This window comes from Electrona antarctica (genome assembly GCF_951216825.1).
Source record: "Electrona antarctica genome assembly, chromosome: 13".
Lineage (NCBI taxonomy): Eukaryota > Metazoa > Chordata > Actinopteri > Myctophiformes > Myctophidae > Electrona > Electrona antarctica.
In genome coordinates, this window is record NC_136794.1 from 51,930,974 (window position 1) to 52,075,152 (window position 144,179).

The following is a 144,179-nucleotide window of genomic DNA, read 5'->3' on the forward strand; positions in this document are numbered from 1 at the left end:
GGGGTTTGAGACCCTAACCCTAAAACCCTCCAGGGGTTTGAGACCCTAACCCTAAAACCCTCCAGGGGTTTGAGACCCTAACCCTAAAACCCTCCAGGGGTTTGAGACCCTAACCCCTAAACCCTCCAGGGGTTTGAGACCCTAACCCCTAAACCCTCCAGGGGTTTGAGACCCTAACCCCTAAACCCTCCAGGGGTTTGAGACCCTAACCCCTAAACCCTCCAGGGTCATGTTTATACATTCATAGTTTAAAGAAAACTTCGTCACATTGAACAACATGCAGATCTAGAACAATAGAATACAGATCTAGAACAATAGAATACAGATCTAGAACAATAGAATACAGATCTAGAACAATAGAATACAGATCTAGAACAATAGAATACAGATCTAGAACAATAGAATACAGATATAATATTATATTGATTGATTGATTGATTGATTGAAACCTTTATTTATTCTCAGAGCATTGAGGTTCCCCCTCATTTGTAATGCTGACGAGATCACATATATAAAACAATTTAAGACTGATATAAAACACAAATCAAATCTTCACGTAAGGCATAGAGACATAATATACAGACAGTGAAACAAAACATAAGTTAAAAACAGTTACATATTGTGGTTCAGGACCGTATGATATCCAACAGATCTTCTGGTAGATCTGCTATAGATATATATGATATCCAACAGATCTTCTGGTAGATCTGCTATAGATATATATGATATCCAACAGATCTTCTGGTAGATCTGCTATAGATGGATATGATATCCAACAGATCTTCTGGTAGATCTGCTATAGATGGATATGATATCCAACAGATCTTCTGGTAGATCTGCTATAGATATATATGATATCCAACAGATCTTCTGGTAGATCTGCTATAGATGGATATGATATCCAACAGATCTTCTGGTAGATCTGCTATAGATATATATGATATCCAACAGATCTTCTGGTAGATCTGCTATAGATATATATGATATCCAACAGATCTTCTGGTAGATCTGCTATAGATATATATGATATCCAACAGATCTTCTGGTAGATCTGCTATAGATATATATGATATCCAACAGATCTTCTGGTAGATCTGCTATAGATATATATGATATCCAACAGATCTTCTGGTAGATGTGATCTACCTTTTGGGCAGCGCTGGGTTAGACCCTCTGGAGCCCAGATTAAACTGAGATCGAGACGTACAGGCCTTTGAGCTACGCGTTGGATAAATATGAACCTGAGAATTATAACCAAATAGATTATGGAAAAAGGTGGGAAATAGGTACCGTGCCGTGCCGTGCCGTGCCCATTATGTCACAATGCTATAGCATACATTTACATAATACATGTAATGATATGCTTGGGTAATGTAGTCCATATTATCTGTGTATCTGTGTGGGTTAGATGGGTAATGTAGTTATCTGTGTGTGTGGGTTAGATGGGTAATGTAGTCCATATTCTCTGTGTGTGTGGGTTAGATGGGTAATGAAGTCCATATTCTCTGTGTGTGTGGGTTAGATGGGTAATGTAGTCCATATTATCTGTGTGTCTGTGTGGGTTAGATGGGTAATGTAGTTCTCTGTGTGTGGGTTAGATGGGTAATGTAGTCCATATCCTCTGTGTGTGTATGCAGGTGTTGGAGAGCTTTAAGATAATGGACTACAGTCTGCTTTTGGGCGTCCATGTTCTCGACCACCGGCAGAAGGAGGGGGGCGGGGCCAGACCTGTCAATCAAAGAGTCCTCTACTCCACGGCCATGGAGTCCATCCAGGGAGACGGGAAAGCTGCGGAGGCTCTGACGCAGGACCATACGTAAGAACTACATTACCCAGCTAAGCCCTATAGACCTCTACCTCTACCTTACCTACCACCTCTATACACCTACCTATAGACCTCTACCTTACCTACCTCTACCTTACCTACCACCTACTGTATATATATACCTACCTATATACACCTACCTTACCTACCTCTACCATGGAGTCCATCCAGGGAGACGGGAAGGCTGCAGAGGCTCTGACCACTGACCATACGTAAGATTATATATGGACTACATTACCCAGGTAACCCCTATAGACCTCTACCTTACCTACCGATACCATGGAGTCCATCCAGGGAGCACAGTGCCGCCCCGTCAGCCCACCGACAGGCTACCTTCTCGGTAGTGTCTGTCTGTCTGTCTGTCTGTCTGTCAAACCGTCATGTTTGTGAACCATATAATGCATATATATCATTTTTTTAGGTGCAAAGGCACGATAGTCTATTTAAATCATTGGCTGAGTCTGTCAACAAGCAGAGCGCGCAAGTACTGTCGACCGCTACAAACTCTCAAATCTCAGCCTCTCTGTAAAACATTGAAATTAAACATTGAATTTGCATCAGCATAACATAAGCTAAGCACATCTCTTTATGAGGTTTGGGGACTATTAATTGATTCAGCATGAAGACTAAAGCATTCTAAATAAATATACGCATGCCTTGATCACTGGAACACGAACACCACCCTCTGAGCTGACGACCAACGTCCGTCAACGTCAAGTTCAAGTTCATGAATTCCACACGTAATGATGAGGGGTAATGCTCGTAAATGTCCTACAATGTGATTCCTGCTGTTATTGTTTCTATATTTACAATTCAGGCATTCATCAGACGCTCTTAATCCAGAGCGATTTACATTAAGCAATAACAAAAAGCATAGCAATACATCACATCCATAAACAGTTGTTATCATGAAACATGCGTAAGCTAAGAACGTAACAGTGGAATATCTATATATATAAACTATACATATATACTATACTATGCTATACATATATACTAAGCTAAGAACGTAACAGTGGAGTATCTATATAATTAAACTATATATATATATATATATATATATATATATATATATATATATATATATATATATATACTATACTATGCTATACATATGTACTGTACTAAGCTAAGAACGTAACAGTGGAATGTCTATATAATGAAACTATTTTTCAGGATGGGTGGAATTCCTGCCAAAACGCACAGAGAGGAGAAGTTACTCATTTTCCTGGGAATTATCGATATTCTACAGTCATACAGGTAATCATTATTATAATGAACTATTTACTAATAAATAATAATTCATTAATGATATTCATAAATGTATGATAACCTATAGTATAACTTGATATTATACAGTCATAAAGTTATTAATTAACATAACAATGAAATGATTGGGTTGGGATCCAGAACCGGAAATGCAATCTTGTGTGTCACATTTTGATCATTTGCATATTGTATTGTGTATGTTTGATATTGTTTTCTGTTTTCTGCATTGTATGCTTTGGCAATACTGTAGTTACTACATTCATGCCAATAAAGCTAATTGAAATGTGTGTGTGTGTGTGTGTGTGTGTGTGTGTGTGTGTGTGTGTGTGTGTGTGTGTGTGTGTGTGTGTGTGTGTGTGTGTGTGTGTGTGTGTGTGTGTGTGTGTGTGTGTGTGTGTGTGTGTGTGTGTGTGTGTGTGTGTCAGGTTCATCAAAAAGTTGGAGCACTCGTGGAAGGCCCTGGTTTATGACGGGGTGAGATCAATAACCTGATCAATAAGCTGATCCTATCAATATTGTATCAATACTCTCATTGTGTGATCTGTATTCTCATTGATCATATGGTCTATGCATGGGCAACATGCGGCCCGGGGGCCACATGAGGCCCCCACCTTCACTTAATTTTGCCCTCAGGTTAATATCAACATGCGGCCCGGGGGCCACATGAGGCCCCACCTTCACTTAATGTGGCCCTCAGGTTAATACAATACAATAACTAACCCTATTTACAATTCCAAACATGCAAACATGACCTGCTTTAATTACATATTAGTAGCTTTTTTATGTCCATTGTATTTGTGTTTAAGTTCGGAAAGTTAACATAAGTAAACTAAATGCCGGGGTGGCGGTGGCTCAGGGGTAGAGTGGCTGGATGGTAACCGCAAGGTTGCCAGTTCAAACCTGGGCTCCCCCAGAGTTAGTGTCAAAGTGTCCTTGAGCAAGACGCTTAACCCCTAATTGCTCCTGATGTGCAGGTTGGTGCCTTACATGGTTTTCCGCCGCCATCGGTGTATGAATGTGTGTGTGTGAATGGGTGAATTGATGCACAATCTATGTAAAGCGCCTTGGATAAAGGTGCTATATAAATGCACCATATATAAATGCATTTGAAATAACGAATTAATAATTCATGATTCCAATAAGAAAAATAGCAAACATAGCCGATCTACGAACTCAAAACGCGTTGCAGTGCGACACATTTTGACACATTTTGACAAAGTAACAAACCGTCTGTCTGTCTGTCTGTCTGTCTGTCTGTCTGTCTGTCTGTCTGTCTGTCTGTCTGTCTGCCTGCCTGCCTGCCTGCCTGCCCCCTGCCTGCCCCCTGCCTGCCTCCCTCCCTCCCTCCCCTCCAGGACTCCGTGTCGGTCCACAGACCAGGTTTTTACGCCAACCGGTTCCTCAGGTTCATGACCACCACAGTGTTCAGGAAAGCACAACGTAAGTTAATAATAATATTATTAATAATAAAAATAATAATAATAATAATTATAATAATAATTATAATAATAACTAGAACTGCACTCTGTCGAGTGCCTACTAGCGCGCAAGTACTGTCGACCGCTACGAACTTTCAAATCTCAGCCTCTGTAAAACATTGAAATTAAATACTAAAGTCGGGTTATAACTGTCTGTCAATGGTGACGTAATTACAATATGTTTCAATATTGGTTGGGTAACGTATGTATGTATACATGTATGTAAGCTAAAGCTTAGCTAACAGGTAACGATGTATACATGTATGTAAGTAACAGGTAACGTATGTATGTATACATGTATGTAAGTAACAGGTAACGTATGTATGTATACATGTATGAAAGTTGAAAGTACTATACTTGGTTCACAGTGACTCGGGTGTCCAGCCCCTCTAAAAGGACTCGTTCTGATTGGTTCACAGTGACTCGGGTGTCCAGCCCCTCTAAAAGGACTCGTTCTGATTGGTTCACAGTGACTCGGGTGTCCAGCCCATAGAGTATATAAAAGGATAGAGACTGAACTGGCGCGAAGCTCCGCCCCCCCCCCCCAGCTATTCATGTCAGTGGAAGTTGCTCAGTGGCGTTTTGAAGCACCCGGAAGACTGCCGGAAGTACCGTCTCAGAACGTCTACTTCCGCATTTGACCACCACATTTTGGTGGTCAAATGCGGAAGTGCAACGGAGCGCTCAATGTTAAAGCCCAACTGCACGGGGTTTCCCGGTCATGAATCCACGGGTCCGCCTGTAGTCCCTCCTCCTACCACTAGGGAGGAGAGCTTCAACGTTGAATAGCCTCACTGGCCCCTTGGTCCAGCCCCTCTAAATGGACTCGTTCTGATTGGTTCACAGTGACTCGGGTGTCCAGCCCCTCTAAAAGGACTCGTTCGTCCATCCCGGCTCTGAAGGCGTCGTCTCAGGAGATGCTGTCCTCTGTGGACAGAGAGGACAGAGAGGACAGACTGAGGGACAGACTGAGGGACAGACTGACGGCCACAAGGAGTCTGGACAGTCTGGATGGACACAGTACGTCTCACTGTGCACGTACACGCACGCACGCACAGACACACGCATGCACGCACAGACACACGCACGCACACTAGAGCTCCTCACCGGTCCAAAACAAACTGTCCCGAAATCCGAAATGAATCTGTGACAATTTCGTCCGATTCCGACCCGTTCCGAGACTTCTTTCAAATAGCGGCGCCGAATCCGACCGAGACCCGACCCAGCCAGGCAGACATAGATGTGGACTTTATGAAATAAAGCGGACATATTGACCAATTACCATTTTATGATCAGTGTGCATTTAAAACTAACCAAACAGATCATGTGTTTTTTACACACGTAAAAAACACATGCATGTACCGGTCTTATTAACAAGGCACGACACTCAATGCTCTTATAAACATCTCCTACTTTGCTCTCTTCTTCATGGGATACACAGGAGAGTTGTCATGGTTTAACCTTATATTCATTTGATTTGAGCTTTGCTACTTTCACCTCGTTGAGGTCAACACTGTTGTCGGGATCCGTGATCGTGATATAAAGTAGAATCACGCTTGCCTTGCGTGGTACGTCTTGCGTTGCTGATCCTGAACCAGCATAATCATCACACGTAACACAGTCGTTCATGTCGCTGCAAACACTTGACCTGATCCTAGGTCAGCCTAAAGTATCACACTTTAAACACAACTTTGTTTCCTCCGCAGCGCTGAGGAGAGCAGCGCAGCGCAGCACTGAGGAGAGGGAGGCTCTACAGTCAGACTTTAAACACAACTTTGTTTCCTCCGCAGCGCTGAGGAGAGCAGCGCAGCACTGCACTGCACTGAGGAGAGGGAGGCTCTACAGTCAGACTTTAAACACAACTTTGTTTCCTCCGCAGCGCTGAGGAGAGAGGGAGGCTCTACAGTCAGAGTCACACACTGATGGAATATTATATTAACATTTGCAACAACAACAAAAAGCACAGACAGTACACACGCGCATGCATGCACACACACACACACACACACACACACACACACACACACACACACACACACACACACACACACACACACACACACACACACACACACACACACACACACACACAGAAGGAGCAGGTTTAGCACTGGTGTGTTTCACAAATTATACAGATTAGGAAAATGTTACATTTTATGTGACATTTTATTTTGCTTCATTCCAAGTAAAGATTTATCGTAAATCGATTAAAATGGATTCAAACTTGTGACAATTTAAATTGATTTAAAAAATATGATTATGTATTGAGTTGCGTGCGTGCGTGTGTGCGTGTGTGTGTGTGCGTGCACAGTGTCGGGCTCCTACGTGCGTCCAGACCTGGTTCCGGTGTCTTCGGGGTTAACGATCTACGACGGTTCGACCATAAGCTCCGCCTCCATCCTGGTTACCATGGATACACAGTAAGACTCCTCCCCCTGGTCATGTGACACTGTCACTTTGGATGCCAAAAACGAGAAAGATGAGATTTTGTGTTTTTGATGCCCAGCTTTGTGTGTACAGGAGGGAGCGCTTGTTCTACAGGTTGGGGTTAGCTGAGGGAGCGCTTGTTCTACAGGTTAGGGTTATCTGAGGGAGCGCTTGTTCTACAGGTTAGGGTTAGCTGAGGGAGCGCTTGTTTTATAGGTTAGGGTTAGCTGAGGGAGCGCTTGTTTTACAGGTTAGGGTTAGCTGAGGGAGCGCTTGTTCTACAGGTTGGGGTTAGCTGAGGGAGCGCTTGTTTTACAGGTTAGGGTTAGCTGAGGGAGTGCTTGTTCTACAGGTTAGGGTTAGCTGAGGGAGCGCTTGTTTTACAGGTTAGGGTTAGCTGAGGGGGCGCTTGTTTTACAGGTTAGGGTTAGCTGAGGGGGCGCTTGTTCTACAGGTTAGGGTTAGCTGAGGGAGTGCTTGTTCTACAGGTTAGGGTTAGCTGAGGGAGCGCTTGTTCTACAGGTTAGGGTTAGCTGAGGGAGCTGTGTGTGTGTGTGTGTGTGTGTGTGTGTGTGTGTGTGTGTGTGCGCGTGTGCTGTCCAGTCGGTGTGTGTGTGTGCGTGCTGTCCAGTCGGTGTGTGTGCATGTGCCGTGTGTGCACGTTTGTGTGTATTGTTAAGGCGTGTCTGGACCTGCCCTGTCATTGTGTCCTGGGGGTCACCGGTCTGGTTGGGTCACAGTGTTGTGTGTAACTGCCTCCATCAATACTTCAATGAGGATTAGCAGGAAATTAGCATGAAAGACACCGGTGACTAAAGGTGGCGACGCAGCTCTCCTTGGTGACAAACTAATAGATTTGACATTGTTTGTACTCAGACGGACAGGCAGGCAGTCACATCTCTCTCTCTCTTTCTCTCTCTCTCTCTCTGTGACATTCTCATATTTCCTGCTGATAATGTAAGGACAGTACGGGGTGGCGCTGGTTCAGCGGTAGAGTGGCCGATTGGTCCCGATTATCTGGGCTCCCCCAGAGAGAGAGAGAGAGAGAGAGAGAGAGAGAGAGAGAGAGAGTGTGTGTGTGTGTGTGTGTGCGTGTTTTCATAAAGAGCTGAAAAAACACATTCCTCAGTGCAGTCACATGACCTCAGAGCACATGTGGTCCTCTGCTGCCCCCCGGTGGTGGATTCCTGCATCTCTCTCTGTCCTGAACACCGAATACATGTGTGTGTGAATGGAGTCTATCTGCTATACATTTCATTATATTTCACAGTATGTAGAATGGGTACATTTCATTATATTTCACAGTATGTAGAATGGGTACATTTCATTATATGTCACAGTATGTAGAATGGGTACATTTCATTATATTTCACAGTATGTAGAATGGGTACATTTCATTATATTTCACAGTATGTAGAATGGGTACATTTCATTATATTTCACAGTATGTAGAATGGGTACATTTCATTATATTTCACAGTATGTAGAATGGGTACATTTCATTATATTTCACAGTATGTAGAATGGGTACATTTCATTATATGTCACAGTATGTAGAATGGGTACATTTCATTATATTTCACAGTATGTAGAATGGGTACATTTCATTATATTTCACAGTATGTAGAATGGGTACATTTCATTATATTTCACAGTATGTAGAATGGGTACATTTCATTATATTTCACAGTGTGTAGAATGGGTACATTTCATTATATGTCACAGTATGTAGAATGGGTACATTTCATTATATGTCACAGTATGTAGAATGGGTACATTTCATTATATTTCACAGTATGTAGAATGGGTACATTTCATTATATTTCACAGTATGTAGAATGGGTACATTTCATTATATTTCACAGTATGTAGAATGGGTACATTTAATTATATTTCACAGTATGTAGAATGGGTACATTTCATTATATTTCACAGTATGTAGAATGGGTACATTTCATTATATTTCACAGTATGTAGAATGGGTACATTTCATTATATTTCACAGTATGTAGAATGGGTACATTTCATTATATTTCACAGTATGCAGAATGGGTACATTTCATTATATTTCACAGTATGTAGAATGGGTACATTTCATTATATTTCACAGTATGTAGAATGGGTACATTTCATTATATTTCACAGTATGTAGAATGGGTACATTTCATTATATTTCACAGTATGCAGAATGGGTACATTTCATTATATTTCACAGTATGTAGAAATGGGTACATTTCATTATATTTCACATTATGTAGAATGGGTACATTTCATTATATTTCACAGTATGTAGAATGGGTACATTTCATTATATTTCACAGTATGTAGAATGGGTACATTTCATTATATTTCACAGTATGTAGAATGGGTACATTTCATTATATTTCACAGTATGTAGAATGGGTACATTTCATTATATTTCACAGTATGTAGAATGGGTACATTTCATTATATTTCACAGTATGCAGAATGGGTACATTTCATTATATTTCACAGTATGTAGAATGGCTTAATTTCATTATATTTCACAGTGTGTAGAATGGGTTAGTACAGTAGAACAGTAACAGTAATAATAGTAGTAGTAATATAATAATATTAATATAGTGGTAATAATAATAATGTTATATATTATGTTATAGAGACATCATGGTGTCCGGCTCCAGCCTGGCGTTAGAGGACAGTACAGTAGTAGTGGTAGTGATTGATTGATTGAAATATTTATTAACAGTTTGCAGAATTACAGTACATTTCAAGCACAAACTGTGAACTGGGTGACCATAGCAACCGTGCTAATTTTTTGAGCACAGACAGACAGACACGTAAACTAACAAAGCCAGTCGTAGGAGTGGTTTACACCACTCAAAAAGGGAAAAGAGACATATACAGTGAGGGGGATTCAGATTTTTACGGGGGCCAGTTTCGAATTGCAGCCCTCCGTAGGTGCCCTTTGAGAGCGGTTTTGAAGGAGTCAAGGGATTTGCATGTCTTAATGACTGTTGGTAGGGCGTTCCACATTTTGGTGGCATAGGAGCGAAAATAATTTAGTCCCTTGTTTGTGCCGAATCTGGGTTGTACATGGTTCGTTGCACTCCCTTTGGTGTTGTGGGTGTGGACTTCGTTAACATTAAGGAAGTATCTAGACAGGTACATGGGTATCTTGGTGGAGTATCGAATCTTGTGGACCAGACCCATTGCAAGATGCTGTACTCTGTCGTCGACCCTAAGCCATTCCAGTCTGTCAAAGTGGGCAGGGGTGAGGGGGGTGAGGCCAAGTAGGAGCCTGACCAGTTTGTTTTGGGAAGTCTGGAGCCTAGTTTTAAGGGCCTTTGAGGTGCTGTGGTACCAGGAGGTGCATGCATAGTCAAAGAAGCCTTGTACGAGGGCTCCTGTTAAGGTCTTCAAGGTGTTTTTGTTGACCAGTGAGGAGATCCTGTAAAGGAATCTTGTTCTTTGGTTGACTTTCTTGATTACGTTGGTGGCCATTTTATCACCGGAAAGATTAGCCTCCAGGATGTAACCTAGGTAGGTAATTTCATCTTTACGTGTGATAACATTGTCACCCACTCTAACCAAGAAGCCCTTTGCCTTGCTGAGATTACTATTAGATCCAAAGAGAATGGATTCAGTTTTTCCCAGTTGTAAAGATAGTTTGTTATCAGCGAGCCAGGTGCAGATTCTACCGAGTTCAGAGCTGAGGGCATTTTCAACCTGCAGTTTGTTCCTGTCCGAGACCAGCAGTGCCGAGTCATCTGCGAACAGGAACAAGTTGCAGTCACAAGCTGAAGTCATGTCGTTTACATATATTAGGAACAGTAGAGGCCCTAGTATGCTTCCTTGTGGAACGCCACAGCTCACTGGGAGGGGGGGGGGGGGTGGCAGTGTTCCGTTCACTTCCACCATCTGTTCTCTCCCCTCCAGGTAGGATTGCATCCAGCTCACTGATGTGCTATCGAAACCAATTGCTTTTAGCTTGTTAACCAGTATGGAGTGGTTCACGGTGTCAAAAGCCTTTTGGAGGTCCAGCATGACCATGCGGTCGCTCAAATAGAGAAGGCATGTGTCAGTGGAGTGGGATGTTCTGAAGCCAGATTGGAACTCGTACATTAATTTATTAGTGGCAAGATACTTTTCAACCAGATTGTTAACCAGCGTTGTTGCTATGTTTGTAAAGAAGATGTTCAAGTAGTTGGCCACATCAAGCTTGTCAGTGATGAGAGTGTCGTTCGCTTTAATGTTTATGTTTGAAAACCTGGTTTTCAGTTTCTGACCGCAGCCTAGTTGGTTGTTGAGTAGCTTCCAGAGCTCTCGAGGATTGTTTTTGTTTTCCTCAGCTTTATTATTAATAAAGTTTGGAAGTTTGGAATAAAGGCTGTTTATATTGAGATGAAAAAGGTGAATACCATTGTTGTTGAGGATTGAGTTGTTGATGTCAGCAGTTGAGAAGAGTTGATCAGGTCCATTGTCTTTTTCAGTAGCCATGGGTTGAATAGGGGGAAGGGAAGGGGAGCGGGCGTCCTCGGTGGGGGTGGGGGTGTGTGGGGGGGGGGGGGGGGGGGGGGGGGGGGGGGGAGAGAGATTCACGTTCAGCTCCGTTCCTTTGTTTGTTTGCCTTGGACGAGGGGGGAGGGGAAGCGGGAACGTCGATGATGGCGCTGTGTTCCATGGTGCCAAGTGATGGAAAAACGTTAGGGGAATCCATGAAAGTAGCGTGAACTGCAGCTGCGTTGGGTCCCCAAGTCGGCTCCGTGGCCGTACCTTGAGTTGGCTGTGTGGCCGTGACCGTCTCTAGTGTTATAATAATAATAATAATAATAATAATAATAAGTGGTTGTGTTATAATGATATAATAATGTGTTATAGAGGCTCCAGCCTGACGTTAGAGGACAGCGCCATCTGCCTGACGTCAGAGCAGAGCACGCTGGACGCTGACATCACTGACCATCTGGAGCACGACGACATCACTGACCATCTGGAGCACGACGACATCACTGACCATCTGGAGCACGACGACCATGATGATGATAATGGATCTATGGACGTCTATCTGGTCAGTAACTCTGCCCTGCCCTGCTCTGCCCTGCCCCGCCCCGCCCCGCCCCTTATGGGTCTGCCCCAGGGTTAGGGCAGACCCATAAGGGTCCATTTGGTTCCAACTATCAAACTATTTAGCTCAAGGACCCCTAGGGGCCCCCGGTCCCCGGTGATCCAATCAGCCTCTCAGAGCCAAAACTAAAGAATATTTTGTTATCGTTGGATCAGATTTTGTCCACAATTCCATCCATGATGTATTGATGTTGGTACCATTAGGAGAGATAACCTGGTGTTGGTACCATTAGGAGAGATAACATGGTGTTGGTACCATTAGGAGAGATAACATGATGTTGGTACCATTAGGAGAGATAACATGGTGTTGGTACCATTAGGAGAGATAACATGGTGTTGGTACCGTTAGGAGAGATAACATGATGTTGGTACCATTAGGAGAGATAACATGGTGTTGGTACCATTAGGAGAGATAACATGATGTTGGTACCATTAGGAGAGATAACATGATGTTGGTACCATTAGGAGAGATAACATGATGTTGGTACCATTAGGAGAGATAACATGGTGTTGGTACCATTAGGAGAGATAACATGATGTTGGTACCATTAGGAGAGAGAACATGATGTTGGTACCATTAGGAGAGATAACATGGTGTTGGTACCATTAGGAGAGATAACATGATGTTGGTACCATTAGGAGAGATAACATGGTGTTGGTACCATTAGGAGAGATAACATGATGTTGGTACCATTAGGAGAGATATCATGATGTTGGTACCATTAGGAGAGATAACATGATGTTGGTACCATTAGGAGAGATAACATGATGTTGGTACCATTAGGAGAGATACCATGATGTTGGTACCATTAGGAGAGATAACATGATGTTGGTACCATTAGGAGAGATAACATGGTGTTGGTACCATTAGGAGAGATAACATGATGTTGGTACCATTAGGAGAGATAACATGGTGTTGGTACCATTAGGAGAGATAACATGATGTTGGTACCATTAGGAGAGATAACATGGTGTTGGTACCATTAAGAGAGATAACATGATGTTGGTACCATTAGGAGAGATATCATGATGTTGGTACCATTAGGAGAGATAACATGGTGTTGGTACCATTAAGAGAGATAACATGATGTTGGTACCATTAGGAGAGATATCATGATGTTGGTACCATTAGGAGAGATAACATGGTGTTGGTACCATTAGGAGAGATAACATGATGTTGGTACCATTAGGAGAGAGAACATGGTGTTGGTACCATTAGGAGAGATAACATGGTGTTGGTACCATTAGGAGAGATAACATGATGTTTGTACCATTAGGAGAGATAACATGGTGTTGGTACCATTAGGAGAGATAACATGATGTTGGTACCATTAAGAGAGATAACATGATGTTGGTACCATTAGGAGAGATAACATGGTGTCGGTACCATTAGGAGAGATAACATGGTGTCGGTACCATTAGGAGAGATAACATGATGTTGGTACCATTAGGAGAGATAACATGATGTTGGTACCATTAGGAGAGATAACATGGTGTTGGTACCATTAGGAAAGATAACATGGTGTTGGTACCATTAAGAGAGATAACATGATGTTGGTACCATTAGGAGAGATATCATGATGTTGGTACCATTAGGAGAGATAACATGATGTTGGTACCATTAGGAGAGATAACATGATGTTGGTACCATTAGGAGAGATAACATGATGTTGGTACCATTAGGAGAGATAACATGATGTTGGTACCATTAGGAGAGATAACATGATGTTGGTACCATTAGGAGAGATAACATGATGTTGGTACCATTAGGAGAGATAACATGGTGTTGGTACCATTAGGAGAGATAACATGATGTTGGTACCATTAGGAGAGATAACATGGTGTTGGTACCATTAGGAGAGATAACATGATGTTGGTACCATTAGGAGAGATAACATGGTGTTGGTACCATTAAGAGAGATAACATGATGTTGGTACCATTAGGAGAGATATCATGATGTTGGTACCATTAGGAGAGATAACATGGTGTTGGTACCATTAGGAGAGATAACATGATGTTGGTACCATTAGGAGAGAGAACATGATGTTGGTACCATTAGGAGAGAGAACATGGTGTTGGTACCATTAGGAGAGATAACATGATGTTGGTACCATTAGGAGAGATAACATGGTGTTGGTACCATTAGGAGAGATAACATGATGTTGGTACCATTAAGAGAGATAACATGATGTTGGTACCATTAGGAGAGATAACATGGTGTCGGTACCATTAGGAGAGATAACATGGTGTCGGTACCATTAGGAGAGATAACATGATGTTGGTACCATTAGGAGAGATAACATGATGTTGGTACCATTAGGAGAGATAACATGGTGTTGGTACCATTAGGAGAGATAACATGGTGTTGGTACCATTAAGAGAGATAACATGATGTTGGTACCATTAGGAGAGATAACATGATGTTGGTACCATTAGGAGAGATAACAGGCAAACGCTGATCAAAATAACAATTATTCTAAATTCTCTAATGTGTAGACTTCAGTCTACGATCTATAAGGGTCCATTTGGTTAACAACTCTCCATCATTTCGCTGCATGGAGACCACCTTGAACCCCCTCCAGGACCCCTGGGGGTCCCCGGCCCACATGGAACCCCCTCAAGGACCCCTGGGGGTCCCCGGACCACATGGGGACCAACTGGAACCCCATCAAGGACCACTGGTTGAAAACCACTGTTATACACACACACAAACACACACACTGGAGAAGGAAGCAGTGCGCCACCTCATGGTTCCAGCTGGCATTGCATACTGACCATTAGAACCACTGACACATTTCATCTGCTCTCTTCTGCCCTCTAGTGAACATCCACTGCTCTACAACCTCCATGTGATCTCCTCTCTGCATTCCTATTGGATGACCTGACGCCACACTCCTTTCGGATGACCTCATGCCACATTCCTATTGGACAATCTGACCAATCCTACTTGCATTGGATGATCTAACGTCTGCATTCCCATTGGACGGGGCCATTGGACATGATTGGACAATCTTTGATTGATTGACCGGCCTTGTAGCCAATAGCATGGCAGCCTGCAGCCACTTACAGGAAGTGACACGTTAGCCTTGTAGCTGCGGTGTTTTAGCTACAGGAAGTGACACGGGCCAGGTTCCAACACCCATTATCTGGGAGTCTCTGACGTAGTTCACCCGGCGGCCATCTTTCTTCGGGGCTACAGTACAGTATGTTCAATGGCAGCTCAAACTAAAACAGTCATAACTCGCTCTAATCTTGACGGATTTACAAACGGGTTGGTTTAATACAAACGTTGTCAACCTGGCTATGATTCAGGACGCTTATCTGCTTAATTATTATTATTTTTTTACCCTAACCCTAATACTTTTTAATAAAAATGTAATTTAAAAGCATATAAGTATGCGGACGTATCTGACGTTTATAACAAACCAAACCGTTTGAAAATCCTTTGAAAAAAGGTTATGGTTATTTAATAAGTACATGCCCCATAGACACAATGTTATGCTGCCCCGAAGTAAGATGGCCGTCACGTAGCAACGTCGCTCTCATTGGCCAGCAGCGCGGGTGAGCCATCTAGCTTTCTTATATATATCTATGGAGCGAGTGATGTTGGGTGTTGGAACTTGGCTATGGCTGCTAACAGGAAGTGACATGGCTGCTCACAGGAAGTAACATGGCTGCTCACAGGAAGTACCTACAGGAAGTCTGGATGTCTGTAGTCAGTGTGCCTGTCTTTGTGTACTATGTGTTCTGTGTCGCCCTCATGTGGGCAAAGTTTATTTTGCGGGCTGATGAAAAAAATAAATGTCATATCTAGCATATAAATAGATGCCTCATTGGTCAGTTCGTTGGAGCGACCTCATTGGTTAGTTCGTTGGAGCGACCTCATTGGTTAGTTCGTTGGAGCGACCTCATTGGTTAGTTCGTTGGAGCGACCTCATTGGCCGCTGCAGTTGGTTGGAGCGACCTCATTGGCCGCTGCAGTTGGTTGGAGCGACCTCATTGGCTGCTGCAGTTGGTTGGAGCGACCTCATTGGCCGCTGCAGTTCGTTGGAGCGACCTCATTGGCCGCTGCAGTGCGTTGGATTCGCAAGGAATCTGGGGAGAGTTCTGCCCTCCCTTGAGCACACACTGTACACACTGTACACACTGTACACACTACACACTGTACACACTGTACACACTGTACTGTACACACTGTACATACTGTACACACTGTACATACTGTACACACTGTACATACTGTACACACTGTACACACTGTACACACTGTACACGCTGTACACGCTGTACATGCTGTACACACTGTACACACTGTACACACTGTACACGCTGTACATACTGTACACACTGTACACACTGTACACGCTGTACATACTGTACATACTGTACACGCTGTACACACTGTACACGCTGTACACGCTGTACACACTGTACACACTGTACACACTGTACACACTGTACACACTGTACATACTGTACACACTGTACACACTGTACACACTGTACACACTGTACTGTACACACTGTACACACTGTACACACTGTACACACTGTACTGTACACACTGTACACACTGTACACACTGTACACACTGTACACACTGTGCATACTGTACACGCTGTACACACTGTACACGCTGTACACACTGTACATACTGTACACGCTGTACACGCTGTACACACAGTACACGCTGTACACGCTGTACACACTGTACACACTGTACACACTGTACATACTGTACACACTGTACACACTGTACACACTGTACATACTGTACACACTGTACACACTGTACACACTGTACACACTGTACATACTGTACACACTGTACACACTGTACACACTGTACATATTGTACATATTGTACACACTGTACACACTGTACATACTGTACACACTGTACACACTGTACACACTGTACATATTGTACATATTGTACATATTGTACACACTGTACATACTGTACATACTGTACACACTGTACACACTGTACATACTGTACACACTGTACATACTGTACACACTGTACACACTGTACATACTGTACATACTGTACATATTGATTGAAATGTTTATTTGAATAAAGCAATTTTAAAAACAATATAAACAGAAACGTCAGAATAACAAGCAGTACAAAATAATAAAAAAAGCAAATTCAAAAGGAGTGAGAAGAAGCATAGCTTCTGTACACACTGTACATACTGTACATACCTAAAAAAAAGAATATATATATATACAATTTTAAAAGAAAAAAAACATCCAAGCCACTTGAATTAATGTGACTTGATTGATTGACGTTAATACAATAAAATATCAATTCAATTCTACTCTATTTCCCGTCTTAATGCCACAAACCCACAATAAATGGTAAATGGTGCATTTATATAGCGCCTTTATCCAATGCTTTACATAGATTGTGCATTACATTCACCCATTCACACACACATTCATACACCGATTGCGGCGGAAGCCATGCAAGGTACCAACCAGCACATCGGGAGCAATTTGGGGTTCAGTGTCTTGCCCAAGGACACTTCGACATGTAGACAGGAGGAGCCGGGATTCGAACCGCTGACCCATGGATCATTGGACGACCTGCTCTACCTCCTGAGCCATAGTCGCCCACAATGCAACACTTTGTGTGTGTGTGTGTGTGTGTGTGTGTGTGTGTGTGTGTGTGTGTGTGTGTGTGTGTGTGTGTGTGTGTGTGTGTGTGTGTGTGTGTGTGTGTGTGTGTGTGTGTGTGTGTGTGTCTGTGTGTCTGTGTGTCTGTCTGTGTGTGGGCGTGTGTGGGCGAGTCAAGTGAGTGTGTGTGTGTGACAAAAACAAATAATGACTCAGGATTCAGGAACAAAGTCCACACACACACACACACAAAGGTGTGTCTCCTTCCTCTCGTATCAGAGTGACAGATTGTACAGGCTCCATTTTGACTCAACGCTGAAACAGAACAACTTCATGTCTGGTAAGAGTTTTATTCATTTTGTCCACATGGATTTGGCACAAACAAGGGACTAAAACCCACCGCCCACCCCTTTTTCCCCTCACTGTATATGTTTCTTTTCCCTTTTTACCTCCTTTATGATGATTATTTCCTGTTTTTTTTTGGCTATATAGAAGTGTATATTTGTATGTCTCTCAAAAAAAGAGAATGCTCTTGTAAACAAGTGTAATGCTTTATGGTTGTTCGGTTATTTGGCGATGTTGGGCCGAGGCTCCGACCAGCCCTTGCACTAGGCAGAGTTAAAGTGAGTAACACGCACGGTACACGCACAGTAAACTAAATGCTCCAATGATAGCTTATATTTGATGAACTCAAACGTGCATTTTATAGGGTTTTTATTAATTCATGTTAATCATAAACACTTACAATCATACATCACACGTTCTGTTCACACTTCCCCTAACTTCCCCCAACACAAGATGACAGTATCCCGGATTCTGGATTACAGTCCTATTGGTACAGTTCTATCTGCTCTGTTGGTAGGGTTTACTATCATTTTACACTCTAAGCTCCCAGATTATGGTACAGCTTAGCTTGTCATTGTTGAATCTCAGACTTAGTTCAGTATCATGTGGCACATTAAGTGGCACATTGATTAAGTGATTAAGTGGTTTTAAATCTACCTTATCGTTAATCAGATGTTAATTGATCAATGACCGGGAGACAAGAACACAGATGACATTTGGTTACAATCTAAACATCATATTACATCAATTATTAATAATGCACAATTATATAATCGCATAATACATTATAGCATATAATTACCGCTGGTCTCTGCCTAGACATGTCACGTTCGATGGTATTGGTGAATCTAATTGCACTCTGTGCCATACAGAATAGTCAATGCAGCCTTCTGACTGATCCCACCTCCATATTAACACTTTCAGCCAATCAGATCCCACAGACCATCCAGCTTGCACCTCTGGCTACAGCAGCTCCTATTACAGTCCCTGTAATGTCTAACTACTTTAAACTGCTTAGATTATTACAGGTATTTATCATTTAGCCTTTTTACCAACCCAATATATAATAGGTTATTTAGAACACATTTACACAATTGAAAAGGAATTAAAGATTGGTTACTTCATCCCCCATTTTCCATGTTCTATTTGTGTGAGTTGACACTGCCCTGAGAGGTGCCATAAACTATTAGACCCTTCACAGCTGGAATGTTGGCCAACAGCCAACCCCCCAGCAAGGAAGTGGCCTGGCATTTACGACCTCCTAGGCCCTCCTTAACTCACCAATTGCTGTAATTCTCTCTTCTTTGGGAACACACCTAGACACCATAATCTATATATATTTTCTTCCCCAATATCTGAGAATACATCTCGCACACCCATAATTAACCAAACACTCCTCACGCAGTTATGAAAATTGATATGGTTATTCACTTTTCATAAACTGAAAGATTATTTTTGATATTTTTTTTTTTTCGGAAATATTATTTTTTGATATTTGGGCGCATGCCATTTTTAGTACTTTCGGAACCTGTTAAATAATACTGGATCCACATACTGAAGTTATAACATTATACAACTTTGAAAAACACATTAAAATAAAACACAACCCATTAACCGCATAAATCAATAAACAATGAAAATAATAAAAGGTTTACATGCGTCGATATCGTGGACATTTTTTGTAATTATCCCAACGCACCCTTAAGTATTAAATTCAGTTACAGCTAATCAAACTTATGTATACTTGTAGTAATAATGTGATACAGTGCATCTCCACTTTGTAGGAGAGATGCTGTTTCATGTCAGTTAGGGGTCACCTAACTGACATGAACTTTTGGTCACCTCTGTCCGTTTAATTTTTATGGCTGTTTGCCCGGACAAAGCTTCAGACTTATCTAAACAACCCCCTTGTTTGAGGAAGAAGACCGTTTATTTTCCACACAAGACTGGTTCCTTATCTTAAGAAACATTCTTCCCGTGCTCCCCCACCTCTGCAAACGACTCTTTTGGTTGCAGAATGGGGCCCAGTTGGTAAACACATGTTTAAACAATGCAGTTTATTACCCCTGGTTATTTTCCTAACCAAACATGATTACAAACTTGTCTTAGTATTTTGTCACCTTGCTAGGAACTTCAAATTGTGATTTTAACAAAATAACCGATTTTGCATCTCAACAACTTGGTATCATTTGACTTTTTGGATTTTTTACTTTGACTTTTACCAAAAGCAACCCAATTGAAAATTGCAAACCCTTGCAACATCTTAACCACATTATGTGTCTTTCACACATGCAGTCTTTGTGCTTGTGTGTGTGTTTGGTTTGTGCGTGCGCGCACACGCGCTCACGCACAAAACCCACTTGCACTTTGAGAGACAATGTTCCCCCCTCCCAATCGAAGGAAACTTAATCATTTTACCAGCATTCTTTCACATTTGTCCATTGTCCATAAGGACTTAATTGGCACAAATGAAATCCACTTATCTGCTACTCGTTGTCTAGTACAGATATAATGAACCCACATACATCATCACATTTATATGCACTGGTAGACACACATCTCGTGTGTGAGTGTGTGTGTGCGTGCGCCTGCGTGTGTGTGTGTGTGTGTGTGTGTGTGTGTGCCGTGTGACTTCTTGTTGTCACCGAAGCCCCAATTGTTCCCTGCTGTAGGAAAAACAAATGGGTAGAGAAGCATTTCACATGCTACTCTTTCTGACCCAGTTCTGATCTCGCTGGCATGAAAGCGTTCACCCACCCCCATCTTTTTCCTTTTCTAGGATCTAAAAGGACAGGAGCCATTGTGGCCTTCTTCTCAGCCGCTTTACAAACTCGACACAACAAATGTGTCGACATTGCGGTTTTCTGTACCAGACTGGACTTTGCCATTCCCGGTTTGCCACCCTTCACGGGGGCAATCTTCGGGTGACCCCTCACGAAAGTCACCCCAGGGTGCTTCTCTGGCTCGCCTGGACCCCTCACGGGACCCCTCACGAAAGTCACCCCAGGGTGCTTGGCGTGTGTGTCATGCACCTCCCCCACCGCCTCTTGAACGCGTGGACTGGCACCAGTAATGCCACAAATCACGCTCGGCGTTTCTGTGGTGAGAAGGATCGACGACCCGTCGGCCTTGCCCACAACGTCTGCGGGCATGGCTCTGATGATGAACGGTGAGGCGTAGGCAGCCTCCAGCTCCTCCGTAAGGCCGCTCGCCTGTTCCGCTCCCGTTGACAGCTCTGCCTCTGCTGTCGGTTCTGCTTGTCCAACGTCGATGTTCGGCGATTCCTCCTCTGTCGAAGGCTGCGGAACTGTCGCGTGGTGGTAGGCTCCCTCAGCTCTGCCCCTAGCCGCTCTTGGCCTGCAAGGGTACTGACTGAGGGCTCGTTGGTTTCCCACTTCGATGTTCGGCCATTCCTCCTCTGTCGAAGGCTGCGGAAACGTCGTGTGGTTCTCGTCGGTTCCCTCAGCTCTGCCCGCAGCCGCTCTTGGCCTGCTACGGTGCTGACTGAGGGCTTGTCCTGTCGTGGGTTCGTTGCCCACGGTAGAGGGCTCTGGGCCCCCTGCATGGTTACTGCAGGAAGCACCAGGCTGTGCCTCCGTTGTGACAGGCTCTATCTGCTCCCAGCCCGGATGACTGGTAGCCCTGTCCCTTCGCCCCTCTGGGGCTGTCCCGGTCCCCGCTGGCACCGTCTCCGCTCCGCCCGTCTCTGCGCTGGCGAAAGGGTCCGTGATGTCACATCTCGTGACGTCTGGTGCTGCGTCTGCGGGCTGGATGCCCCTCTCCTCTGGGGCTCCTATGTTCCTGCTCTCTGCAGGAAACTCACAGAGGCCTATTTGGTGGCACCCTGCTGTGACGACACCTCTGGCTACCCTGTCATTCTCCTGACAGATAGCAGCCCTGATTACACGGTATCTTTCACTGTTGTACTGTTTAACATATAAATTCAGTAATTCATTTTCTATGTGTGCGAGTCTATCTTCGTTTTGTTCCTGAAGGAATATCTCGTAATCTGACGACGCGTCTATCACATCGTCCATCGCCCTGTCCAGCTCAGCAAAACTTTCAGTTATCTCACTGGATGAACCCCTGTCCATACAAAGATCCACCCTATAGGTTGTGCTATCAAACATAGCCTGAGCCTGTGAGCTCTGTATCTGTAGCTCATTTAAAGAAGCCATTTTCCACCCCCTCTGTCCCTCCCTTTAACAAACAGTACAGGAACTAATTGGACTGGGTTAGTGGTTTAGTTGACTTCACAAATCATTCATTCACTCAAGTAAATGGTTAGTTTTTTGCCCAGCTTTAATTAGCGGACTCTGACATTACTTGTTCTCAGAGAAGCCCATACTTCCCTGTTAAATCCCTTCACCAAATAAACCTTTTTATACTATAACCTTTTTATATTATATAGATTATATATAATATAAGTATATAGATTTATATTGGCCGTGGGCGGTCAAACTCTAAAGCCTTCCGTAAACCTGGATTACAGGTTTTGCTAGATGCGTCACGCAACAGTTATTATAGACACGCCCTTCCTTTATGCGCACTTCAAAGCGCGCTTTCAGCGTTAAACATTATTGACTGGTAAGATTATTACATCGCCTTTAATGCTGAGTTTAAAACCCTATTTTGTTCTAAACATTTATCACCGCTATTAATTACTACTTTGGTAGATTATACCGCATGACAGTAATTACCAGTCCCCCTGTCACTCCAGTGACACATTGGGACATTTGCATGACAGTGGAAAGAGGAATTTCCCCCCCCCTCACATGCACTAACTGCTGTTCTTCTTGGTGCGGTCTCAGCACCCAGAAGGAAACACTTTTATTGTGGTTACTATAAAAAGCACCTCTCTTGGTTTAAACGACCGGTGTCTTATCCGGTCTCAATTAAACTTTATGTTTGGTTACAAATAGTCTTTAATAATCAGTTTCCTAAACTGACCGTCGATTAGAACTTTGCCCTATCGAACAATGACTCCCAAACCATTAGTTAAACCCGCAGTCACTTTTTGTGGCTCACGGTTTTAACTGTCCGTTTCAGATGGCCCCATAACCACATGAAAACAGTTTAACGGTGCCGCCTCGTTAGTAGCACAAATCAAAACGGCATGCCGTCACGGCAGCATTTTTAGTTTGATTTAATCCTGTGGATACTAACGACTGCGGCATCGCGTTCACGTGCGCTGCTATCAACGCACGGCTTGAATTTCAGTTGAATAACGTCACACCAGTCAATGATAACCACACTTGTGGTTATTAGTGTGGCACGATTCAACTCTGTGTGTTGGTCCCAACACACGGTAATTTATTTTTGTTACAATTGTGGTCACTTTAGTGACTTTACACCGATCCACGCTGTTTAATTTAACAGCACGGCAACTGAACAAATTCAAACCGTCTCAGTTGAACTATATTCTGAATTACAACGCGGTAGCAATTTAAACTGTAATATGTCAGTTCAGACTATATTATATCTTAAATATGCCCGGGCGCGTGTTGAGCTGCACGCTGATCCCAGCGGCACTTTCTTTCTGTTCAAACTAGGCACTTTAGTGGCTCTATGGTTTTAACAGTTCGCTCGGCGGCGAATTAACTTTCGCTCGGCGGCGAATTACTGTGCACTGATCCCAATGCACAGCACAACTGCCTTTAAATTGCGGTCACTTTAGTGACCACTAATTTAAAGTTCTTTAAACGCGGTAGCGATTGAAACCATAATATGTCCAAACGGTCTCAGTTTAGGCTATATTATATCTCCAACCGCCCGGCCGTGATGTAAGCCGTGCGCTGATGCGCACGGTACAGATCTTGTCGCTGCACGCAGCGATTTAAACTAGCAATATGTCTAGATTATAGGCTATATTTCGAGTCAAACCGCCCGGCCGCGATTTCAAACTGTGCGCTGATCCCAGCGCACGGTACAAACTTTTAAATCTGTATTAATTAGGCCCTTTAGTGGCCTAATTAAGCCAGTCGCTGCTCGCAGCGATTTAAAACTGTAATATGTCTAGATTATAGACTATATTACGCCTCAACGCGTGTGCACTTTAGTGCACAGCGATTTAAAACTGTTCGGTTATTTGGCGATGTTGGGCCGAGGCTCCGACCAGCCCTTGCACTAGGCAGAGTTAAAGTGAGTAACACGCACGGTACACGCACAGTAAACTAAATGCTCCAATGATAGCTTATATTTGATGAACTCAAACGTGCATTTTATAGGGTTTTTATTAATTCATGTTAATCATAAACACTTACAATCATACATCACACGTTCTGTTCACACTTCCCCTAACTTCCCCCAACACAAGATGACAGTATCCCGGATTCTGGATTACAGTCCTATTGGTACAGTTCTATCTGCTCTGTTGGTAGGGTTTACTATCATTTTACACTCTAAGCTCCCAGATTATGGTACAGCTTAGCTTGTCATTGTTGAATCTCAGACTTAGTTCAGTATCATGTGGCACATTAAGTGGCACATTGATTAAGTGATTAAGTGGTTTTAAATCTACCTTATCGTTAATCAGATGTTAATTGATCAATGACCGGGAGACAAGAACACAGATGACATTTGGTTACAATCTAAACATCATATTACATCAATTATTAATAATGCACAATTATATAATCGCATAATACATTATAGCATATAATTACCGCTGGTCTCTGCCTAGACATGTCACGTTCGATGGTATTGGTGAATCTAATTGCACTCTGTGCCATACAGAATAGTCAATGCAGCCTTCTGACTGATCCCACCTCCATATTAACACTTTCAGCCAATCAGATCCCACAGACCATCCAGCTTGCACCTCTGGCTACAGCAGCTCCTATTACAGTCCCTGTAATGTCTAACTACTTTAAACTGCTTAGATTATTACAGGTATTTATCATTTAGCCTTTTTACCAACCCAATATATAATAGGTTATTTAGAACACATTTACACAATTGAAAAGGAATTAAAGATTGGTTACTTCATCCCCCATTTTCCATGTTCTATTTGTGTGAGTTGACACTGCCCTGAGAGGTGCCATAAACTATTAGACCCTTCACAGCTGGAATGTTGGCCAACAGCCAACCCCCCAGCAAGGAAGTGGCCTGGCATTTACGACCTCCTAGGCCCTCCTTAACTCACCAATTGCTGTAATTCTCTCTTCTTTGGGAACACACCTAGACACCATAATCTATATATATTTTCTTCCCCAATATCTGAGAATACATCTCGCACACCCATAATTAACCAAACAATGGTGTCGTCCATCTTTATGCTTTGTGCTTTATGCTTTATGGTGTCGTCCACTCACAGTTAACAGTCTTTATGGTGTCGTCCACTCACAGTTAACAGTCTTTATGGTGTCGTCCACTCACAGTTAACAGTCTTTATGGTGTCGTCCACTCACAGTTAACAGTCTTTATGGTGTCGTCCACTCACAGTTAACAGTCTTTATGGTGTCGTCCACTCACAGTTAACAGTCTTTATGGTGTCGTCCACTCACAGTTAACAGTCTTTATGGTGTCGTCCACTCACAGTTAACAGTCTTTATGGTGTCGTCCACTCACAGTTAACAGTCTTTATGGTGTCGTCCACTCACAGTTAACAGTCTTTATGGTGTCGTCCACTCACAGTTAACAGTCTTTATGGTGTCGTCCACTCACAGTTAACAGTCTTTGTGGGGTCGTCCACTCACAGTTAACAGTCTTTATGGTGTCGTCCACTCACAGTTAACAGTCTTTATGGGGTCGTCCACTCACAGTTAAAAGTCTTTGTATTGAGTTGTGCTTGAAATGTACTGTAATTCTGCAAACTGTTAATAATAATACTGATCTTAACCCATTTAGGACTGGTTCTAAAAACGTTTTGGTTCCATGTGTTACACTCTCAGAGTTACAGACCCGTAAGGGTCCATTTGGTTCCATGTGTTACACTCTCAGAGTAACAGACCCGTAAGGGTCCATTTGGTTCCATGTGTTACACTCTCAGAGTCACAGACCCGTAAGGGTCCATTTGGTTCCATGTGTTACACTCTCAGAGTTACAGACCTGTAAGGGTCCATTTGGTTCCATGTGTTACACTCTCAGAGTTACAGACCCGTAAGGGTCCATTTGGTTCCATGTGTTACACTCTCAGAGTAACAGACCCGTAAGGGTCCATTTGGTTCCATGTGTTACACTCTCAGAGTAACAGACCCGTAAGGGTCCATTTGGTTCCATGTGTTACACTCTCAGAGTTACAGACCCGTAAGGGTCCATTTGGTTCCATGTGTTACACTCTCAGAGTTACAGACCCGTAAGGGTCCATTTGGTTCCATGTGTTACACTCTCAGAGTAACAGACCCGTAAGGGTCCATTTGGTTCCATGTGTTACACTCTCAGAGTTACAGACCCGTAAGGGTCCATTTGGTTCCATGTGTTACACTCTCAGAGTTACAGACCCGTAAGGGTCCATTTGGTTCCATGTGTTACACTCTCAGAGTTACAGACCCGTAAGGGTCCATTTGGTTCCATGTGTTACACTCTCAGAGTCACAGACCTGTAAGATTAGCTGACCTGTTCTGACATTCCATATGTTGATCCTTCCCCATCCATCCTTCCTCTTCCATGTCTCCCTTTTGACTGATACCTGTTATTATTATTCAAGTATTTTTATTGAAGTTTTGTTGCACATGAGACAGGACAAACAACAGATACATGACAACAATTTCAGAACAGATACAGGACAAAACAACACCAGTACTCAACATTCACGTATAAAATATAAAAGTCTGAAATACAATGTATAAAACCACAAATTGTACATTAATGAAATCAACTGTAACTGAAATAAAACGCAGAAAATACTACCGCAAAGTAGGTTAGAAACGGTTGCCACACTATATTTCTGAGTGGAGCCCCTGATTGTATATTTAAGTTCTTCGAGTTTGAGATGTGACATAACATCCTCCACTAGACGGGCCTGTTGACTGATACCTGTCCATTTAAACTCTAGACGGGCCTGTTGACTGATACCTGTCCATTTCAACTCTAGACGGGCCTGTTGACTGATACCTGTCCATTTCAACTCTAGACGGGCCTGTTGACTGATACCTGTCCATTTAAACTCTAGACGGGCCTGTTGACTGATACCTGTCCATTTAAACTCTAGACGCCCCAAAGTTATTAGTGCAGCTGCGCCCGGCAGCCGGCGAAAACTAGAGTTCTCAACAGGCCCGAAAATGAAGGCCCGGCCCTACCTGGGCCCTCATCAAACCCTGTACACTCTAGACACTGCCCCCGCTGCCACCCTTAGATCTCCATATATGGAGATGACCTGTTCTGACATTCCATTCCATGCCCTTTAGGGCGCGGTCACTTCTCGCCCTTAGGCGTCTTACTGGTAGTCAGTAGATAAATGCTGATGGAGGTCAGTAAGGGGTTAAAGTTCATAGATACTCCATTTTGAAACTAAATGTTAATGATTGACAGATCAGGTTTAAAATGATCACATGTTCATAGTCGTGTGTGTGTGTGTGTGTGTGTGTGTGTGTGTGTGTGTGTGTGTGTGTGTGTGTGTGTGTGTGTGTGTGTGTGTGTGTGTGTGTGTGTGTGTGTGTGTGTGTGTGTGTGTGTGTGTGTGTGTGTGTGTGTGTGTGTGTGTGTGTGTGTGTGTGTGTGTCACATGTAACCCTGCAGGTGTCATAGAGACATAAAGATGAGTGATTCTGGGGAGAGAGAGGAGGATGGAGCTGACAGACCACAGAGAGAGGAGGATGGAGCTGACAGACCACAGAGAGAGGAGGATGGAGCTGACAGACCACAGTCTCCAACTCCCAGCATTCTGTCTGTGAAGAGTGACCGGTCTACAGAAACTCCTCCTGACTTCAGTAATGAACCTGGACCTCCACAGGCACAGTATGTCAATCCTTCTATTATACAATACACTATGACACTATTAGACTGTACAATATACACAATTATTACACTACACCAGGGGTTGTTTTCAAGAGTGCTGTGCACAAACGTCAGCAGCATTACAAAGTTAGACAAAACAAAACAGTACCAATTCCAATTCTGCTTTCCATTTTCTATTTCCCATTCCAAGTGCATTTGTCTTATGTAACATCAGCAATGATTTAATATTTTTGGGGTGGGTAGACCTTGTTACGCTGGTCATTTTGAAAGTAGCTCCCAAGTAAAAAAATCACACCTGTGTGAACTGAGTTGTGTAAGGTATTATATAGCCTGATCAGCTGTGTTCTGACGTAATGTCTGACGTAATGAAATCAGCATCAACCAATCAGCATCAACCATGCTAATTTTTTTTGCACAGACAGACAGACAGACAGACTAACAAAGCCAGTTGTAGGAGTGGTTTACACCACTCAAAAAAAGTGTGGGCACCCCTGCTGTACAATACACACAACACTACACACAACACTGCTGTACAATACACACAACAATACACACAACACTGCTGTACAATACACACAACAATACACACAACACTGCTGTACAATACACACAACACTGCTGTACAATACACACAACACTGCTGTACAATACACACAACACTGCTGTACAATACACACAACAATACACACAACACTGCTGTACAATACACACAACACTGCTGTACAATACACACAACACTGCTGTACAATACACACAACACTGCTGTACAATACACACAACAATACACACAACACTGCTGTACAATACACACAACACTGCTGTACAATACACACAACACTGCTGTACAATACACACAACACTGCTGTACAATACACACAACACTGCTGTACAATACACACAACACTGCTGTACAATACACACAACACTGCTGTACAATACACACAACACTGCTGTACAATACACACAACACTAACATGACAAATGTAATTATGTGGTTGCACAACATACGGTTAAAGAGTTCTATAGTATAGACCACAACATGAAGCAGCTGCTATAGCGCCACCAGGAGGCTGATTTGGGCCTCCTGGGCGAGATTCTCTTATACTTGACATACATAATTGCTATGATTCCAGAAGTGTCCACCACAGAGCAGAGTCTCCAACTCCCAGCCTTCTGTCTGTGAAGAGTGACTGGTCTTTACAACATCCTCCTAACTTCACTAATGAACCTGGACCTCCTGATACACAGTATGTCAATCCTTCTGTACAATACACACAACAATAATGTACATACCGGTATATAAATGTAACTTGGCCAAGGGAAGGACAAAGATTAAAGATAACTGTAGAATCAGAATCAATCTTTATCGTCACATTTCAAGTGAGGTGGGTGAACAACTTGGCAATTCAACAGCCACCTTTTGGAGGTGTTTTTAAGTACAGTGTTCTCCCCGGGGACACGGGGAGAACATGTGAGGGTACCTACCCTAGGGGACACGGGGAGAACATGTGAGGGTACCTACCCTAGGGGACACGGGGATAACATGTGAGGGTACCTACCCTAGGGGACACGGGGAGAACATGTGAGGGTACCTACATACGTACTCTATGTTGCTGTTTGTCTTGTTCCTGCAGTGTTCAGTAGCTGAAACCCAAGATGTTGTGTTCTCTCTACTTGCAGAACGAGACATAATGATTAAGAAAGTTTAACAAAGTGACTTTTTCATTGATATGATAATTGTATGAATATGTTTTATATTTCCAGAAGTGTCCACCACAGAGCAGAGTCTCCAACTCCCAGCCTTCTGTCTGTGAAGAGTGACTGGTCTTTACAACATCCTCCTAACTTCACTAATGAACCTGGACCTCCTGATACACAGTATGTCAATCCTTCTGTACAATACACACAACAATAATGTACATATATAAATGTAACTTGGCCAAGGGAAGGACAAAGATTAAAGATAACTGTAGAATCAGAATCAATCTATATCGTCACATTTCAAGTGAGGTGGGTGAACAACTTGGCAATTCAACAGCCACCTTTTGGAGGTGTTTTAAAGTACAGTGTTCTCCCCGGGGACACGGGGAGAACATGTGAGGGTACCTACCCTAGGGGACACAGGGAGAACATTTGAGGGTACCTACCCTAGGGGACACGGGGAGAACATGTGAGGGTACCTACCCTAGGGGACACAGGGAGAACATTTGAGGGTACCTACCCTAGGGGACACGGGGAGAACATGTGAGGGTAACGCAAGTTATGTATATAACTATGGTTCTATGAATACCGGATGACCGCCAGAGGGCGGTGATTTCATCACCTGGATATACATCGCGCGCACGCGCAGAGGTCGAATATTAATACCAACACTGTCACTCGTGACCCCCTGTGGGCGTGAGCCACCGATATAGTTGCCCAGTTCACAGGGTTCATCCTCCTGAAATCTTTTCGTCGGGATTCCGAGTGACAATGAACTCTGGCGGTCATCCGGTATTCATAGAACCATAGTTATATACATAACTTGCGTTCTATTTCATACCTACTGACCGCCAGAGGGCGGTGATTTCATCACCTGGATGACTCATACCAACATGGTCACGAGGAATCTGCGCTTACCGAGGTCGGTTTGCAGATCTAATGGACAGCCAAACAGCCGTCACCACAGGGTGAGGGAATGTCAGGTTGGCTGACTCTTGGCAAAAGCCCAAAACAGATGGAGCCCATTTGGCTGCACTGCAGCACAGATGTCCACCCCCTGGTCTGGCATGTCAAAATGCCTCTGGGGAGGCCTTGAGGCCTACTGAAGAAATCTACCTCAACGCAACAATCAAAGTACCTCTAAGTGTTGCGTTAGTCTCTGTTGAATCAAGGCACAGCCTTTCCTGTGCCCTTTATCACAGACAAAAACAACCAAACAGCCATCACAGCTATGCCGTGCCACAGAGCCCGGACAGGGCACAATAGGCAGGTACTAGAATGCTCCATGCCTGGCTGTGGAGCAAACTAAAAATGATAGGCTAGCCAACGTGAAAGGCAGAAAGTCCTTGAAGACATAAGAGGGATTGGCGAATGGTAAACCCAGACCCATCGGCATCCCAGTCTCAGGCACCGGGCAGGGCCTGAAGACAACCTACTCACTTCCGTAGGGTCGCAGTGAGGGCAAATGGTACTAGTAGATAGCCATTTGAGAACGGCCCGATCCAAGGGCTGGGGACAAAGTCCATCGAAACCTGGTAGAGTGGTACCTCGTACCAGATGGTAGGGGGCGATTGCTCGCCCCGTCAGCGTGGCTGATGGCATACCCACAATAAAGTGTGACAGGCGCTGTCCAGAGAGAGCGCAACCTTTATTAGAGCCATCATAGCCAATGAAGAGCCGTTCTGACCACCAAGTGCATGTGGTAGGTCTAACATAATAGGCTCTCAGGGCCTGTACTGGGCACAACAGTTCTCAATCACAATTACTCTCCTGGTGGAGAGGTTAAGGCTGCCAATATCACAGGCAGGTATTGAAAACAAAGAGCAACATGGTGGTGCTTTGTCTCAACTAAACCACAGTTTACTTGTGTTGGCGTGCAACGCCCTGGTGCAGGATGCGCAAGAATCAAGTAGGGTTCGGACAATAGGCATGATTGTCAGTGGTCAGTTTACGCAGCCGAAGGTGACCCGGGTGAGAATGCACCCTCTCCCTAAACTGTGACAGGGGATTCTGTCTGTGGGGAGGCCAAAGCACTTCATCGAGAAGCTGCAGTAGATGATTCGGCTGCAGTGGTAACCAAAAACGAACCTCAAGTCGCGTATAGCCCGCCCAATATGAAAAACAAATTGAGGCAGAAACATGGAAACTCATATTTCCTGACCGGTATGGTGGCACCATACTACTGTGCGACTGCCTCTGCCTATCCTGTGAAGGATACACGACACCAAAAGTGGCAGTGTAGAGAAGACTTACAAGAAGTCGCCTGGCCAGGGGTGGGCCAGAGTGTCCTGCCCTAACGGTCAGCGCCGGAAGGGAGAACTACAGTTGGCCACGCGCCAAGCGCTCAAGGCCAAAGATCCTGCTCTGCCGTACATATGCCCAGTGATACGAAACATCATCGGATCCAAGAGGCTTAAATGGGAAGCATGTCCGCCGCCTGGACTGTATACCCAACAAGAGCATTGCTATGAAACCAGCAAGATGAGGCAAGACCTCCTGCAGAGACTGACTGGATCGAGCGACCCCTTAGTGGGTCGGAAGATAGACTGTTGACATATCATGTTACGAACAAAGTCTAAACATCCCAAGGGCCAAGTCCACTGCACACTGGCCCAGTACATCACAGACACTGGCTGGAGATGGTAGGCAGTAGAGCGAAGCACGCTTAAATGCCTGTACATAACTGAAACAGTAACCCAACCGTATCCACGGTGGTAGGCAGAATTCTGGGGTTCGAGGCCCAGAAATTATAGACAGAACATGTAAAAGGGTGCAATGAAAGCAGCCCTAGAGAAGCAACTGTCTACGTCGCTTCGGTGTGCCCAACAACCAGAGGAACTGGCTGGCAGCACTGTACTCGTCCAAGACGAGACAGGTCAGTGGAAGCTGTCCGTCAGCCCCCCATTAACTCCAAGAGTTTAAGCAAGGCCATGCTTGCAGACCATTCTCAATCTGGCACCGCCTGGAGCACATCCACTGTGCCCAGCATACATGACCAGAGGCAGCTGGTAGGTCTGAGATCGAGGATCAGGCGAAAACCACCACCGTCATCAGTCACATCATGAATCAAGGAGAAACCTTCAGTTGAACCAAACTGCTTGTTCACCGTGCACTATGCTGCAAGGTCTGTTGGGTGGCAGGCCCAAACATCCGGCCTGGAACGACAGGCAGAGTGTTAAGTGTCCCACTGTACTTCCCTGAAAGTGGGGCCTGTTAGAATGCCGAGTCTATAATTGATGTGCAAGCTAGTTCAGCTGTACGGTTGCACATACGCAACATGTGTCCCCTGCATTTACCCATCTTATTGCTACTAGGATCAATGAGCAGCCATTCTACAGCGCTCGGGGAGCAATTAGGGGCTCAGACCGGGACACACATGGACACATTGCTGGCCGGATCTGGCATTGAACCCGGGACATCCAGGGGCTCTGGGTCGCCAGGCGGGCTCACTAACCCGCCGTGGCCGCCCCTCTGGGCCACACTAGGCCCCAACATCATCAGGGTAGTTAGTTACCACGTAAGCTAACGCCTAGAACAAGCATCACCCATAGGTGGCGTGCCTGCGCATCAATGCGCGCAGGCCAGAGGGCCAGGATGAGGTGACCATTAAGGGACCGTCCAACACGTCCCAGTCCAGCTGCCGTGGCATGGATCTAGTTGGCAGACCAGTGACTCTACACTGCGTGCGGCCATGGGCAATAGCGATACTAGCTCGAAGGCTTCATCTAGTGACACCACCAGAGAAGCAATGCTGGCATTAAGTCCAGGGTTAGGGACCCTGTCTCGTTGGTCACCCCCAGAAGGCAATCTAAAGGTCAGTGCTACTCATCACAGACCACGAGTAGCGGCTCTGGAAACAGCAGGAAAAGAGCAGCACCCATGTATCAACCCATTAAGACAGGAACAAGTCTGGGTTGCCGCTGCTATGTAAAGTATATAGCCATATGTATACTCTTCTCAATTCATCAAATCGACATTTGAAATCATTCCGAGACCTAGGTCCGGATTCAGAAGGTGTTTACAGCATCGGCCCTAAATGGGATAAGACGTTCTTAACCTGAGCAACTTGGTGGCCAAGAGTACCACCTTGAAATTTCCCCTAGTTGAGAGAGCATCATCTCACAACGCTAGCATCCTTGTGGGAGGCAAATCAGCCACAACCACGGCCAACACAGTTGGCATACGTGCCAGCAGTATGCAGCCACAATAACAGCAATATCTTCAAAATGGCCTTGGATCGTCTCGGGATCCCCCAGAATGAAGTTACTAATGCTGCTCTGGAGAGGAAGTCTGCAGCTCTCGGTATGGAGCTGTTTCCCTCGCTACCAGACTACGGATAAGCGGTTGGAGATGGATGGAAGAATGAACCACAGCCATAGCCTGTGTCCGGCGCCCAAGTCAAAACCCGACTACAGGCGCAAGTAATGGACCTCCTCTGTGGGACCAGAGAGGACCAGCATGTTGCACTAATCCATGAACGGCAGCAGAGCGAGACACTCTAAATACTACTGGTTATGTAGTTGTAGCGAAAGAGTGATCAGTGATAATGCAGCAAAAGAGCGAGAATCACTCAAGCTACAGTGTCAAGTAGTGCCATAGTATAGTGGCAAGGCCAAACACTTGGACTGTCATATACAACCATTTTAGTACCAAGCATATTGGTAATATCTGGCAGCAGCAGAGCGACGTACACTCAAGCTATGATAGCAAGTAATCACAGTATACTGCACATGTCAAAGCAGTAGTGAGTACCAGGTACACAATGTCGTGGTTATACGAAGATCTAACCCTCAGCAGTTCGCTATGGGACGCGTCCCAACTTGGGCGCGGACAACAGAAGTACTTATAGTACACTCACATTCTATTAAGTATATAAGAGAATGGGCCTCTTTTGCATCATGACGTAGCACGTGCCCTCTCGACGAGGGCATAAAAGCACGTACTCGCGCATGCCTCACTTATATCTCTTATAACCATGGTTACTGCGTAACCTTCAGAGAATGGCAGCAGAGCGAAACACACTCTCAATGCCAGTGAACCAGTCAGCCACAGCGTTACGCTTATTGATCATCTGTACGCACAGTATGTCATTAATACAATGCAGACATGGCGAAGAGCGGAGACCACTCATGCCTATGTCAAGTACACAATATGATAGTGGCGGGGCGGAACATGCCCTCGGTGCTGGTGAAAATGACCATCAGTACACACAGTATGTAAACAATACTATGTAGACATGGCGAAGAGCGAAGACCACTCAAGCACACAGTATGACAGCAATGGAGCGAAACACACCCCCAGTGTCAGTGATAATGCCGCAAAAGAGCATGATCACTCAAGCTACAGTATCAAGTACACTACATATGTACCCGCCAATGTATCCTGTTGTCTTGCCCCCAAGACGGATCAGGGCAGTTGCTGCAAAGGCAGCTAATGAGGACTAGTCCAAATAGGCATAGGCACAGCATTATATGCCTATTGATATTGATTCTCAGTACATGTTATGTACTGAGGAAGGCCATCTACAGGCCTAGGGGAAGAGCCCTCGATCCCGTGCCTAGTAGAGATAACCACGCAATGGTTAAGCGATAGACGCTTGAAACATTATATTAGTAATTATACTGCCAAGCACAAACAAGTATTACCCGAACAGCAGCTGAGCGGATCACACTCAAGCTATGAGATACAAACACTATGCGTATCTCAGATAGCAGTGTACACTTAAGTTAAGCTGTGACGTTAAGCACGCTGCAGTGACAACATTGTCATATTCCAGCTTGATATAACGAGCAAAACAAACTAGCAAGTCAGCACTAAGCTGCGTTTACAACTTGACATGCATTTTGAAAAAGTTTGTTCCTTAACCAGAAATCATCTGGGGAAAGCGCTCATTAACGTCACGACCACACAAACCTCCTCTTGGTAGACATCGTTGCAACCAAGCGCCACCTATGTGGTAGATTGCACGTCTGCGACAGAGCGAAAAACACTTCTTGCAGAAACACGTGGAGAGGAGTGGTCGTTCAACATGACTAATCCTATAAATCAGTCAGAATAAGCGTCGCTGCAGTACGGCGACTGCCCAGTTACTGACGCCATAAAACATTGCTGTTGCTTATTTAGCATCGTGCGGCCATTCAACATGAGTATTGATTAATAGTCAAATAAGCGCCGCCGCGGTCGCTTTCGAGGCGAAGCACACCTCTGCGAGCCACACAAACAGCACACCGACATTAAATACAAAGTTAGCTCTTAGTTAGTGAACACACAACCGCTAACCCTTAATGCATTAGTCGGGAGGATGGACGGATACTGCCGACAATCCCACAAATCATACAAGTTGGATTCCAGCGAGCAAACACTGTCACCAACCCAATGTAACGCCACACAGCAAAGCGAAGATAACGCAAGGCTGTAGCAGGCACGCCCGCCGGGCAAGTAAAGTAACACGCAACTTACCTGTAGAAAATAAAGTCCAACATAATAGTTGGACCAGGGAGCCCGGCGGAAAATTATCGCCGCCAACCATGCAGCCTCTGGAGGACGCAAGGTAGCCCCAACCGAACGGTTACGAGGCTTATAGGCATGACTGGCGTCGAGAGCCCCCCCATACAGCCTCGATGGGCTTGTAGCAGGAGCTCAATAAAATAAATCGACCTGCGCTCAAAGGCGAAAAGATGAAAGAGGATGAACCCTGTGAACTGGGCACCTATATCGGTGGCTCACGCCCACAGGGGGTCACGAGTGACAGTGTTGGTATTAATATTCGACCTCTGCGCGTGCGCGCGATGTATATCCAGGTGATGAAATCACCGCCCTCTGGCGGTCAGTAGGTATGAAATAGAACTACCCTAGGAGACACGGGGATAACATGTGAGGGTACCTACCCTAGGGGACACGGGGAGAGCATGTGAGGCTACCTACCCTAGGGGACACAGGGAGAACATGTGAGGGTAACTACCCTAGGGGACACGGGGAGAACATGTGAGGGTACCTACCCTAGGGGACACGGGGAGAACATGTGAGGGTACCTACCCTAGGGGACACGGCGAGAACATGCGAGGGTACCTACATACGTACTCTATGTTGCTGTTTGTCTTGTTCCTGCAGTGTTCAGTAGCTGAAACCCAAGATGTTTTGTTCTCTCTACTTGCAGAACGAGACATAATGATTAAGAAAGTTTAACAAAGTGACTTTTTCATTAATATGATAATTGTATGAATATGTTTTATATTTCCAGAAGTGTCCACCACAGAGCAGAGTCTCCAACTCCCAGCCTTCTGTCTGTGAAGAGTGACTGGTCTTTACAACATCCTCCTAACTTCACTAATGAACCTGGACCTCCTGATACACAGTATGTCAATCCTTCTGTACAATACACACAACAATAATGTACATACCGGTATATAAATATAACTTGGCCAAGGGAAGGACAAAGATTAAAGATAACTGTAGAATCAGAATCAATCTTTATCGTCACATTTCAAGTGAGGTGGGTGAACAACTTGGCAATTCAACAGCCACCTTTTGGAGGTGTTTTAAAGGTGCTTAGAGATCTTTATCTCCTTATGGAGGTGTTTTAAAGGTGCTTAGATATCTTTATCTCCTTATGGAGGTGTTTTAAAGGTGCTTAGAGATCTTTATCTCCTTTTGGAGGTGTTGTAAAGGTGCTTAGAGATCTTTATCTCCTTAGGTTAATCATTCCATTGCATCGTTGAAGAATATTTACAATTTACAATGTTTTCATTTATCAGACGCTCTTAATCCAGAGTGATTTACATTAAGCTAGAACAACACATGGTAATACATCAAATGTATTGAAATAGCATTACAATTAGCTATAGTATTCCAATAGAAATTGTATTCCAACAACACTTGTTGTTGGAATACTATGTATATGGAATACAAGCAACTGTTAGCACTATTCTTTACTGTGTGTTGTTTATGTATTGTTATTTCTGTCTGTGTGATTCCAGGAGTCTCCACCACAGAGCAGAGTCTCCAACTCCCAGCCTTCTGTCTGTGAAGAGTGACTGGTCTTTACAACATCCTCCTAACTTCACTAATGAACCTGGACCTCCTGATACACAGTATGTCAATCCTTCTGTACAATACACACAACAATAATGTACATATATAAATGTAACTTGGCCAAGGGAAGGACAAAGATTAAAGATAACTGTAGAATCAGAATCAATCTATATCGTCACATTTCAAGTGAGGTGGGTGAACAACTTGGCAATTCAACAGCCACCTTTTGGAGGTGTTTTAAAGTACAGTGTTCTCCCCGGGGACACGGGGAGAACATGTGAGGGTACCTACCCTAGGGGACACAGGGATAACATGTGAGGGTACCTACCCTAGGGGACACGGGGAGAACATGTGAGGCTACCTACCCTAGGGGACACAGGGAGAACATGTGAGGCTACCTACCCTAGGGGACACAGGGAGAACATGTGAGGGTACCTACCCTAGGGGACACAGGGAGAACATTTGAGGGTACCTACCCTAGGGGACACGGGGAGAACATGTGAGGGTACCTACCCTAGGGGACACAGGGAGAACATTTGAGGGTACCTACCCTAGGGGACACGGGGAGAACATGTGAGGGTAACTACCCTAGGAGACACGGGGATAACATGTGAGGGTACCTACCCTAGGGGACACGGGGAGAACATGTGAGGCTACTTACCCTAGGGGACACAGGGAGAACATGTGAGGGTAACTACCCTAGGGGACACGGGGAGAACATGTGAGGGTACCTACCCTAGGGGACACGGGGAGAACATGTGAGGGTACCTACCCTAGGGGACACGGCGAGAACATGCGAGGGTACCTACATACGTACTCTATGTTGCTGTTTGTCTTGTTCCTGCAGTGTTCAGTAGCTGAAACCCAAGATGTTTTGTTCTCTCTACTTGCAGAACGAGACATAATGATTAAGAAAGTTTAACAAAGTGACTTTTTCATTGATATGATAATTGTATGAATATGTTTTATATTTCCAGAAGTGTCCACCACAGAGCAGAGTCTCCAACTCCCAGCCTTCTGTCTGTGAAGAGTGACTGGTCTTTACAACATCCTCCTAACTTCACTAATGAACCTGGACCTCCTGATACACAGTATGTCAATCCTTCTGTACAATACACACAACAATAATGTACATACCGGTATATAAATATAACTTGGCCAAGGGAAGGACAAAGATTAAAGATAACTGTAGAATCAGAATCAATCTTTATCGTCACATTTCAAGTGAGGTGGGTGAACAACTTGGCAATTCAACAGCCACCTTTTGGAGGTGTTTTAAAGGTGCTTAGAGATCTTTATCTTTATCTCCTTATGGAGGTGTTTTAAAGGTGCTCAGATATCTTTATCTCCTTATGGAGGTGTTTTAGAGGTGCTTAGAGATCTTTATCTCCTTTTGGAGGTGTTGTAAAGGTGCTTAGAGATCTTTATCTCCTTGGGTAAATCATTCCATTGCATCGTTGAAGAATATTTACAATTTACAATGTTTTCATTTATCAGACGCTCTTAATCCAGAGTGATTTACATTAAGCTAGAACAACACATGGTAATACATCAAATGTATTGAAATAGCATTACAATTAGCTATAGTATTCCAATAGAAATTGTATTCCAACAACACTTGTTGTTGGAATACTATGTATATGGAATACAAGCAACTGTTAGCACTATTCTTTACTGTGTGTTGTTTATGTATTGTTATTTCTGTCTGTGTGATTCCAGGAGTCTCCACCACAGAGCAGAGTCTCCAACTCCCAGCCTTCTGTCTGTGAAGAGTGACCGGTCTAGAGAAAATCCTCCTGACTTCAGTAATGAACATGGACCTCCTGATACACAGTATGTCAATCCTTCTATAATAACAAACTGGTCAGGCTACTACTTGGCCTTACTCCCAGAACCCACCTCACCCCTGCTCACTTTGATAGGCTGGAATGGCTTAGGGTTGACAACAGAGTACAGCAACTTGCAATGAGCCTGGGGTCCTGTATTATACGTATCAGAAATACGTATCATTAGGATATGTATCATTTCAGTTATACCCTACCCTAGGGGACACGGGGAGAACATGTGAGGGTACCTACCCTAGGGGACACAGGGAGAACATGTGAGGGTACCTACCCTAGGGGACACGGGGAGAACATGTGAGGGTACCTACCCTAGGGGACACGGCGAGAACATGTGAGGGTACCTACATACGTACTCTATGTTGCTGTTTGTCTTGTTCCTGCAGTGTTCAGTAGCTGAAACCCAAGATGTTGTGTTCTCTCTACTTGCAGAACGAGACATAATGATTAAGAAAGTTTAACAAAGTGACTTTTTCATTGATATGATAATTGTATGAATATGTTTTATATTTCCAGAAGTGTCCACCACAGAGCAGAGTCTCCAACTCCCAGCCTTCTGTCTGTGAAGAGTGACTGGTCTTTACAACATCCTCCTAACTTCACTAATGAACCTGGACCTCCTGATACACAGTATGTCAATCCTTCTATAAATATATACACTATAACACTCTATACAACACAAGTTAACTTCACTAATGAACCTGGACCTCCTGATACACAGTATGTCAATCCTTCTATAAATATATACACTATAACACTCTATACAACACAAGTTAACTTCACTAATGAACCTGGACCTCCTGATACACAGTATGTCAATCCTCCAATAAATATATACAACACTATAACACTCCATACAACATAAGTTAACTTCAGTAATGAACCTGGACCTCCTGATACACAGTATGTCAATCCTCCTATAAATATATACACTATAACACTATATAATATACACTATAACACTATAAATATACACTATAACACTATACAATATACACTAACACTATACAATATACACTATAACACTATACAATATAAGTTAACTGGACCTTGTGATACACAGTATGTCAATCCTTCTATAAATATATACACTGATATTCTGGCCCATGTTTATTGTCTATGGAGGGTTTTTTTTTTAGGTCTTTTATCATGTATTTATGATTGTTTTGTTATATTGAAGCTTCCAACCATACATTCTTCACATGTATCTATTTGTATAGTATATATATATATATATATATATATATATATATATATATATATATATATATATATATATAGGTATAGTACCTAAACTCTGCATCTAAGTGACAATAAATGGCAAAGGGGGCATTTTTCATAGCACTTTTATTGAAAGCGCTTCACATATTCATTCACCCATTCACACACCCATTCACACACCCATTCACACACCCATTCAAGCACACACGCACACACACGCACACACACACACACACACACACACACACACACACACACACACACACACACACACACACACACACACACACCCACCTTTACATAGATTGTGCATTACATTCACCCATTTCTGGGTCTAATAGGACTATAGTAAATTATAATAATGAAATCTCTCCTTGTCAAAACATTGTGAAAATATTAATAATAACCTAAAACATGAACTTTGGTTGAAAAACAAAACAAAAATTGTCTTCTACTTGTATAATGAGACATAATGAGACATAATGAGACATAATGTTTAATAAAAGTGGTATCGTTTATATATGAAACTATTATCTATATTGTATTGTCTTCATCTCCACAGAGAGCCATTCAGAAACACACCTGGACAGAAGACATTCAGTCAAACCACACCTGGATACAGTAAGACTGGACACATTTTACACTCATTAACATCTTATATCAATTAATGAAATGTTTAAATAGCAGCAGACATCATCAGATTAAATATCAATGTTGTTTTCCTGTATCAATGTCCAAATACTGACGATAAACATAGACATTTAGACTAAAACAAATTATCCAATTATTATTTTAGCCAATTTTCTTCTTTTGTTTTCTTTTACAAATTGTAGATTTTCTGGAGGATATTTAATACATAGTTTTAATGATATTTTATGTTCAATGTAAAGTTGTAAATGAGGCAGAATGTTTAACATGTATTAATTGTCTTCTCATATCAGATCAGATCAGTCTGCAGGAGGATTTAAAGGTTTATAAGGTCACTTTGGACAGTCTTGATGGTGTGACATACGTCACTGAAGTGCCCTCCCTCTCCAACATCTACACAGACCTCCACCTATCAGCGGGAGGGAGTGAAGGGGTTAATCAGCAACATGAGGTGTGGCAGCTTGAGACCGCCTCCAACATGAAGACCCGCCATGACGTCCTAATCAAGTGCCGTGCCGTCTTTAAGACCCTCCTCCCTGGCAGAGACAAACCCAGCAGCAGAGTTCTGACCAATGGCATCGCTGGCATCGGAAAGACATTCTCTGTGCGTAAGTTCGCTCTGGACTGGGCAAGAGGTTTGGAGAACCAAGACATCATTCTCCTGGTTCCCTTCTCATTCCGGGAGCTGAACTTGGTCAGAGATGAGCAGCACAGTCTTCTCTCACTGATCCATGTTTTCCATCCAACATTAAAGAAGGTCACAGCAGAGCAGCTCGCTGCCTGGAAAGTTGGCTTCATCTTCGATGGTCTCGATGAAAGCAGGTTTCCGCTGAAATTCCAGAACAATGACGTCATCTCTGATGTCACGGTGACATCATCGGTGGGCGTGCTGCTGACGAACCTCATCAAGGGGAATCTGCTCCCCTCGGCTCTCCTCTGGATAACCACCAGACCTGCAGCAGCCAATCAGATCCCTCCTGCATGCGTTGACATGGTGACAGAAATACGAGGGTTCACAGACCCCCAGAAGGAGGAATTCTTCAGGAAGATGTTCAGTGATGACGAGGAGCTGGCCAGCACCATCATCTCACACGTGAAGACATCAAAGAGCATCCACATCATGTGTCACATCCCAGTCTTCTGTTGGATGACCGCTACCGTTGTGGAGGACCTGGTGAAGACAGACGAGACAGGACAGCTGCCCAAGAACCTGACTGGGATGATCAGCCACTTCATATTGGTCCAGTTAAGAAGGAAGAAGATGAAGTATGACGAGACTCATGTGGTGAAAAGAAAAGAAAAGAAAAGGAAAAAAAGCAAAAAAGAGAGAATCAGAGAAAAAAGAAAAAGGGAGACTGACAAGTCTGACAGGGATGTTCTTCTGCAGCTGGGCATGCTGGCGTTTGAACATCTGGAGAAAGGCAGCGTCATGTTCTACCAAGAAGACCTGGAAGAGTGTGGTCTTGATGTGAACGACGCCGCGCTGTACTCTGGAGTGTGCACAGAGATCTTCAAAGAAGAGACCGTTCAATCTCAGAGAAAGATCTACAGCTTTGTTCATCTGAGCATCCAGGAGTTCCTGGCTGCAGTCTACCTGTTCCACTGTTTCACACAGAAGAACATGAAGGTACTGAAGACATTCCTGGGAGTTGATGTCAGTTCCTTGCATGGCTTCCTGCAGAGAGCCGTGCAAAAAGCCCTGAAGAGTAAGAACGGCCACCTGGACCTCTTTGTCCGCTTCCTTCATGGCCTCTCACTGGAGTCCAACCAGAGTCTGTTAGGAGGCCTGCTGGGTCACACAGAGAACAGTCCAGAGAGCATCCAGAGAGCCATCAACAACCTGAAGGAGATGAAAAATACGGATTTGAGTCTCTCTCCTGACAGATTCATCAACATCTTCCACTGTCTGATGGAGATGAACGACCACTCAGTACATCAGGAGATCCAACAGTACCTGAAGTCAGCGGACAGATCAAAGACAGAACTGTCTCCATCCCAGTGTTCAGCTCTGGCCTTCATGCTGCTGACGTCGGAGGAGGTTCTGGAGGAGTTGGACCTGCACCAATACAACATACCAACTATATGGGGGAAAAACTGTCTGATCCCAGCCGTGAGGAACTGCAGAAAGGCTCGGTTAGTAGTCATGTGAATAGAAAACCTATTAGAATAGAATCTACCATCATACCTAACACTATCAGTACAAATAAGATAGAATTCATAGATACATGCAAGTTACTCACTGTAGTATATGAATGTAGTTTATGTCTTTCACTTTTATGTTTTCTGGTTCTTTGTTCTTATATGACCAATATCTGACCAACTAGATTAATTTCCTTGAACATGAACCTGATCTAATCTGTGTTGTAATCACTGCTTTTATATGATCTACATTTACAGACTTGTTGGCTGTCAACTCACAGAGCCAGAATATGAGATTGTGTGTTCAGCTCTCAGCTCTAATCCTTCACATCTGAGAGAATTGGACATCAGTTATAATGACATAACGGATCCATCCATGGACCTGCTCTCTGCTGGATTGAAGAGTCCAAACTGTCAACTGGAGATACTGAGGTCACATTATTATTCTGTTTTATTATGTATTGTTTGATAATCAGAAGAGTGTGAATAAAGTTGACACTGATTAGACTAATAGTATGGTCAGAGTTTGTGTTTAGTTTGCACTCTCGCATCTCGCATCAATGCTACGGTACAGTAACATTGATCCATCTAATGTGATCCATCATGGCTGCTAGGGAATTATCATGTCCCGTTATACAATCATTCTCTTCTGTCCGTTTTATTTAGTCAATAAGGTTGATATCAAAGTAATTCACACTGACTAAATGTACAGGGATTACAGTATGTAGAGCCATGTTGATGCACGCACGCACACACGCACGCACGCACGCACATCTGTCTGTCTGTCTGTCTGTCTGTCTGTCTGTCTGTCTGTCTGTCTGTCTGTTTCTTGAGGTCTTTACTTCAAAACTGTGATATTCAGTCCAGATATTTCATGTGCAATTACAGACTTGCTGGCTGTACCATCACACAGACAGGATTTGAAGTTCTGCTCTCAGCTCTCAGCTCTAATCTTCTCCATCTGAGAGAATTGGACCTCAGTTTCATCTGCCTGCAGGAATCACAACTGCTCCAGCTCTCTGCTGTACTGAAGAGTCCACAGTGTAGACTGCAGATCCTGGGGTAAATAATGTGTGTTCTCTCTGTGTGGATCTCTACTTGAACATCAACAGCACTTTGTTAAATGTGTATTTCTCTGCAGGTTGTCAGGCTGTGGTGTCACAGAGGAAGGCTGTTCTTCTTTGGCTTCAGCTGTGACCTCCAACCCCTCCTCCCAGCTGAAACAGCTGGACTTGAACTTCAGCCACTTAGGACACTCTGGTCTGAAGAAGCTGTCTACTGCTCTGGAGACTGTCAAGTGAGTCGACTATAGGACTGTGTCCATGTTGGTCAGTAGACTATAGAACTGTGTCCATGTTGGTCAGTAGACTATAGGACTGTGTCCATGTTGGTCAGTAGACTATAGGACTGTGTCCATGTTGGTCAGTAGACTATAGGACTGTGTCCAAGTTGGTCAGTAGACTATAGGACTGTGTCCAAGTTGGTCAGTAGACTATAGGACTGTGTCCATGTTGGTCAGTAGACTATAGGACTGTGTCCAAGTTGGTCAGTAGACTATAGGACTGTGTCCATGTTGGTCAGTAGACTATAGGACTGTGTCCATGTTGGTCAGTAGACTATAGGACTGTGTCCATGTTGGACAGTAGACTATAGAACTGTGTCCATGTTGGTCAGTAGACTATAGGACTGTGTCCATGTTGGTCAGTAGACTATAGAACTGTGTCCATGTTGGTCAGTAGACTATAGGACTGTGTCCATGTTGGTCAGTAGACTATAGGACTGTGTCCAAGTTGGTCAGTAGACTATAGGACTGTGTCCAAGTTGGTCAGTAGACTATAGGACTGTGTCCATGTTGGTCAGTAGACTATAGGACTGTGTCCATGTTGGTCAGTAGACTATAGGACTGTGTCCAAGTTGGTCAGTAGACTATAGGACTGTGTCCAAGTTGGTCAGTAGACTATAGGACTGTGTCCAAGTTGGTCAGTAGACTATAGGACTGTGTCCATGTTGGTCAGTAGACTATAGGACTGTGTCCATGTTGGTCAGTAGACTATAGGACTGTGTCCATGTTGGTCAGTAGACTATAGGACTGTGTCCATGTTGGTCAGTGCAGTGTAGAATGTTTAACTGGCCAGGCGGACCCATAGAGTCCAGATAGAAGTATCAGTGTTCATCATAATGACATGAACACTAAATGACATCATAATCTATAATTTAACACACAGAGAAAGACTGTTTAAACTAGAAACATGTGCTCCTCAGAACACAGGTCTCCGCCAGGACGGGTAGCTTATTGTGGGCCAGCAATGTTTCACAGCCAATCGGATCTGAAGCATTTTGTTCAAACTATGAAAACTATGGAAGGCAATCTTATCCAAATCTGAGAGATACGTCTTAATTACATATAGAGATATGGTGTAGCAATGTGTGTGATGTTTGGACAGAGTCTGTGGGAGAATGATGACAAAATGTGTTTAGTAAATATTTGGTGGGACTAAAACAGGCCGATGTGAGACATTAAGCAGCATAGGTTTTGACTTATTGTTGTTCTACTCATTGTTGTTCTACTTCCTATAGTGTGAATCATGGAGGAGAACACTGGACTAAACCTCAACTCCTTACAACACGTGAGTCTGTCTGTCTGTCTGTCTGTCTGTCTGTCTGTCTGTCTGCCTGCCTGCCTGCCTGCCTGCCTGCCTGTCTGTCTGTCTGTCTGTCTGTCTGTCTGTCTGTCTCACTGGGCTCTATCCTCGGCCCCCTCCTTTTCCCTCTACACCAAATCTGCAGAAAATATCCGATCTACAAGTTCACAATGTGTTGAGTTCAAGTGGTTAATTAAAGCTGCAATCTGGAATTGATTATATTTAATAAAACATTATGATTATATTACATTACATTTTAAAATGTATTTTTTGTGGCTTTCGCCTTTATTTTATATATTTTATGGAGGGACAGACAGTAGGCTGACAGGAAATGGGGGGAAGACATGCAGTAAGAGCGGTCGGGATCGGGAGTCGAACCCACGGCACACTGCCAGACTGGGTTACCAGCCAAGGTGCCTGGACCACTGAGCCATGGCCCAGGCCATACAACATTATTTTAATGATTGTATTTAATAAAACATTATTTTAATGATTTTATTTAATAAAACATTATTTTAATGATTTTATTTAATAAAACATTATTTTAATGATTTAATTTTGTAATTTAAACACTAAATGGTAAATGGTAAATGGTGCATTTATATAGCGCCTTTATCCAAGGCGCTTTACATAGATTGTGCATTACATTCATCTCACACACATTCATACACCGATGGCGGCAGAAGCCATGCAAGGTACCAACCAGCACATCGGAAGCAATTTGGGGTTCAGTGTCTTGCCCAAGGACACTTCGACATGTAGACAGGAGGAGCCGGGATTCGAACCGCCGACCCATGGATCATTGGACGACCTGCTCTACCTCCTGAGCTACAGTCGCCCTGGACTGGAGTTCCTCAGGGCTCTGTTTCTATCAGATCTACAAGCTCACAACCACAAATGGTTCCTCAAAGAACCTTGTTTGAACCATTAACCTCTTAAAGCCTGTGAACATTCATCCAAAATATCAGATCTACAAGCTCAACACATCGCTAAGATACGTTGTGAGCTTGCAGATCTACAAGCTTTCGATTTGGAGTGTGGAGGAAAAACTGAGCAGACCAAGTACAGAGCCCTGGGAGACGTGTGTGTGTGTGTGTGTGTGTGTGTGTGTGTGTGTGTGTGTGTGTGTGTGTGTGTGTGTGTGTGTGTGTGTGTGTGTGTGTGTGTGTGTGTGTGTGTGTGTGTGTGTGTGTGTGTGTGTGTGTGTGTGTGTGTGTGTGTGTGTGTGTGTGTGTGTGTGTGTGTGTGTGTGTGTGTGTGTGTGTGTGTGTGTGGCTGTGTGCCTGTGTGCGTGTGGCTGTGTGCGTGCGTGCGTGCGTGCGTGCGTGCGTGCAGTGCTCAGTGAATGATGTATTTAATGTGTACTGTGTTGTTTTCTCATCAGATTTCCAGCGTCTCACTCTGGACACAAACACAGCACACCATGACGTCTCTCTGTCTGAGAACAACAGGAAGGTGACGCGTCAGGAGGGTCAGGTTAATTTATATCCTGATCATCCGGACAGGTTTGAAGGAAAGGCTCAGGTTCTGAGTTCACAGAGTCTAGATGAACGCTGCTACAGTGAGATACAGTTCAGTGGAGAGGTTCAGATAGGAGTGACTGACAGAGACATCAGTAGGAAAGGAATGGGTCGGGACTGTCTGCTTGGATTCAATAAACAGTCCTGGAGTCTGCACTGTAGAGATGGTCACAGTTACGATGTCATACACAATAGTAAGATCACTGTCCTTCCTATCCATCCCTCTGGCTCCAACAGAGTAGCATTGTATCTGGACCGTCCCGCTGGGACTCTGTCCTTCTACAGAGTGTTAGAGGACACTCTGACACACCTGTATACCTTCCAGGACACAGTCACTCAACGTCTCTACGCTGGGTTTGGGTTTACCACTGACTCCTCTGTGTCTCTGTGTGAGGACAGACAGGCTGTGAGGACAGACAGACAGGCTGTGAGGACAGACAGGCTGTGAGGACAGACAGACAGGCTGTGAGGACAGACAGACAGGCTGTGACTGTGAGGACAGACAGACAGGCTGTGAGGACAGACAGACAGGCTGTGAGGACAGACAGGCTGTGAGGACAGACAGACAGGCTGGCTGTGAGGACAGACAGACAGACAGACAGACATGCTGTGAGGACAGACAGGCTGTGAGGACAGACAGACAGTGTGTTCTAGGACCCCCAGGGGTCCTTGAGGTGGTTCCAGGGGGTCCTCAGTGTGGTCTGGGGACCCCCAGGGGTCCTTGAGGGGGTTCCAGGGGGTCCACAGTGTGGTCCGGGGACCCCCAGGGGTCCTTGAGGGGGTTTCAGGGGGTCCGGGGACCCCCAGGGGTCCTTGAGGTGGTTCCAGGGGGTCCACAGTGTGGTCCGGGGACCCCCAGGGTTCCTTGAGGGGGTTCCAGGGGGTCCTCAGTCTGTTCCGGGGACCCCCAGGGGTCCTTGAGGGGGTTCCAGGGGGTCCTCAGTGTGGTCCGGGGACCCCCAGGGGTCCTTGAGGTGGTTCCAGGGGGTCCGGGGACCCCCAGGGGTCCTAGAACATCTAGATCTGCTCTAGAACATTTAAACATGAATATTGTATACAGTTTGATACAAAAAGAAAGAAAAACAAACATTCATTTACTTTTAAGCGTTTTGGAAATCATTGTATTTTATCTATGTAAACAATGCTGTTGTGTTTACATTGTGCTAAAGTTACAATAATTAATACAATACTGGTAATAAAAAAATGAAGAGAAAGAAAACATTTTGGATCTACTTTTTTGCAGTGAGGGTCATTGACCTTTCTGTGAGTGCACGCACGCACGCACGCACGCCTGCACGCACGCACGCACGCACGCACGCACGCACGCACGCTCGCACACACACCTTGTGGTGACAACGGCTGCTTTGAGTTTTCTCAAAAAACATACGCTTACATAATGCCAAAGCAAGTGTCAAAATATAATAAAAACTGAAATGAAAATGGGGAAAGATTACAGTTGGAGGTACAGCATTGTGTAAACAAAGTATATACAGTTGGAGGTACAGCATTGTGTAAACAAAGTATTTACAGTTGGAGGTACAGCAGTGTCTATTTCCCAGAACATTCTGATAATAACCAACCTCATATATTTGGAACATACAATAATAATCTTCCTGTATCTGAATATACCATACAGTCTGAATTTATTAATCAAAGACATTGCTATATTACAGTTTGAACAATATGTTGCATCATCCTGTCACATGGACGGTAGCCTTGGTCCCAGCCAATTAAGGACACACTGTATTTCTATAAGACGTATAAGCATCAATGTGTACTGATGGAAGCAGAGCTGCAACTATCCATGGCTTTCTAAAGACAAATAAAGTTTATTATTCATATAGGCCTAGATTACTTTTGGATTCATTTGTTTTCCACATGTTTTTATTTCTCAAGTTGATTAACAACATTAGCCTGTTATAATGGTTAACAACATTAGCCTGTTATAATGATTAACAACATTAGCCTGTTATAATGATTAACAACATTAGCCTGTTATAATGATTAACAACATTAGTCCTGGTATAATGATTAACAACATTAGTCCTGGTATAATGATTAACAACATTAGTCCTGGTATAATGATTAACAACATTAGCCTGTTATAATGATTAACAACATTAGCCTGTTATAATGATTAACAACATTAGTCCTGGTATAATGATTAACAACATTAGTCCTGGTATAATGATTAACAACATTAGTCCTGGTATAATGATTAACAACATTAGTCCTGGTATAATGATTAACAACATTAGCCTGTTATAATGATTAACAACATTAGTCCTGTTATAATGATTAACAACATTAGTCCTGGTATAATGATTAACAACATTAGTCCTGGTATAATGATTAACAACATTAGCCTGTTATAATGTTGCACAACAGTGTTGTGTATGTTGTGTGTTGTGGCATGTTGTGAGCTTGTATTGATGCTATATTCTATATTTATGGATTTTGCATTTTTTGGGGAAGATCTTGCTTAAAAATGACATTTCCAAAATAGGGATTGATTAATAACAGGTTAATTAATCAACCTAATGATTTACAATCATTTTTCACAATCATTTAAATGTTTAATTTGTTTATTAGGATGATCTGTTGCAGGTCTGGAAGGTGGACAGTACCCCAGACCAACAGTGGGGGGCAGCAACTTGCCAGCTCACTGACTGTTGACACTTTACAGTTTAGAATGCAAAGAAAACAAAAATGTTTCGTTTCTAAACAGTGTCGTCGTTAATTAAGCAACAGAAGATGAACTAATGTACTATTATCTATAGATACATCTATCTATCTACTATCATCTATCTATCTACTATCTACACTATACAGTCTGTATACCCTTCTGTATACCCTGTATACCCTTCATTTCATTTCATTTCTGTTTCGTACCCTAACACCTTTGTAAACAAGTGTCACAGTTAACAGTCTTTGTATCGAGTTGTGCTTGAAATGTACTGTAATTCTGCAAACTGTTAATAGATATTTCAATCAATCAATCAATCAAAACCTTTAATTAAAACACATGTTATCGTATACACGTTGAAATTCAAGGTACATTATTAATTCATTTCGAGTTTTTAATTTATTCTTTCTTGTTTTTACATGTTTTACGTGTGTGTTTATGGTCTGGGTAGCTTTAGTATAATCGGTTTAGTTCAATCTGAATCCAACATTTAAATAAACAGTTAAAAGGTACCGTTTAGACTGTTTATAATTATATGATCTAGATTCTAAATCTAAAAAAACAGATTTTAAAACGGGTTTCCTGCCGGAAAGAACTCGGAACAGTGTGTGTGTTTCCACCCGGACGATAGAGAGAGACGGACAGAGTTCCTCGGCCGTCCCTGACTGTCGTCCGGGTGGAAACAGTAAACAAACAGAGCAGAGTGAACGAGATTCACAGAAAGTCTGTTAGAAGTTATTAGAATAAACAGCTTTTCCTCCATGGAGAAAACCTTTCTTCATAATGTTTAAACGGTATGAAACGAGCCTGTGTTTGTGTGACTAAAGAGAATAACGGACAGATTGACTCGTTGTGAAAACGGGAGGAATTTATTTATTTCACCCAGAGTTTGTTTGTTTAGGAAGCTAAGCTAGCTTCAAGTACACACGTTGGACTGGAGGCGTTTCTACCAGAAGAAGACGGTATGTTTATGTTTAGTTTATAATATATACACTAAGAATATATAATATATAAAATAAGTGTGTGTTTTCTACCAGTAGAAGGTAGTTTTTCCCCTCACTGTATATGTTTCCTTTCCATTTTTACCTCCTTTATGATTAATTCCTGTTCTGTTCTTTGTCTATATAGAAGTGTCTATTTGTACGTCTCTAAATGTTTTGATGAATTGAACAAGGTGGACCCTCTTGTAAACAAGTGTAATGCTTTATTGGGTCGTCCACTCACAGTTAACATTCTTTGTATTGAGTTGTGCTTGAAATACTACTGTAATTCTGCAAACTGTTAATAAATATTTCAATCAATCAATCAACCAATATACAATAAGAATGTAACAGTGTGTCGTGCTTTGTTTATATATTGGCCTGAAAGAAAAAGAGGCATTCCAGTATTATTAGTGAACCTGACAAAAGAAAACAATGTTTTCATTATTATTATTATTATTAGTAGTAGTAGTAGGCAGCCAGCTCTGGTCCATAGCTCTAGCTCTAATGAAGGCATTAGAGCTATGGACCAGAGCCGGTTGCCTAGTGCCTACACAGCATATCATTTCTGCAACTGCAACTGTGTGGAACAAGACAAAATTACACGTGATATGGAGGTGTGATTGATTGAAAATGGGTACATTTCATTATATTTCACAGTATGTAGAATGGGTACATTTCATTATATTTCACAGTATGTACATTTCATTATATTTCACAGTATGCAGAATGGGTACATTTCATTATATTTCACAGTATGCAGAATGGGTACATTTAATTATATTTCACAGTATGCAGAATGGGTACATTTAATTATATTTCACAGTATGTAGAATGGGTACATTTCATTATATTTCACAGTATGTAGAATGGGTACATTTCATTATATTTCACAGTATGCAGAATGGGTACATTTCATTATATTTCACAGTATGCAGAATGGGTACATTTCATTATATTTCACAGTATGCAGAATGGGTACATTTAATTATATTTCACAGTATGCAGAATGGGTACATTTAATTATATTTCACAGTATGTAGAATGGGTACATTTCATTATATTTCACAGTATGTAGAATGGGTACATTTCATTATATTTCACAGTATGTACATTTCATTATATTTCACAGTATGCAGAATGGGTACATTTCATTATATTTCACAGTATGCAGAATGGGTACATTTAATTATATTTCACAGTATGCAGAATGGGTACATTTAATTATATTTCACAGTATGTAGAATGGGTACATTTCATTATATTTCACAGTATGTAGAATGGGTACATTTCATTATATTTCACAGTATGCAGAATGGGTACATTTCATTATATTTCACAGTATGCAGAATGGGTACATTTCATTATATTTCACAGTATGCAGAATGGGTACATTTAATTATATTTCACAGTATGCAGAATGGGTACATTTAATTATATTTCACAGTATGTAGAATGGGTACATTTCATTATATTTCACAGTATGTAGAATGGGTACATTTCATTATATTTCACAGTATGCAGAATGGGTACATTTCATTATATTTCACAGTATGTAGAATGGGTACATTTAATTATATTTCACAGTATGTAGAATGGGTACATTTAATTATATTTCACAGTATGTAGAATGGGTACATTTCATTATATTTCACAGTATGCAGAATGGGTACATTTCATTATATTTCACAGTATGTAGAATGGGTACATTTCATTATATTTCACAGTATGTAGAATGGGTACATTTCATTATATTTCACAGTATAGAATGGGTACATTTCATTATATTTCACAGTATGTAGAATGGGTACATTTCATTATATTTCACAGTATGTAGAATGGGTACATTTCATTATATTTCACAGTATGTAGAATGGGTACATTTCATTATATTTCACAGTATGCAGAATGGGTACATTTCATTATATTTCACAGTATGTAGAATGGGTACATTTCATTATATTTCACAGTATGTAGAATGGGTACATTTCATTATATTTCACAGTATGCAGAATGGGTACATTTCATTATATATAGAATGGGTACATTTAATTATATTTCACAGTATGTAGAATGGGTACATTTAATTATATTTCACAGTATGTACAATGGGTACATTTCATTATATTTCACAGTATGTAGAATGGGTACATTTCATTATATTTCACAGTATGTAGAATGGGTACATTTAATTATTTTTCACAGTATGTAGAATGGGTACATTTAATTATATTTCACAGTATGTAGAATGGGTACATTTCATTATATTTCACAGTATGTAGAATGGGTACATTTCATTATATTTCACAGTATGTAGAATGGGTACATTTCATTATATTTCACAGTATATAGAATGGGTACATTTCATTATATTTCACAGTATGTAGAATGGGTACATTTCATTATATTTCACAGTATGCAGAATGGGTACATTTCATTATATATAGAATGGGTACATTTAATTATATTTCACAGTATGTAGAATGGGTACATTTCATTATATTTCACAGTATGTAGAATGGGTACATTTCATTATATTTCACAGTATGTAGAATGGGTACATTTAATTATATTTCACAGTATGTAGTCAGAATGGGTACATTTAATTATATTTCACAGTATGTAGAATGGGTACATTTCATTATATTTCACAGTATGTAGAATGGGTACATTTAATTATATTTCACAGTATGTAGAATGGGTACATTTAATTATATTTCACAGTATGTACAATGGGTACATTTCATTATATTTCACAGTATGTAGAATGGGTACATTTCATTATATTTCACAGTATGTAGAATGGGTACATTTAATTATATTTCACAGTATGTAGAATGGGTACATTTAATTATATTTCACAGTATGTAGAATGGGTACATTTCATTATATTTCACAGTATGTAGAATGGGTACATTTCATTATATTTCACAGTATGTAGAATGGGTACATTTCATTATATTTCACAGTATATAGAATGGGTACATTTCATTATATTTCACAGTATGTAGAATGGGTACATTTCATTATATTTCACAGTATGCAGAATGGGTACATTTCATTATATATAGAATGGGTACATTTAATTATATTTCACAGTATGTAGAATGGGTACATTAAATTATATTTCACAGTATGCAGAATGGGTACATTTCATTATATTTCACAGTATGTAGAATGGGTACATTTAATTATATTTCACAGTATGTAGAATGGGTACATTTAATTATATTTCACAGTATGTAGAATGGGTACATTTCATTATATTTCACAGTATGCAGAATGGGTACATTTCATTATATTTCACAGTATGTAGAATGGGTACATTTCATTATATTTCACAGTATGTAGAATGGGTACATTTCATTATATTTCACAGTATGTAGAATGGGTACATTTCATTATATTTCACAGTATATAGAATGGGTACATTTCATTATATTTCACAGTATGTAGAATGGGTACATTTCATTATATTTCACAGTATGCAGAATGGGTACATTTCATTATATATAGAATGGGTACATTTAATTATATTTCACAGTATGTAGAATGGGTACATTTCATTATATTTCACAGTATGCAGAATGGGTACATTTCATTATATTTCACAGTATGTAGAATGGGTACATTTCATTATATTTCACAGTATGTAGAATGGGTACATTTCATTATATTTCACAGTATGTAGAATGGGTACATTTCATTATATTTCACAGTATGTAGAATGGGTACATTTCATTATATTTCACAGTATGCAGAATGGGTACATTTCATTATATATAGAATGGGTACATTTAATTATATTTCACAGTATGTAGAATGGGTACATTTCATTATATTTCACAGTATGCAGAATGGGTACATTTCATTATATATAGAATGGGTACATTTAATTATATTTCACAGTATGTAGAATGGGTACATTTCATTATATTTCACAGTATGCAGAATGGGTACATTTCATTATATTTCACAGTATGCAGAATGGGTACATTTCATTATATTTCACAGTATGTAGAATGGGTACATTTCATTATATTTCACAGTATGTAGAATGGGTACATTTCATTATATTTCACAGTATAGAATGGGTACATTTCATTATATTTCACAGTATGTAGAATGGGTACATTTCATTATATTTCACAGTATGTAGAATGGGTACATTTCATTATATTTCACAGTATGTAGAATGGGTACATTTCATTATATTTCACAGTATGCAGAATGGGTACATTTCATTATATTTCACAGTATGTAGAATGGGTACATTTCATTATATTTCACAGTATGTAGAATGGGTACATTTCATTATATTTCACAGTATGCAGAATGGGTACATTTAATTATATATAGAATGGGTACATTTAATTATATTTCACAGTATGTAGAATGGGTACATTTAATTATATTTCACAGTATGTACAATGGGTACATTTCATTATATTTCACAGTATGTAGAATGGGTACATTTCATTATATTTCACAGTATGTAGAATGGGTACATTTAATTATATTTCACAGTATGTAGAATGGGTACATTTAATTATATTTCACAGTATGTAGAATGGGTACATTTAATTATATTTCACAGTATGTAGAATGGGTACATTTCATTATATTTCACAGTATGTAGAATGGGTACATTTCATTATATTTCACAGTATATAGAATGGGTACATTTCATTATATTTCACAGTATGTAGAATGGGTACATTTCATTATATTTCACAGTATGCAGAATGGGTACATTTCATTATATATAGAATGGGTACATTTAATTATATTTCACAGTATGTAGAATGGGTACATTTAATTATATTTCACAGTATGTAGAATGGGTACATTTCATTATATTTCACAGTATGTAGAATGGGTACATTTAATTATATTTCACAGTATGTAGAATGGGTACATTTAATTATATTTCACAGTATGTAGAATGGGTACATTTCATTATATTTCACAGTATGTAGAATGGGTACATTTCATTATATTTCACAGTATGTAGAATGGGTACATTTAATTATATTTCACAGTATGTACAATGGGTACATTTCATTATATTTCACAGTATGTAGAATGGGTACATTTCATTATATTTCACAGTATGTAGAATGGGTACATTTCATTATATTTCACAGTATGTAGAATGGGTACATTTAATTATATTTCACAGTATGTAGAATGGGTACATTTCATTATATTTCACAGTATGTAGAATGGGTACATTTCATTATATTTCACAGTATGTAGAATGGGTACATTTCATTATATTTCACAGTATATAGAATGGGTACATTTCATTATATTTCACAGTATGTAGAATGGGTACATTTCATTATATTTCACAGTATGCAGAATGGGTACATTTCATTATATATAGAATGGGTACATTTAATTATATTTCACAGTATGTAGAATGGGTACATTTCATTATATTTCACAGTATGCAGAATGGGTACATTTCATTATATTTCACAGTATGCAGAATGGGTACATTTCATTATATTTCACAGTATGCAGAATGGGTACATTTCATTATATTTCACAGTATGTAGAATGGGTACATTTCATTATATTTCACAGTATGTAGAATGGGTACATTTCATTATATTTCACAGTATGTAGAATGGGTACATTTAATTATATTTCACAGTATGTAGAATGGGTACATTTCATTATATTTCACAGTATGCAGAATGGGTACATTTCATTATATTTCACAGTATGTAGAATGGGTACATTTCATTATATTTCACAGTATGTAGAATGGGTACATTTCATTATATTTCACAGTATAGAATGGGTACATTTCATTATATTTCACAGTATGTAGAATGGGTACATTTCATTATATTTCACAGTATGTAGAATGGGTACATTTCATTATATTTCACAGTATGTAGAATGGGTACATTTCATTATATTTCACAGTATGCAGAATGGGTACATTTCATTATATTTCACAGTATGTAGAATGGGTACATTTCATTATATTTCACAGTATGTAGAATGGGTACATTTCATTATATTTCACAGTATGCAGAATGGGTACATTTCATTATATATAGAATGGGTACATTTAATTATATTTCACAGTATGTAGAATGGGTACATTTAATTATATTTCACAGTATGTACAATGGGTACATTTCATTATATTTCACAGTATGTAGAATGGGTACATTTCATTATATTTCACAGTATGTACAATGGGTACATTTAATTATGTTTCACAGTATGTAGAATGGGTACATTTAATTATATTTCACAGTATGTAGAATGGGTACATTTAATTATATTTCACAGTATGTAGAATGGGTACATTTCATTATATTTCACAGTATGTAGAATGGGTACATTTCATTATATTTCACAGTATGTAGAATGGGTACATTTCATTATATTTCACAGTATATAGAATGGGTACATTTCATTATATTTCACAGTATGTAGAATGGGTACATTTCATTATATTTCACATTATGTAGAATGGGTACATTTCATTATATTTCACAGTATGTAGAATGGGTACATTTCATTATATTTCACAGTATGCAGAATGGGTACATTTCATTATATTTCACAGTAATAAATCTGGACAGTATTTCACAGACACACCGTTATAAAACTGGGACAGTGTTTCTTCTTGTTGACCAAAGGCTCTCTGTCCATCATCTAACCCTAACCCTAACCCTAAAGGCTCTCTGTCCATCATCTTGACCCTAACCCTAACCCTCTGTCATCTTGGACTTTGATACGTCTGAACTAAACATCTCACAATCTGACATTCAGTTTGGGATTTTAGGAAGTGAGGATCATTCATCCTTACTTGTGGAGTTGTGAAAATAAGTTGTAGTTTGGGGATGCAATCTGAAATCTGAAATTAAATGAAAGTTATAATTCTACCCTGAAACTCCTGGAACTACATATATTCAGATGGGGGTCTTCGGCCAAATATATACATATAATTCTGGGGGTCCTTGACATGAAATAGTTTGAGATCCACTGATATAGAAACATAGGGTTTAACCCTGTGAGATCCACTGATAGAAACATGAGGTTTAACCCTGTGAGATCCACTGATATAGAAACATAGGGTTTAACCCTGTGAGATCCACTGATATAGAAACATAGGGTTTAACCCTGTGAGATCCACTGATATAGAAACATAGGGTTTAACCCTGTGAGATCCATCCACTGATATAGAAACATAGGGTTTAACCCTGTGAGATCCACTGATATAGAAACATAGGGTTTAACCCTGTGAGAACCACTGATATAGAAACTTAGGGTTTAACCCTGTGAGATCCACTGATATAGAAACATGAGGTTTAACCCTGTGAGAACCACTGACATAGAAACATGAGGTTTTTCAGAAAACTGTCTGATTTAGAAGACATTTGTAGAATCAGTTCTCAGGTCTGACTCTAAATGGGTTAATGTCTTCATTTCAGACCAGGGTGTGGAGTCCAGACTGTAGACAGTAAATACATAGATTGAATGTCTTAATTTCAGACCAGGGTGTGGAGTCCAGACTGTAGACAGTAAATACATAGATTTAATTTCTTCATTTCAGAGCCAGAGTCCAGCGTGCAGCAGTTCTATTAGACAGTAAATACATAGATTTAATTTCTTCATTTCAGAGCCAGAGTCCAGCGTGCAGCAGTTCTATTAGACAGTAAATAAATAGATTTAATTTCTTCATTTCAGAGCCAGAGTCCAGAGTGCAGATGAACTCTCCAGACTCTTCCAGAGACGTTTCTATTAAGGAGGAACCAGAAGACCAGCCACAACTCAGTATGTACTGTCACTACAGATTAGAGTTCTCAATCTCTGCCCGAACCCGACCCTACCCGACCCGGCCCGACATTTTCGGGTAGGGTCGGGCCCAAAATGCACAATAATTAGTCGGGCCGGGCCGAGCCTCGGGCTCTGTGATTTTCTTTTTTATTATTATTATTGTATTAATATATTTTATAATTTTATTATAATAAAAATAACAATTATATTGTTTGTGTAATGTATTTATGAAGAGGGCTGAGCTGGTGAATGTTGGCGATTAACTTTTATGTGACCGGACTGCATGGTGGAGGAGGAGGCAGCAGCAGCGCACCAGAGAAGTGACAGAATAGAATGGTGGTTGTTGAACTTGCTACTGCTGTCTGGCCTCTGGTTTGCGAACTAAATTAGTTGCTTAGTGCTCAGCATCAAAGTATATAACTTAAGTTAACTTGCCATATGCTTAAATGTTCTATACGACCATCGATTCATCCGCAATAGCTCGCTTTGGAAATGTCGGGGCTTAACGAGACACTGCTGTCTCGTTGAACCCAGCTGGGCGAATAAGCTAAATTAGGCTACCTAATCAACGTCAACACTCACCACGGTAAATGCTCCATATAACTATGAAAGCGCTAATGTTAATGTTCACTGCATACACGTAATATAGTTACATGATGACCAAGGGTTAGGGCTAGGGTTAGGACAGTTGTCATAATATTGTATAGCTCTGTTCGGGACTGTTGCACACCGTTAGCCAACGGTGAATGATGAAAAAGTTGCACTTTGTTAACGGGGACAGTATTGGACATATTAACTGCGTCACATCAGAGGATGATGGCTGATTCAAAGATGTTTACTCACCCCTGGAAATCGCTGGAAACCATTAGAATGTTGGAAATTAAACATTATCAGCCAATTAACATGAGTTACATAAATCCTTTATTTCGGCGATTAGTCCGTTCACACTCGCCTCAATAACATTTGAACCAAGGCGCAAAGCGCCGCGGTCATATAGTGGCATTTTTCTTTTTCCTTTTTTTTCTTTCACTCAGGCTTTTTTGGGTTTTCGGGCCTAACGTTATGGTCATTTTTAGGGTCGGGCCGAGCCTCGAGCCGACCCAGTTAGGGTAGGGCCGGGCCTTAATTTTCAGGCCCGATGAGAACTCTACTACAGATAACGTTGATGAAACGATAATATCTGGAGATTATGTAAGGGATAATGTCTGGCTAGGTGGTCGTTGTAGGAGATAATTCACCTCCTTTATGTAAGGGATAATGTCTGGCTAGGTGGTCGTTGTAGGAGATAATTCACCTCCTTTATGTAAGGGATAATGTCTGGCTAGGTGGTCGTTGTAGGAGATAATTCACCTCCTTTATGTAAGGGATAATGTCTGGCTAGGTGGTCGTTGTTGGGAGATAATTCACCTTTTATGTAAGGGTTAATGTCTGGCTAGGTGGTCGTTGTAGGGAGATAATTCATCTCCTTCAACTTGTGTTTGTTTACGTCCTAAAAGAGTGACTGAGAGCTGTTTCAGTGTACAATGTAAATCATATTTTGAATTATCAATTTCTAATCACTGGAGCAATCATTTTTGGGTTTGATTAGCCATCGGTCTGTTATAGAGCGGAGCGGTCTGTTATAAAGCGGAGCGGTCTGTTATAGAGCAGAGCGGTCTGTTGTATAGCGGTCTGTTATAGAGCGGAGCGGTCTGTTATAGAGCGGAGCGGTCTGTTATAGAGCGGAGTGGTCTGTTATAGAGCAGAGTGGTCTGTTATAGAGCAGAGCGGTCTGTTATAGAGCGGTCTGTTATAGAGCGGTCTGTTATAGAGCGGAGTAGTCTGTTATAGAGCGTTCTGTTATAGAGCGGTCTGTTATAGAGCGGATCGGTCTGTTATAGAGCAGAGCGGTCTGTTATAGAGCAGAGCGGTCTGTTATAGAGCAGAGCGGTCTGTTATAGAGCGGATCGGTCTGTTATAGAGCAGAGCGGTCGGTTATAGAGCGGAGCGGTCGGTTATAGAGCGGATCGGTCTGTTATAGAGCAGAACGGTCTGTTATAGAGCGGTCTGTTATAGAGCAGAGCGGTCTGTTATAGAGCGTAGTGGTCTGTTATAGAGCAGAGCGGTCTGTTATAGAGCGGAGTGGTCTGTTATAGAGCGTAGTGGTCTGTTATAGAGCAGATCGGTCTGTTATAGAGCGGAGCGGTCTGTTATAGAGCGTAGTGGTCTGTTATAGAGCAGAGCGGTCTGTTATAGAGCGTAGTGGTCTGTTATAGAGCGGAGCGGTCTGTTATAGAGCGGAGCGGTCTGTTATAGAGCGGAGCGGTCTGTTATAGAGCGGAGCCGTCTGTTATAGAGCGGAGCCGTCTGTTATAGAGCGGAGTGGTCTGTTATAGAGCGGAGTGGTCTGTTATAGAGCGGAGCGGTCTGTTATAGAGCGGAGCGGTCTGTTATAGAGCGGAGCGGTCTGTTATAGAGCCGAGCGGTCTGTTATAGAGCGGAGCGGTCTGTTCTAGAGCAGAGTGGTCTGTTATAGAGCGGAGCGGTCTGTTATAGAGCGGAGCGGTCTGTTATAGAGTGGTCTGTTATAGAGCGGAGTGGTCTGTTATAGAGCGGAGTGGTCTGTTATAGAGTGGTCTGTTATAGAGCGGTCTGTTATAGAGCGGAGTGGTCTGTTATAGAGCGGTCTGTTATAGAGCTGAGCGGTCTGTTATAGAGCGGAGCGGTCTGTTATAGAGCGGAGTGGTCTGTTATAGAGTGGTCTGTTATAGAGCGGTCTGTTATAGAGCGGAGCGGTCTGTTATAGAGTGGTCTGTTATAGAGCGGAGTGGTCTGTTATAGAGCGGAGCGGTCTGTTATAGAGCGGTCTGTTATAGAGCGGAGCGGTCTGTTATAGAGCGGAGCGGTCTGTTATAGAGCGGAGCGGTCTGTTATAGAGCGGTCTGTTATAGAGCGGAGCGGTCTGTTATAGAGCGGAGCGGTCTGTTATAGAGTGGTCTGTTATAGAGCGGAGCGGTCTTTTATAGAGCGGAGCGGTCTGTTATAGAGCGGTCTGTTATAGAGCGGTCTGTTATAGAGCAGAGCGGTCTGTTATAGAGCGGTCTGTTATAGAGCGGATCGGTCTGTTATAGAGCAGAGCGGTCATTATACAGTAATAAGTAATCAGACCACTGAATTCAGCTATTGACCAATCAGAATCAAGCATTCAACCAAGCAGTGTAATATTATAGGATAATGTTGATGACAATGATATAATATATAGGATAATTATAATTATAGGACCATAATGGAAACATTGTTATCCTTTTGGCCCAAACGTTTCAGCCATCATTAATCATTAATTTAATCTCAGGTGATAGAGCGGTCTGTTATAGAGCGTTCTGTTATAGAGCGGTCTGTTATAGAGCGGTCTGTTATAGAGCGGCGCGGTCTGTTATATAGCGGTCTGTTATATAGCGTTCTGTTATAGAGTGGTCTGTTATAGAGCGGTCTGTTATAGAGCGGTCTGTTATAGAGCATTCTGTTATAGAGCGGTCTGTTATAGAGCGGTCTGTTATAGAGCGGTCTGTTATAGAGTGGTCTGTTATAGAGCGTTCTGTTATAGAGCGGTCTGTTATAGAGCGGAGTGGTCTGTTATAGAGCGGTCTGTCATAGAGCGGAGTGGTCTGTTATAGAGCGGTCTGTTATAGAGCGGTCTGTTATAGATCGGTCTGTTATAGATCGGTCTGTTATAGAGCGGAGTGGTCTGTTATAGAGCGGTCTGTTATAGAGTGGAGTGGTCTGTTATAGAGCAGAGCGGTCTGTTATAGAGCGGTCTGTTATAGAGCGGAGCGGTCTGTTATAGAGCGGAGCGGTCTGTTATAGAGCAGAGCGGTCTGTTATAGAGCGGAGTGGTCTGTTATAGAGCGGTCTGTTATAGAGCGGAGCGGTCTGTTATAGAGCGGAGCGGTCTGTTATAGAGCAGAGCGGTCTGTTATAGAGTGGAGTGGTCTGTTATAGAGCAGAGCGGTCTGTTATAGAGCGGTCTGTTATAGAGCGGAGCGGTCTGTTATAGAGTGGAGTGGTCTGTTATAGAGCAGAGCGGTCTGTTATAGAGCGGTCTGTTATAGAGCGGAGTGGTCTGTTATAGAGCGGAGCGGTCTGTTATAGAGCGGAGCGGTCTGTTATAGAGCGGAGTGGTCTGTTATAGAGCGGAGCGGTCTGTTAGAGCAGAGCGGTCTGTTATAGAGCGGTCTGTTATAGAGCGGTCTGTTATAGAGCAGAGCGGTCTGTTATAGAGCAGAGCGGTCTGTTATAGAGCGGTCTGTTATAGAGCAGAGCGGTCTGTTATAGAGCGGTCTGTTATAGAGCGGTCTGTTATAGAGCGGTCGGTTATAGAGCAGAGCGGTCTGTTATAGAGCGGTCTGTTATAGAGCGGTCTGTTATAGAGCGGTCTGTTATAGAGCAGAGCGGTCTGTTATAGAGCAGAGCGGTCTGTTATAGAGCAGAGCGGTCTGTTATAGAGCGGTCTGTTATAGAGCGGTCTGTTATAGAGCGGTCTGTTATAGAGCGGTCTGTTTTAGAGCGGTCTGTTATAGAGCGGTCTGTTATAGAGCAGAGCGGTCTGTTATAGAGCAGAGCGGTCTGTTATATAGTGGTCTGTTATAGAGCGGTCTGTTATAGAGCAGAGCGGGCTGTTATAGAGTGGTCTGTTATAGAGCGGTCTGTTATAGAGCGGAGCGGTCTGTTATAGAGCGTAGTGGTCTGTTATAGAGCAGAGCGGTCTGTTATAGAGCGTAGTGGTCTGTTATAGAGCGGAGTGGTCTGTTATAGAGCGGAGCGGTCTGTTATAGAGCAGAGCGGTCTGTTATAGAGCGGAGCGGTCTGTTATAGAGCCGAGCGGTCTGTTATAGAGCGGAGCGGTCTGTTCTAGAGCAGAGTGGTCTGTTATAGAGCGGAGCCGTCTGTTATAGAGCGGAGTGGTCTGTTATAGAGCGGTCTGTTATAGAGCGGTCTGTTATAGAGCGGCGCGGTCTGTTATATAGCGGTCTGTTATATAGCGTTCTGTTATAGAGTGGTCTGTTATAGAGCGGTCTGTTATAGAGCGGTCTGTTATAGAGCATTCTGTTATAGAGCGGTCTGTTATAGAGCGGTCTGTTATAGAGCGGTCTGTTATAGAGTGGTCTGTTATAGAGCGTTCTGTTATAGAGCGGTCTGTTATAGAGCGGAGTGGTCTGTTATAGAGCGGTCTGTCATAGAGCGGAGTGGTCTGTTATAGAGCGGTCTGTTATAGAGCGGTCTGTTATAGAGCGGTCTGTTATAGATCGGTCTGTTATAGATCGGTCTGTTATAGAGCGGAGTGGTCTGTTATAGAGCGGTCTGTTATAGAGTGGAGTGGTCTGTTATAGAGCAGAGCGGTCTGTTATAGAGCGGTCTGTTATAGAGCGGAGCGGTCTGTTATAGAGCGGAGCGGTCTGTTATAGAGCAGAGCGGTCTGTTATAGAGCGGAGTGGTCTGTTATAGAGCGGTCTGTTATAGAGCGGAGCGGTCTGTTATAGAGCGGAGCGGTCTGTTATAGAGCAGAGCGGTCTGTTATAGATTGGAGTGGTCTGTTATAGAGCAGAGCGGTCTGTTATAGAGCGGTCTGTTATAGAGCGGAGCGGTCTGTTATAGAGTGGAGTGGTCTGTTATAGAGCAGAGCGGTCTGTTATAGAGCGGTCTGTTATAGAGCGGAGTGGTCTGTTATAGAGCGGAGCGGTCTGTTATAGAGCGGAGCGGTCTGTTATAGAGCGGAGTGGTCTGTTATAGAGCGGAGCGGTCTGTTAGAGCAGAGCGGTCTGTTATAGAGCGGTCTGTTATAGAGCGATCTGTTATAGAGCAGAGCGGTCTGTTATAGAGCAGAGCGGTCTGTTATAGAGCGGTCTGTTATAGAGCAGAGCGGTCTGTTATAGAGCGGTCTGTTATAGAGCGGTCGGTTATAGAGCAGAGCGGTCTGTTATAGAGCGGTCTGTTATAGAGCGGTCTGTTATAGAGCGGTCTGTTATAGAGCGGTCTGTTATAGAGCAGAGCGGTCTGTTATAGAGCAGAGCGGTCTGTTATAGAGCAGAGCGGTCTGTTATAGAGCGGTCTGTTATAGAGCGGTCTGTTATAGAGCGGTCTGTTATAGAGCGGTCTGTTTTAGAGCGGTCTGTTATAGAGCGGTCTGTTATAGAGCAGAGCGGTCTGTTATAGAGCAGAGCGGTCTGTTATATAGTGGTCTGTTATAGAGCGGTCTGTTATAGAGCAGAGCGGGCTGTTATAGAGTGGTCTGTTATAGAGCGGTCTGTTATAGAGCGGAGCGGTCTGTTATAGAGCGTAGTGGTCTGTTATAGAGCAGAGCGGTCTGTTATAGAGCGTAGTGGTCTGTTATAGAGCGGAGCGGTCTGTTATAGAGCGGAGCGGTCTGTTATAGAGCAGAGCGGTCTGTTATAGAGCGGAGCGGTCTGTTATAGAGCCGAGCGGTCTGTTATAGAGCGGAGCGGTCTGTTCTAGAGCAGAGTGGTCTGTTATAGAGCGGAGCCGTCTGTTATAGAGCGGAGTGGTCTGTTATAGAGCAGAGTGGTCTGTTATAGAGCAGAGTGGTCTGTTATAGAGCGGATCGGTCTGTTATAGAGCGGAGCGGTCTGTTATAGAGCGGAGCGGTCTGTTATAGAGCGGAGCGGTCTGTTATAGAGCCGAGCGGTCTGTTATAGAGCGGAGCGGTCTGTTCTAGAGCAGAGTGGTCTGTTATAGAGCGGAGCGGTCTGTTATAGAGCGGAGCGGTCTGTTATAGAGTGGTCTGTTATAGAGCGGAGTGGTCTGTTATAGAGCGGAGTGGTCTGTTATAGAGTGGTCTGTTATAGAGCGGTCTGTTATAGAGCGGAGTGGTCTGTTATAGAGCGGTCTGTTATAGAGCTGAGCGGTCTGTTATAGAGCGGAGCGGTCTGTTATAGAGCGGAGTGGTCTGTTATAGAGTGGTCTGTTATAGAGCGGTCTGTTATAGAGCGGAGCGGTCTGTTATAGAGTGGTCTGTTATAGAGCGGAGTGGTCTGTTATAGAGCGGAGCGGTCTGTTATAGAGCGGTCTGTTATAGAGCGGAGCGGTCTGTTATAGAGCGGAGCGGTCTGTTATAGAGCGGAGCGGTCTGTTATAGAGCGGTCTGTTATAGAGCGGAGCGGTCTGTTATAGAGCGGAGCGGTCTGTTATAGAGTGGTCTGTTATAGAGCGGAGCGGTCTTTTATAGAGCGGAGCGGTCTGTTATAGAGCGGTCTGTTATAGAGCGGTCTGTTATAGAGCAGAGCGGTCTGTTATAGAGCGGTCTGTTATAGAGCGGATCGGTCTGTTATAGAGCAGAGCGGTCATTATACAGTAATAAGTAATCAGACCACTGAATTCAGCTATTGACCAATCAGAATCAAGCATTCAACCAAGCAGTGTAATATTATAGGATAATGTTGATGACAATGATATAATATATAGGATAATTATAATTATAGGACCATAATGGAAACATTGTTATCCTTTTGGCCCAAACGTTTCAGCCATCATTAATCATTAATTTAATCTCAGGTGATAGAGCGGTCTGTTATAGAGCGTTCTGTTATAGAGCGGTCTGTTATAGAGCGGTCTGTTATAGAGCGGCGCGGTCTGTTATATAGCGGTCTGTTATATAGCGTTCTGTTATAGAGTGGTCTGTTATAGAGCGGTCTGTTATAGAGCGGTCTGTTATAGAGCATTCTGTTATAGAGCGGTCTGTTATAGAGCGGTCTGTTATAGAGCGGTCTGTTATAGAGTGGTCTGTTATAGAGCGTTCTGTTATAGAGCGGTCTGTTATAGAGCGGAGTGGTCTGTTATAGAGCGGTCTGTCATAGAGCGGAGTGGTCTGTTATAGAGCGGTCTGTTATAGAGCGGTCTGTTATAGAGCGGTCTGTTATAGATCGGTCTGTTATAGAGCGGAGTGGTCTGTTATAGAGCGGTCTGTTATAGAGTGGAGTGGTCTGTTATAGAGCAGAGCGGTCTGTTATAGAGCGGTCTGTTATAGAGCGGAGCGGTCTGTTATAGAGCGGAGCGGTCTGTTATAGAGCAGAGCGGTCTGTTATAGAGCGGAGTGGTCTGTTATAGAGCGGTCTGTTATAGAGCGGAGCGGTCTGTTATAGAGCGGAGCGGTCTGTTATAGAGCAGAGCGGTCTGTTATAGAGTGGAGTGGTCTGTTATAGAGCAGAGCGGTCTGTTATAGAGCGGTCTGTTATAGAGCGGAGCGGTCTGTTATAGAGTGGAGTGGTCTGTTATAGAGCAGAGCGGTCTGTTATAGAGCGGTCTGTTATAGAGCGGAGTGGTCTGTTATAGAGCGGAGCGGTCTGTTATAGAGCGGAGCGGTCTGTTAGAGCAGAGCGGTCTGTTATAGAGCGGTCTGTTATAGAGCGGTCTGTTATAGAGCAGAGCGGTCTGTTATAGAGCAGAGCGGTCTGTTATAGAGCGGTCTGTTATAGAGCAGAGCGGTCTGTTATAGAGCGGTCTGTTATAGAGCGGTCGGTTATAGAGCAGAGCGGTCTGTTATAGAGCGGTCTGTTATAGAGCGGTCTGTTATAGAGCGGTCTGTTATAGAGCAGAGCGGTCTGTTATAGAGCAGAGCGGTCTGTTATAGAGCAGAGCGGTCTGTTATAGAGCGGTCTGTTATAGAGCGGTCTGTTATAGAGCGGTCTGTTATAGAGCGGTCTGTTTTAGAGCGGTCTGTTATAGAGCGGTCTGTTATAGAGCAGAGCGGTCTGTTATAGAGCAGAGCGGTCTGTTATATAGTGGTCTGTTATAGAGCGGTCTGTTATAGAGCAGAGCGGGCTGTTATAGAGTGGTCTGTTATAGAGTGGTCTGTTATAGAGCGGTCTGTTATAGAGCGGAGCGGTCTGTTCTAGAGCAGAGTGGTCTGTTATAGAGCGGAGCCGTCTGTTATAGAGCGGAGTGGTCTGTTATAGAGCAGAGTGGTCTGTTATAGAGCAGAGTGGTCTGTTATAGAGCGGATCGGTCTGTTATAGAGCGGAGCGGTCTGTTATAGAGCGGAGCGGTCTGTTATAGAGCGGAGCGGTCTGTTATAGAGCCGAGCGGTCTGTTATAGAGCGGAGCGGTCTGTTCTAGAGCAGAGTGGTCTGTTATAGAGCGGAGCGGTCTGTTATAGAGCGGAGCGGTCTGTTATAGAGTGGTCTGTTATAGAGCGGAGTGGTCTGTTATAGAGCGGAGTGGTCTGTTATAGAGTGGTCTGTTATAGAGCGGTCTGTTATAGAGCGGAGTGGTCTGTTATAGAGCGGTCTGTTATAGAGCTGAGCGGTCTGTTATAGAGCGGAGCGGTCTGTTATAGAGCGGAGTGGTCTGTTATAGAGTGGTCTGTTATAGAGCGGTCTGTTATAGAGCGGAGCGGTCTGTTATAGAGTGGTCTGTTATAGAGCGGAGTGGTCTGTTATAGAGCGGAGCGGTCTGTTATAGAGCGGTCTGTTATAGAGCGGAGCGGTCTGTTATAGAGCGGAGCGGTCTGTTATAGAGCGGAGCGGTCTGTTATAGAGCGGTCTGTTATAGAGCGGAGCGGTCTGTTATAGAGCGGAGCGGTCTGTTATAGAGTGGTCTGTTATAGAGCGGAGCGGTCTTTTATAGAGCGGAGCGGTCTGTTATAGAGCGGTCTGTTATAGAGCGGTCTGTTATAGAGCAGAGCGGTCTGTTATAGAGCGGTCTGTTATAGAGCGGATCGGTCTGTTATAGAGCAGAGCGGTCATTATACAGTAATAAGTAATCAGACCACTGAATTCAGCTATTGACCAATCAGAATCAAGCATTCAACCAAGCAGTGTAATATTATAGGATAATGTTGATGACAATGATATAATATATAGGATAATTATAATTATAGGACCATAATGGAAACATTGTTATCCTTTTGGCCCAAACGTTTCAGCCATCATTAATCATTAATTTAATCTCAGGTGATAGAGCGGTCTGTTATAGAGCGTTCTGTTATAGAGCGGTCTGTTATAGAGCGGTCTGTTATAGAGCGGCGCGGTCTGTTATATAGCGGTCTGTTATATAGCGTTCTGTTATAGAGTGGTCTGTTATAGAGCGGTCTGTTATAGAGCGGTCTGTTATAGAGCATTCTGTTATAGAGCGGTCTGTTATAGAGCGGTCTGTTATAGAGCGGTCTGTTATAGAGTGGTCTGTTATAGAGCGTTCTGTTATAGAGCGGTCTGTTATAGAGCGGAGTGGTCTGTTATAGAGCGGTCTGTCATAGAGCGGAGTGGTCTGTTATAGAGCGGTCTGTTATAGAGCGGTCTGTTATAGAGCGGTCTGTTATAGATCGGTCTGTTATAGAGCGGAGTGGTCTGTTATAGAGCGGTCTGTTATAGAGTGGAGTGGTCTGTTATAGAGCAGAGCGGTCTGTTATAGAGCGGTCTGTTATAGAGCGGAGCGGTCTGTTATAGAGCGGAGCGGTCTGTTATAGAGCAGAGCGGTCTGTTATAGAGCGGAGTGGTCTGTTATAGAGCGGTCTGTTATAGAGCGGAGCGGTCTGTTATAGAGCGGAGCGGTCTGTTATAGAGCAGAGCGGTCTGTTATAGAGTGGAGTGGTCTGTTATAGAGCAGAGCGGTCTGTTATAGAGCGGTCTGTTATAGAGCGGAGCGGTCTGTTATAGAGTGGAGTGGTCTGTTATAGAGCAGAGCGGTCTGTTATAGAGCGGTCTGTTATAGAGCGGAGTGGTCTGTTATAGAGCGGAGCGGTCTGTTATAGAGCGGAGCGGTCTGTTATAGAGCGGAGCGGTCTGTTAGAGCAGAGCGGTCTGTTATAGAGCGGTCTGTTATAGAGCGGTCTGTTATAGAGCAGAGCGGTGTGTTATAGAGCAGAGCGGTCTGTTATAGAGCGGTCTGTTATAGAGCAGAGCGGTCTGTTATAGAGCGGTCTGTTATAGAGCGGTCGGTTATAGAGCAGAGCGGTCTGTTATAGAGCGGTCTGTTATAGAGCGGTCTGTTATAGAGCGGTCTGTTATAGAGCAGAGCGGTCTGTTATAGAGCAGAGCGGTCTGTTATAGAGCAGAGCGGTCTGTTATAGAGCGGTCTGTTATAGAGCGGTCTGTTATAGAGCGGTCTGTTATAGAGCGGTCTGTTTTAGAGCGGTCTGTTATAGAGCGGTCTGTTATAGAGCAGAGCGGTCTGTTATAGAGCAGAGCGGTCTGTTATATAGTGGTCTGTTATAGAGCGGTCTGTTATAGAGCAGAGCGGGCTGTTATAGAGTGGTCTGTTATAGAGCGGTCTGTTATAGAGCAGCGCGGTCTGTTATAGAGCGGTCTGTTATAGAGCAGAGCGGTCTGTTATAGAGCGGAGCGGTCTGTTATAGAGCGGAGTGGTCTGTTATAGAGCGGAGTGGTCTGTTCTAGAGTGGTCTGTTCTAGAGCGGTCTGTTATAGAGTGGTCTGTTATAGAGTGGTCTGTTATAGAGCGGTCTGTTATAGAGCGGAGCGGTCATTTTACAGTAATAAGTAATCAGACCACTGAATTCAGCTATTGACCAATCAGAATCAAGCATTCAACCAAGCAGTGTAATATTATAGGATAATGTTGATGACAATGATATAATATATAGGATAATTATAATTATAGGACCATAATGGAAACATTGTTATCCTTTTGGCCCAAACGTTTCAGCCATCATTAATTGAATCTCAGGTGATAGAGCGGTCTGTTATAGAGCGTTCTGTTATAGAGCGGTCTGTTATAGAGCGGTCTGTTATAGAGCGGAGCGGTCTGTTATATAGCGGTCTGTTATAGAGCGTTCTGTTATAGAGCGGTCTGTTATAGAGCGGTCTGTTATAGAGTGGAGTGGTCTGTTATAGAGCAGAGCGGTCTGTTATAGAGCGGTCTGTTATAGAGCGGAGCGGTCTGTTATAGAGCGGAGCGGTCTGTTATAGAGCAGAGCGGTCTGTTATAGAGCGGAGTGGTCTGTTATAGAGCGGTCTGTTATAGAGCGGAGCGGTCTGTTATAGAGCGGAGCGGTCTGTTATAGAGCAGAGCGGTCTGTTATAGAGTGGAGTGGTCTGTTATAGAGCAGAGCGGTCTGTTATAGAGCGGTCTGTTATAGAGCGGAGCGGTCTGTTATAGAGTGGAGTGGTCTGTTATAGAGCAGAGCGGTCTGTTATAGAGCGGTCTGTTATAGAGCGGAGTGGTCTGTTATAGAGCGGAGCGGTCTGTTATAGAGCGGAGCGGTCTGTTATAGAGCGGAGTGGTCTGTTATAGAGCGGAGCGGTCTGTTAGAGCAGAGCGGTCTGTTATAGAGCGGTCTGTTATAGAGCGGTCTGTTATAGAGCAGAGCGGTCTGTTATAGAGCAGAGCGGTCTGTTATAGAGCGGTCTGTTATAGAGCAGAGCGGTCTGTTATAGAGCGGTCTGTTATAGAGCGGTCGGTTATAGAGCAGAGCGGTCTGTTATAGAGCGGTCTGTTATAGAGCGGTCTGTTATAGAGCGGTCTGTTATAGAGCAGAGCGGTCTGTTATAGAGCAGAGCGGTCTGTTATAGAGCAGAGCGGTCTGTTATAGAGCGGTCTGTTATAGAGCGGTCTGTTATAGAGCGGTCTGTTATAGAGTGGAGTGGTCTGTTATAGAGCAGAGCGGTCTGTTATAGAGCGGTCTGTTATAGAGCGGAGTGGTCTGTTATAGAGCGGAGCGGTCTGTTATAGAGCGGAGCGGTCTGTTATAGAGCGGAGTGGTCTGTTATAGAGCGGAGCGGTCTGTTAGAGCAGAGCGGTCTGTTATAGAGCGGTCTGTTATAGAGCGGTCTGTTATAGAGCGATCTGTTATAGAGCAGAGCGGTCTGTTATAGAGCAGAGCGGTCTGTTATAGAGCGGTCTGTTATAGAGCAGAGCGGTCTGTTATAGAGCGGTCTGTTATAGAGCGGTCGGTTATAGAGCAGAGCGGTCTGTTATAGAGCGGTCTGTTATAGAGCGGTCTGTTATAGAGCGGTCTGTTATAGAGCAGAGCGGTCTGTTATAGAGCAGAGCGGTCTGTTATAGAGCAGAGCGGTCTGTTATAGAGCGGTCTGTTATAGAGCGGTCTGTTATAGAGCGGTCTGTTATAGAGCGGTCTGTTTTAGAGCGGTCTGTTATAGAGCGGTCTGTTATAGAGCAGAGCGGTCTGTTATAGAGCAGAGCGGTCTGTTATATAGTGGTCTGTTATAGAGCGGTCTGTTATAGAGCAGAGCGGGCTGTTATAGAGTGGTCTGTTATAGAGCGGTCTGTTATAGAGCGGAGCGGTCTGTTATAGAGCGTAGTGGTCTGTTATAGAGCAGAGCGGTCTGTTATAGAGCGTAGTGGTCTGTTATAGAGCGGAGTGGTCTGTTATAGAGCGGAGCGGTCTGTTATAGAGCGGAGCGGTCTGTTATAGAGCCGAGCGGTCTGTTATAGAGCGGAGCGGTCTGTTCTAGAGCAGAGTGGTCTGTTATAGAGCGGAGCCGTCTGTTATAGAGCGGAGTGGTCTGTTATAGAGCAGAGTGGTCTGTTATAGAGCAGAGTGGTCTGTTATAGAGCGGATCGGTCTGTTATAGAGCGGAGCGGTCTGTTATAGAGCGGAGCGGTCTGTTATAGAGCGGAGCGGTCTGTTATAGAGCCGAGCGGTCTGTTATAGAGCGGAGCGGTCTGTTCTAGAGCAGAGTGGTCTGTTATAGAGCGGAGCGGTCTGTTATAGAGCGGAGCGGTCTGTTATAGAGTGGTCTGTTATAGAGCGGAGTGGTCTGTTATAGAGCGGAGTGGTCTGTTATAGAGTGGTCTGTTATAGAGCGGTCTGTTATAGAGCGGAGTGGTCTGTTATAGAGCGGTCTGTTATAGAGCTGAGCGGTCTGTTATAGAGCGGAGCGGTCTGTTATAGAGCGGAGTGGTCTGTTATAGAGTGGTCTGTTATAGAGCGGTCTGTTATAGAGCGGAGCGGTCTGTTATAGAGTGGTCTGTTATAGAGCGGAGTGGTCTGTTATAGAGCGGAGCGGTCTGTTATAGAGCGGTCTGTTATAGAGCGGAGCGGTCTGTTATAGAGCGGAGCGGTCTGTTATAGAGCGGAGCGGTCTGTTATAGAGCGGTCTGTTATAGAGCGGAGCGGTCTGTTATAGAGCGGAGCGGTCTGTTATAGAGTGGTCTGTTATAGAGCGGAGCGGTCTTTTATAGAGCGGAGCGGTCTGTTATAGAGCGGTCTGTTATAGAGCGGTCTGTTATAGAGCAGAGCGGTCTGTTATAGAGCGGTCTGTTATAGAGCGGATCGGTCTGTTATAGAGCAGAGCGGTCATTATACAGTAATAAGTAATCAGACCACTGAATTCAGCTATTGACCAATCAGAATCAAGCATTCAACCAAGCAGTGTAATATTATAGGATAATGTTGATGACAATGATATAATATATAGGATAATTATAATTATAGGACCATAATGGAAACATTGTTATCCTTTTGGCCCAAACGTTTCAGCCATCATTAATCATTAATTTAATCTCAGGTGATAGAGCGGTCTGTTATAGAGCGTTCTGTTATAGAGCGGTCTGTTATAGAGCGGTCTGTTATAGAGCGGCGCGGTCTGTTATATAGCGGTCTGTTATATAGCGTTCTGTTATAGAGTGGTCTGTTATAGAGCGGTCTGTTATAGAGCGGTCTGTTATAGAGCATTCTGTTATAGAGCGGTCTGTTATAGAGCGGTCTGTTATAGAGCGGTCTGTTATAGAGTGGTCTGTTATAGAGCGTTCTGTTATAGAGCGGTCTGTTATAGAGCGGAGTGGTCTGTTATAGAGCGGTCTGTCATAGAGCGGAGTGGTCTGTTATAGAGCGGTCTGTTATAGAGCGGTCTGTTATAGAGCGGTCTGTTATAGATCGGTCTGTTATAGAGCGGAGTGGTCTGTTATAGAGCGGTCTGTTATAGAGTGGAGTGGTCTGTTATAGAGCAGAGCGGTCTGTTATAGAGCGGTCTGTTATAGAGCGGAGCGGTCTGTTATAGAGCGGAGCGGTCTGTTATAGAGCAGAGCGGTCTGTTATAGAGCGGAGTGGTCTGTTATAGAGCGGTCTGTTATAGAGCGGAGCGGTCTGTTATAGAGCGGAGCGGTCTGTTATAGAGCAGAGCGGTCTGTTATAGAGTGGAGTGGTCTGTTATAGAGCAGAGCGGTCTGTTATAGAGCGGTCTGTTATAGAGCGGAGCGGTCTGTTATAGAGTGGAGTGGTCTGTTATAGAGCAGAGCGGTCTGTTATAGAGCGGTCTGTTATAGAGCGGAGTGGTCTGTTATAGAGCGGAGCGGTCTGTTATAGAGCGGAGCGGTCTGTTAGAGCAGAGCGGTCTGTTATAGAGCGGTCTGTTATAGAGCGGTCTGTTATAGAGCAGAGCGGTCTGTTATAGAGCAGAGCGGTCTGTTATAGAGCGGTCTGTTATAGAGCAGAGCGGTCTGTTATAGAGCGGTCTGTTATAGAGCGGTCGGTTATAGAGCAGAGCGGTCTGTTATAGAGCGGTCTGTTATAGAGCGGTCTGTTATAGAGCGGTCTGTTATAGAGCAGAGCGGTCTGTTATAGAGCAGAGCGGTCTGTTATAGAGCAGAGCGGTCTGTTATAGAGCGGTCTGTTATAGAGCGGTCTGTTATAGAGCGGTCTGTTATAGAGCGGTCTGTTTTAGAGCGGTCTGTTATAGAGCGGTCTGTTATAGAGCAGAGCGGTCTGTTATAGAGCAGAGCGGTCTGTTATATAGTGGTCTGTTATAGAGCGGTCTGTTATAGAGCAGAGCGGGCTGTTATAGAGTGGTCTGTTATAGAGTGGTCTGTTATAGAGCGGTCTGTTATAGAGCGGAGCGGTCTGTTCTAGAGCAGAGTGGTCTGTTATAGAGCGGAGCCGTCTGTTATAGAGCGGAGTGGTCTGTTATAGAGCAGAGTGGTCTGTTATAGAGCAGAGTGGTCTGTTATAGAGCGGATCGGTCTGTTATAGAGCGGAGCGGTCTGTTATAGAGCGGAGCGGTCTGTTATAGAGCGGAGCGGTCTGTTATAGAGCCGAGCGGTCTGTTATAGAGCGGAGCGGTCTGTTCTAGAGCAGAGTGGTCTGTTATAGAGCGGAGCGGTCTGTTATAGAGCGGAGCGGTCTGTTATAGAGTGGTCTGTTATAGAGCGGAGTGGTCTGTTATAGAGCGGAGTGGTCTGTTATAGAGTGGTCTGTTATAGAGCGGTCTGTTATAGAGCGGAGTGGTCTGTTATAGAGCGGTCTGTTATAGAGCTGAGCGGTCTGTTATAGAGCGGAGCGGTCTGTTATAGAGCGGAGTGGTCTGTTATAGAGTGGTCTGTTATAGAGCGGTCTGTTATAGAGCGGAGCGGTCTGTTATAGAGTGGTCTGTTATAGAGCGGAGTGGTCTGTTATAGAGCGGAGCGGTCTGTTATAGAGCGGTCTGTTATAGAGCGGAGCGGTCTGTTATAGAGCGGAGCGGTCTGTTATAGAGCGGAGCGGTCTGTTATAGAGCGGTCTGTTATAGAGCGGAGCGGTCTGTTATAGAGCGGAGCGGTCTGTTATAGAGTGGTCTGTTATAGAGCGGAGCGGTCTTTTATAGAGCGGAGCGGTCTGTTATAGAGCGGTCTGTTATAGAGCGGTCTGTTATAGAGCAGAGCGGTCTGTTATAGAGCGGTCTGTTATAGAGCGGATCGGTCTGTTATAGAGCAGAGCGGTCATTATACAGTAATAAGTAATCAGACCACTGAATTCAGCTATTGACCAATCAGAATCAAGCATTCAACCAAGCAGTGTAATATTATAGGATAATGTTGATGACAATGATATAATATATAGGATAATTATAATTATAGGACCATAATGGAAACATTGTTATCCTTTTGGCCCAAACGTTTCAGCCATCATTAATCATTAATTTAATCTCAGGTGATAGAGCGGTCTGTTATAGAGCGTTCTGTTATAGAGCGGTCTGTTATAGAGCGGTCTGTTATAGAGCGGCGCGGTCTGTTATATAGCGGTCTGTTATATAGCGTTCTGTTATAGAGTGGTCTGTTATAGAGCGGTCTGTTATAGAGCGGTCTGTTATAGAGCATTCTGTTATAGAGCGGTCTGTTATAGAGCGGTCTGTTATAGAGCGGTCTGTTATAGAGTGGTCTGTTATAGAGCGTTCTGTTATAGAGCGGTCTGTTATAGAGCGGAGTGGTCTGTTATAGAGCGGTCTGTCATAGAGCGGAGTGGTCTGTTATAGAGCGGTCTGTTATAGAGCGGTCTGTTATAGAGCGGTCTGTTATAGATCGGTCTGTTATAGAGCGGAGTGGTCTGTTATAGAGCGGTCTGTTATAGAGTGGAGTGGTCTGTTATAGAGCAGAGCGGTCTGTTATAGAGCGGTCTGTTATAGAGCGGAGCGGTCTGTTATAGAGCGGAGCGGTCTGTTATAGAGCAGAGCGGTCTGTTATAGAGCGGAGTGGTCTGTTATAGAGCGGTCTGTTATAGAGCGGAGCGGTCTGTTATAGAGCGGAGCGGTCTGTTATAGAGCAGAGCGGTCTGTTATAGAGTGGAGTGGTCTGTTATAGAGCAGAGCGGTCTGTTATAGAGCGGTCTGTTATAGAGCGGAGCGGTCTGTTATAGAGTGGAGTGGTCTGTTATAGAGCAGAGCGGTCTGTTATAGAGCGGTCTGTTATAGAGCGGAGTGGTCTGTTATAGAGCGGAGCGGTCTGTTATAGAGCGGAGCGGTCTGTTATAGAGCGGAGCGGTCTGTTAGAGCAGAGCGGTCTGTTATAGAGCGGTCTGTTATAGAGCGGTCTGTTATAGAGCAGAGCGGTGTGTTATAGAGCAGAGCGGTCTGTTATAGAGCGGTCTGTTATAGAGCAGAGCGGTCTGTTATAGAGCGGTCTGTTATAGAGCGGTCGGTTATAGAGCAGAGCGGTCTGTTATAGAGCGGTCTGTTATAGAGCGGTCTGTTATAGAGCGGTCTGTTATAGAGCAGAGCGGTCTGTTATAGAGCAGAGCGGTCTGTTATAGAGCAGAGCGGTCTGTTATAGAGCGGTCTGTTATAGAGCGGTCTGTTATAGAGCGGTCTGTTATAGAGCGGTCTGTTTTAGAGCGGTCTGTTATAGAGCGGTCTGTTATAGAGCAGAGCGGTCTGTTATAGAGCAGAGCGGTCTGTTATATAGTGGTCTGTTATAGAGCGGTCTGTTATAGAGCAGAGCGGGCTGTTATAGAGTGGTCTGTTATAGAGCGGTCTGTTATAGAGCAGCGCGGTCTGTTATAGAGCGGTCTGTTATAGAGCAGAGCGGTCTGTTATAGAGCGGAGCGGTCTGTTATAGAGCGGAGTGGTCTGTTATAGAGCGGAGTGGTCTGTTCTAGAGTGGTCTGTTCTAGAGCGGTCTGTTATAGAGTGGTCTGTTATAGAGTGGTCTGTTATAGAGCGGTCTGTTATAGAGCGGAGCGGTCATTTTACAGTAATAAGTAATCAGACCACTGAATTCAGCTATTGACCAATCAGAATCAAGCATTCAACCAAGCAGTGTAATATTATAGGATAATGTTGATGACAATGATATAATATATAGGATAATTATAATTATAGGACCATAATGGAAACATTGTTATCCTTTTGGCCCAAACGTTTCAGCCATCATTAATTGAATCTCAGGTGATAGAGCGGTCTGTTATAGAGCGTTCTGTTATAGAGCGGTCTGTTATAGAGCGGTCTGTTATAGAGCGGAGCGGTCTGTTATATAGCGGTCTGTTATAGAGCGTTCTGTTATAGAGCGGTCTGTTATAGAGCGGTCTGTTATAGAGTGGAGTGGTCTGTTATAGAGCAGAGCGGTCTGTTATAGAGCGGTCTGTTATAGAGCGGAGCGGTCTGTTATAGAGCGGAGCGGTCTGTTATAGAGCAGAGCGGTCTGTTATAGAGCGGAGTGGTCTGTTATAGAGCGGTCTGTTATAGAGCGGAGCGGTCTGTTATAGAGCGGAGCGGTCTGTTATAGAGCAGAGCGGTCTGTTATAGAGTGGAGTGGTCTGTTATAGAGCAGAGCGGTCTGTTATAGAGCGGTCTGTTATAGAGCGGAGCGGTCTGTTATAGAGTGGAGTGGTCTGTTATAGAGCAGAGCGGTCTGTTATAGAGCGGTCTGTTATAGAGCGGAGTGGTCTGTTATAGAGCGGAGCGGTCTGTTATAGAGCGGAGCGGTCTGTTATAGAGCGGAGTGGTCTGTTATAGAGCGGAGCGGTCTGTTAGAGCAGAGCGGTCTGTTATAGAGCGGTCTGTTATAGAGCGGTCTGTTATAGAGCAGAGCGGTCTGTTATAGAGCAGAGCGGTCTGTTATAGAGCGGTCTGTTATAGAGCAGAGCGGTCTGTTATAGAGCGGTCTGTTATAGAGCGGTCGGTTATAGAGCAGAGCGGTCTGTTATAGAGCGGTCTGTTATAGAGCGGTCTGTTATAGAGCGGTCTGTTATAGAGCAGAGCGGTCTGTTATAGAGCAGAGCGGTCTGTTATAGAGCAGAGCGGTCTGTTATAGAGCGGTCTGTTATAGAGCGGTCTGTTATAGAGCGGTCTGTTATAGAGCGGTCTGTTTTAGAGCGGTCTGTTATAGAGCGGTCTGTTATAGAGCAGAGCGGTCTGTTATAGAGCAGAGCGGTCTGTTATATAGTGGTCTGTTATAGAGCGGTCTGTTATAGAGCAGAGCGGGCTGTTATAGAGTGGTCTGTTATAGAGCGGTCTGTTATAGAGCGGTCTGTTATAGAGCGTAGTGGTCTGTTATAGAGCAGAGCGGTCTGTTATAGAGCGTAGTGGTCTGTTATAGAGCGGAGTGGTCTGTTATAGAGCGGAGCGGTCTGTTATAGAGCGGAGCGGTCTGTTATAGAGCAGAGCGGTCTGTTATAGAGCGGAGCGGTCTGTTATAGAGCCGAGCGGTCTGTTATAGAGCGGAGCGGTCTGTTCTAGAGCAGAGTGGTCTGTTATAGAGCGGAGCCGTCTGTTATAGAGCGGAGTGGTCTGTTATAGAGCAGAGTGGTCTGTTATAGAGCAGAGTGGTCTGTTATAGAGCGGATCGGTCTGTTATAGAGCGGAGCGGTCTGTTATAGAGCGGAGCGGTCTGTTATAGAGCGGAGCGGTCTGTTATAGAGCCGAGCGGTCTGTTATAGAGCGGAGCGGTCTGTTCTAGAGCAGAGTGGTCTGTTATAGAGCGGAGCGGTCTGTTATAGAGCGGAGCGGTCTGTTATAGAGTGGTCTGTTATAGAGCGGAGTGGTCTGTTATAGAGCGGAGTGGTCTGTTATAGAGTGGTCTGTTATAGAGCGGTCTGTTATAGAGCGGAGTGGTCTGTTATAGAGCGGTCTGTTATAGAGCTGAGCGGTCTGTTATAGAGCGGAGCGGTCTGTTATAGAGCGGAGTGGTCTGTTATAGAGTGGTCTGTTATAGAGCGGTCTGTTATAGAGCGGAGCGGTCTGTTATAGAGTGGTCTGTTATAGAGCGGAGTGGTCTGTTATAGAGCGGAGCGGTCTGTTATAGAGCGGTCTGTTATAGAGCGGAGCGGTCTGTTATAGAGCGGAGCGGTCTGTTATAGAGCGGAGCGGTCTGTTATAGAGCGGTCTGTTATAGAGCGGAGCGGTCTGTTATAGAGCGGAGCGGTCTGTTATAGAGTGGTCTGTTATAGAGCGGAGCGGTCTTTTATAGAGCGGAGCGGTCTGTTATAGAGCGGTCTGTTATAGAGCGGTCTGTTATAGAGCGGTCTGTTATAGAGCAGAGCGGTCTGTTATAGAGCGGTCTGTTATAGAGCGGATCGGTCTGTTATAGAGCAGAGCGGTCATTATACAGTAATAAGTAATCAGACCACTGAATTCAGCTATTGACCAATCAGAATCAAGCATTCAACCAAGCAGTGTAATATTATAGGATAATGTTGATGACAATGATATAATATATAGGATAATTATAATTATAGGACCATAATGGAAACATTGTTATCCTTTTGGCCCAAACGTTTCAGCCATCATTAATCATTAATTTAATCTCAGGTGATAGAGCGGTCTGTTATAGAGCGTTCTGTTATAGAGCGGTCTGTTATAGAGCGGTCTGTTATAGAGCGGCGCGGTCTGTTATATAGCGGTCTGTTATATAGCGTTCTGTTATAGAGTGGTCTGTTATAGAGCGGTCTGTTATAGAGCGGTCTGTTATAGAGCATTCTGTTATAGAGCGGTCTGTTATAGAGCGGTCTGTTATAGAGCGGTCTGTTATAGAGTGGTCTGTTATAGAGCGTTCTGTTATAGAGCGGTCTGTTATAGAGCGGAGTGGTCTGTTATAGAGCGGTCTGTCATAGAGCGGAGTGGTCTGTTATAGAGCGGTCTGTTATAGAGCGGTCTGTTATAGAGCGGTCTGTTATAGATCGGTCTGTTATAGAGCGGAGTGGTCTGTTATAGAGCGGTCTGTTATAGAGTGGAGTGGTCTGTTATAGAGCAGAGCGGTCTGTTATAGAGCGGTCTGTTATAGAGCGGAGCGGTCTGTTATAGAGCGGAGCGGTCTGTTATAGAGCAGAGCGGTCTGTTATAGAGCGGAGTGGTCTGTTATAGAGCGGTCTGTTATAGAGCGGAGCGGTCTGTTATAGAGCGGAGCGGTCTGTTATAGAGCAGAGCGGTCTGTTATAGAGTGGAGTGGTCTGTTATAGAGCAGAGCGGTCTGTTATAGAGCGGTCTGTTATAGAGCGGAGCGGTCTGTTATAGAGTGGAGTGGTCTGTTATAGAGCAGAGCGGTCTGTTATAGAGCGGTCTGTTATAGAGCGGAGTGGTCTGTTATAGAGCGGAGCGGTCTGTTATAGAGCGGAGCGGTCTGTTATAGAGCGGAGCGGTCTGTTAGAGCAGAGTGGTCTGTTATAGAGCGGTCTGTTATAGAGCGGTCTGTTATAGAGCAGAGCGGTCTGTTATAGAGCAGAGCGGTCTGTTATAGAGCGGTCTGTTATAGAGCAGAGCGGTCTGTTATAGAGCGGTCTGTTATAGAGCGGTCGGTTATAGAGCAGAGCGGTCTGTTATAGAGCGGTCTGTTATAGAGCGGTCTGTTATAGAGCGGTCTGTTATAGAGCAGAGCGGTCTGTTATAGAGCAGAGCGGTCTGTTATAGAGCAGAGCAGTCTGTTATAGAGCGGTCTGTTATAGAGCGGTCTGTTATAGAGCGGTCTGTTATAGAGCGGTCTGTTATAGAGCGGTCTGTTTTAGAGCGGTCTGTTATAGAGCGGTCTGTTATAGAGCAGAGCGGTCTGTTATAGAGCAGAGCGGTCTGTTATATAGTGGTCTGTTATAGAGCGGTCTGTTATAGAGCAGAGCGGGCTGTTATAGAGTGGTCTGTTATAGAGCGGTCTGTTATAGAGCAGCGCGGTCTGTTATAGAGCGGTCTGTTATAGAGCAGAGCGGTCTGTTATAGAGCGGAGCGGTCTGTTATAGAGCGGAGTGGTCTGTTATAGAGCGGAGTGGTCTGTTCTAGAGTGGTCTGTTCTAGAGCGGTCTGTTATAGAGTGGTCTGTTATAGAGTGGTCTGTTATAGAGCGGTCTGTTATAGAGCGGAGCGGTCATTTTACAGTAATAAGTAATCAGACCACTGAATTCAGCTATTGACCAATCAGAATCAAGCATTCAACCAAGCAGTGTAATATTATAGGATAATGTTGATGACAATGATATAATATATAGGATAATTATAATTATAGGACCATAATGGAAACATTGTTATCCTTTTGGCCCAAACGTTTCAGCCATCATTAATTGAATCTCAGGTGATAGAGCGGTCTGTTATAGAGCGTTCTGTTATAGAGCGGTCTGTTATAGAGCGGTCTGTTATAGAGCGGAGCGGTCTGTTATATAGCGGTCTGTTATAGAGCGTTCTGTTATAGAGCGGTCTGTTATAGAGCGGTCTGTTATAGAGCGTTCTGTTATAGAGCATTCTGTTATAGAGCGTTCTGTTATAGATCGGTCTGTTATAGAGCGGAGTGGTCTGTTATAGAGCGGTCTGTTATAGAGTGGAGTGGTCTGTTATAGAGTGGTCTGTTATAGAGCGGTCTGTTATAGAGCGGTCTGTTATAGAGCAGAGCGGTCTGTTATAGAGCAGAGCGGTCTGTTATAGAGCGGTCTGTTATAGAGCGGAGCGGTCTGTTATAGAGCGGAGTGGTCTGTTATAGAGTGGAGCGGTCTGTTATAGAGCGGAGCGGTCTGTTATAGAGCGGAGTGGTCTGTTATAGAGCGTCGCGGTCTGTTATAGAGCGGTCTGTTATAGAGCAGAGCGGAGTGGTCTGTTATAGAGCAGAGCGGTCTGTTATAGAGCGGTCTGTTATAGAGCAGAGCGGAGTGGTCTGTTATAGAGCGGAGCGGTCTGTTATAGAGCGGAGCGGTCTGTTATAGAGTGGAGTGGTCTGTTATAGAGTGGTCTGTTATAGAGCGGTCTGTTATAGAGCGGTCTGTTATAGAGCAGAGCGGTCTGTTATAGAGCAGAGCAGTCTGTTATAGAGCGGTCTGTTATAGAGCGGAGCGGTCTGTTATAGAGCGGAGCGGTCTGTTATAGAGCGGAGTGGTCTGTTATAGAGCGGCGCGGTCTGTTATAGAGTGGTCTGTTATAGAGTGGTCTGTTATAGAGCGGAGCGGTCTGTTATAGAGTGGTCTGTTATAGAGTGGTCTGTTATAGAGTGGTCTGTTATAGAGCGGTCTGTTATAGAGCAGAGCGGTCTGTTATAGAGTGGTCTGTTATAGAGCAGAGCGGTCTGTTATAGAGCGGTCTGTTATAGAGTGGTCTGTTATAGAGCGGTCTGTTATAGAGCAGAGCGGTCTGTTATAGAGCGGTCTGTTATAGAGTGGTCTGTTATAGAGCAGAGCGGTCTGTTATAGAGCGGTCTGTTATATAGCGGAGCGGTCATTATACAGTAATAAGTAATCAGACCACTGAATTCAGCTATTGACCAATCAGAATCAAGCATTCAACCAAGCAGTGTAATATTATAGGATAATGTTGATGACAATGATATAATATATAGGATAATTATAATTATAGGACCATAATGGAAACATTGTTATCCTTTTGGCCCAAACGTTTCAGCCATCATTAATCATTAATTTAATCTCAGGTGATATGGTTATTAATCATTAATTTAATTTTAGGTGATATGGTTATTAATCATTATTTAATCTCAGGTGATATGGTTATTAATCATTAATTTAATCTTAGGTGATATGGTTATTAATCATTAATTTAATCTCAGGTGATATGGTTATTAATAATTAATTTAATATCAGGTGATATGTTTATTAATCATTAATTTAATCTCAGGTGATTCCGCTGACCCTCCCTGGCTCATGGACTATCCGTCCCCGTGGCCCGAGCAGCACGCCATGGTGCCCCCTGGAGGCCACCCCAGCCACCTCCCCGCCAGTGGCTACCCGTGGGGCAGCTACGACGTACCGGCGCTCGGTGCCTATTCCCTGCTCCAGCAGCGCCACGCACAGAAGCACTCTGGACCCGAGCTGCCCTGCGACTCCTCGCAGGGCCCAGGGGCCGTTCCGGCCCTGGGCCCGAGGGGCGGTCCGGCCCTGGGCCCGAGGGGCGGTCCGGGCCTGGTCCCCAACCCTGGACTGGAGGCCTTAGCGGGCGCGGCTCAGGCTACGCTACGCTACAGCTCCGCCTGGCCTCAGGGATTCCCCCCCACAGCGTACAACGGCACCTCCTACCTGCCCGCAGGTCAGCTCACGTTCACACCCAGCTGCATGTCGTTAGCCTCCTAGCATCATTACACTCACACCCAGCTGCATGTCGTTAGCCTCGTAGCATCATTACGCATGTCATAACAACCACACCAAGGGCTCTAATGAAGTACTGTCACCTCATAAACACATGACATAACAACCACACCAAGGGCTCTAATGAAGTACTGTCACCTCATAAACACATGACATAACAACCACACCAAGGGTTCTAATGAAGTACTCTCACCTCATAAACACATGACATAACCCCACCAAGGGGTCTAATGAAGTACTGTCACCCCATAAAGGCATGAAAAACTGGACAAAATATAAAAATCACGGCACTCCATCTTTATCTTTAGTGGTTCTACAAGCTAACAACGTGTTGCATTGTCTCTATATGTATTTATTGTTTTCTCATTGTATTTTTTTTCTAGACTTGCTGCACCTCTCTGTGGATGAAGAGGAGTTTCCCCCTGATCAGCATCTGGAGAGGAGCTCCAATCCTTTCCACTGTCAACTGTGTGACGAGAGCTTCATTCGGTCAGATCAACTGAAGACACACATGCTTGTCCACACTGGAGAAAAACCTTTCAGTTGCACACTGTGTGAGGAGAACTTCATTCGTTCAGATCAACTGAAGACACACATGCTTGTCCACGCTGGAGAAAAACCTTTCAGTTGTACACTGTGTGACAAGAGTTTCCTTCGCTCCAGTCAGTTGAAGACACACCAGCTTATCCACACTGGAGAAAAACCTTATAGTTGTGAACTGTGTGGCAAGAGTTTTATTACGTCATCTAGGCTGAAGGAACACCAGCGTGTCCACACGGGAGAGAAACCTTTCCACTGTCAACTGTGTGACCAGAGTTTCCTTCGGTCAGATCAACTGAAGACACACATGCTCGTCCACACTGGAGAAAAACCTTTCCACTGTGAATATTGTGACAAGAGTTTTCTTCGCTCAGGTCAGTTGAAGGAACACCAGCGTCTCCACACGGGAGAAAAACCCTATAGTTGTAAACTGTGTGACAAGAGTTTCAACACTTCATCTAGGCTGACTGCACACCAGCGTGTCCACACGGGAGAGAAACCTTATCATTGTAAATTCTGTGACAAGAGTTTCGCCGGTCCGACTCACCTGAAGAGACACCAGCGTGTCCACACTGGAGAAAAACCACCAGGTAAGCTCCGCCACACACAGCCGCATGTCGCTAGCCTCGTAGCATCATTAGCTCACACACAGCCGCATGTCGTTAGCCTTGTAGCATCATTAGCTCACAGACAGCTGCATGTCGTTAGTCTCTTAGCATCATTAGCTCACAGACAGCTGCATGTCGCTAGCCTCTTGGCATCATTAGCTCACAGACAGCTGCATGTCGTTAGTCTCTTAGCATCATTAGCTCACACACAGCTGCATGTCGCTAGCCTCTTAGCATCATTAGCTCACACACAGCTGCATGTCGCTAGCCTCTTAGCATCATTAGCTCACACACAGCTGCATGTCGCTAGCCTCTTAGCATCATTAGCTCACACACAGCTGCATGTCGTTAGCCTCTTAGCATCATTAGCTCACACAGCTGCATGTCGCTAGCCTCCTAGCATCATTAGCTCACACACAGCTGCATGTCGTTAGCCTCTTAGCATCATTAGCTCACACAGCTGCATGTTGCTAGCCTCCTAGCATCATTATCTCACACACAGCTGCATGTCGCTAGCCTCCTAGCATCATTAGCTCACACAGCTGCATGTCGCTAGCCTTGTAGCATCATTGCACTCACACACAGCTGCATGTCGTTCGCCTTGTAGCATCATTACACTCACACACAGCTGCATGTCGTTCGCCTTGTAGCATCATTGCACTCACACACAGCTGCATGTCATTAGCCTCGTAGCATCATTAGCTCACACACAGCTGCATGTCGCTAGCCTTGTAGCATCATTACACTCACACACAGCTGCATGTTGTTCGCCTTGTAGCATCATTACACTCACACACAGCTGCATGTCGTTAGCCTCGTAGCATCATTAGCTCACACAGCTGCATTTCGTTAGCCTCGTAGCATCATTAGCTCACACACAGCTGCATGTCGCTAGCCTCGTAGCATCATTAGCTCACACACAGCTGCATGTCGTTAGCCTCGTAGCATCATTACACTCACACACAGCTGCATGTCGTTAGCCTCGTAGCATCATTAGCTCACACACAGCTGCATGTCGTTGCATTGTCTCAATATGCATTTATTTTTCTCTCGTGTCGTTTTTTCTAGACTTCCTGCACCAGGTGGGTGAAGAGGAGTTTTCCCCTGAACAACCTCAGGAGACGAGCTCCAGTCTGGTCAAGGAGGAACCAGAGCCTCCTCCACAGATTAAAGAGGAACAGCATCTGGAGAGGACCTCCAGTCTGGTCCAGGACGAGACCCTAACCCAGGAGGAACCACGACCTCAGGAGAGGACCTCCAGTCTGGTCAAGGAGGAACCAGAGCCTCCTCCACAGATTAAAGATGAACAGGAGGAGCTACTAGTAACAACAGTGGAGGTTGAAGGGTCAACGTGGACTAGTGAAGATGAAGATGATGAACCCAGAGACACAGAGCCTCTAGCCAGCACCTCAGCTGAACACATGAAAACACAAGCTTATATAAACTGCTGGGTTGCATCACAACAATCCACTAGTGATGAGCGGCTGCTCTCTTCACACTGTTCTGAATCTGACATTGGGGAGACGAGTGGAGGTGTCCACTCTGGAGAAAAACCCTTCCGCTGTCAACTGTGTAACAAGGGTTTCAATCGGCCCGCTCACCTGAAGACACACATGCTTGTCCACACTGGAGAAAAACCTTTCAGTTGTACACTGTGTGACAAGAGTTTCATCCGGTTACATCACCTAAAGACACACATGCTTGTCCACACTGGAGAAAAACCATTCAGTTGTACACTGTGTGAGGAGAGCTTCATTCGGTCAGATCAACTGAAGACACACATGCTTGTCCACACTGGAGAAAAACCTTTCATTTGTACACTGTGTGACAAGAGTTTCCTTCGATCCAGTCAGTTGAAGACACACCAGCTTATCCACACTGGAGAAAAACCTTATAGTTGTGAACTGTGTGGCAAGAGTTTCATTACGTCATCTAGGCTGAAGGAACACCAGCGTGTCCACACGGGAGAGAAACCTTTCCACTGTCAACTGTGTGACCAGAGTTTCCTTCGGTCAGATCAACTGAAGACGCACATGCTTGTCCACACTGGAGAAAAACCTTTCCACTGTGAATATTGTGACAAGAGTTTCCTTCGCTCAGGTCAGTTGAAGGAACACAAGCGTCTCCACACGGGAGAAAAACCCTATAGTTGTAAACTGTGTGACAAGAGTTTCAACACTTCATCTAGGCTGACGGCGCACCAGCGTGTCCACACGGGAGAGAAACCTTATCATTGTAAATTCTGTGACAAGAGTTTCGCCGGGCCGACCCAACTGAAGACACACCATCGTATCCACACTGGAGAAAAACCTTATAGTTGTGAACATTGTGGCAAGAGCTTCACCACCTCGGGTAATCTGAGGACACACAAGCTCGTCCACACCGAGGAGAAACCCTTTCAATGCGAACACTGTGGCAAGAGTTTCAAAGGCTTAACCGACCTGAAGACGCACCAACTTACCCACACCGGAGAGAAACCTTTCCATTGTGACCTGTGTGGCAAGAGCTTCAGCCGGCCGGGTCAACTGAAGGAACACCAGCTTGTCCACACCGGAGAGAAACCTTTCCAATGCGAACATTGTGGCGAGAGTTTCATTAATTCAAGTGGACTCAGGACACACCAGCTTGTCCACAGTGAAGAAAAACCTTTTCAATGCGAGCATTGTGGCAAGAGTTTCATTAAGGCATCTAAGCTTCAGGCACACCGGCGTGTCCACACTGAAGAAAAGCCTTTCCCCTGCTCACAGTGTGACAAGAGCTTCAAAGGGACAACTGACCTGAATAGACACCAGCTGATCCACATCGGAGAAAAACCTTTCCACTGTCAACTGTGTGGCAAGAGCTTCAATCGGCCGGGTCAACTGAAGAGACACCGGCTTATCCACACTGGAGAAAAACCCTTCCGTTGTTCGCACTGTGACAAGAGCTTTGATCGGCAAGATAACCTGACGAGACACGAGTTGATCCATAATGGAGAAAAACCTTTCAAATGCGCAATTTGTGATAAGAGCTTCCTTCGGTCGTATGATCTGAAGGTTCACCAGCTCGTCCACACGGGAGAAAAGACATTTCCACTGTGAACATCTATGCTGTCACACCCTCACTAACCCTAACCCAACACTCACCTGAAGACACTGGGGCGTCTGTCACACACTGGAGAAAAACCTTTCCACTGTGAACAGCTAGGCTGTAGACACCCCAGGGTCTGTCACACACTGGAGAAAAACCTTTCCACTGTGAACATTGTGGCAAGAGTTTCAATTAGCCGAAGACACCGTCACACACAGGAGAAAAAAACTATGGCTAGTTCCTTTTTTATTCAGCATAGAAGATGGGGTATAGACAGGGGAAATGCAGTACATATATTATGCTTCTCTTTTCTATTTTTGTACATAGATTGAGAACAAACAGGAGACTGATCTCAGTAGAACTATGTCTAACCCTAACCTCAGTAAAACTATATCTAACAGGAGACTGATCTCAGTAGAACTATGTCTAACCCTAACCTCAGTAAAACTATATCTAACAGGAGACTGATCTCAGTAGAACTATGTCTAACCCTAACCTCAGTAAAACTATATCTAAACCCAACTTTAATCTCTCCAACATTATGTCTAAACATAACAATAAGCCCATTAGCCTAACTATGAACTCATCCCTGGCTAAGGACTCCTTTAACGTCTTTTCAATGATATCCCGCACCACCAACGACGCCTTTAACATGTTAATTAGCGCTCTATTTAATGATAAAACTATAAAGTTGTCTTATCAAATCTCTCCTCGAGCGGCAGCTCCAAGTTCCATTGCTTCCCCTTCAGGCACAATGCATTGGAAACAGAGCAAGGTGGTGGATGAGGCCTTTCTAGGCCTTTTGAAGAGTATTTCATTTCAAATGGCGCTGGATAAATACAGCGACTGTGTTTAGTGGCTCAATAGCTCTTCCCCGTTAGGGGGGAACCCAGTGTACTCTCTGCTGCCCCATCTGGCGGAGTCAGGTTACTTCCCCGTGACGCGCATCTAAAATATGAACGCTTCTACAGCCAAATAGAATGGTGGTGAACGGTGGCGGTTGCTGAACTATCGGCGCCCCCTGCTGGCGGGGGTTGAGTTAATTGAGCTTTCAGCATGCCAAAGGGAGAGGCTACCCCCCCCCCCCCCCCCCCCCTCCATCCCCTTATAACACCCTCCATTGTTCCCAACCTGTACATATCTTTTTAATTATTATTACTTTTCATGACAATTTGACAATTTGTTGTTTTGGTCATGATTATGAATTGAATTTCCAGGACCTGAATGGAAACGACCGCAAGGACTTTTTTCGGTGATCCGTTTGGATGTTAGAAATTAAGTTATTTTCATTATAGTAATCATGAAACAAGTGTTGATATGATGTGATATACTATCATATATATATATATATATATATATATATATATACTTTATATAGTACTTTATTGTCACCCCATGTTCACCATGTTCTGTAGGGTTACATTGTATTAGACAAGTATGTTTTTATGGGGATAATAAAAAAAATAACCATACATTTACTACACTATGTATGTATACCATTAGGTTTTGTCCGAAGTGTAATTCGTATATTTACTTGTGCTGCACTGTGGTCGTGCTCGTAGGAATGAGCGTATGCTATGCTCGGAGGTATATATACTGATGTTGATGGTGACGTAATTAAGATATTATCACCATCGACAGCCAGTTATAACCCGGCATTGATACGTATCTTAATTACATCACCATCGACAGCCAGTTATAACCCGGCATTGATACGTATCTTAATTACATCACCATCGACAGCCAGTTATAACCCGGCATTGATACGTATCTTAATTACATCACCATCGACAGCCAGTTATAACACGGCATTGATACGTATCTTAATTACGTCACCATCGACAGCCAGTTATAACCCAGCATTGATACATATCTTAACCCATTCTGGGCGGAAACCCCTTTTGGTGTTTTAACTAAGCATTATGTTATACTTTAGCTATTGAAAAATAGCAGATCTACAAGCTCATAGCACGCCACCGAGTGGCGCGCTACAAGCTTGTAGGTCTGCTATTTTTGAAAAATCGTGAAAATGCGGCACAAATCTTTGAATATATATTCTTTCAGATGACATTTTTTTTTATTTCGACGTCGGACCTAAATGGATTAATTACGTCACCTTCAACATCAGTATATATACACTGACACCACGCTAGACAGGAACGCTGGGGCGGTAATGCAACTATTTGGATGCCAACCGCCATAAAACCCCACGAAGAAGAAGAAGTAGACAGGAACGCTGTTTACACGCCGTGGTGTCGGTGTATACCTCAGAGCATACGCATATAAAAGCCAGCCGACCACAATATAGTACTTTCAACTTACATACATGTATACATACATACGTTACCTGTTACACAACCAATATTGAAACATATCGTAATTACATCACCATTGACAGACAGTTATAACCCGAGAATGTTATTAGATTACAGATTGTATTTTAATATGTAATCTTCCTACAGAATGTTAAATGGTTTGGCTGAGTAGTTATGCTTCATCAAGAGTTACCAACTTGTGAGATACACACAAATAAGCCATACATTCTACTTCTGTACTTGTGTCCTCCAAACATGAAACCTATTTACAGAGACGCTGAGATTGGAAAGTTCGTAGCGGTCGACAGTACTTGCGCGCTCTGCTTGCGCATAAATGGCCTACTAGTGCACTCGACAGAGTGCAGTTCTAGTTTGTGTATTTGTGTAAGTATTGTTGAGGGGCGCTAGCCCCTCCTATATTCAGCTATAGTGTAGATTTATAGGGCGCTAGCCCCTCCTATATTCAGCTATAGTGTAGATGTATAGGGCGCTATCTACACTAATATATTCAGCTATAGTGTAGATTTATAGGGCGCTATCTACACTAATATATTCAGCTATTAGTGTAGATTTATAGGGCGCTATCTACACTAATATATTCAGCTATTAGTGTAGATTTATAGGGCGCTATCTACACTAATATATTCAGCTATAGTGTAGATTTATAGGGCGCTATCTACACTAATATATTCAGCTATTAGTGTAGATTTATAGGGCGCTATCTACACTAATATATTCAGCTATAGTGTAGATTTATAGGGCGCTAGCCCCTCCTATATTCAGCTATAGTGTAGATTTATAGGGCGCTATCTACACTAATATATTCAGCTATAGTGTAGATTTATAGGGCGCTAGCCCCTCCTATATTCAGCTATAGTGTAGATGTATAGGGCGCTAGCCCCTCCTATATTCAGCTATAGTGTAGATTTATAGGGCGCTATCTACACTAATATATTCAGCTATAGTGTAGATTTATAGGGCGCTATCTACACTAATATATTCAGCTATTAGTGTAGATTTATAGGGCGCTATCTACACTAATATATTCAGCTATAGTGTAGATTTAAAGGGCGCTATCTACACTAATATATTCAGCTATAGTGTAGATTTATAGGGCGCTATCTACACTAATATATTCAGCTATTAGTGTAGATTTATAGGGCGCTATCTACACTAATATATTCAGCTATAGTGTAGATTTATAGGGCGCTATCTACACTAATATATTCAGCTATTAGTGTAGATTTATAGGGCGCTATCTACACTAATATATTCAGCTATAGTGTAGATTTATAGGGCGCTATCTACACTAATATATTCAGCTATAGTGTAGATTTATAGGGCGCTATCTACACTAATATATTCAGCTATTAGTGTAGATTTATAGGGCGCTATCTACACTAATATATTCAGCTATTAGTGTAGATTTATAGGGCGCTATCTACACTAATATATTCAGCTATAGTGTAGATTTATAGGGCGCTATCTACACTAATATATTCAGCTATAGTGTAGATTTATAGGGCGCTATCTACACTAATATATTCAGCTATAGTGTAGATTTATAGGGCGCTAGCCCCTCCTATAGGGGGCGCTAGCCCCTCCTATATTCAGCTATAGTGTAGATTTATAGGGCGCTATCTACACTAATATATTCAGCTATAGTGTAGATTTATAGGGCGCTATCTACACTAATATATTCAGCTATAGTGTAGATTTATAGGGCGCTAGCCCCTCCTATAGGGGGCGCTAGCCCCTCCTATATTCAGCTATAGTGTAGATTTATAGGGCGCTATCTACACTAATATATTCAGCTATAGTGTAGATTTATAGGGCGTTTTATCTACACTAATATATTCAGCTATAGTGTAGATTTATCTACACTAATATATCCAGCTATTAGTGTAGATTTCCGTCCCACAGAAACATTAAATTAAATCGACAATGACTGGAGAATTTTACGTCATGATGATGTACAATGATAAGAGCGGCGCTCACTTCACACGGGTGTGATTTTATTTATTTCAATATTATTATTAGCCCTGCCATTTCTATCAGTTTCAGAAAGAGAGAGACACGCACACACGCATGTACGCACACACACACTCAAAGATGGCCTATAAGTTACACCGTCAGAGTTACTTTATTTCCAGCCTCTCGTACACACAGTGTGTAGAGCCAGAGGGCAAAGCCAAATCCTGCAAATGTAATTGTTTATCTGTTTACTGCAGTTCCCAGAAAATAATAGTATAAACGTTGGTCCATCAATTGATAATGCTGTGGTCTTATGTAACTCAATGGGTCAAACATGAAAGTAATCCTTTGTGTGAGTTGGTCCATGAAAAACAAACATTTTAATGTATTCATTTATAAATGTCATGAATAGGTGCAGGAATAGGAAGCTGGACCCCTGGCTGGCGTGGTGATCTGTGGACCCCTGGACCCCTGGACCCCCCTGGCCCCCTGGCTGGCGTGGTGATCTGTGGACCCCTGGACCCCTGGCTGGCGTGGTGATCTGTGGACCCCTGGACCCCTGGACCCCCCTGGCCCCCTGGCTGGCGTGGTGATCTGTGGACCCCTGGACCCCTGGCTGGCGTGGTGATCTGTGGACCCCTGGACCCCTGGCTGGCGTGGTGATCTGTGTGGGAAACACCCCTGGCCCTGCCCCTGCCCCTGGCTGGCGTGGTGATCTGTGGACCCCTGGCTGGCGTGGTGATCTGTGGACCCCTGGCTGGCGTGGTGATCTGTGTGGGAAAGAAGCTAGTCAAGATGCAGAGTGAACTGAATGATACTGCTGCCTCTCTGGGAGCGGACTTCAGGTCGGTGCCAAGTTTACATATTGTTCTTCTCCCAGAAACCACACCTTCACCCTCTGCAATACTCTCTAATAGGACAGTTTACATATTGTTCTTCTCCCGGAAACCACACCTTCACCCTCTACAATACTCTCTAATAGGACAGTTTACATATTGTTCTTCTCCCAGAAACCACACCTTCACCCTCTACAATACTCTCTAATAGGACAGTTTACATATTGTTCTTCTCCCAGAAACCACACCTTCACCCTCTACAATACTCTCTAATAGGACAGTTTACATATTGTTCTTCTCCCAGAAACCACACCTTCACCCTCTACAATACTCTCTAATAGGACAGTTTACATATTGTTCTTCTCCCTGAAACCACACCTTCACCCTCTACAATACTCTCTAATAGGACAGTTTACATATTGTTCATCTCCCAGAAACCACACCTTCACCCTCTACAATACTCTCTAATAGGACAGTTTACATATTGTTCTTCTCCCAGAAACCACACCTTCACCCTCTACAATACTCTCTAATAGGACAGTTTACATATTGTTCTTCTCCCAGAAACCACACCTTCACCCTCTACAATACTCTCTAATAGGACAGTTTACATATTGTTCTTCTCCCGGAAACCACACCTTCACCCTCTACAATACTCTCTAATAGGACAGTTTACATATTGTTCTTCTCCCGGAAACCACACCTTCACCCTCTACAATACTCTCTAATAGGACAGTTTACATATTGTTCTTCTCCCAGAAACCACACCTTCACCCTCTACAATACTCTAATAGGACAGTTTACATATTGTTCTTCTCCCAGAAACCACACCTTCACCCTCTACAATACTCTAATAGGACAGTTTACATATTGTTCTTCTCCCAGAAACCACACCTTCACCCTCTACAATACTCTCTAATAGGACAGTTTACATATTGTTCTTCTCCCAGAAACCACACCTTCACCCTCTACAATACTCTCTAATAGGACAGTTTACATATTGTTCTTCTCCCAGAAACCACACCTTCACCCTCTACAATACTCTCTAATAGGACAGTTTACATATTGTTCTTCTCCCAGAAACCACACCTTCACCCTCTACAATACTCTCTAATAGGACAGTTTACATATTGTTCTTCTCCCAGAAACCACACCTTCACCCTCTACAATACTCTCTAATAGGACAGTTTACATATTGTTCTTCTCCCAGAAACCACACCTTCACCCTCTACAATACTCTCTAATAGGACAGTTTACATATTGTTCTTCTCCCAGAAACCACACCTTCACCCTCTACAATACTCTCTAATAGGACAGTTTACATATTGTTCTTCTCTCAGAAACCACACCTTCACCCTCTACAATACTCTCTAATAGGACAGTTTACATATTGTTCTTCTCCCAGAAACCACACCTTCACCCTCTACAATACTCTCTAATAGGACAGTTTACATATTGTTCTTCTCCCTGAAACCACACCTTCACCCTCTACAATACTCTCTAATAGGACAGTTTACATATTGTTCTTCTCCCAGAAACCACACCTTCACCCTCTACAATACTCTCTAATAGGACAGTTTACATATTGTTCTTCTCCCGGAAACCACACCTTCACCCTCCACAATACTCTCTAATAGGACAGTTTACATATTGTTCTTCTCCCAGAAACCACACCTTCACCCTCTACAATACTCTCTAATAGGACAGTTTACATATTGTTCTTCTCCCGGAAACCACACCTTCACCCTCTACAATACTCTCTAATAGGACAGTTTACATATTGTTCTTCTCCCGGAAACCACACCTTCACCCTCTACAATACTCTCTAATAGGACAGTTTACATATTGTTCTTCTCCCAGAAACCACACCTTCACCCTCTACAATACTCTCTAATAGGACAGTTTACATATTGTTCTTCTCCCAGAAACCACACCTTCACCCTCTACAATACTCTCTAATAGGACAGTTTACATATTGTTCTTCTCCCAGAAACCACACCTTCACCCTCTACAATACTCTCTAATAGGACAGTTTACATATTGTTCTTCTCCCGGAAACCACACCTTCACCCTCTACAATACTCTCTAATAGGACAGTTTACATATTGTTCTTCTCCCGGAAACCACACCTTCACCCTCTACAATACTCTCTAATAGGACAGTTTACATATTGTTCTTCTCCCAGAAACCACACCTTCACCCTCTACAATACTCTCTAATAGGACAGTTTACATATTGTTCTTCTCCCGGAAACCACACCTTCACCCTCTACAATACTCTCTAATAGGACAGTTTACATATTGTTCTTCTCCCAGAAACCACACCTTCACCCTCTACAATACTCTCTAATAGGACAGTTTACATATTGTTCTTCTCCCAGAAACCACACCTTCACCCTCTACAATACTCTCTAATAGGACAGTTTACATATTGTTCTTCTCCCAGAAACCACACCTTCACCCTCTACAATACTCTCTAATAGGACAGTTTACATATTGTTCTTCTCCCGGAAACCACACCTTCACCCTCTACAATACTCTCTAATAGGACAGTTTACATATTGTTCTTCTCCCAGAAACCACACCTTCACCCTCTACAATACTCTCTAATAGGACAGTTTACATATTGTTCTTCTCCCAGAAACCACACCTTCACCCTCTACAATACTCTCTAATAGGACAGTTTACATATTGTTCTTCTCCCGGAAACCACACCTTCACCCTCTACAATACTCTCTAATAGGACAGTTTACATATTGTTCTTCTCCCAGAAACCACACCTTCACCCTCTACAATACTCTCTAATAGGACAGTTTACATATTGTTCTTCTCCCGGAAACCACACCTTCACCCTCTACAATACTCTCTAATAGGACAGTTTACATATTGTTCTTCTCCCAGAAACCACACCTTCACCCTCTGCAATACTCTCTAATAGGACAGTTTACATATTGTTCTGCAGAAACCACACCTTCACCCTCTACAATACTCTCTAATAGGACAGTTTACATATTGTTCTTCTCCCAGAAACCACACCTTCACCCTCTACAATACTCTCTAATAGGACAGTTTACATATTGTTCTTCTCCCGGAAACCACACCTTCACCCTCTACAATACTCTCTAATAGGACAGTTTACATATTGTTCTTCTCCCAGAAACCACACCTTCACCCTCTACAATAATCTCTAATAGGACAGTTTACATATTGTTCTTCTCCCAGAAACCACACCTTCACCCTCTACAATACTCTCTAATAGGACAGTTTACATATTGTTCTTCTCCCAGAAACCACACCTTCACCCTCTACAATACTCTCTAATAGGACAGTTTACATATTGTTCTTCTCCCACAAACCACACCTTCACCCTCTACAATACTCTCTAATAGGACAGTTTACATATTGTTCTTCTCCCGGAAACCACACCTTCACCCTCTACAATACTCTCTAATAGGACAGTTTACATATTGTTCTTCTCCCAGAAACCACACCTTCACCCTCTACAATACTCTCTAATAGGACAGTTTACATATTGTTCTTCTCCCAGAAACCACACCTTCACCCTCTACAATACTCTCTAATAGGACAGTTTACATATTGTTCTTCTCCCGGAAACCACACCTTCACCCTCTACAATACTCTCTAATAGGACAGTTTACATATTGTTCTTCTCCCAGAAACCACACCTTCACCCTCTACAATACTCTCTAATAGGACAGTTTACATATTGTTCTTCTCCCAGAAACCACACCTTCACCCTCTACAATACTCTCTAATAGGACAGTTTACATATTGTTCTTCTCCCAGAAACCACACCTTCACCCTCTACAATACTCTCTAATAGGACAGTTTACATATTGTTCTTCTCCCAGAAACCACACCTTCACCCTCTACAATACTCTCTAATAGGACAGTTTACATATTGTTCTTCTCCCGGAAACCACACCTTCACCCTCTACAATACTCTCTAATAGGACAGTTTACATATTGTTCTTCTCCCAGAAACCACACCTTCACCCTCTACAATACTCTCTAATAGGACAGTTTACATATTGTTCTTCTCCCACAAACCACACCTTCACCCTCTACAATATTCTCTAATAGGACAGTTTACATATTGTTCTTCTCCCGGAAACCACACCTTCACCCTCTACAATACTCTCTAATAGGACAGTTTACATATTGTTCTTCTCCCAGAAACCACACCTTCACCCTCTACAATACTCTCTAATAGGACAGTTTACATATTGTTCTTCTCCCAGAAACCACACCTTCACCCTCTACAATACTCTCTAATAGGACAGTTTACATATTGTTCTTCTCTCAGAAACCACACCTTCACCCTCTACAATACTCTCTAATAGGACAGTTTACATATTGTTCTTCTCCCGGAAACCACACCTTCACCCTCTACAATACTCTCTAATAGGACAGTTTACATATTGTTCTCCTCCCAGAAACCACACCTTCACCCTCTACAATACTCTCTAATAGGACAGTTTACATATTGTTCTTCTCCCTGAAACCACACCTTCACCCTCTACAATACTCTCTAATAGGACAGTTTACATATTGTTCTTCTCCCGGAAACCACACCTTCACCCTCTACAATACTCTCTAATAGGACAGTTTACATATTGTTCTTCTCCCAGAAACCACACCTTCACCCTCTACAATACTCTCTAATAGGACAGTTTACATATTGTTCTTCTCCCAGAAACCACACCTTCACCCTCTACAATACTCTCTAATAGGACAGTTTACATATTGTTCTTCTCCCGGAAACCACACCTTCACCCTCTACAATACTCTCTAATAGGACAGTTTACATATTGTTCTTCTCCCGGAAACCACACCTTCACCCTCTACAATACTCTCTAATAGGACAGTTTACATATTGTTCTTCTCCCTGAAACCACACCTTCACCCTCTGCAATACTCTCTAATAGGACAGTTTACATATTGTTCTTCTCCCAGAAACCACACCTTCACCCTCCACAATACTCTCTAATAGGACAGTTTACATATTGTTCTTCTCCCAGAAACCACACCTTCACCCTCTACAATACTCTCTAATAGGACAGTTTACATATTGTTCTTCTCCCGGAAACCACACCTTCACCCTCTACAATACTCTCTAATAGGACAGTTTACATATTGTTCTTCTCCCGGAAACCACACCTTCACCCTCTACAATACTCTCTAATAGGACAGTTTACATATTGTTCTTCTCCCAGAAACCACACCTTCACCCTCTACAATACTCTCTAATAGGACAGTTTACATATTGTTCTTCTCCCAGAAACCACACCTTCACCCTCTACAATACTCTCTAATAGGACAGTTTACATATTGTTCTTCTCCCGGAAACCACACCTTCACCCTCTACAATACTCTCTAATAGGACAGTTTACATATTGTTCTTCTCCCAGAAACCACACCTTCACCCTCTACAATACTCTCTAATAGGACAGTTTACATATTGTTCTTCTCCCGGAAACCACACCTTCACCCTCTACAATACTCTCTAATAGGACAGTTTACATATTGTTCTTCTCCCAGAAACCACACCTTCACCCTCTACAATACTCTCTAATAGGACAGTTTACATATTGTTCTTCTCCCTGAAACCACACCTTCACCCTCCACAATACTCTCTAATAGGACAGTTTACATATTGTTCTTCTCCCAGAAACCACACCTTCACCCTCTACAATACTCTCTAATAGGACAGTTTACATATTGTTCTTCTCCCAGAAACCACACCTTCACCCTCTACAATACTCTCTAATAGGACAGTTTACATATTGTTCTTCTCCCAGAAACCACACCTTCACCCTCTACAATACTCTCTAATAGGACAGTTTACATATTGTTCTTCTCCCAGAAACCACACCTTCACCCTCTACAATACTCTCTAATAGGACAGTTTACATATTGTTCTTCTCCCAGAAACCACACCTTCACCCTCTACAATACTCTCTAATAGGACAGTTTACATATTGTTCTTCTCCCAGAAACCACACCTTCACCCTCTACAATACTCTCTAATAGGACAGTTTACATATTGTTCTTCTCCCAGAAACCACACCTTCACCCTCTACAATACTCTCTAATAGGACAGTTTACATATTGTTCTTCTCCCACAAACCACACCTTCACCCTCTACAATACTCTCTAATAGGACAGTTTACATATTGTTCTTCTCCCACAAACCACACCTTCACCCTCTACAATACTCTCTAATAGGACAGTTTACATATTGTTCTTCTCCCAGAAACCACACCTTCACCCTCTACAATACTCTCTAATAGGACAGTTTACATATTGTTCTTCTCCCAGAAACCACACCTTCACCCTCTACAATACTCTCTAATAGGACAGTTTACATATTGTTCTTCTCCCGGAAACCACACCTTCACCCTCTACAATACTCTTTAATAGGACAGTTTACATATTGTTCTTCTCCCAGAAACCACACTTTCACCCTCTACAATACTCTCTAATAGGACAGTTTACATATTGTTCTTCTCCCAGAAACCACACCTTCACCCTCTACAATACTCTCTAATAGGACAGTTTACATATTGTTCTTCTCCCAGAAACCACACCTTCACCCTCTACAATACTCTCTAATAGGACAGTTTACATATTGTTCTTCTCCCAGAAACCACACCTTCACCCTCTACAATACTCTCTAATAGGACAGTTTACATATTGTTCTTCTCCCAGAAACCACACCTTCACCCTCTACAATACTCTCTAATAGGACAGTTTACATATTGTTCTTCTCCCAGAAACCACACCTTCACCCTCTACAATACTCTCTAATAGGACAGTTTACATATTGTTCTTCTCCCAGAAACCACACCTTCACCCTCTACAATACTCTCTAATAGGACAGTTTACATATTGTTCTTCTCCCGGAAACCACACCTTCACCCTCTACAATACTCTCTAATAGGACAGTTTACATATTGTTCTTCTCCCAGAAACCACACCTTCACCCTCTACAATACTCTCTAATAGGACAGTTTACATATTGTTCTTCTCCCACAAACCACACCTTCACCCTCTACAATATTCTCTAATAGGACAGTTTACATATTGTTCTTCTCCCGGAAACCACACCTTCACCCTCTACAATACTCTCTAATAGGACAGTTTACATATTGTTCTTCTCCCAGAAACCACACCTTCACCCTCTACAATACTCTCTAATAGGACAGTTTACATATTGTTCTTCTCCCAGAAACCACACCTTCACCCTCTACAATACTCTCTAATAGGACAGTTTACATATTGTTCTTCTCCCGGAAACCACACCTTCACCCTCTACAATACTCTCTAATAGGACAGTTTACATATTGTTCTTCTCCCAGAAACCACACCTTCACCCTCTACAATACTCTCTAATAGGACAGTTTACATATTGTTCTTCTCCCAGAAACCACACCTTCACCCTCTACAATACTCTCTAATAGGACAGTTTACATATTGTTCTTCTCCCAGAAACCACACCTTCACCCTCTACAATACTCTCTAATAGGACAGTTTACATATTGTTCTTCTCCCGGAAACCACACCTTCACCCTCTACAATACTCTCTAATAGGACAGTTTACATATTGTTCTTCTCCCGGAAACCACACCTTCACCCTCTACAATACTCTCTAATAGGACAGTTTACATATTGTTCTTCTCCCAGAAACCACACCTTCACCCTCTACAATACTCTCTAATAGGACAGTTTACATATTGTTCTTCTCCCAGAAACCACACCTTCACCCTCTACAATACTCTCTAATAGGACAGTTTACATATTGTTCTTCTCCCGGAAACCACACCTTCACCCTCTACAATACTCTCTAATAGGACAGTTTACATATTGTTCTTCTCCCAGAAACCACACCTTCACCCTCTACAATACTCTCTAATAGGACAGTTTACATATTGTTCTTCTCCCAGAAACCACACCTTCACCCTCTACAATACTCTCTAATAGGACAGTTTACATATTGTTCTTCTCCCAGAAACCACACCTTCACCCTCTACAATACTCTCTAATAGGACAGTTTACATATTGTTCTTCTCCCACAAACCACACCTTCACCCTCTACAATACTCTCTAATAGGACAGTTTACATATTGTTCTTCTCCCGGAAACCACACCTTCACCCTCTACAATACTCTCTAATAGGACAGTTTACATATTGTTCTTCTCCCAGAAACCACACCTTCACCCTCTACAATACTCTCTAATAGGACAGTTTACATATTGTTCTTCTCCCAGAAACCACACCTTCACCCTCTACAATACTCTCTAATAGGACAGTTTACATATTGTTCTTCTCCCGGAAACCACACCTTCACCCTCTACAATACTCTTTAATAGGACAGTTTACATATTGTTCTTCTCCCAGAAACCACACCTTCACCCTCTACAATACTCTCTAATAGGACAGTTTACATATTGTTCTTCTCCCAGAAACCACACCTTCACCCTCTACAATACTCTCTAATAGGACAGTTTACATATTGTTCTTCTCCCGGAAACCACACCTTCACCCTCTACAATACTCTCTAATAGGACAGTTTACACATTGTTCTTCTCCCAGAAACCACACCTTCACCCTCTACAATACTCTCTAATAGGACAGTTTACATATTGTTCTTCTCCCAGAAACCACACCTTCACCCTCTACAATACTCTCTAATAGGACAGTTTACATATTGTTCTTCTCCCAGAAACCACACCTTCACCCTCTACAATACTCTCTAATAGGACAGTTTACATATTGTTCTTCTCCCAGAAACCACACCTTCACCCTCTACAATACTCTCTAATAGGACAGTTTACATATTGTTCTTCTCCCAGAAACCACACCTTCACCCTCTACAATACTCTCTAATAGGACAGTTTACATATTGTTCTTCTCCCAGAAACCACACCTTCACCCTCTACAATACTCTCTAATAGGACAGTTTACATATTGTTCTTCTCCCAGAAACCACACCTTCACCCTCTACAATACTCTCTAATAGGACAGTTTACATATTGTTCTTCTCCCAGAAACCACACCTTCACCCTCTACAATACTCTCTAATAGGACAGTTTACATATTGTTCTTCTCCCGGAAACCACACCTTCACCCTCTACAATACTCTCTAATAGGACAGTTTACATATTTTTCTTCTCCCAGAAACCACACCTTCACCCTCTACAATACTCTCTAATAGGACAGTTTACATATTTTTCTTCTCCCAGAAACCACACCTTCACCCTCTACAATACTCTCTAATAGGACAGTTTACATATTGTTCTTCTCCCAGAAACCACACCTTCACCCTCTACAATACTCTCTAATAGGACAGTTTACATATTGTTCTTCTCCCACAAACCACACCTTCACCCTCTACAATATTCTCTAATAGGACAGTTTACATATTGTTCTTCTCCCGGAAACCACACCTTCACCCTCTACAATACTCTCTAATAGGACAGTTTACATATTTTTCTTCTCCCAGAAACCACACCTTCACCCTCTACAATACTCTCTAATAGGACAGTTTACATATTGTTCTTCTCCCGGAAACCACACCTTCACCCTCTACAATACTCTCTAATAGGACAGTTTACATATTGTTCTTCTCCCGGAAACCACACCTTCACCCTCTACAATACTCTCTAATAGGACAGTTTACATATTGTTCTTCTCCCAGAAACCACACCTTCACCCTCTACAATACTCTCTAATAGGACAGTTTACATATTGTTCTTCTCCCAGAAACCACACCTTCACCCTCTACAATACTCTCTAATAGGACAGTTTACATATTTTTCTTCTCCCAGAAACCACACCTTCACCCTCTACAATACTCTCTAATAGGACAGTTTACATATTTTTCTTCTCCCAGAAACCACACCTTCACCCTCTACAATACTCTCTAATAGGACAGTTTACATATTGTTCTTCTCCCGGAAACCACACCTTCACCCTCTACAATACTCTCTAATAGGACAGTTTACATATTGTTCTTCTCCCGGAAACCACACCTTCACCCTCTACAATACTCTCTAATAGGACAGTTTACATATTGTTCTTCTCCCAGAAACCACACCTTCACCCTCTACAATACTCTCTAATAGGACAGTTTACATATTGTTCTTCTCCCAGAAACCACACCTTCACCCTCTACAATACTCTCTAATAGGACAGTTTACATATTGTTCTTCTCCCAGAAACCACACCTTCACCCTCTACAATACTCTCTAATAGGACAGTTTACATATTGTTCTTCTCCCAGAAACCACACCTTCACCCTCTACAATACTCTCTAATAGGACAGTTTACATATTGTTCTTCTCCCAGAAACCACACCTTCACCCTCTACAATACTCTCCAATAGGACAGTTTACATATTGTTCTTCTCCCACAAACCACACCTTCACCCTCTACAATATTCTCCAATAGGACAGTTTACATATTGTTCTTCTCCCGGAAACCACACCTTCACCCTCTACAATACTCTCTAATAGGACAGTTTACATATTGTTCTTCTCCCAGAAACCACACCTTCACCCTCTACAATACTCTCTAATAGGACAGTTTACATATTGTTCTTCTCCCGGAAACCACACCTTCACCCTCTACAATACTCTCTAATAGGACAGTTTACATATTGTTCTTCTCCCGGAAACCACACCTTCACCCTCTACAATACTCTCTAATAGGACAGTTTACATATTGTTCTTCTCCCAGAAACCACACCTTCACCCTCTACAATACTCTCTAATAGGACAGTTTACATATTGTTCTTCTCCCAGAAACCACACCTTCACCCTCTACAATACTCTCTAATAGGACAGTTTACATATTGTTCTTCTCCCAGAAACCACACCTTCACCCTCTACAATACTCTTTAATAGGACATGTTTTTCTTCTACTTTTCTTGTCAAAAAATCACACCCGTGTGAAGTGAGGGGCGCTCTTATCATCATACATCATCTTTGTTTACTTTGTCTTGTTTCTACCACAGCCTGTGGACAACACCACAGAGTTCTGACATCTACTAGTAATTTTATTTTATTTGAAAATTAACTTTTCAGTATTCCAATATAAAAATATATTTCAATCCAAATACAGCAAAAAATAGCAGATCTACAAGCTCAAAACGTGTCGCAGTGTGACATGGTTTGAGGTTGTAGATCTGCTATCTTTGCTACTGCAACAGTATATGCAATGTGGCCCTCTGGAGTTAGTGTGGCCCTGTCCATATCCAATGTGGCCCTCTGGAGTTAGTGTGGCCCTGTCCATATCCAATGTGGCCCTCTGGAGTTAGTGTGGCCCTCTGGAGTTAGTGTGGCCCTCTGGAGTTAGTGTGGCCCTCTGGAGTTGGTGTGGCCCAGTGTGTCCATATCCAATGTGGCCCTCTGGAGTTAGTGTGGCCCTCTGGAGTTAGTGTGGCCCTCTGGAGTTAGTGTGGCCCTCTGGAGTTAGTGTGGCCCTCTGGAGTTAGTGTGGCCCTCTGGAGTTAGTGTGGCCCTCTGGAGTTGGTGTGGCCCTGTCCATATCCAATGTGGCCCTCTGGAGTTAGTGTGGCCCTCTGGAGTTAGTGTGGCCCTGTCCATATCCAATGTGGCCCTCTGGAGTTGGTGTGGCCCTGTCCATATCCAATGTGGCCCTCTGGAGTTAGTGTGGCCCTCTGGAGTTAGTGTGGCCCTGTCCATATCCAATGTGGCCCTCTGGAGTTAGTGTGGCCCTCTGGAGTTAGTGTGGCCCTCTGGAGTTAGTGTGGCCCTCTGGAGTTAGTGTGGCCCTGTTCATATCCAAAGTTGCCCCTGATCTAGAAGACATGTTGTAGAATCTGCTCAGCTCTCAATGAGGTTAATGTGTCTCATCATCACGTCTGTTTGCTGCTCTTCCAGATATCGCCGTGCAGTTCCTCCATAAATCTGCCCCCATATGCAAGCTACAGAAGAAGTACGCAGCGCATGTCGCCAGGTTAGTGGATGTATAGATCTACACCTTGTGTTGTATTCATTCCATGGTGCAGGGACGTGCTCACATAGACATCAAAGGGGGCTTCAGCCCCTGCCCTTTTACCCGTCTGTAAAACAACTGCCCTCTCCAGACCACGAATGCAGCGTTTACTACATGGTGGAAGAAATGCAAAATGCCTCCCCTTTTCCATGCCATTCCAGAAGGCAGCATTCAGGAGAATTCCAGAACTTAAACGCAGCAGTTTGCGTTGAACAAATTTGTTTAGAAATCCATGTCGTTACACCTGCATCTCCACTAGCTAAAGATTGCTGGGTTGCGCCCCGAAAATAGCTGATCTACAAGCTCTCAACGCGACACGTTGTGAGGGATTCGGAACCGGTTCCATTTCAGACCCGGTTCCGACATTGCGGATCCGGAGCCGGTTCCATCGTTTTTTTACTAACGGTTCCCCAAACGGATCTCATCAGTCGTCATTTAGCTCCGCTGTGTCTGTGCATGCATGCAAGCAGAGCCTGGGGTGACGTCACCCCACCTACAGAGTGAGTGGGGTCCATGGTGGGGTCGGGGTGGATAGGCCACTGTTCTGTGCATTCACCGCCGCGGAGCGAGTGGGACTGGGACAGTATGTCGCACAGATCTCCAAGTGTGGTTAACAGAGAGGGAAATGACTGAGGCTGAGCAGTGAGCACGCAAAGTGCAATAAATGCGATGCTATAGTTCCCTCTGCAAAGGTTGTTGCAACTTGTACCACGTCCACATTGAGGAAACATCTCAAAATCAATATGCCTACACGAGTCCACAACTAACGAGAATAATCTAGGCACATCGCGTTTGTGAGCCATGCGGAAAGCCGTGCCCGCTCTCCCCGCAGCTCCACCACAGCCGGCGGGGGACGATCTGATGCATCGGTTTACTTTCCCCAGGCTAGTAACGTAATAGAAAATAAAAACTACTAACGTCTACACAGCTTTTCATTAGGCCGCGGCGTATTGTACAACTGTTGTTAATGGTGAACGCCAATGACTCGACGTCTTTCTGTCTGATATTTTATGAATCACGTTAACTATAGAGCCAAATCAATTTGTCTGCACTTATTTTGTACAACTTATAAGCAACTCAACTGCTTTTGATTTGGCTCTAAATTAATCGCGTGACTGTTGAGAGCCCAGCGTTTAGGTGCATATAGATTGATTACTTTATAAACAGTTTGCAGAAAAAAGCACAGGACAGTACAGTTCAATACAAGGTCTGCTAAGAGGATTTTATAATCCAAGAAAGCACTATGGCTTGTTTCCATTAGGGTAAGGGGTCCTTCATATTAAATTAATCTGAACATTAAAGACAACATTTGTCACCACAATATCATTATTGCAATGTGTACTGTATATTTAATATACAGTACAAATTGCAATATACAGTACAAATTGCAACAATGATATTGTTGTGGTGGCTAGCTGCTGGTGGTGGTGAAGTTTAAATAATAGTGCCACCTCATAATTGTAAAGTGCATTTTCAATAATTGAATTAATGAATTTGTGTTTATTATGTACTTGGTTAGGTTAGTTATAATATAAGCATAATCTATGTCAGAAAAAAAGGGGTAAAAAATAATATTAGGATCCGTTAAGGGAACCGTTAGGAACCGGAACCGTTAAGAGGGATCCGGGAAGGATCCGGAACCGTTAAAATCCTAACGAATCCCAACCCTAGTTGTGAGCTTGTAGTTCTGCTATTTTCGCTATTTTTGTCCAAAAGTGCCCTCTTACGGTATGTCAGCCCCTGCCCCTCTGACACTCTCTGCACGTCCCTGCCATGGTGTATATGGTATGGTGTGTATAGTCCCCCCCTCACACCCCCCACCCCCCTCACCTGGGCCGTCTCGGGCAGAAGAAACAGGAGGCCTACCTGGTTGGTCCTGCCAGTAGCATATTCTTGTCTCAAAACGGCTTGTACAGTGAAACTGCGACATGAGTCCATATTGTTATCCATGTATCGGTCGGTCACTAGCTTTCTGTTTCTCTATCACAGTTACTGACATGTGGATGAAACAGAGACGCAGGACACCGACTCTGCTTCGGACACGGAGAGCAAAGACCGCTCGTCTGAGAAACTGCAGCCGCCGTCTGCGTCCGTGAGCCGCCACCAACACCACTGAGGGGAGGAGATTGTGTTTTCAGCCAGGTTGGCATTTAATGCTCCTCCCACCTCCGGTGAACTCTTACATTTCTGACGTTGAGGCACAAGAACACTTGGGTCACTTTTCTTTTTTTTATATAAAGTATATTTATTGGTTGTACACTTGGGTGACTTGTGAGTGTGTGTTGGTGTTTCTCGCTTATCAAATCAAGGAGTGGCAGCGGTGGCTGCACCGGTGGCAGTGGTGGCCGAACGGTTTGCGGAGCGGTCTTGATACCGGAAGGTCGCCAGTTCGTATCCCCGGACCGGCACGTTAAAATTACCACCGCTGAAGTGCCCTTGAGCAAGGCATTGAACCACTACCATGAAATGTTCTATGAGCAGGGCCTGGCTGTAAACAAGTATCTGATGCTTAGTCCAGTTACCCTGGGTAAATATAGTAACTTTGCTTTGCTTTGGAGACAACAAGGGAAACAAGACTACAGATGTAGTAATGTCCCATTTAGACTGCAGTCACATCCAGTCAAATCTGATATTTTGCCCCGACCGTTCACACTGCATCTGCAAGTGACCAGATCGGATCTGTCACAGATCTGTGTTCAGACTGGCAGCTGAATCCAGCCTGAATCAGGTCTGTGTGTTCAGACTGGCAGTTGAATCCAGTCTGAATCAGATGGAATGCGATCTGTTTAAATAAGTGACTCTAAACACAAACAAGTCACATGGAATCCGAATTAGATTGCGTTCCGTTCAGACTGAGACGGATCTCCTGAATGAGATTTGAATCAGACTTGAAACCACCTCTGAATGTGGCTCAAGTCGCATTTGTAAAAATCAGATTCCACTTGTTTGTGTTTAGACTTAATGTAATCAAATCGGATTCCAGTCTGGATGTTTCACAAGTCTGATTCAGATTTTTTTTTCTTTTTCTCAAAAACGTTTGTTAGAGGTTTGGGCTGTGTTAACAACGTCATGATGTTAACTCCAAGTGTTGGTGAGATTCATACCTCCAAATATAACCCTGTAGATTTATTTTTAAATTCTCTATCAGTGCTCAATATTTCCCCCAGAATATTATATTATTATAGTATTTGGCCGCCGACCCCCATCTGAAAATATGTTGTTCCAGAGACCTCCACAGAAGCAAATATATGAGTTAAAAATGTTCCCTCTGAAAGAATATATATTCAAAGATTTGTGCCACATTTTCACGATTTTTCAAAAATATCAGACCTACAAGCTTGTAGCGCGGCACTCTGTGCTGCGCTATGAGCTTGTAGATCTGCTATTTTTCAACAGCTAAAGCATAACATAATGCTTAAAACACCAAAAGGGGTTAAATATTGGCTGTGATTCGTGGTCCGGGTTGCGTGGTCCGGCTTTTATTTGCTACCTGGCACAGCTCACGGGACATACAATTTAATTTCAGCTATGAACATTTGTTATTTTTATTAATAAATGTTTTATTTATTTAAATGAAATACATATTTTATTGTTGAATTAAAGAATATAACATTATTTAATACAACTATAATACATTTCAACATTTTATTGTTGAACTAAATGATAGAACATTATTTATATAAATAATGAGCATTTTTAAGCATTGTGTTTAAGATAAATTGGGCTACAGTACCGTTCAGTGACAAGCACTTTGTTATTCTATTTTGCTTTCCATTCAGTCTTGTGTCGAAGCACTTCAATCTATATTTGCTTTATATTTAATATTGTAAGGCAGTGATTCTCAACCAGTCGTCCGTGAGGTGGTTCCAGGTGGTCCCCAGCTAAATGATGGAGAGTTGGTAACTAAATGGACCCTTCTTTAAGTCTTGAGAGTGTAAAATGAAACCAAATGGACCCCATTTGGTTTAATTTTACGCTCCCAGGAGTTAAATTATTGTTAAACATCTGCATTACTTAATTTACAAGATGTCTACACAATTAGAGCATGTAGAATTAGTTTGCCTGTTATGCCTGGCTAAATGTCATCAAATGGTGGTCCGTGGCTCATATAAATAATATAACTTGATATGAAAAGGGTTAGGCGATACTGCTCAAAAAACATAGATCTCTCTGTTTTTGTTAGCATCGGCCTATAGACGAGTCTGCAGAGCGGTGCCCTGCAGTGCCCTGCAGGCAATCAGCATCATTTTGTCACAGCTTGACACTGACAAAAATGAACCGATCTACAAGCTCACAACGTGCTGCAGTGTGATGCTATGTCCTAGGAGAGGTGGTGTAGAAAAACATTAGGCAACATAGCATATACCGTTCTATATGCTATGCTTTATTGTTGCTACACTGCCTGTCTTTGGGCATTGTTGCACATAGGAGTAAGAGACTCATCATTGCACTGAATTGTTATATTCCTGGAAATTGGGTTCTGTAAATGTTTTGTAAATTCATTGGTAAAAATGTGTGTGAATCCGTGAAGCGATCATAGTGCCCTTAAATTATTTGATCTGTGTTTATTACTGCAGTTGAGTGCTGATGTTTTATTGTGTATCTTAGTTTTATCCAGTGTTTTATTGTCTACTAATTGTCTACCACATCAGTAGATTAGTGTAATGTTTTTTATCTTGTAGTCAGCTCAATGAATGAACTGGTTGGTGGTGACGTGTCATATTTCACTACTACACCCATAGGTGTCCGGCCGCTGACAGACTTATCAAAGTTGTTTCATGTTTCTTCTGTATTCTCTTTTTTTGATAGCTTAATTGTGACGAGTCTGGTGTTAATAAGAAAATAATAACATGCTTTCTCTGTTGGTGTCAACAAACAAAAGAAACAAGCAGTCTAAATTACAAAGGGTTCAATCTATGAACTAACCTTCAGGAATTAAATAATGTAACTATAATTCATGGGTTAAATAATGGCCCTTTTTAGTTATTTCAAGTACATTGTGTGGTCTGTTATATTTTCATTTTATAGATATATATATTTTTAACCCTATTTTCAAATATAACTTTCCTCAACTCGACTACAAAAGCTAAAGTAATTTAAGGCAGCCAGGGAAATAAACTATATGGTTCTGATTTTGTCCACTTGAGGGCGACACAGACCGTAGAATAAAAACGGCTTCAGCTCTGTCTTAACAATCTGAGAAGAGAACCCATCGTCAAAAAATAAAGGAAAAACGGCGCCCTATTTTCCTTTGAGGGCGACAAATGCCATTGAATAAGAACAGAGAGGCTTAACTTTGCAAGGGATGCTTTTTGAAACCAGTAGAAATCTTTAGGGACAAACGGCAGCATGTTTCCCTCTCAAAACTATTTAAATAGTCTCTAGAAGCTTCAGATATTAACATGGTGACATCCACTATGAATATGAATGTTATACTAACACTAGTTTAACTAACTAATTTAAAATAATCCATTCGTAAAAATAACCAACTAATCCATATCATATAACTAAAACTTTATCTCACACTTCACATCGGTACATTTATTTACCTTCGTATTATAATTATGATCCTCGAACGGGAGGCGAACCAGGGTCCTCGTACATACGAGCCGCGTACGTTACCATTCGGTTAAAGAGCCATGATCTAATAGACTTGTACCGCCGCCCACTATAACCTACTGTGAAGGTGGAGCGTGCCGTTGCGGATCTACAAACCCACAGCGCGTCTCTGATGCAGCTCGTTGTGGGCTTGTAGCTCTGACGATAGCGCCCCTGGTGGTTAATCTACCAACTTTATGTAATGTAATAATGTGCGTGTGTTTTTATTAGTACCACAATGGAAACAATGTGTTATCCTTTAGGCCAAAGTGCCTCACTTTAAATCTGTGCTATATATTTTTTTCATCTAATAAACTGACTGTTACTGTTACTGATTTTGTACACACACACACACACACACACACACACACACACACACACACACACACACACACACACACACACACACACACACACACACACATTTTGATGAATTGAACATGGTGGACCCTATTGTAAACAAGTGTAATGCTTAATTGAGTCGTCCACTCACAGTTAACAGCCTTTGTATTGAGTTTGTGCTTGAAATGTACTGTAATTGTGCAATCTGTTAATACATATTTCAATTAATCAAACGCACACACACACACAGTTACAACCAGTCTATGGTTACAACCCAGCCCTCGGCCCCGCCCCTACTTGAATATTCATGTCACTTCATTCGTCCATCCTGTCAGCCAATCACATCGCGTCATTCTCCGCACGTGACCTGCCCCGCGTCACTTTGATTGAATGATTACTAAAACCTGGAATCATTTGCCATTTATGAGTCAGAGTCACCGTTCATGTTGAATGAACACACGTCGGAAGGTTGTTAACAAACCATCGCATCCTGGACCCAGCGGCGGACCCCCTGGACCTGGACCCTTAGAGTATATACTCTAAGCCTGGACCCAGCGGCGGTCCCCCTGGACCCAGCGGCGGACCCCCTGGCTCAGCTGTAGCCATTTAAACCCCGTGCTAACATTACCTGCTAACCGAGGTAAAGGCTTTATCATTTTGACAACTGTTTCATAAACTGTGGATTTATTGCGTGGTGGTTTGACAGAGGAATTGTTTTAAGTTGATTTGAACTGAACTGAACTATTTAATAAATCCTGAGAAAGGTAGGCTGTTTGAACTGTGGAACATTTAGGGAGAAACGGCTTAATATACATCAAAATGCAATATTGTTGTGGTGTTGACTGTTGAGCCTCTTGAGTTATGTTATGTGAATTTAATTATTGAAGGTTGCTGTGAAATGGAAGGCATGTGTAACCGTAGCCCGTCTCCGGACCCCCCGGGTTGAGCTCCTTTGGACTACATAAAGTCATCACAATGTCAGAAACTTTAACGTAGGGTTCCGAAAGGAGCTAGTGTAACCGTTCAGTTGTGTTGACACACTGACGCCACACAGCTGAGTCAAATGACTAATTTGCATCACGATGAATCTAGAGTTGCAATGCATGCCCTCAGCCCATTGATCCAAATTGAATTTCCAATCTGCTTCTATTAAACAATGCTAAACTCGCCAACATTGCAGCTGTAGGGCAAGCTATACTTTCAATCTGCAAAGCGTTTGTTTCATAAAAATACACCATAGACATGTTTGAATTATAAGTGACTTTGAGCTACTTTCTCTTTGGAAGCACTCATTTTTATTAACGGGTAGTGCTGCTGCCTCCTGCATTACGTGAAAATTCACATGGGTGGTAGGCATGGCTGTTCAGTGACTTCCAAAAGTACTCGACATTACTTGTAATTTGTATTTTAAATTGCTTTGTAGAAGCGGATGAGATATTGACTACAAACTATTGTGCAGGGACACTTAATAAAATACATTTTGATATTGCACTTTTAAATATTCTTAAAAGGATCCCTGCTTAATAAGACAAATATGCCTTAAAACATTATAGGCCTACTTAACCCTCTAACGAAAATCTTAAAATAGAAACGCCATAAATATTTAATTCTTTAATAATTAAAGAATCTTTCACTCAATAGGAACTGCTCCTGTTGCAAGTTTAATATGTCCATATGGTCTAGCTCTATGGAATGCATATGCTAATAAAAACAGCTTAATACTTCCTAAGATTAATATAAGCATCAAAGCAATATTTTAAATACTTTTTATGCATTCCATACATTCCACACCGCTGGACCACACATGGACATCATCAACCTGCGACGGGAACAGTTCCTATGGAGTCAAATATTCTCTATGTATTAAAGAAATCAAATATTGAAGGTGTTTTTTATTTTTAAATTTTAGTTATAGATGGCAACTATAATGTTTTAAGGAATATTTGTCTTATTAGCCAGATATCATTGGTTTCCTGATCCTTGTTTCTATTACTGTGAGTGATATGGTCAGCTTCTGATTTCTTTCTTTCTAGATGTGGATGGAGATGACAGTAGATGCTGCTGGAACGCTGAACCCGAGGATGCCCTGGTCTCCTGTGTCCCCATGTCTGAGTGGCCTCCAGGCCGACCACCCCATCCTGGCTGCTAAGATCTCCATGTGAAGGTCACCAGGGTTCTGAGTGGCCTCCAGGCCGACCACCCCATCCTGGCTGCTAAGATGTCCATGTGAAGGTCACCAGGGTTCTGAGTGGCCTCCAGGCCGACCACCCCATCCTGGCTGCTAAGCTGTCCATGTGGACATTATGAGTGTTTGTATAGAGAGAAGCATGGCTGAAGAGCTTTGCATATCAGTCATTTCTTGCTGCTGCCAAAGTCAAATTGTGATATCTGTAGTGTTTAGTACATGGCCGCTTAGGAGATGTAGATATAAGTACACCTGCCTGGTGGAAATAGCATTGTGATACATACTGAGTGTGCTCTTTGGTCGTTCACAAAACAAACAAACAAAAGTAAACAAAATGCCACAAACTCACTAAAAGCTGCACAAAATCACACAAATCAAGGGATGTCCGACAGTCCGTGTTGGATATTGTCCAACTCCTAATTTCCGATATCAACAGATACCGATATATGCAGGCCACCAGTCGTGGAAAATAACTCAAACTTTTTACTTAAATACAAGTAGGCTATACATACTGCAATATAGAAATACTCCGTTACAAGTACATTCAACATGTACTCGAGTAAAAGTACAAAGGTTTTGGTATAAAAATGTACTTAAAGTACCAAAAGTAAAAGTGCTCATTATGCAAAATGTCTCATTTCAAGTTTTCAAATGTATAAAAATAATTTGAAAATGGCAGATCTACAAGCTCACATGTGTCGCATTGTGAGCTTGTAGATGTTTTTAATGTAAAAAAATGAAGTAAAAAATAACATCAATATTAATTTTTGAATGCCTTTATCGGCCGATAATATTGGACATCCCTAACAAACATATCTCAGTTCCACTAAAACTTCACCAATAAATAAAAAAACATCCACAAGTTCCATAAATTAAACGCCACAAAGGTTTGACAAAGGTAAGAAATTACAAAAAATAAGTTTCATAAAAATCTTCTGCCGTATGTCCATAGAACGTCAGCTCTGTTGCAGCAAGCCAGTCCAGTGTGTCATTGTCTAGGTCACCTAAGCCACGATCACCATTCGATGTCCCACTTCTGCTTTGAGTGTTGTCCACTCCTTGCAGGGGAGGTGCTGGCAAAGAATATCTTTGGGGTCCTCAATGTATTCCACTGGTCCCTCTGTCTCTCCTTCACCCAGGATGCCTTGGAGGTGTCAGCTGGTGTTGTGTGGAGCAGTTCCTGGGCCTGTGTGGCAAAGGGTCACCGTGACCTGAGGCACGTGTGCTGTGGCAAAGGGCGGCTCGTGTGTGTGTGTGTGTGTGTGTGTGTGTGCGCGCGCGCGCGCTGTGGCAAAGGGCACCGTGACTTGAGGCCTGTGCTGTGGTGTCTCTGACGACCTTGTGGAGGAGATGGCTGGGATTCACTCAGCTGTGCCTTCTCGGTGAGGGCTGCTTCTCGTCTGACCTCTGTTGGAGTGATTCCAGCGAGAAGTTGTTTGTTTGGGGTGGCCCATCCGGTGGTGAGGGCAGCATCCAGCTTCTTGACATGAGCGCTACGGCTCCAGACTGGGCCACAGTACTCTGGTCGTCTGCATAGCCATACTTCATTGATGTTGTTGCAGGGAGATCGTGGATGTAGATGTTGAACCGAAAAGCTTCACAAAATGATTTCTAGTTTTTAACCTTTTAACTAGTTTATTTTCACTTCTGTTTTGTGAAGCAACTTTGGGTACCTTGAAAAGCACTGCCTATATAAATTGTATGTTATTATAAAAAGAAAATGGACACAGAAATTGTCGCCACACAGACATCACAAATTCCTATTGGCGGCAGCAACAAGTGAGTGATGTGCAAAGCTCTTCAGCCATTCATAGACTATAACCACCATGTCTTCCTTCCAGATGCTGCGAGGCTCAACCGGAGCCCCTACAGGTGGATATCTGCAGCTCTCGCTGGATGAATCTGCATGGGGGCTCTGAAGGCGGCTCAAAGTAAGAAACCACTTAGACTTTTCTATTACTGTGAGTGGTATGGTCAGCTTCTGTTTTAAATGTTCTCTATACATTTTTTGTATGATGTGAAAGGACACAATGTATGTATATCTGGCTCTTGGTCACTTTAATTAATCTTTCTTTCTTTGTTAGGGTGGATGATGGGTCGTGGTAGACATCGTGGAAGGACAGAGATCCGTTCCAAAGCTTCCCTCCCGGGGGTTTCCTCTGAGGACTTCTGATGAGCTGTGAGTAGGAATATTTCTTGTTTGTTTCTCAGGATGGATATCTGCTGTACTGTTATGGCATGAAGTATAGCATGGCAGTATGATGCCTCCTAGTGGCACTGGTTGAATGTCTGTCAGCTCTCCAAGCTAATCAAAGTCTTAATGACACTTTTGTTAACCACTTCAACCCCAGCATCCCTATTCTGGGGGGAGCGTTCAGCAAAAATAGCAGATCTACAAGCTCACACCGCGTTGCAACATGTGAGCTTGTAGATCTGCTATTTTTGGCTATTTTTTATATATATATATATATATATATATATATATATATATATATATATATATATATATATGTGTATGTATGAGGGTTTAAGTCGTTCTGAATTTGCAGCTCAACAAAAGCTAATTTGGTCTTTATTTCTGTCTTTCTTTCTTGGGACGGAGATCTGGGTAGATGCCGGAGGACTTTGGACCTGGGCCCGCCTGGTGAGGAACCCCACAGTAAGAACCGCTTTAGGCCTGTCACGATTATGAGGTTTCTTTTTACTGGATGATTATTGTCGCTCAAATAAATTGCAATTAAATATGTAAGTGTGGCCCGGATGGTTAGCTCAACTGTCTGGGCACCTAGGCTGCCAAGCCAGCCGGATGGCGTGCTGCGGGTTCGACTCCCGACGGCCTTTGCCGCGTGTCACTCCCCATCACTTCCCCCTTTCCTGTCAATATACTGTTCACTATCAGTAAAGGCATAAAAAGCCCCAAAACCAACATGAGGGCTACGGCTCCAGACTGGGGCACAGTACTCAGCGGTGGGGAACACCAGAGCCTCTGTACCGGCTAGACGCCGTATCGGTGTGGCACAGGCGGTGGTCTTTCTGGGAATAGGACTGTAAAAATAGACAAATAACACCACTGCTATCACCGAAGAGCACACCCTAATTGATCACGTCTAGGAATTTCAACAATTTACAATTTAGGCAGTTATCACACACTTTATCCAGAGTGACTTACAGTAAGCAAGAACAACACATAGTAATACATCAAATTCATAAACAATTCTCATCAAGAATAAGAAGTAAGCTAATAACCTAACAGTAGACTATCCAGACTATTGGCAGCAACAACAAGGGAGTGATGTGCGAAGCTCTTCAGCCATTCATAGACGATAAATGTCTTTCTTCCAGATGTACTGCAGGTCTCCCGCTGTCCAGGAATCTGCATTCCTCTGAAGACGACTCAAAGTAAGAGACCCTGTTAGGCCTGTCAAAAATAACCCTAACTTAAACGTTTATTACTGTAAGTGATCTTTAGCTTCTATTTTAAATGTTCTCTATAAATACAAGTTTGATGTACTAGGCTGTATATATGTTGTGACAGGATAGAATATATATCTGGCCCTTGGTCACTCTAATCAATCTTTCTTTTGTTAGGATGGAGATCGCGGTAGACGTCGCTGGAACGCCGCTGCTGGACAGGGCGCACACACACACATACACACATACACACGCGCACACACACGGCAAAGCTAATTTGGTGTGTGTTTTTTTATCTTTGTTAGAATGGAGATCTTGGTAGACGAGCTGATGTTCCCTGGACAGAGATCTCCCCCCCCCCCCCCCCCCCCTCAGAGGACTCTGATGAGCTGTGAGTAGTCTGTCCAAGCTAATCAAAGTCTTAATGACACTTTTGTTAACCACTTCAACCCCAGCATCCCTATTCTGGGGGGAGCGTTGAGCAAAAATAGCAGATCTACAAGCTCACCCCACGTTGCAACATGTTATGCTATTTTTGGAGAATCAATTTGTGTAGTGAAATAGGAGCACATACCAAATGCTCATTAAAGGTCTGTTTTATCAAATGTGTATAAAGGGTATAAGTGGTTCTGAATTTGCAGCTCAACAAAAGCTAATTTGGTTTCTGTCTTTCTTTCTCAGGATGGAGATGGCAGTAGACATAGCTGGAAGTCTCAACCAAGAGATGGAGATCTGCAGGTCTGTCCATGGATGGATGGATGGATGGGAGGACGGAGGACGGAGATCTGGGTAGACGCCGGAGGACTTCGGACCTGGGCCTGCCGGTGAGGAACACCACAGTAAGAACCGCTTTAGGCCTGTCACGATTATGAGGTTTCTTTTTACTAGACGATTATTATTTATTCTCAAATAAATTGCAATTAAAGATTTAAGTGCGTTGTAACATGAATGAAACTGAAAAAAAGCCAATCGTCTGTTGCCGAGAATCGGTCGATCCCTATTCTTAAACGTTAATGTAAGTATGTTGTGACAGGACACAGCCAAGCTAATTTGGGGTGTGTCTTTTTTCGGTTCGGTAGACGCCACTGGAAGCCGTTTAGGCCTGTCAGAAATAGAGGTTTTTTACTGGCCGATTAATTGTCGCTCAAATAAATTACAATAACAATTTAATTGCGTCGTACTAACATTATGAATATAACTTTGGCTTTTTTAGGCTTTGTAAACAAAAAGGCATAATTCAATAACTTTATACACATTACAACGTAACACATTTTGAGCTTGTAGATCGGCGGCTTCCATTATTTCTTTAAAATGTTTGAAAATATATGAACATTTTCAACATGGAGACGATTATGACTATTATCCCTAAAAAAATAAAAATAAAAGTATTATCTCAAATACTTGATTAGGTAATTGTGACAGGCCTAAATCCTTCTGGTTGTGTTTTTTTTTATCATGTTCTGTAATCAGTTAGGGGTTGACTATAGACTTTTTTTTAGGAACATGCCGGTGAAGAGCACGTTTCTAGCCAATGGAGCAACTATTTCTGCTCACCTGGAGTCACATCACGGCAAGGTAACTATACCACACACACACACACACACACACACTATGATTGTTTTATGAACAATGTAGTAATGAGCATTTCTTTCTTTTCTTTAGGACGTTGCTGGTCTCCTGTGTGGCTCCATCTGGTCCTCCTAAGCAGCCATATGGAGGTCACCAGGGTTCTGAGTCACTCAGATCCTGACTGGTAGTGGTGATATGTAGATGTGATCAATCGGGGCTTTTTGGTTGTTCACTAAAACAAAAATAAACAAAACAAATATATAAATAACTATAAATGGATAAAACAAATGATACAAAATATAGATTAAAGTAAAATAGTAAATAAAATAAATAAAATTAGTAATGGCACAGTAATGCGTAAAAGAAATATAATTAGTAATATAGTAATACATAAAATAAATAAAATTAGCAATATAGTAATGCATAAAATTAGTAATAACAGTAATACATAAAATAAATGCATACAAATAAAATTAGTAATAACAGTAATACATAAAATAAATAAAATTAGTAATAACATAGTAATACATCAAATAAATAAAATGAGTATAGTAATACATCAAATTAGTAATAACATAGTAATATATAAAATGAGTAGTATATTAATACATACAATTAGTAATAACCTAGTAATATATAAAATAAAATTAGTAATACAAAAATAAATACAATGACTTATAAAATTGTAGAATGAATTAATATAAATAAATAATGAACTATCAATCACATCTACATATCACAACCAGGCTATATTGCCAGCAGTCAGGTGGACTGTAGACTCACTACAGCTGTCAATGTGGTATACTGTGTTTTGACCCAACTGGCCTCCAAGGAGAGGCGAGCATGGAGCCGGACATCTGATGATACACGAGAGAATACGCCATAGTCAAAACAAAATACTCATTATTTTCTTGTTAATAAATTATTGCATTTATACCCGGGTGTCCTCCTCCTTCACTGTTATGGGTCCATTACCCCTAGATCAAATGGTTCATAACAACAAGGATGAGGAATACAGTGGTACTATTTACATGTTTAAGGAATATTTAGTTATAGTTAATGTATTTTACACATTTAGACCTTCTAAAACCTAGCCTAAGGTTTTTGAAAACCTTCAAATTCTTATTAAAACAATAAATAAATGATGTAGACAGGTGGATCCCGCCATGAATGGTATAATTTATAGGTTTCACCAGGTCTAAATAGACTAAAAGGAGGCCTCAGGTCTTCAAATGAAGTGTGGAAAGCTGAAGGAGGTTTTCACCCCAAGGTCTCTACAGAATGACCTGGCTTATTAATGCTGACAATCTCCCAGAACAGAGCCATGCCACCGAACATGAATGTTTGAATATTGTACTTAAATTACTGTATGCAATTTTTAATTTTGTTACATTTTTTTTTACCACGAAGACCAGTCTGAAGACCAGACTGAATTTTAAGTAATAAGACTGTTTTTAAATTGGCTTGTTCTTGTAGTGTGGTACTTTTCCTCCAGGAAATGACTCTGTACTCCTTTGAAAACTTTAGAAATCCAGTTTGTCATTTTAAATGTTCTGATGCAAATGGACCTCAATGTAAACAAGTATTTAATAATGCTTTTCTGGGTTTTAGCAGAGCTTGTGTTGAACTGTGCTCTTTCTACAAACTGTTAATGACGTTGTCACTTTTAGGCCAACACTTCCCTCTAGTGGTTACTCAGAGTAATGACAGCCTTACGTGTTTCAGATGTCTACAACTACACAGTACATACTGCTGCAAATATGTTTGTTTTCTTTAACCAGGCAGAACAAATAATGTAATAAAACATAATTTAACAATCTAATGAATAGATCTAGTTTATTAATAGAACACCTAGTTAGTTAATTCATACAATACAATACATAATACTAGACAATGTGTTTATTTTCTTAAATAAATGAATATCATTTAAAATGTATTAATGAATAGAACTAGTTTGAACTTAATAGAACAACTAGTTATTAGTTAATACAATAAATAATACTAGACAATCTGTTTATTTTCTTAAACCAGGCAGAACAAATAATGTAATAAAATATTAATTAATTGATCTATTTTATTAATAGAACAATTAGTTATTTTTATTATTATTACAATTAACAATTAGTTATTATTTAATTAGTTTCCGGTGTGTTACATGAAGTCAGTGAACCTATAGAATTCTGTGACTCTGTACTGCTGATCTTCAAGCTCAGAACATCGGCTGTTTTCACACCTGCTAGTGATTACATCAACAAACACAGGGAGCTACAGCTGACGTACGTGACGCCATTCTCATGTAGCTGTAACCAAATGCACCCTGTAACTCTGAGAGTAACACATGTGGAACACATGTGGAACACATGTGTAAGGGTCCAAATGGACCCTTACAGGTCTAACTCTGAGTGGAACACAAGGAGCAGTGCATGGGGATTTAAACAACAAACCTTTGTGAGTGAGTACCGATACGGTTGTTTATAAACTGGTACAGTGTGGCTTTACAATGAGTTTAACTGTCGGGTTTTATGCAACGTGCTGAAGGGCTTGGATAGACTTAGCTCTGGTCCATAGCTCTAATGCATTGCATTTCATTAGAGCTATGGACCAGAGCTATGGAGTAACGTGCCTCTGCTGCCTCAAACCTTTGAATATAATATACAACCTAAAACTGCAATATTGAGTTTGTCAATCAGTGGACCATGACACAGCTTAAACACTACTCTTCTTTACAGGTATACAGGCAGGTATAAATACACTTTAAGACCAACATATTTGTGCTAGCATTATGATTAGATTTATTTTATTTTTTCTAAACAGTCTACAAAGTAAGTTGAACTAAAGTTGTCAAATAATTGTCTGAGCTTGTAGATCTGCTATTTTTGAAAAATCATTTGAAGAATCATGAGCGCAGATCTTTGAATATATATTCTTTTAACTCATATCTTTGCTTCTGGGGGGTCCCTGGAAGAACATATTTTCAGATGGGGGTCGGCCGCCATCATTTTTTGTCACAGGCCTGCTGCCGCTCGCCGTCTACCACTTCAGAGTGACCGCGGTCAACCTGACCACCTCTCTGACCCCATGGTCTGCACTGACCCCATCGGTGACCTCTGACCCCGTGGTCTGACTCTGCAGAGACCCCATCGGTAAGTCAGTCGACGCTAGTTAAACCGATAAATGACTAAACTTTTGAAGATGGAGTGTAAGTGATCTGTTTAAAGCCAGTCTTCATTTTGACAGCAAATGTCAGTCCTTTGAATACAAAAATTGTCATATTTTTGACATCTAAAATGTTTTAGTGTTAGTCTACTGAATATCAACTTTTTAGTTGATTTCATTCTGCAGTGCAATTTTCGTCTACAGTTGAATTTGTTGACAAAATTGTATTTTGGCGGGCCTTAACCCATTTAGGCCTGACATCGAAATTTAAAGAATGTCTTCTAAATTCTGACAGTTTTCTGAAATACCTATGTTTCTGTATCAGTGGTGCTCCATATTTCATGTCAAGGACCCCAAAAATGATATGTAATTGGCCACCGACCCCATCTGAAAATATGTTGTTCCAGGGACCCCCCCAGAAGCAAAGCTTTGAGTTAAAAATGTTCGCTCTGAAAAGAGTTGTGCCACATTTTCACTTTTTCAAAAATAGCAGACCTACAAGCTCGTAGTGCAGCACTCGGTGCCGCGCTACGAGCTTGTAGGTCTGCTATTTTTTTGTGTGTTTTTAATTCAGCCAGAGTGTTTCCCAGGTGGAAGACGGAATGTCCCAAAACCTCCTTAAGCTTTTTTTCTTTTTTTATTGCCAGCTGACGCCCAGGGCAACCTCACAGAGGAGGAGGAGATCGGGGAGCAGATGAAGTTCCTCAACTCACGCTGGGAGAGCCTCCGAGTGGCCAGCATAGACCGACAGGCCAGGTACACACATGCACACATGCACACGCGCACACAGACACACGCACAGACACACACACACACTGTGGCGCTCTGCACCTTTAACACTACCCTACGTCACGTGCCCGCGCGCTACGAGAATTAATGAACGGAACGGGCGCGCGCTTTGAGGAGTTTGCTGTTGTCAGCTGTCAACTCAGCTGTCCGCTGCTCGCGTCCGTGTGTAGCCCCGCTGTGGGTTAGTCGACACTCACACAATCCAAGAAGTGGTGAGGAAACTCCTCAAAGCGCTTTGAGGAGTTGACTGTTGACTGTTGACAGTCAACTCCTCACACACACACACACACACACACACACACACACACACACACACACACACACACACACACACACACACACACAGGGACACAACAAACAGTACGGACAGTGAACGGTGCAACTACTTGGGAACATGCCTCCATTCCGAAACCGTGCACACATCATCTTCATTAGCAGATGACTTGGGTTTAGGTTTAGAAAATGGGTTTGCTAATATTTTCTGTGGCCCCAATGCCCTGCAGTTGGCTTTGGCACTTTTTTGGGGGGGCATTTTAATGTGTGTGGTGGCACTGGTTCTGATCTTAAATCCCTTTATTTTAGATCGTTTTTTAGTAGGGCTGACCCCAAAAAATGGATTAATCGACGTTCAATCGATATGCACGGGAATCGATCTTGAAATAGAAAATATAGTAATAGTCATTAAAAAAAGCGGCCCCTTTTGGTCCGCGAGCCGGCCCATTTTGGTCCGCGAGCCAGGCGCAAGCATGGCTCCGTCCTCACGTGTTAACGAGGAAGTCAACAAGTGCAGCTACAGTCATGCCGTCTACGCAGAAAAATAAGTCAAAAGTGACATGGGTGCATTTTAAAATATGCAAAGAAGTCCACGACCGTGGTGGAAACATAATGTGCCACGTTATCACGGCACCTGTAGCGAAGTGGATTCTATCCATCCCCGACTCCCTGCCGCATGCTACTATACAACCCCTTCGCGCATCTTCTCCAAAGCTGGATTTATTCTCTTTTCTGCACTAATATAACCTACGGTAACTATAATATTGCACTCTCAGAGACAGAGCCGCTTTGTGCGAATGGGGCCTCACAAAGTCGCGCCTGCGATGCCTTTTTTTTCTTTGAAATGGAACCTCTCTCTCTCCCTCTCTCTCTCTCTCTCTCTCTCTCTCTCTCACATTACATATTTCCATTTTGCACCAATATTATACTGCCATGTCTTAATAAGTTAATACAGTGTTGCTTTTTACAAATAAAATAAGCAAATTAAGAAAGTTGATCACAAGTTAGTGTGGTATAGGCTACTTTGATATAGGAATGCGACGCGATCAGAGGCGATTCTTCCTAAACGCAGACTACGCAGACTGCGTAGGGCCCCCGCCGCCCCCGAATTCACAAAAGGCCCCCGCTCGCCCTGCGCAAAGTCGGCAAAGAGCGTGCTACGTTATTTGCGTACCGACGTTACGCAAGGAACGGTGAGCACAGGGCGGGCGGAGCCGTGGGGGCCTTTTTACGTTATTTGCGCAGTGAGTGTAACGCTGCTCAGAATGGTGAAATCTTCCGCCAACAGCGTACCTTAGTGATCAGAATCAAACACAGGCCTATCGTAGTAGACATTTCCAGCACGCGGAAACGCCCCCCTTTCAAAGTGTTATTTTTCTTCGGTGTCGTTTCGGACGGACGGGAGAGTAGCATATAAAAGAGTAAAGACAACAACAACACAGAACTCATCTTCAATCATGAAGCGTCTGTATCCTTCAGGAAATGATAAAAAGTTAAAGAAAAAGCGTAAGGATGAACTGCGGAAGGAGCAATCAGGTAAATAAACATGCCAACTTGCAGACTGACTTGCAGTGTCCTGTGCTGTGAATGTCGCGGTTTGTTGTTGTTGTGTTTACAGGCTGAGCCACGCTGGTGGCTAGGCTAGTACTGCTGCTGCTTGCTGCAGTTTGTAATCAATAATCATCTCTTTTATCATGACATGGTTGGGAGTGAGTGGTGACTCGCTGTAGTCTCACTCTGTGACTAGCTGTGCAGTCTGATTTGTGCTCTTATTAAACGCATCAAATTCGTAGTTTTGTTGTTGTTGCTCAGTATTGACCACTGGGGTCCACTGAGCAGAGGACCACTGGGGTCCACTGAGCAGAGGACCACTGGGGTCCACTGAGCAGAGGACCACAGGGGTCCACTGAGCAGAGGACCACTGGGGTCCACTGAGCAGAGGACCACTGCAGGGTCCACTGAGCAGAGGACCACTGCAGGGTCCACTGAGCAGAGGACCACTGGGGTCCACTGAGCAGAGGACCACTGGGGTCCACTGAGCAGAGGACCACTGGGGTCCACTGAGCAGAGGACCACTGCAGGGTCCACTGAGCAGAGGACCACTGGGGTCCACTGAGCAGAGGACCACTGGGGTCCACTGAGCAGAGGACCACAGGGGTCCACTGAGCAGAGGACCACTGGGGTCCACTGAGCAGAGGACCACTGCAGGGTCCACTGAGCAGAGGACCACTGGGGTCCACTGATCAGAGGACCACTGGGGTCCACTGAGCAGAGGACCACTGAAGTCCACTGAGCAGAGGACCACAGGGGTCCACTGAGCAGAGGACCACTGCAGGGTCCACTGAGCAGAGGACCACTGGGGTCCACTGAGCAGAGGACCACAGGGGTCCACTGAGCAGAGGACCACTGGGGTCCACTGAGCAGAGGACCACTGGGGTCCACTGAGCAGAGGACCACAGGGGTCCACTGAGCAGAGGACCACTGGGGTCCACTGAGCAGAGGACCACTGGGGTCCACTGAGCAGAGGACCACTGCAGGGTCCACTGAGCAGAGGACCACTGGGGTCCACTGAGCAGAGGACCACTGGGGTCCACTGAGCAGAGGACCACTGGGGTCCACTGAGCAGAGGACCACAGGGGTCCACTGAGCAGAGGACCACTGGGGTCCACTGAGCAGAGGACCACTGCAGGGTCCACTGAGCAGAGGACCACTGGGGTCCACTGAGCAGAGGACCACTGGGGTCCACTGAGCAGAGGACCACTGGGGTCCACTGAGCAGAGGACCACAGGGGTCCACTGAGCAGAGGACCACTGGCGTCCACTGGGTCCAGCTGTTTATACCAGTCTCTCTGTCATACCATCCCTCCCCACTGGGGGTGCTGTTTATTCCAGTCAGTCTGTCATACCATCCCTCCCCACTGGGGGCGCTGTTTATACCATCCCTCTACACTGGGGGTGCTGTTTATACCATCCCTCCCCACTGGGGACGCTGTTTATACCAGTCTCTCTGTCATAGCATCCCTCTCCACTGGGGGCACTGTTTATACCAGTCAGTCTGTCATACCATCCCTCCCCACTGGGGGCGCTGTTTATACCAGTCAGTCTGTCATACCATCCCTCCCCACTGGGGGCGCTGTTTATACCATCCCTCTACACTGGGGACGCTGTTTATACCAGTCTCTCTGTCATAGCATCCCTCTCCACTGGGGGCACTGTTTATACCAGTTAGTCTGTCATACCATCCCTCCCCACTGGGGGCACTGTTTATACCAGTCTGTCATACCATCCCTCCCCACTGGGGGCGCTGTTTATACCAGTCTGTCATACCATCCCTCCCCACTGGGGGCGCTGTTTATACCAGTCTGTCATACCATCCCTCTACACTGGGGGCGCTGTTTATACCAGTCTGTCATACCATCCCTCTACACCGGGGGCGCTGTTTATACCAGTCAGTCTGTCACACACAGACAGACACACAGACAGACAGACAGACAGACAGACAATAAATGTTTATACCTTATTCTGCTCTGTTTGTCTACTTAAAACTGTTTTAAACTGTTTCAAAACCCCCCATTTTTTCATGGGGGGCCCCCTTGCTACAATCATGCTTAGGGCCCCTTGGAGGCCAGAATCGGCACTGGACGCGATTAAGAACACCTGCCTGGGTGCTGTGAAGTTGAACAGTGAAGAATTATATAGTTTCTTACCTCGTGCTTTAGTTTGAATAAAGAATGAGTATAATCCAATAATTATAATCCAAGGTTTGTTTGTCTGGAGATCCAACACTATGTCATATTATTAAAGTAAGTAAACTTTAAGAAGAGCTGCGGTCATTGTGCTGCAGAGAAGCTGCTCCGCTCTGCTAATTGATTTGACCTATATTTGCGCAACTGACTGGCATGAGGTATAGGCCTATAGCCTAATTACTTATTTGGCAGCACCTGCAATGACAATAGTAACCTTATATACACATTTCAAAAGGCTTTCATATACTATTAATATTTTTCTAAATGTGATCAAATGTGTATTTTTGTAATTATTATAAAGCACAGGGCCTCACATTTCTCCCAGGCAGCTCTGATTGCACTTATAGTTGCTCAAAAAGCGTCTGCTTTTGGTCCGCGATCCGTGCGCCTCGCAGCAAGCTCTGCTGCGCTGCCTATTTGTTTTAGTTTTTTGTTTAGTTCCATAGAACCTAGAGCCTGGGATGCCTACATGTGTCAGGCTTGATTGGTTGCGCTTAATAAGAGTTCATGTTATGGTCGGGTGGTGTTTTTTCCACAAAGCCTCTGACTTTATTTCAGTTATAAATGTTACACGAGAGAAGCAAAATGCCGTTCGTCGTGTGCTGTGCAGCTTTGGATTATATTCCTTTATTTGATGGAGAGGTAATGCATGCCTGTGTCAGGCGCTGTTGATTTGATTTCTGACTTCTGATTTAATGTGTCAGGCTTGAAGACTTCATTCATGTTACCGTTCGTTTACAATTGACGAGAGGAGTTTGGATTACATATTTTTTTATTTGATTGAGAGGTAATTGAGAGGCGCTGTTTAATAATTGTTAAATAAAAGACCAATCTAATATGCGCTCCTCTCTACTATTTGTATCTTCTGCAGCTATATCACTGTTTTATTATAAGCCTAATTCATTGTGCGGCACTGCTCGCCTCGCGCCTCGCACTAGTTGTCACTGTACAATACTTTAAAACAGTTGTCATGTTGCACACATGCCTAAAATTGCTCTTATTTGCGCTGCCCGTGTTGTATTTCAAACTCCAGCTTGTCACACTCCAGGCTGCATGAACAGCGCTGCTTGAGCGCTGTTTTCTGCCCCCTCAATGGCGCAAAGTTCTCTGTTGTACTAGTTGGCTACAACGGTAGCTTTGCGGTAGTCAAAACTAAAAGCGAGTGACAGCGAGACGAGATTAACATAACATGTCGACCGTATCAACGCAGAGACCTACTTGGCATTATTACATCCATTATTGGCCTGGAGGGAGAACGTTTACAGCCGCCGTTGCTTCCTCCTCCTCCTATCCGTCTCCCCACACTGGCACGGCTTACGGCTATCGAGTTAGCCATGTGCTATCTGTGGTTTGAGGGTTTTCTCGTCAGCGAAAAGTCAACAAACAGAACACGTTGACATGCATGCTGATCTTCCTTAATAATAAAAAGAAAAGGCTTAGCCCAAGCGGCCAGTGGCTTTATAGGTATAGGTTGCTCCGTTGCTCAGATCTGGACTGGACTTATTTATGTTTTGGACTAGGACCGGCGGACCCCTGTACCCCTGTACGCGCAGATGCATGCATGCATGCATGCGTGCATGCGTGCAGATGCGATGCGTTGCTTATTGATGATTAAGCCTACAACAATTTCTTTGTATTAATTGTATTTTTGCTTGGAGCATAAATAAATGTATACCATTCGACTACCAACGTTAATTATGTAGCCTATACATGCATATTACATTTGGGGTAGCCTATAAAAAAAATCAACAACCGTTAATTAACCGGATAATGCCATCGGCTACAGGGCTGGGAAATTAACCGTTACCGACATCCCTACACCGGTCCACAACGCACAACATACAACAGTGTCAGCGTTTGTTACACACAATGTGTTTCCCATTCAATCAGGTCTAGTTGCTTGTCATGCTCAAAAAATGTCCCCTGTCTTTCTGTCGGAGGCAGCGCCGTTTAGATGAGAGAGTTGCGACAACTCCGTTCACTGTTTATTCACGGAGCTTCATGAGTCACTGAACGGTATGTTGTCGTCACTATCTCTCTCTAAACGGCTCTGGTCTCCAGGCTGCACTCCGCTCACCGCTCAGCGCTCGTCTCTGAGGAAGATGGCGGCGCCTGCCTGTGTTGTTTTTATGACAAACTAGTGGTTCTACAACGATTCCTACGTGGATTTTACTGTTTATAACGTAGGATGAGGTCGGATGGGGCCATGAAAAATTATCTTTTCGCGATTTTCTTATTACTGTACATGCTGAGTACAGTAGTGCATCCCGTGGACGCAGAGGTTGTTACTGTATTGCATCCCATAACTAATCTCTGCACACGCACGCACGCACGCACGCACGCACGCACGTGCACGTGCACATGCACGCACACATGCACGCACACACACACACACACACACACACACACACACACACACACACACACACACACACACGCACACATGCACACACACACACACACACGCACACATGCACACACACACACACACACATGCACACACACACACACACACATATATATATATAGATACACACACACACAGATACACACGCACGTGCACACGCACGTGCACACACATGCATGCATGCACATAAACACTCACTCATCCGTTCCTGTTTCTTTTTCCAGTTTGCTGCTAACGAGTCCAGGAGAGGTGTGGTTCAGTACAGTGGAGAGACAGCCCAAGAAGACTCCAACATCAAGACCATAACTGAGCTGAAACAGTGAGTTAGCACACACACACACACACACACACACACACACACACACACACACACACACACACACACACACACTAGGGCATTAACAAGTTGAGATTTTTCCCAGTCGACTTGTCAGACAGTAAAGTCGAAGTTGAGTCGATGCATCGTTTTATGACGGGGATGGGGGGGGGGGGGGGATCCCGGGAGGACCCTAAGAGGGGACTGGTGGGGGTGGGGGATGGGGGGGGGGGGATCCCGGGAGGACCCTAAGAGGGGACTGGTGGGGGTGCGCACGCTCATGTACGGAGCATGTCAAGTGACGGAGTATGTCAAACAGAGCCACTAAACACACAGCACACACAGTGGCCTCTCCAATATGGCACAGACACCCATTAGAAAAGACAGCTAGGCTACACACACTGTATCTATGGCAAGGCGCTGATTATCAAAGCATATACATTTAATAGTAAACAGGCACACACGGCCACACTGGCACATACACCAGAAAAGAGACCCTAACAAACTGAGACGAGGCATACTTGGCACAGCACACTGAGCGCAGCGGCTCGCTCCAGCCATATGAACACAATACAAAATACCTTGTGTACCTTCAGAACACAATAGAAGACATAGGTCATCATAGGTATAATTAACATTAATGCAGACAGCAGCAGTTTGGCACATCATCAGAATAGAATCTGCTTATTACCTTCCACGTTCACGACGTGAACGACCTTTCCTTCTCCTCCTCCGACAACAACTCCAAGCATAACGTCCTCAAGCTTCGTCTTTTCTGAGCCATGCAAACAACCTGCACTGACCGGAGACGGAGAGATTCATGCGTCCCGCACGTAAAGTAAAGCTAGTCACTGTCAGCATGGGGTGGGGGGGATAAAGTTTGCGCGCTTCTGTACTTGTACGCGCGTTCAACTTCAGCCAGTTAATTAGTGGGACACGCTGAGAGCGCACATCAAAGGAGAACACAGCTGGTTGTTAATTAAGGCTGTGGCTGAACTCCGATGCAAAGGGAATGAATTACTTCCTGTCCGTGGCAATAACCAATCATACAGTTTGAATTCTGTACACATACACACACATAGAGCAAAAATAATATGGGGAAAACAAATTATTCTTTTTTTCTTTTCTTTTTTTTCCGACTTCTCCAAATTTGAATCGACTTGTGTTAATGAAGTCGATGCGTCGATGCCCTAACACACAGGTTATATATATTATCATCATGTATCTATCGATACAGGGATTAACCCAAGGAATAAAGGTTATATATTATCATCATGTATCTATCGATACAGGGATTTACCCAAGGAATAAAGGTTATATATATTATCATCATGTATCTATCGATACAGGGATTTACCAAAGGAATAAAGGTTATATATATTATCATCATGTATCTATCGATACAGTCGACAGACTGACAGACAGATAGTGGCTGTGAGCAGTGAGCACATGCAGCTGTCTTGTGAAGTTGTCTCATTGGCTGTAATTTAGGATTTAACCAGTTCATACTGTATGATGTCCAGTCAACCCAGTTCATACTGTATGATGTCCAGTCAACCCAGTTCATACTGTATGATGTCCAGTCAACCCAGTTCATACTGTATGATGTCCAGTCAACCCAGTTCATACTGTATGATGTCCAGTCAACCCAGTTCATACTGTATGATGTCCATCAACCCAGTTCATACTGTATGATGTCCATCAACCCAGTTCATACTGTATGATGTCCATCAACCCAGTTCATACTGTATGATGTCCATCAACCCAGTTCATACTGTATGATGTCCATCAACCCAGTTCATACTGTATGATGTCCATCAACCCAGTTCATACTGTATGATGTCCAGTCAACCCAGTTCATACTGTATGATGTCCATCAACCCAGTTCATACTGTATGATGTCCATCAACCCAGTTCATACTGTACGATGTCCATCAACCCAGTTCATACTGTATGATGTCCAGTCAACCCGGTTCATACTGTATGATGTCCAGTCAACCCAGTTCATACTGTATGATGTCCATCAACCCAGTTCATACTGTATGATGTCCATCAACCCAGTTCATACTGTATGATGTCCATCAACCCAGTTCATACTGTATGATGTCCATCAACCCAGTTCATACTGTATGATGTCCAGTCAACCCAGTTCATACTGTATGATGTCCATCAACCCAGTTCATACTGTATGATGTCCATCAACACAGTTCATACTGTATGATGTCCATCAACCCAGTTCATACTGTATGATGTCCATCAACCCAGTTCATACTGTATGATGTCCAGTCAACCCAGTTCATACTGTATGATGTCCATCAACCCAGTTCATACTGTATGATGTCCAGTCAACCCAGTTCATACTGTATGATGTCCAGTCAACCCAGTTCATACTGTATGATGTCCATCAACCCAGTTCATACTGTATGATGTCCATCAACCCAGTTCATACTGTATGATGTCCAGTCAACCCAGTTCATACTGTATGATGTCCAGTCAACCCAGTTCATACTGTATGATGTCCAGTCAACCCAGTTCATACTGTATGATGTCCAGTCAACCCAGTTCATACTGTATGATGTCCATCAACCCAGTTCATACTGTATGATGTCCAGTCAACCCACTTCATACTGTATGATGTCCAGTCAACCCAGTTCATACTGTATGATGTCCAGTCAACCCAGTTCATACTGTATGATGTCCAGTCAACCCAGTTCATACTGTATGATGTCCAGTCAACCCAGTTCATACTGTATGATGTCCAGTCGGCGAGAGAGCCAAATATCAAACCTGCTAGATATTCAGAATCGGTCGGAAAGGGTTCGGCGAGCGCTTTTATCGGCATTGGATCTTCTCGCAGCTCCTTTCACACACAGCGAGCAAAACCTCTGCGATCAAAGCCCGATCTTGCGTCAGATCGGGAGTTTTGTCGGCGAGCGCCAAAAATGATCCCCGACAGCATAATCGGAGCAAATATGGTGCACTGTGTACGAGCCATAAGGGCTTCAGTTAGTGTGTTATCTGGCACGGACATTGAGTAGCAGTATTGTGATTTGTTTGATTCCAACTCATGAACTGTTTTGCAACGTGATTCTCTCTGCAGGACTACATGGTGCACGTGACAGATGAGTTTTTGGAGTTCATATCAGACGGTGCCTTGGCCATAGAAGTGTGGGGTCATCTCTGCGCCGGGAACAGACGGTCCCCCTGGGAGCTGGACGCACTGCAGGCCAAGATGCACCCTAACTCGGGAACAGACGGTCCCCCTGGGAGCTGGACGCACTGCAGGCCAAGATGCACCCTAACTCGGGAACAGACGGTCCCCCTGGGAGCTGGATGCACTGCAGGCCAAGATGCACCCTAACCCGGGAACAGACGGTCCCCCTGGGAGCTGGACACACTGCAGGCCAAGATGCACCCTAACCCGGGAACAGACGGTCCCCCTGGGAGCTGGACGCACTGCAGGCCAAGATGCACCCTAACCCGGGAACAGACGGTCCCCCTGGGAGCTGGACACACTGCAGGCCAAGATGCACCCTAACCCGGGAACAGACGGTCCCCCTGGGAGCTGGATGCACTGCAGGCCAAGATGCACCCTAACCCGGGAACAGACGGTCCCCCTGGGAGCTGGACACACTACAGGCCAAGATGCACCATAACCCGGGAACAGACGGTCCCCCTGGGAGCTGGACACACTACAGGCCAAGATGCACCCTAACCCGGGAACAGACGGTCCCCCTGGGAGCTGGACACACTACAGGCCAAGATGCACCATAACCCGGGAACAGACGGTCCCCCTGGGAGCTGAACGCACTGCAGGCCAAGATGCACCCTAACCCGGGAACAGACGGTCCCCCTGGGAGCTGGACGCACTGCAGGCCAAGATGCACCCTAACCCGGGAACAGACGGTCCCCCTGGGAGCTGGACACACTGCAGGCCAAGATGCACCCTAACCTGGGAACAGACGGTCCCCCTGGGAGCTGGACACACTGCAGGCCAAGATGCACCCTAACCCGGGAACAGACGGTCCCCCTGGGAGCTGAACGCACTGCAGGCCAAGATGCACCCTAAGTTCCTAACCCGGGAATAGACGGTCCCCCTGGGAGCTGGACACACTGCAGGCCAAACGCACACGCTCCAAGACAGGTGTGTGTTTATCAGGCAGCCTTATCAATAATATCTCTCAATTTTACAAGTGGGAAAAGTACTAAAATAACGAGTAAAAGTATCAATACCGACCGCTTTGTAGAAATAATAATTACAAGTAAAAGTCCAGAATTCAAAATTTACTTGAGTAAAAAGTATGCACAATGTCCCAATTCACAAATCTTCAAAGGTTTTGAAAATAGCAGATCTACAAGATCTCTACTATTTTCAACTGGCTAAAATGTATAGGGCTGACGGGGTTAATGTATGTTTTGTAATATTAATCAAAATCTACAAAGTAATTAAACATTTCTAATAATTGTAGTGGAGTAAAAAGTACAATATTTGCCTCTGTGATGTAGTGGAGTAGAAGTAAAGGTATCGAAAATTGGAAATACTCCAATAAAGTAAAGATGACCTCAAAATTGTACTTAACCCATTTTGGCCTGACGTCGAAATAAAAAAAATGTCTTCTAAATTCTGACAGTTTTCTGAAAAACCCATGTTTCTATGTCAGTCGTTCTCAAACATTTTCATGTCAAGGACCCCTAAAAATATATGTAATTGGCCATCGACCCCCATCTGAAAATGTGTTGTTCCAGGAACCCCTCAGAAGCAAAGATTTGAGTTAAAAACGTTTGCTCTGAAAGAATATACATTCAAAGAATTGCGCCGCATTTTCACGATTTCTCAAAAATAGCAGATGTACAAGCTCATAGCGCGGAACTCGGTGCCGCGCTATGAGCTTGTAGATCTGCTATTTTTCAATAGCTAAAGTGTAACATAATGCTTATAACACCAAAAGGGGTTCCCGCCCAGAATGGGTTAAGTACAGTACTTGAGTAAATGTACTTTACTTCCCTACATTTTACACTGTATACCAGACCTGGGCATTGTACGGCCCGCGGGCCGCTGACTCTGGCCGGCCCGCGGAAGATTACTTGATAATTAGAAAATAAAACATACTTTCATTACCTTATGGGTGGACTAATACCGCATTGCTTTTATTTTGAAGCCCATGTATTCTCACAGTGCACGCAATCTGCACGTCAACTGTGCACGTGAATTGCGTGTGATTGAGAACCTGTCTTCCTTCCTTCACCCCCCTCATATGCGAAAATGTCGGCTTTTTGGATTTATTGGTGACAACGTTGGTGAATGTAGCCCAGCTGAGCATGCAGCTCCACAACACGGCAGGCGCATGATTACCAAACTTCCTCGCAGGAGGACAAGTTAAATCCCATTATGCTTTATTGCTTTATTTAACCCGCTCTAACCCGCCTCGACAATAAAGTTAACTTAAAAGGTGTGTTAAGATGCTGCATCATAAGGCGGTGTTGCGCCCCGAATGTGGCATGCTTCTTAAGTTCAGAACGCTTGGGCGATGTGCCGTGAGCTTGTGGATCATCTGTTTTCGGCACACGAGTCGACACCTTTGAACCACAAAGTAAATCTGGCAGAACGTGCACACATCAATGCCTGCCAGGCTGCCAAGTCTCAACAATATCCTCACTGGTTGGCTTGTTATTGTGTTTTCAGAACGTCGTTGTTTAATGGTTGTCTCACTCATCTCACGCTGATAGTAAGCAGCGTGCCAAGTAGGTTGTGAAAGTGGCACCTCCAGGGTCCTCCGTATGGAAGAACAACTAAGAGAGCTATCTCTAATGTTCTCGTTGTTAAAATAAAATGCTAGTATTTACATGACTTGTAACTTAAACAAAAACAGTTTTCAACTGGGAAAGGAAACGTCTCAAGCCTGCAAGTAGAAAGTAAAAAAATCACACCCATGTGAAGTGAGGGGCGCTCTTATTGTACATCATGATGTAAAATAGTCACTGCCTATAATTTGAGTCAACTGTTTCACATTTTGTTTACCATTGCTTTGCAAAACAATGCCATTTACTGCTTTTTATATGGAAATAAAATTGATATTTTTAAGTTCAGCCTTTTGGCCCAGTCCTCCAAAATATTTTCTGTTTCTCATTTGGCCCCTTGGGACAAATAATTGCCCATCTTCAACACACTTGTCTGTGGTGTGTTGCAGGTGGAGAATGGAGATGTGGGTGTCCATTCAGGAGCTGAACGAACAGGGGGAGTACTCGGACGTTGAAATGCATCCTGGGAAGGATCTCAGCACAGGTGGAGTCTTCCAGCTGCGCCAGGTAAGAGAGAAGGCTGTAGATGATGATGATAATGATAATTAGTCTTATATTCAGGCCAATAGGGTAATTTACAAATTTAGCACTGCTGTCAACTGTCCATACTAGTTTTACACATTAGTGTGCCATGTTTGGTGTCGAGTATGCAGGTGAGCTTCTAGAGTGACTATTGCTGTTTTAAAATATATTAATAAATAATGACAGGTGTCAGCTGTGTGTTGCTGGGACCCCTCGATCCACAACTCGGCCCACATATTAATGTGTACAGTATATATACATACCGTATGTGTGTATTCCAGATGATCTACTGTCAGTAGATCACCACCTTCGAAACATAGCCAAAATTAAACCCTTTCTTTCCCGCCCCGACCTCTTAAAGGTTATCCACGCATTCATTTACTCTCGTGTCGACTACTGTAATTCCCTATACACCTGCCTCTCAAAAAAATCCATCAACCGGTTACAACTAATTCAGAATGCTGCAGCTCGCCTCCTAACAGGCTCCAGAAAATTCGACCACATTACCCCTATTCTGGCCACCCTACATTGTCTGCCTGTCTCATATAGAATTGATTTTAAAATACTCTTACTCATGTTCAAGGCTAGGTCCGACCTTGCTCCATCATACTTATCTGACCTACTCGACCCTTACGAGCCAGCTCGCGTACTGAGATCATCCAGAACGGCCCTTCTTACCATAAAATCAGGCTGCAAAAAAACTGTAGGCGACCGGGCATTCACAATCCGGGCACCGTCACTCTGGAACGCCCTGCCCCTGGAGATCAGGCTTGCCGAGTCTGTGTCCCGTTTTAAATCGCTCCTAGAGACTCATTTTTACAGAGCTGCGTTTAGCCCCTTAACCATGTGATTTCCGACTTTTTTATTTTAGCAACAGCACAAGCTGATGATTTCAGCAGGAGGAGTAGGACTAGGAGACCAGGAGACCGGAATAAAAATTTTCCTCCTTTTTGGGGGAAAGGGGGGGGGGGGGGGGGGGGGGTGACCCACCCTAGCCACTGTGCAATAATTGCGCTGAAAATCTTCACCCGTCTGCCCGGGACGACCTGCGGGACAAGGCAACGGGCCGGCCGCGCACCACTACTACCTAGCATTGTGTTCGTACAGCATTGTGTTCGTACATCAACTAGGTTGATGTATATATATGTATATATTATGTGTTTTACAGATGGTCTACTCAGCGTACTAAGGGATCTGGGTAAAGGCTACCTGGCTCTGTGTTTGTACAACAGCAGAGAAGTGGTCAGCGTTCTCTCCTCTCTGCTGTCTCACCACTACAACACAGGCTGGGTGTTGAGTCACATCGCTACAGCACACTATGAGCTGGCTGAATACTTACAGGTACGCACGCACGCATGCACGCACGCACGCTGCACTCTTCATGGAGAGCTGATTAGGGACAGCCTGGGGACAGCCTGGAGTTGAAATAACATTGTTTTGAACGAGAGCGCTGCGAATATCGGACATTTTAGCTATGTATGCAAAATGACAACTGTTTTAAAGTATTGTACAGTGACAACTAAAGTCTCTGTAATGTTGATGTTGTATTATAACTAAAAAACGCTCTAACATAAAGGGATTTAAGACCATTAAAAGCCGGGCTGTTGCCTTTCAGTGTTAGGAGTGTAGACAATGCACGCACGCACGCACGCACGCACGCACGCACGCGCACACACACACACACACACACACACACAGACACGTCCTATCATTCATTGGAAGGACAATATCAGTCACCAGAAGCAGAGACGTGTGTTTTCAACATGGAGTTTGAAGTTGAATGGCATTTGGCTTTAATAGATCAAATGAATATTAAATACTTAATCAAGCAACTTCACGGCAATTATATATTGTATTTTCTTTCAGGCAGAGAGGCTGTTCAGTGAGGTGCGTCGAATCGAGCCGTACAGAGTCGAAGGAATGGAGATTTGTTCCACGACTCTCTGGCATCTGCAGAAAGTCATAGCTCTGTCCACGCTGTCCAAAGACCTGACCGACATCGACAAGAACTGTCCTGAGGTGAGAAACTACAGACATAGCAGGGCGTTTTAGAGAAGGGACTAGGACGTGTGGAGCGTTGTCCAGGGTGTTTTAGAGAAGTGAGAAGAGTCTAGGACGTGTGGAGCGTTGTCCAGGGTGTTTTAGAGAAGGGAGAAGAGTCTAGGACTTGTGGAGCGTTGTCCAGGGTGTTTTAGAGAATGGAGAAGAGTCTAGGACGTGTGGAGCGTTGTCCAGGGTGTTTTAGAGAATGGAAAAGAGTCTGGGACGTGTGGAGCGTTGTCCAGGGTGTTTTAGAGAAGTGAGAAGAGTCTGGGACGTGTGGAGCATTGTCCAGGGTGTTTTAGAGAATGAATGGAGAAGAGTCTGGGACGTGTGGAGCGTTGTCCAGGGTGTTTTAGAGAATGAATGGAGAAGAGTCTGGGACGTGTGGAGCGTTGTCCAGGGTGTTTTAGAGAAGTGAGAAGAGTCTAGGACTTGTGGAGCGTTGTCCAGGGTGTTTTAGAGAAGTGAGAAGAGTCTAGGATGTGTGGAGCGTTGTCCAGGGTGTTTTAGAGAAGAGAGAAGAGTCTAGGATGTGTGGAGCGTTGTCCAGGGTGTTTTAGAGAAGGGAGAAGAGTCTGGGACGTGTGGAGCGTTGTCCAGGGTATTTTAGAGAAGGGAGAAGAGTCTGGGACGTGTGGAGCGTTGTCCAGGGTGTTTTAGAGAAGGGAGAAGAGTAGAGAGGACGTAGATCAAGGCAAGAAATAAATAAGAAGCTCGTTCCACACACAGGTTTCTCTTAGTGGGTCTCTCTAATCTTATTACAATACAAATAAGGGTTTTCCACATGTATACAAGCTTGTTTCACAAACGAGCTGAATGTGACAAATATCCAGACCAGTTTTACATTGTACAAAATTACAAATATGTTGGTAATACTAATTTTGCCATTTTGTGAAATAAGCGATATTTACACCAAACTTATAGCTTGCACTATATTCAAATTAAATCATCTTTAACCCATTCTGGACAGGAACCCCTTTTGGGGTTCTGTACAGTATGTACAGTATTCAAAAATTACAAAAAAAAATGATGCTGCTTTATAAATATTTGAAGTTTGTCCAGAAAACTTAGGTCAGTTTTTAGAAGGCGTTTTTAGAATCGGCCTCAGTCTAAAATGGGTTAAGTTAAATTCATTATTTTTTGTTTTATTTGATGGCCTTCTGGCCCTCAAAGAATGACCCGAAAACTACATTCTGGTTAATAGCAGATCTACAAGCTCACACCACGTTGCAGTGCAACGTGTTGTGAGCTTGTAGATCTGCTGTAGATCTGCTATTTTCGGTAATTCAAAAGAGTATTTGAAGTGATCAAACTAGCAATAGAATACAAGTTTAGAAGCATCTTCCACAAACACGAATGGTCTCAGTTAACAGTTCTACTGCGTAACCCGCGTTCCCCGCTATTTAAGCTGTTCGTGGCAGCGGTGGCCGAACGGATAGCGGAGCGGTCTTGATACCGGAAGGTTGCCAGTTCGAATCAGCGGTCCGACACGTTATAATTACCACCGCTGAAGTGCCCTTGAACAAGCCATTGAACCACTACGATGAAATGTGTTCTATGAGCAGGGCCTGGCTGGAAACAAGTTCTTGAGCTTAGCCCAGATACCCTGGGTAAATATAGTAATAATTTCATCATTTAATTTCATTCGGCCTAAAATATCATCGTTGCATTTTCAGTCTTGAGATTTTATTTAGCTTTATTCCATGTCATATACTGTCTTAGAATAATTACTAAGAATGACCCTAAAACTACGTTAATGTTGTGTGAACTCAGCCATCCACTGTCTTAGACCAGTGGTTTTCAACCCTTTTCACATCAAGGTCCATTATTTATTTATTCAGAATTTGAGCCACGGACCACCATTTGATGACATTTAGCCTCTCAGACCCAAAACTAAACAATATTTTGTTAACGTTGGATAAGATGTTGTCCACAATTCCAACTCACAGGTCCTGCACTGCACCTGGTGAGAGCAGGAGTGGACCTGGTGAGACGTAGGAGGGGCCCGGACAGGAGACAACCCACAGAGCCTAGTCCTTCCACGGGCTAGACCTCCCAGTCCTGGCAGAGTAGTTTGGGAGCAGCGGACTGTGTGACCCTGTCTTTCCTGATCGAGGGTAGCTACTGGGACGTAAGTCGGGACTTGATCACCTCGGCTGGGTCACCTGAGTGAGGGGTACGATGTTGGGAGACCAGAAACCCTGATGACCTTGGGACACATCACTGAGCATACGTCCCAGGTGCATCAATGCCATGTTTTTAGTTCATGCTGTATTGATGTTGGTACCATTAGTAGAGATAACAGGCAAATGTTGATCAAAATAATTATTCTACATTCTCTAATTGTGTAGACTTTGTGTAGAATTGTGTAAATTAACTGATGCAGATGTTTGACAATTGAACTCTTGAGAGCATAAAGTGAAACCAAATGGTACGGGTCCATTTGGTTTCATTTTATGGTCTTAAGAGTTAAATATCTATTAGAGTCCATTTTGTTAGCAACTCTCAATCATTTAGCATGGAGACCACCTGGAACCCACCCAAGGACCACTGGTGGTCCCCGGACCACTGGTTGAAAACCACTGTCTTAGAGTAATTACTGTTTCTGTCTTACTCTAATCATAGTTATAATCTCAGATTCTCAATCATGCAAAGGCTCAATTTATGTAACTAAGATAGCATTTTATGTAGACATAGCACTATATTTATAATATATGCATAGTTTCATTCTATAGATATTTCACTGTTAGGTTCTTAGCTTGCTTATGGTTCATGATGACTATTTCTATGTATGTGATGTATTACCATGTGTTGTTGTTGCTTACTGTGAATCGTTCTGGATTAAGAGCATCTGATGAATGACTAAATTGTCTCTCTGGCTCCCTCCCCAGGTGGACCCCAGCTTTGCCTACGCTTACACTCTGCTCTGACACAGTTTTGACGGAGGAGTTGGACAAAGCCTTATCCTGCTGCAGGAACGCTATTGGAGTCAACAGCAATGTCTGGTAATTATTATTTTATTATTACAGTCAACATAGACCCTGTCCCCTAGGGTAGGTACCCTCACATGTTCTCCCGTGTCCCCTAGGGTAGGTACCCTCACATGTTCTCCCCGTGTCCCCTAGGGTAGGTACCCTCACATGTTCTCCCTGTGTCCCCTAGGGTAGGTACCCTCACATGTTCTCCCCGTGTCCCCTAGGGTAGGTACCCTCACATGTTCTCCCCGTGTCCCCTAGGGTAGGTACCCTCACATGTTCTCCCTGTGTCCCCTAGGGTAGTTACCCTCACAATAAAAAAATCACACCCGTGTGATCATCATGACGTAACATGCTTACGGCTATCAAGTTAGCCATGTGCTATCTGTGGTTTGAGGGTTTTCTCGTCAGCGAAAAGTCAACTAACAGAACACAGTGACATGCATGCTGATCTTCCTTAATAATAAAAAAAGGCTTGGCCCAAGCGGCCAGTGGCTTTATAGGTATAGGTTGCTCCGTTGCTCAGATCTGGACTGGACTTATTTATGTTTTGGACTAGGACCGGCAGCCCCTGTACTGTAGACGCGCAGTCTACAGCTTGTATCATGTTTATTGATGATTAAGCCTACAACAATTTATTTATATTGTTAAATGTTGCTTTTTTGTGCGTGCGTGCGTGCGTGCGTGCGCGCGCACTATAGGTATGGATTAGGGATGATCTACAAGCAGGAGAAGTTCAACTTTGCAGAAATTCACTTCAAGAAAGCTCTGAGTATCAACCCTCAGTCGTCAGTGCTTCTCTGTCATATTGGAGTGGTATGTATGATAATTATAATGACCTAGGTCCTCATTCACAAAGGAGAAATACGCCAGAGTGTAACGGAAGCGTATACAGATGCGGGAAATTCCGTCCGATCACGCTACGTTGTTTTGCCGTGCAATTCAAAGAGCGGTGTGTACCACAGGTACGCAGGTGTATGTCATAAAGAATGCGAGCGGGTGCCAAATGATCGGAAAATCACCCGACAACTTCATTTGCATTGATCCACGCCCCATTTCACACCATAAAAGGCGTGAAGCATGACTCAGCAGACAGCAGTAAAAAAAACAAAAAAGAACTATAGGCCTTACAGCTCAAACGTCCTCCTGACGGAATGCAACAAAATAATGATATTTTCCAGTATAGTGGCTTCACAAATTAAAATAAAAATTATTGCTGGAAAGAAATTAGGCTATATTAGCAAATTAAAAGAAAATGATCTGACCATGTCAAGCGCCGGAGCGACGACCACCACCTGCAGTCTCTTTTTTTACATCCATATACCATTACATTTGTGCGTGATTCTTTATATTGTCTATAGCCTACCATTAAACTATATAAATCATTTTCCCAAGCTTACAAAACGGTGAACGCTGCTCCGCACCGCTGCAGCAATGTCAAGCTGACTTACGGCATAAAATGCAGCTTGGCCATTTATTTATTTAAGTTCGGGACCAAGGCAGCAAGCTAGCGTATACTTGGCAATTATATTATAAAGCCTTTTATTTTCTATTGAACAATTGCTCACTCACACCTTTGCAGAGGTAAAACATATATCCGATATTTTTATCAGAGCTGCATTGATTCATGCGGGGAATAGATTAATATCATCTCACTGTCATCTGTCTGAATGCCATGTGGAGAATGGATTTGTTCTGATCATGGACACGTAGGCATAGGCCTATAGCTATTTAAAATTTCAACCATATACGGCGGGTAGCCTCCTCTTTGTCAGATCTAAGTGCAGGTTCATTTATGATGATGTCGTCATATTAAAATGATTCGCGAATTTCGCGGGACATTTGGCACCAAACTTGATTGATCTCATCAATGTAGTAGCCTACAGCCTAGCTATAAGTTCCCCATATTATAATTAATTAAGGTGCACTGGCTTAAAACTATGACTGGCCGAATTGCACGCGCTGATGCAATAATGTGGACTTCTATTTTTTTATAGGGCTAATTAGCCCTCGTGACTGCTGTCTGTCTGTCAGACCGGCATGTCTGTGAACCATAGAAATCATCTGTTCTGTCCGGGCCGGGCTCACCGCGCCGTTATATTCATTTTCCAATGTGAATTTCACCCAGATTGGACTGTTCAGCGGCAGCATGCTTCTGTCCCCCCCCCCCCCCCCCCCCCCACACACACACACACACACACACACACACCGACAGTCAGGCTGACTCAAAGGAGCTCCGTAACAAAACAATTTCAATAGGCCTACTGCAGGCATTACTACACTAAACAACGTTGGATTCGTACAGTGCAGAATGCAGATAAGTGTATGTTCTTATTATAATTGTGAGTTTGTTTTTTAACATGCAGAGCGAGTCCGCGAGAGCCGATCTACAAGCTCACAACGCATTGCACTGCGAGTAGAAGGCTGTCAAGTGAGCAGCGCAATCGCGCATGCTAGAAATATCCTAATAAATAAATAAAAAGGTGTCGGGCTTGCAGGGGCAGTTTCTGCAAGGGACTCTAGGCTAACCTGCCTCTAGAATGCATGCATTTAGGCATACAAGTGATACTTGGCTTTTATATAAGCTATCATTTTTTTATGTGCTGACCAATGTTTTGGACACATGCCTACATATTTTATCTGAGATTTGGGGACTTTTAATTGAGTCAGCATGAAGACTAAAGCCTTCTGAATAAATCCACGCAAGCAGTACACGACCCTCTGAGCTGGCGCAGCTTTTAGCGGAGTTTCCGACCAAACAACGTCACCGTCAAGTTCACGTTCAAGTTCATGAATTCCCACGTAATGTGGGAATCCACGTAAATGCCTGTCCGCTCACGCTCCGCTCACGTAACGTCACTTTATGAGCGTAAACGCCGTTGTGAATGAGGCCCCTAGTCCTTATACCTGTTTGAATATATGAACACCATGTACACGCGCGTGCGCTCGTGACCTGTCGTTGCAAGACACACAGAAGCAATGTGTATCAACTTACAAATTACATATACATAGAGGCATTTGAGGCAATTGAAGACAGTTTGTAGCGGTCGACAGTAATTGCGCCATTTATGGCCTACTTGTGTGCAACAAGCAAGTAGGCACTCGACAGAGTGCAGTTCTAGTTAGATTTAGTTTTGCTTTATTCCATTCATCTCCAGCTCAGTGGCCTTGTGGTTAGAGTGTCCGCCCTGAGACTGGGGGGTCGGGGTTCAATCCCTGGCCGGGTCATACCAAAGACTCTAAAAATGGGACCCAGTGCCTCCCTGCTTGACACTCAGCATAAAGGGTTGGATTGGGGGTAAGTCCCTGTGACATACTAGCGTCATGTCCAGGGGGTGTACTTGTACATCAAGCTGCCTCACGCTACAGAAACAGGAGATAGGCTCCTGCCCTATGGGCCTCATGGCTCGGCAAGACTACTACTTAACTATTCCATTCATCTGGCCCTGATGACCTTTGAACTCTGACCTAACAGGTGTATAAGAATTTAGGCCACACCCACCTGGCCCTGACGACCTTTGACATGGTAACGAATTCTGAATCAATAAAATGTCTGAAACCCCGACTTCACTTCCTGCTGTCTTCTTCTGTGGTGTTAAACAAATGGTAAATGGTGCATTTATATAGTGCCTTTATCCAAGGCTCTTAAATATCCGCTGTTCTGATATATGTTGTGATTAGGGATGACGCTAACGGATCATTTTCCATTCGGTTACCCCATAGCTTAATTAACGGTTGATTTTATTTATTTTCTTTTAACCCAAA

General features: G+C 43.3%; 3 protein-coding genes and 2 long non-coding RNA genes across 6 annotated transcripts in view; all 5 read left to right on the top strand.

Moving 5' to 3' along the window:
- The window catches only part of pip5k1bb (phosphatidylinositol-4-phosphate 5-kinase, type I, beta b), a 47,105-nt gene extending 31,135 nt beyond the window's left edge, over window positions 1-15,970 (top strand). The window contains exons 9-16 of one of the 2 annotated variants that reach the window (XM_079518743.1): window positions 1,638-1,816; window positions 3,002-3,085; window positions 3,520-3,568; window positions 4,450-4,534; window positions 5,419-5,592; window positions 6,884-6,992; window positions 11,860-12,046; window positions 14,925-15,970. In XM_079518743.1, coding sequence (XP_079374869.1) covers window positions 1,638-1,816; window positions 3,002-3,085; window positions 3,520-3,568; window positions 4,450-4,534; window positions 5,419-5,592; window positions 6,884-6,992; window positions 11,860-12,046; window positions 14,925-14,927 — 870 coding nt within the window. In that variant the 3' untranslated portion in view covers window positions 14,928-15,970. Of the gene's footprint in view, window positions 1-1,637; window positions 1,817-3,001; window positions 3,086-3,519; window positions 3,569-4,449; window positions 4,535-5,418; window positions 5,593-6,883; window positions 6,993-11,859; window positions 12,047-14,924 lie in introns of those variants that run through there. The other variant, XM_079518744.1, reaches the window with a different exon arrangement.
- Window positions 15,971-27,770: 11,800 nt separating this feature from the next.
- On the top strand, window positions 27,771-48,351 carry LOC306935050 (NACHT, LRR and PYD domains-containing protein 12-like; the record flags this gene model as incomplete). The annotated part of the gene is made up of 14 exons (XM_079517873.1): window positions 27,771-27,970; window positions 29,104-29,217; window positions 29,735-29,848; window positions 36,912-37,025; window positions 37,648-37,761; window positions 38,680-38,793; window positions 39,422-39,535; window positions 40,060-40,166; window positions 41,706-43,545; window positions 43,810-43,983; window positions 44,440-44,613; window positions 44,693-44,848; window positions 46,129-46,178; window positions 47,578-48,351. 14 exons carry the CDS (start codon window positions 27,771-27,773, stop codon window positions 48,159-48,161), a joined length of 3,969 nt encoding a protein of 1,322 aa, XP_079373999.1. The 3' UTR covers window positions 48,162-48,351.
- A 2,761-nt stretch (window positions 48,352-51,112) lies between these two features.
- Window positions 51,113-88,625, top strand: LOC306935864 (uncharacterized protein). The gene is made up of 5 exons (XM_079519157.1): window positions 51,113-51,361; window positions 59,099-59,185; window positions 83,434-83,841; window positions 84,284-85,030; window positions 86,117-88,625. Exons 2-5 carry the CDS (start codon window positions 59,119-59,121, stop codon window positions 88,126-88,128), a joined length of 3,234 nt encoding a protein of 1,077 aa, XP_079375283.1. The 5' UTR covers window positions 51,113-51,361; window positions 59,099-59,118; the 3' UTR covers window positions 88,129-88,625.
- A 4,498-nt stretch (window positions 88,626-93,123) lies between these two features.
- Window positions 93,124-110,138, top strand: LOC306935865. Its single transcript, XR_013791427.1, has 5 exons — window positions 93,124-93,251; window positions 105,170-105,245; window positions 107,274-107,604; window positions 107,851-109,823; window positions 110,045-110,138. It is a non-coding gene; the product is annotated as an uncharacterized lncRNA (long non-coding RNA).
- A 3,977-nt stretch (window positions 110,139-114,115) lies between these two features.
- LOC306935718 lies at window positions 114,116-118,606 on the top strand. The gene is made up of 8 exons (XR_013791415.1): window positions 114,116-115,340; window positions 115,494-115,588; window positions 116,012-116,068; window positions 116,752-116,808; window positions 116,998-117,211; window positions 117,502-117,644; window positions 118,320-118,395; window positions 118,483-118,606. It is a non-coding gene; the product is annotated as an uncharacterized lncRNA (long non-coding RNA).
- Window positions 118,607-144,179: the final 25,573 nt, after the last annotated feature.

Bases quoted from the DNA above. Each gene is read 5' to 3' on its own strand.
- LOC306935864 (XM_079519157.1), top strand. From the start codon at position 59,119: ATGAACTCTCCAGACTCTTCCAGAGACGTTTCTATTAAGGAGGAACCA. The intron at 59,186-83,433 runs GTATGTACTGTC...ATTTAATCTCAG, and splicing joins AGAAGACCAGCCACAACTCA to GTGATTCCGCTGACCCTCCC. The intron at 83,842-84,283 runs GTCAGCTCACGT...TTTTTTTTCTAG, and splicing joins CACCTCCTACCTGCCCGCAG to ACTTGCTGCACCTCTCTGTG.